Genomic DNA, 144,179 nt, shown 5'->3' with positions numbered 1-144,179 from the left:
TTTTAGAATTTCTGGGAAGGTATTTTTGGATGAGATTATCATTTAAATTAATAGACTTTGAGTCTACTGATTTGGGTAGGCCTCATTTAACCAGTTGAGAAAAGACTATCCTCCCATGACCACAGGGACTTCTGTTTGCCAAGAGACTGACTTAAGATTTGAGCTGTAGCACTCATGCCTCTCCAGATCTCCAGCCTGCTGGTCTACCTGTCAGATTACGGACTTGCCAGCCTCTACAATCAAGTAAGCCAATTCTTTAAACTACTCCCCTCTCTGCCCACACACATACATGCACACACACACTCTCTCTTTCTCTCTCTCTGAAGAATCCTAACACAGGCTTTGTCTCTCATATGAAATCCTGAAGGGCGACCAACATTCAGAACAGACCGCTCTCTGAGTTCCTGTCTCCCTCAAGTCCAAGTTCCTGCCCCATTCAATAAAATGTCCTTCTGTTAGTGTTTTGAACACTCTCAGAAACAGTAAAACATTTTGGACCTGAGAAACAACCTTTCATTCCCACAGAGGGAAACCCTTATAGCAGATGACATGGAGAACTTTGCTCTCCTGGCTTTGGCCATATCAATGTGTCTTTCTAAATGGGACAGGCTCCTCCTTTTTACTCTTCTACCCCTGAATCCTTCTTTCTATCAGTTTTTTTTCTCCTTTTCTCATTATACTGACCACATAGTATATAGTCACTACAGACAGCAGTTAAAGCAGGGAAGATGGAAAATGCTGTTATGTAAGAGTTTCTATTGAGCTAGGATATGAAATTTCCCTTAACCACCCTAGCTCTGCTTAACATTGTGGCTTGAGGGGTCCAGTGCAATCAGATACAAGCTCCAGCTATAGTGATCTCCGTCTGGCAGGACTAATGAAGGAATCCCAGAGATAGCGCTTTTGGGAAAGGAAAAACCTCCCCTTCTCTGCAGCTAGACACTGAGCATCACAAAAGTGCATCCAGTTTCCTTTGGCTCAAAGGTAAGAGTCAAGCTAATCCCCCTGTGCAGGATACCCAAAAGCAAAATGTTGGATTATTTTGGCTTCTCCTCCAGGGCAGGAACGGGGTGGAGATGGGGGGGGGGGGCAGCCTATTGGAAGCCAAGTGACCCTCCCATATTGCTATGAGGGGGTGGGATCCCAAGGCAAAATGCTAAGGAACTGCTCACATCTGGATTAATCTTTATTTTTCAGCGTTAAAACTGTCTCATGTTTTGATATTCCAAGGGAGACTATAGACAATGTAAAGACTATGGTGGGCGGTTATATTTACAGATAACAGTGAGTAGTTCTGTTGTGAGGGCTGGACAAGCTCCTGGGTAATAAAGGTGAAGGAAGAAATGTTCCCACTACTGCAAACAAATCATCAAGGCAGGCACACTCCAAGTTCTTCCCATTCCGTAAAACTGTAAATGATGCTTTCTGAAAGTGAGGTGCCATCTCTGCAACACAATATTTAGGTGCTCATCTCTGTTCTGCTTCAATTTTTTGCCTATTTCCTTCATTTTTAGGTTTTGCTATGTAGGACTGTTTTCAGGATACATAAACTTCTCTTCAAACTTCCTTGAATCCTGGTTTTGCTCCCTACCGTGTCTGCACAACTATTAGTTAATCTTTCTGAGACTTACTTCCTCATCTGTAAATTAGGAGAAATTATAATAATGTCTGAAGGAGTTTCTTCAAAATGAGAAAATCTCTATGAAATGGTTGACTATGATTATGTGGCAGAGACGGCTCAGTGGCCATCTGTGGTTTATACTCCCCTTTCCATAGGAGCTGATGGAAAATTATCATCAGGAACTACATTTACCAGCTCCCTTGCATCTAAAGAAAATGAAATGACCAGTTCTGGCTAATGGTACGTAAGTGGAAGCAATTTGTACCATCCTTGGTCTCAGCTGGTTAACCATCCAAGCATACTTTTTCTCCTACTTTTTTTTTTAAGATTTTATTTATTTATTCATGAGAGAGAGAGAGAGACAGAGACAGAGACAGAGGGAGAAGCAGGATCCATGCAGGGAGCCCAATGCAGGACTCGATCCCAGGACTCCAGGATCAGGCCCTGGGCCGAAGGCGGTGCTAAATCCCTGAGCTACCCCAGCTGTCCCACTTTCTTTCTTTCTTTTTTTTTTTTTTGTCCTACTTTCTTAACTCTATCTTTGACAGGTACATGACCAAGGAAGCTTGGAGCTTTAAGATGGAAATAAATGTGTCCCTGAGTCAACTTTGGCATGATACGTACCCAAAGAAGTCTCACTTAAGAAGAAGACTTTGCAGGAGAGAAAAACAACAACAACAACAACAACAAAAAAAAACCCACAAAAAAAAACACACCCAAAAACCAAATAAACAACAACAACAAAAAACTTCCATTGCCGTAAAACAAGGAGATTTTTAGATTATTTGTTATAAAGTTAGCATAGCCTGATTATTAGGAGTTATTATTATTATTCAGTGGAGCCACTAATCTATTATTAGCCCAGGCATGGGCATTATTTCACATTTTTCTTTATACACCACCGTCACTACCACAGAGATGATAGGCTTTCACATAATTTAGTGTTAATAAGAGCCACCAGGAGGTTTTTCATTAAGTAAGCAGAAAGATGTCTGAGAACACCATAAATATTATGAGGGCAGAAATCATGTTTATGAGGTAGTGTAGTTTAGGTGTTTAATAAATATTTATTAAAATATTGCTTGAATGATTTTGGTTGGGAGGTTCCTGGGTATAATCTGAGACCAGCCCCCCATACTTGCAGGGCAGGGAGAGGCCAAAGAGGCGGGCTATCCCAGGTGGGTAGATGGCAGACTTAATGAATAACGGAACTTACATATGAGTCTGGTCTTGGGCAACAGCAAGACAAATGGATCCCCTCACCTACCTGCAAAATCTTAAAAGTTTATAGAAGCCTCAACTGGGTTTAGTCACGTATACCGTCCAGATACTTTCAACATCACATCCCCATCTCAAGGCTATGTCCTTGCAGCAGGAAGGTAGAACCTCTATGTCTGAGAGCAGGAAATGCAGGTAGAACCCATATCCCAAAGATGAGGGACGGAGTGGTGAACCTCAGATTGCCTCAGATTGGTTCTTTGGTGGGCTACTTTCTATGTGGAGATTCAGGGAAGAAGGATCTTTCCACATTCTGGCTCTAGCCTCTCACAGAGTCTTAGAATCCTCTGCTGCATTATTCTCATGTATTTTGCAAAAGGAGATCATGGAAGATTATGAGAAAGGATTTTTTTTTATTGTCCTTGTCTGGAAGTGATGTATCTTATTCTGCTATATTCCATTAGCCAGAATTCATTCACATGGACACATTTAGCCTCAGAGGAAGGTGAGAAATGTAGTCCAACTGTGCACCCAAGAGGAATGTATCAGTGTCCTATTGCTGTTCTAATAAATTACCATAAATTTAGTAGAAAAAACCCCACACCTTATTCTTAAATTCTGGTTGTCAGAAGTCTAAAATCAAAGTGTTGGCAGGGTTGCATTCCTGATGGAGGTTCTAGAGGAGAATCTGTTCCCTGGCATGTCCCAATTTTTAGAGGTGGCCTGCATTCCTGGGTTCATGACAGCTTCCTGCACTTTCAAAACCAGCAGCTCATCCTCTTCAGTCTCTATCTTTCTCTCTGAACTTACTTCTGTCACCACATCTTCTCTTACCCTAACCCTACTGTTTACTTCCAGTATGGACCCTGGTGATTGCATTTGGCCCAGTCAGGTAATCTAGGATAATCTTCCTATCTCAAGATCCTTAGCTTAATCACATCTGAAAATTTCCTTTCTACATATTGGCATATATTCACAGGTTCTAGAAATTAGGATGCAAACATCTTGGATATCTTTGCATGGTGGGGTCACGGTTGGGGAGTTGAGAGTGGGTCTTACTCTTTTAGCCACAAAGGGGAAACGGTTTGTGGTTAAGTAGGCAGTCGTCTCTACCAGAGATGAATTAATTAACTAGAGAACATAACAAGCATTGAAACAGGAAGATCATCTTTGATGTTCTTCAACAGATTACAATTCCTTAGCAAAGTAATCAAATTGAAAGACTGAAGTCTAGAAATTAAATAAAAGTAAACAGGACTCCAATTTAGAAGAGATGGCACAAGTGTCAGAACTGGAACTGGAGAGTACTGTAATGATTCCTTCCTTCTTTCCTTTCTTCCTTCCTTCCTTCCTTCCTTCCTTCCTTCCTTCCTTCCATCCTTCCTTCCTTCCTTTTTTCCTTCCTTCCTTCCTTCCTTCCTTCCTTCCTTCCTTCCTTCCATCCTTCCTTCCTTTTTTCCTTCCTTCTTTCTTTCATTCCTTCCTTCCTTCTTTCCTTCCTTCCATCCTTCCTTCTTTCCTTTCTTCCTTCCTTCCTTCCTTCCTTTTTTTCTTCCTTCCTTCCATCCTTCCTTCCTTCCTTCCTTTTTTCCTTCCATCCTTCCTTCCTTCCTTGCTTCCTTCCTTCCTTCCTTCCTTCCTTCCTTTTTTTCTTCCTTCCTTCTTCCTTCCTTCCTTCCTTCCTTCCTTCCTTCCTTCCTTCCTTCCTTCCATCCTCCCTTCCTTTTTTCCTTCCTTCTTTCTTTCATTCCTTCCTTCCTTCCTTCTTTCCTTCCTTCCTTCCATCCTTCCTTCTTTCCTTCCTTCCTTCCTTCCTTCCTTCCTTCCTTCCTTCCTTCCTTTTTTTCTTCCTTCCTTCCATCCTTCCTTCCTTCCTTCCTTTTTTCCTTCCTTGCTTCCTTCCTTCCTTCCTTCCTTTTTTTCTTCCTTCTTCCTTCCTTCCTTCCTTCCTTCCTTCCTTCCTTCCTTCCTTCCTTCCTTCCTTCTTCCTTCCTTTATATTTTTTTCTTTTTTTCACAAGCATAAGGCAGTAACTAGTTGTTAGGATGACCTTTGGCTGGCTATCTTGACTAAAATAAATACAAGTGTCTGCCTCTCACATTTCATCTAAGACTAAAACCATGATTTAAATGTAGTGCCTGAAGAGCCTAGGCCTGGAAAAACTAAAAGTCTTCCAGCAGAAAGTCCCCAGAAAAGCAAAATATGGTTAACACTGTGTTAATTTTATAAAGCATAATTTAAAAATATCTGTGTTTGCAAATTAAGAGGCTTTCCTAACACTAATTAAAATATCCTTATTAGCTGTGGCGGTTAACTACTGTTCTTAATTTGAAGAAAACAGATTTAGAAGAAAGATCTGAAAATATTTTAAAAAATAGACAATACCCTCCCCAAACAATTTTATGACTATATGAACATTGTATACAGATAACACTAAATTGACTATAATTGTAGGGAAAAAAAAGAATTCCAGTTCTCTTTTAACTTCATAACATAAAGGTTATATAAAACTAATTTCAAAAAATGATACCTCTTTTTACTTTTTTCCAAATGTTTGGCTAAATCTGAACCAGTTGTTCTTTTCACTCTCATAAAGATGCCATGATGGAGTTCTCTTGGTCAAGGTTGTTAATCACCAACAACAGAATCCTCTATAGCTATTAATAAGAAAGGCATGAAATGGTATTAAGCAGTTCACAGAGATTCAGGCCCAGATGCTACTCTGAAGAAAAACAGAGTCAAATGGAACAAAGCATACCATGGAGCTATCTACCAGACATATCAATGCTGATATCACCTACCAACCAGCAATATGATGCCAAGGCCTGGACCTTAGAATGTTCCCTATGGTCCAACATAACCATAAAATGGCTTGCCAAAAAATGGCTCTTCCCAATATGAGGTATTGCTTCAATTTTCTCCTTTATTTCTAAGACATGTGGGGTTGCATCTGTGTGATAAAATTTAAGCTCTCATGTGGATTTCTACCTTCCTGACAGTTTTAAAATATAATTTTACTTTGACAGATTCTATAGCTCAGGAAAGCAAGCTAGAATTTGTGTTTTAAACAATCTATAGTATGTGCCATAGGCTTCCCTCTTGGAAGTTTTTTTACCCTAAAAAATTAAGTATCCACTGAACATGTAAGGGAGTGTATTGGCATTCAATGCCAGGTCAATGGTAAAAATTACATGGAGCTTGACCTCCGCCAGATCCACAATGATTCTGTGGCATCTCTGAAACTTTGGCACTTTCTACTTCCCCACACCAGAATATTCACCTTCTTCTCAGTGCAACATCACATTTATCCCACTCCTGAGTTTCAGAAATCATGAGAAAGGTTTGTCTACAAATATTGTGGAATCTATGTCATAGAGTGAGTGAGGCTAGTAGTTTGTGGCAGTGCACATATTTGAAGTCTGTGTGTTCCTTTTCCCTCTGATCTCTTGTTGCCAGTGAGGACATGAATCAGGCTTGAAACCTGTCAGGAGCATGAAGGAGAAAAAAATCCTATTAATACACATTTAAAGAACACTCATACATTTACAAAGCATTTCTTCATAAATTCTTAAGAGTCTTAGGAGGTAGGCAGTTGAAAGGGAATGGAGGCATGATTGTCTGCCTTTTAAAGTCAGAGAAACAGGCTTATACTGAGTTGTCTGAAATTCGTAAAACTAGCAAAAAGCAAAACTAAAACTAAAACCCGTATCTTTTGACTACAAGCTTAATGTTCTTTGGACCACCCAAATTTACATCATATTAAAGAGAAAAGGAGGCACCTGAAACACTCACTTGGAATCTTCTATGTGATAGGCACCATCTTGGATGTTTTTCATTTATTAACTTACATTGCTCAAAACACCTAGAATGGGTATTATTACAGTAAGGACACAACTCGGAATATCCTACAGATGCTAAATTCCACAGTCTGTATCACAGCCAGTCTTACCCAAAGATTTTGATCTCTACTGAGAAATTTGCTCCCAGATTCCTAGTAAAAATAACTTGGCCAGGATATGGAGAAGGAAAAGTAGAAATTCCAAGAAAATGCAAAAGAAGAAGAGAAACAGGAAGAATTGTTAACAAATCATCCAAAGATTGGTATCTGCCTGTGCTGGGCATATCAGCCTCAGGACTCATTGCCTAGGATAACTGCTTTCTTTGCTGACATTTCTTGTCCCACTGATTTCTGGAAGCTGGCACCATGATCTCAAGATGTGTGGGGAACTGAGTTATGGTGAGGCTTTTCCCATCTGTGCTAGTTCATTCTATTCACAGTTCCCTGCTACTGACCAGGTTTGTCACTAAGTTGCTTGATTATAAAAGGAGGGGGATAAGCTAAACTTACCATTTGGGAACAATATTATTAAAATATGATGATACTTGTATATCTCTCTGATGCCTCAATTTGGGGACTTCTTCCATAAGTTAAATATTTCTTATCTGGCCCAATTCTCCTCTTGTGTATATACCCAAGAGAAGAATTGAAAACAAGTGTCTATACAAAACCTGTACATGTTCATAGCAGCATTATTACTAATAGCCAAAAATCAGAAACAACCAAAATGTCCATTGAATGATGAATGGACAAGCAATATGTGGTATATTCATGAAATGGAATGTTACTTAGTCATAACGAGAAATGAAGTACTGATATATGACATACTATAAATGGATGAGCCTTGAAAACATGCCCAGTGAAAGAAGCCCAACACACAAAAAATCACATATTGTATGATTCCATTTATATGAAATGTCCAAAACAGGCAAACCAATTGAGACAAATGTAGTTTAGCGTTTGCTAGAGGCTAGGGGAATGGGGTATGCTAAGTTGGGGATAACTGCTCTTGATTATGAGGCTCATTTGGGGGGTGATAAAATGTTCTAGAATTATATAGTGGTGATGGATATACAACTCTATAAATATATTAAAAACCACTGAATTCCACTCTTAAAAAAGGTAAACTTTATGGTATGTGATTATATCTCAATAAAGCTGTTATTTAAAAAAAATGTTGCATACAAAAAAAAAAATAAAAAAAAATGTTGCATACAAAAAAAAAGAAATATCTAATTCCTCAGTTGCCTAATCATAGGGAATTCATCAAGCATATGGCTATAACCCTCTAGTGGCATTTAAGTGCTTGTCATCATCACATAGGATATACAGAATTCTTTCCAGAGAAGTCCATATTTTAAGTCTTAGGATAGTGAGGTAAAAATAAAGTCTTAATAAGATATGCTTTGGAAAAAGAAATCTGTGTCTTAGGATAGTGAGGTAAAAATAAAGTCTTAATAAGATATGCTTTGGAAAAAGAAATCTGTATATTTCTGTCAGCTTGTTTTGATTGAATTTAAATGGCTTGCTTTCAGAATTGTTCAAGGCTTAAGTATTCATTTATTCATCCAAAATATCTTCCTAGAGCAACTACTGTGTGCAGAACATAGAGGTAAGGGCTGTAGATTATTCAAAGAAGTACAAGACAAGGATAATGTTGGGATGCCATAAGGGAGATGCACGTGCCCACAGACTCCTAGAGGTTGGTCCTAGGTGTGGTGTTAGATGTAACTCCTACTCTGGCCACAGAAACCATTGCCAATTAGACTCTTCCCCACAGATTCCAAGGACTATAGTAGAAATCTTTATAGAGCCCTGATCCAGATAGACCTATCAGTCACTAAGCACAAATGTTGAAACTTAACTGAGGGTCAGATTCATTAATAGACTTATTCATAATTTCAGAGCTGGTCAGTGCTGACTTAGAACAAGAATTTGAATCTCCTGATCCCATGCCCTGTGCTTTTACCTGTGAAATGTTAAATATTAATCAATATAAAGTGAATAAAAGCAGGCATGTTAAGTGATACAGAACTTTAGAAGAGGAAAGACAAAAATGGGCCTATAGATTGAGAAGGCTTAATGGTACAGGGGTTGGAAAAATGAAAGGTGAAGAGAAAGCCATGCCAGGCCCCAGAAAATGCTTGAAAAAAAGACTCAAACTGAGGATGACCAAAACATTTGGGGGCGACATAGAGCATATGGCCATCTAGGAAATAGACCTTCAAGTGTGCCAACAGACTCCCTACTCTTCACAAATGCATTTGCTGCCTACTAGTACTTGAAAATCAATTTGAAGTTTTATGCATTTCCATTTCTTCCTAGGAGAAGCAGCTCATTGTATTCCTTCATTTTCCAAATATTTATGGAACACTTATAATATGCCAGGCTCTGGGCTTCCTTGGGCACTCAAAGAAGAAGAGGGGAAAAATCTCATGTCAGGGACTTATACAGAGAGACCAACATATATCACTGGTTTGAGGAACCTCAGGGTGAGAGTATTTACCTCTTGCCTTCTTTAGAATGGATTGTGTGTTGAGTGTGGGTGGGAGGAGAGAACATGAATGTAAGCTTCGGTTGGATTGTTGAGGGCATATAAAGTCAAAGTAATAAAATGGAACTTTATTTCATAAACTACAAGAAAAATATAAGGCTTATGAACAGACAATCCATGATCTCCATTAAGGGAGAAGACTCCAGAATGATAGGCCTTGTTTCTTGGTTTCATTGAGGGAATCCACTGACAGAGAAGACCATTTGTCTGGGACCACACTACTAATGAGTAGCTATAAGTAGGATCCAAGTGCCCTGATTTCTGGTCTTGCTTATATTATGCCCTTCACATTATTCCTTAAATGCCTGATGGTTTGTTTCCAAATTTGGCTCAGGGGCAATGTGTTCTAGACACGGCTGGACCTTAGCTTCTCGCCATCATGTCTATATATACTTTCTTTTTTCCATCAAAGCAATTGGCTACAAACAGATAACAAATGAGTGAGCTCCCGAGGAGCCCTCATCACCACATGGTGCCACCTCAAACCCATAGCTTCTGTTTGCCTCAGAGAACCCTTTGGTTGGCAGTGTGCTGGGTCAGCATTCTAAGGGACCCAGTTGGGCATAGCGTGTTCGATGATGCTATTTGTCACTAATGTAAAGAAATGGCTCCGTATTGGGGGAGCAAGAACATGCCTTGGTGCACGTGTGCTGGGTTTTTGGTGAAGGAACACTTCCCACAGCTGTAAACATTTCTGCTGGCGTAAAAGAGGATTTTGTTGCCTGAGGTACGCTGGGCCCTTCCACTTCCTCTGGGGGCTCTGGTCCCATTGATCACTCTATCTCATGGTGTATCCCCTTCAAGAATGACTGAAAGGCAGAATTTGCTGAAATCCTAATCCAAGCCCTTCAGGCAGAACTGAGAAACAGCCATGAGACCCAGTTATCAAGTTAGCACAATTTAACACAATTAAAAAATCTTCTCCCCTGGAGAGAAAAGTCAATCACTTTTTAAAGCAGCACAAGAATTCTGATGTAAAAATCAAGACTTGAGTAGGTGTCAGTTTCTGTGAGTCAAGTGTAGAGAGACCATGAATGAAGTCCAAATGGAAAGAAGCACATAGTAATCTTTCAGAGGAACATGTTCTATCCATGGCCAGAACACTCAGGAATGGTGATAAAGAGCTTGACAGGAGTAGGGCAAATATGGAGTATGGGAAGGAGAGCATAGGGTGGCTTACTATAGATTCTGCAGCCATATGGAACCTGGGTATCACTTGGGCCCTTTCTTCCATTGGATATTTTGAAAAATGTGGCTTTCCTTGGAATCTCTGCAGATTCCCAGTCATAGTTTCTTCTGGCACCTTCCACTTTGATCTACTATGTTCAATTTAGACATTGCCTAACTCTAGCTCCTTTTTCAGTTCTACCATCTGCCATCCTCAGGGCTTGTTGGAGGAAGCCACCTATGCTTATTAGAGTTCTTTTTTTTTTTTTTTTTTTTTATTATTAGAGTTCTTTAAGATCCCAGGAGAAGGAGGGCCCATCTCATACCCCCCAACTCATGACACTGCCTGATGAATGCTTGGTCCATCCAACCTCCATGTATCCTACTTAGCCTCTTGTCACCTATGAGATTCCCTTCCCAGGAGATAATGGAGTCCACAGCCATGCCTGGCTATAAGTAATAGGATGGTATACTCAATATAAAATCAAAGAAACTGGCTTTTTAAACAAAAAAAAGCCAAAAATTGGCTTCATTTTATTTGATGTAGGCGTTCATATTATCTCTCCCCTATCGTCAGGAAAGATCATTCTTTGTGATATAGTCAGTGACCTCACTCAGTCACTTCTATGCAGTGATTGACCCCAAAAGTAAATTATTAAGCAGGTAATTTTAACAATGTTTTGAAGCTGCCTTGGGATCATCTCTGAAACAAAACACGATACAAATGAATACATGAATGAATGAATGACATAAAGCTAAAACCTGAGGACTTCAACTCTCCTCCTTTACTTAACACATGAATTTAAATGTCCAAGTTATCTTTTTAAAGTGAGAACAGGGGCCCTTGGGTGGCTCAGTCAGTCAAGCATCTGCTTTTGGTTCAGGTCATGATCCTGGGGTCCTGGGATTAAGCCCTAAACCAGGCTCTGTGTTTGGTGGGGAGCCTGCTTGTGCCTTTCTTTCTGCCCCTCCCCCTGCTTGTGCTCTCTCTCTCTCTCAAATAAATAAAATAAATCTTAAAAAGAATAAGTGAGGTCAGTGTAACATACATTTCTATTTCTACTGTTTTTTCTCCTCCCCCACTTCCAAATGCACCATGACATGTATGAAAATGTTGATAGACTAGATACAGGGAAAGTAGTTCCAACAAGAATTCTGACTAATGTTTTACCATTTGTTGTTGGTCTGTGGTTGTTGTACATATTTTCTGTCCATACTATTTTGACAGCTTTAACCCTTTTAGTACTTTATAACATTTCCCCCACAATTCTGGGTACAAAAAGCAAAAGGTTTTCTCGGTATTTTAAACTCTTGGAGTGTTTATACAATTCAAATTTTAAGTAAGCTTCTATTTTTTTTAATTTTTATTTATTTATGATAGTCACACAGAGAGAGAGAGAGAGAGAGAGAGAGAAAGAGGCAGAGACACAGGCAGAGGGAGAAGCAGGCTCCATGCACCGGGAGCCCGACGTGGGATTCGATCCCGGGTCTCCGGGATCGCGCCCTGGGCCAAAGGCAGGCGCCAAACCGCTGCGCCACCCAGGGATCCCATAAGCATTTATTTTAAAAAGCCATCAGAAGATAACTGCTCTCCTTGTTCATATATTGGAGACCAGGTCCCACCTTTGTACTCTACATCAGAAACAGATTTTGCACGGTGCTAGGAGTCCTGCTTTCCAAGGCTTTGGGTGTCTTCAAAGAGTTGCTCTTGATGGACCTAAGACCACCATAGTTAATTTCACTGCCAATAGGAGTGACTACAGTTTGGATTTACATGAATGATGTCCTCCTTATTCCTTCACAAGAGAATGAGGCCCAGGGAACATTCTCTCAACAAATATTTATTCATTTTTAAAACAAACATTGACTCAGAGCCTAGTTTAAGCCAGACTCTGAGATTGGCACTGAGGACCAAAAAAAAATAAAAGTAGGTTTTATAGGATTAACAGGAATTAATGAGGAGAACAGAAGGGAAAACATCTTGAAGTGGCCAGACCAATTAATTTAGTTCTTTACAAGCACCACTTCCACTTGGACCAGAATACAACCATTCTCTCTTGCAAAGTTTCCCTCTATCATTCAGAAACATGATTGACTATGGGAAGAAACTTTTAGGGGGAAGGTGTGTTCTGTTTTTTCTCCCAAAGATGTTTGCTTTGTAAGACTTGTCTCTTTGGGACAACTTTGTCCACTATTAAAGTATTTTTAACCAGTAGGCTCAGGTTACAAAGCATCTGTGTCAAGGCACTGAGATCCTGTCAAGTTGTCTTTCAATCATATGACATAAGTAATTGGTCATTTTTCCTCTGGTACCACAGGACACGGACCTGGGAAAGAAATGCTTTTAGACTATTAAATAATTTTGACATAGTTTGGGATCCAAGCCTAGTAGTTAAGATTTTAGTTTGTTGTTGCATACAATTTTGAGTACTTTTCATACATTTTTTCTCCTATTTCTTTTTTGGTATTCAAGCTTTTTGAAACTGGTATGTTTATCTAGAAATCAAGCAAGCACAAAGCTCAAATAGAAAACTGTGTTTGAGGCACCTGGGTGGCTCAGTGGTTGAGTGTCTGCCTTTGGCTCAGGTCGTGATCCTGGGGTTCTGGGATTGAGTCCCACATTAGGCTCCCCACAGGGAGCCTGCTTCTCCCTCCACCTGTCTCTGCATCTCTCTGTGTGTCTCTTATGAATAAATAAATAAAATCTTAAAAAATAAAAGAAAACTGTGCTTTTTATACCTATAAAGTGCAGGTATTTTGCCATGAAAACTTGGGTTATTTTTAAACATTATTTCAAAATTCACAGGTTTGTTTTTAATAAACAGTTTGTGTTGTTTCTAATACTTAGAAAAAGAAAAATTCTTAACTTGAAAAATGATGAGTTCCTTGTTCAACAAGCCCTTCTTAGGCACTACAGAGAATGTTTTTTGAATTTTTCCGTAAAGCATCAATTTTCTCTTTTGTCTACTGTAGTTAGTCTAGTTTTCCTTTGAGTTCACTCCTTTCCTAATCTGAGGAATGTGATTTGGACAAATTTGATCATACCAAACTCCAGAAGAAAGGTTCTGATTGGCTTAAGCCCTATAGCATATCCCATTCCATTCTCCATACCATATTGGTTCAAAGATGGGCAAGTGACTGAAACAGAAGAGGAGACTATTATTGGGGCTTCTGGACATAGATGCTTTTGTCTCTTTCCTGGAGCACATTCCCTCCTTTTCAGAATGCTATATGTTAGAGTAAGAGGTGTAGAATTATTGTACTCATTCTAAACCATAGCTGGAATTAAAACTAAACCATGAGAGGCAGAGTGAACAGACAGAAAGAAACTAAGTACTTGAAGACCATGTCCTTGCCTCTGGATCAAGCTTCATCTGCAGCTAGACTTATCCCTAGATTATTCAAATCTCCTTTACATTTATACCAACTTGGCTTGCATTTTCCACCACTTGCCAAATTAAAAAAAAAAGTCTAACTCATGCTCATGTCTCTTACATAATGGGAATGGGACCACATAGATAAACATAAAATAGTCTTTGACTTCAAATAATGAACAGCGATTTAAAGGAGAGAAAAAAACATAGAGTGAGACAGTACAATGTGATAAGTGCTGGTATAAAATTAATAAGAGGATTTAGAGTAACACAATCAACATATTTAGTTGACAAGAATAATTCCTTCCAAAATGGTTTGGTATAGAGGGATATTGGCTGTAACTGACCCTGAATTGAACTATAACTTTTGGTGGAAGTTGATTATGGGTGTCAAATTCCATCATGATAGATCTTTTTGGAGCTGACCACTTATTTTTCCTGGTGGATGACCTCCAGCTAAGTTATACCAATCTCTATCCTTTGACCACCTAGCCATCCTGTCAGAAGAATGCTGTAGAATAGAATTTCAGAAACCTCTCAGATGAAAGCAATTTGTCCCTGAGAGGGCATTATTTCCACAAGATTATCATAATTGCCGTAGATATTTTTCTTTCGAAAGAAAGTGGATCAATCTTTGTCCTCCCTAAAGTTTTAAAGTGATGAAAATCATCTAGAACTTTCACAGAAAAAAAATAGAAAACTTCCCACCAGTCACTGGTTTCCATTCTCCCCCTTCATCTCCAGATCCAAAGAAGCTGAGAGGTCTTGAAGCATCCTATAACCCAATGCCACATGCCATTGCAAAGGAGATAGTATTGCATGAGAAGAAGCTGTCTCTTTGAAAATTCAGAAAAAAAGGAGAACACATTTCTCTAGAAATTTCATATGGAATATGTGCTAGGGTGGCTTTGCAGAGAAGCAAAAGGGAAAAAGGAAAGATAGCTGGTAAAAGATAACAGAGCGGGAGGCTGAAAATAGAAAATGATAATGATACACATACTGAAAGGAAGTAATAGGGTAAAATAGGCAATTAGAGGCATAAAACATTTTTTTTCAAATTGTATGTACTATTATAATGATGGCTACTCTTCCTTGATCTTATTTTTTCGTGCAGCAACATTTTTAAACAGGATAAAAAGATTTTAATCGTGTAGCATGTTAGGCATCTTGATGGAAAGAGCTGCTTTTTGAGAATAAGGCAGCAAAACATTATGTGACAGAGAAAAGCTTTTATGAAAGGTTCCTTTTGTGTTGATTGAGGTTTTGCAAATCTGCCCCTAACAGGAGGATTTGCAGTTGGATTAGCCAGATCAACTTGCTGAGCCTAGGAATGGTTTCTTCTTCTAGCCTGATTTTTTTTAAACAAAATGTTTAAACACAAACCCTACAACGTTCAAGTAGAATTTGTTGAATGTTGATTTAAAGGAGAAAAATTCAATGACTTGGACTCAAGTCTGGGCTTCAGTAAGAATTTTTTTTTTTAAGGCTGCTGATTGGGTGAAGGGTTCACTGTTAATTCCAGTGCAAACGGTACTGTTTCCAGAATTGTCTGACAGTGATTTTAAGGAAAGTAACTTTTTACAAATGGTTCTTAGCATCACTAGGAACTCACATGTGATAATAATGAGAAATAAAACGAAATAGGATCTCATTAAGAAACTGAACCTGAGCTTCCCTTGCATGGAATGAGTGAAGTATGAAAATGACAAGAAGGATGTTCAAAGTTTAAAATCCTTTCCCTTTTGATTTAGCTAAGATGCTATTTATAAGATGAGATATTTCATAAATTTGAGAAGACTTGGCTCCTCCTGCTCATCCAGGCCAGCACAAACCCTAGTCCACTCTGGAGCCCATTGGGTTGAGGGTGGAGGTTCAGCTCTAGTTATCTGGTTGAGATCCATGAGGGCTGTCATTAACTGAAAGGGGCACATTCCACAAGCTGTGCCCTCACCTTTCTGCTGGAGGCAGAGCAGGAAAGGCAGTTCACTCCAACCCCTATCTCATGGTCCTGAGGCCCACCAGGTAGTACCATCGTCTGGGGTAAGGTGATACAGCTGATTTTCCAGAATGATTGTGTGGCTTCACTCACACAGCACATGCTGAAGCTTATGAAGCCCTAGGATATTCCACGGTCTATTCCAATATTTTTAACCCTGAACTGTCTTCTACACGCCATTATCTCCCAGTCAAATGACCCAGGTTTCCAAGGCTTTATTTTGCCTCTTATATTTTATTTCTCAGTCTCATTTTTTTCCCTTTAGTTTTACCTGTCATTCTTCAAACCTGATTGCGGTATCTGCCTGTCAATTACTCCAGCTGTCCTCTGGGATGTTCTACTTCCAAGGCTCTTGGTGACTCCTACCAACTGTAGCCCACTGTCTAGGTGGGACCTTGGGCCCATTTAGACCCTGCTTTTTTTTTTTTTTTAGATGTGTAGGTTTATAGCTAAAAGAGGATCTATGAAACTTGAATTCATCTTAAAATTATGTATTCTGCTGAGCATCTTTCCATGCTCCTACTCATAGCCATGATCCTCCCTATAGCCTTCCTCACAAAGTGTCATCTAGCACTGACCTGAAGGTCTCTAGCAGGTGAGGGACTCAATAGATATAATGAACTCTCAAAATGTGTGCACTATGGTGTTTTCTGAGCAATGCATTTCCCTTTGGGGCTGCTCTTTTCTGAGCCAGACCTGCCTCCTGATGAGTGACACCCAATGGCCCTGAGCCATCTTACCACAGCTTTACAAAATTAATTCCAACCCATTTCTGAATAAACGCTCTGCCCATATTTGAAAATCACAGCACAGCTTCCCCTAGGTTCTCCTCTTTTTCAAATTTAATCTTATTTATAGACTTGTTCTAATGGCACCCTCCTAAATATCTGTGTTTTGTTAATGTTCCTCTTGAGAAATTTGTCCCAGAGATGAACAGGCTCCAGATGAAAACCAAGCAGTGAAGGAGAAGTAGACAAATATGGCTTTGGCTCTGGAGTCTATATTTTGTTTTGTAGCTGATTACATTAGTTATAACTTCCTCAAGGCTAGATTATAAATTCATTAAGGCCAGAGACCCTGTCTGATTTTCTGTATGCATAGAGTCTAGCACTGGACTTGACCTAAGTTTTTTTTAATAATATTATGAATAAATGGCAGCAATGGTACCCTATTGACTTAATTTGCATTTGCATTCAGCTAAGATATGCAATGTTTTACATTTATTACTCCTATTATAACAAATTCCCCTAACCTAAACTTGCACAATTAGTTTTTTTGGACCTAAGGTGTGGAATATTTTATTTATTATATTAGAGGGTTTTTAAAAGATTTTATCTGTTTATTCGACAGAAAGAAAGTGCGAGAGAGAAAAAACAAGCAGGGGAAATTATAAGGGGAGAGGGAGAGACGCCTAGGTGGTTCAGCAGTTGAGCATCTGCCTTTGGCTCAGGGCGTGATCCTGGAGTTCCAGGATCGAGTTCTACATTGGGTTTCCTGCACGGAGCCTGCTTCTCCCTCTGCCTATGTCTCTGCCTCTCTCTTTCTGTGTCTCTCATGAATAAATAAATAAAATCTTTAAAAAGAAAAGAAAGAGTGTGGTATTGAGAGGGGCACAGTTTTTTTTTCCAGTTTCATTGAGCTATAATTGACGCATGACTTTGTAATAAAGGACACAACATAATGATTTGATAATGTATATATTGTGAAATGGTGAGTTTTTGTTTTTGTTTCTCTCTCTCTCTCTTTCATTCTCTGTCATCATCTGCAAGAGCACAGGGTCTTCTCCAAAATTTCTAAAGCAGTTACTGACTAGTATATATGCCCCCTGGTGGCTTTCTGACAAGAAAATAGATGAAAGCCTTGCTACTCTTTTTTTTAAATAATAAATTTATTTTTTATTGGTGTTCAATTTGCCAACATACAGACAGAATAACACCCAGTGCTCATCCCATCAAGTGCCCCCCTCAGTGCCCATTCACCCCCACCCCCCGCCCTCCTTCCCTTTCACCACCCCTAGTTCATTTCCCAGAGTTAGGAGTTTTTATGTTCTGTCTCCCTTTCTGATATTTCCTACCCATTTCTTCTCCCTTCCTTTCTATTCCCTTTCACTATTATTTATATTTCCCAAATGAATGAGACCATATAATGTTTGTCCTTCTCCGATTGATTTATTTCACTCAGCATAATATCCTCCAGTTCCATCCACGTCGAAGCAAATGGTGGGTATTTGTCGTTTTTAATGGCTGAGTAATATTCCATTGTATACATAAACCACATCTTCTTTATCCATTCATCTTTTGATGGACACCGAGGCTCCTTCCACAGTTTGGCTATTGTGGACATTGCTGCTAGAAACATCGGGGTGCAGGTGTCCCGGCGTTTCATTGCATCTGTATCTTTGGGGTAAATCCCCAGCAGTGCAATTGCTGGGTCATAGGGCAGGTCTATTTTTAACTCTTTGAGGAACCTCCACACAGTTTTCCAGAGAGGCTGCACCAGTTCACATTCCCACCAACAGTGTAAGAGGGTTCCCCTTTCTCCGCATCCTCTCCAACATTTGTGGTTTCCTGCCTTGTTAATTTTCCCCATTCTCACTGGTGTGAGGTGGTATCTCATTGTGGTTTTGATTTGTATTTCCCTGATGGCAAGTGATGCAGAGCATTTTCTCATGTGCGTGTGAAAGCCTTGCTAATCTTTTTTTTTTATTTTTTTATTTTTTTTTATTTTTTTTTATTGGTGTTCAATTTACTAACATACAGAATAACACCCAGTGCCCGTCACCCATTCACTCCCACCCCCCGCCCTCCTCCCCTTCTACCACCCCTAGTTCGTTTCCCAGAGTTAGCAGTCTTTACGTTCTGTCTCCCTTTCTGATATTTCCCACACATTTCTTCTCCCTTCCCTTATTTTCCCTTTCACTATTATTTATATTCCCCAAATGAATGAGAACATATAATGTTTGTCCTTCTCCGACTGACTTACTTCACTCAGCATAATACCCTCCAGTTCCATCCACGTTGAAGCAAATGGTGGGTATTTGTCATTTCTAATAGCTGAGTAATATTCCATTGTATACATAAACCACATCTTCTTTATCCATTCATCTTTCGTTGGACACCGAGGCTCCTTCCACAGTTTGGCTATCGTGGCCATTGCTGCTAGAAACATCGGGGTGCAGGTGTCCCAGCGTTTCATTGCATTTGTATCTTTGGGGTAAATCCCCAACAGTGCAATTGCTGGGTCGTAGGGCAGGTATATTTTTAACTGTTTGAGGACCCTCCACACAGTTTTCCAGAGTGGCTGCACCAGTTCACATTCCCACCAACAGTGTAAGAGGGTTCCCTTTTCTCCGCATCCTCTCCAACATTTGTGGTTTCCTGCCTTGTTAATTTTCCCCATTCTCACTGGTGTGAGGTGGTATCTCATTGTAGTTTTGATTTAATCTTGAGTATTGTCCATGGGCCGGCAGCATCAACATTACCTGGGAGCCTGTTAGAAACACAGAATCATGAGCCCTAGCCCAGACTGACTGAGCTGGAGTCTGCATTTTATCAGCATCTACAGGTGAGTTTTCTGCATAGTAAGCTGTGAGAAGCTCTTCAGCTATAGGAATAAGACTTGTAATAACCCAAGAAACTTCAAAAATACCATCCCTATAACATTCTGATTTAATTAGTCTGATCTGTGATCTGAGTGGTGGGATTAAAAAAAAAAAAGTCCCAGGTGATTCTGACTGTAGCTCAGTTTGAGAATCATTGCCATCAATAGTGTAGTTTCTTAACTCTGTGTGTGACCACAGGGCTGCCCCCAAACTCTCAAGTTTCTAAGGAATGAATCTGCACTTCCTAGGAGCTTCCTGACATGACAATGAACCTGTGCTGTGGTTCACAGTCTTGATTTCACACTGGAATCACCTGGTCTGATGCCCAGGTCCCACCCATTAAAGTGTTGAGTTGTCTGGTCCGGGATGTTGCATAATCATCAAGACTTCTAAAGTTCCTTCAGGTGATTCTAACATGCAGCCAAGATCCAGACTCCCTGGACTTTCTAAAGGCCACCAAGCCCAGGACAGTTTGCCTGAGTCCCTCTTCCCTTCCTCCATCTTACCCACCTCCTTTCCATGGAATTTCTCTAGATGCTGACAAGGCAGACCTGGTACAAAGACTTTTCTCCCTTTAGAGTAAGATGAGCATCCGTTGTTTAGGCCTCAGACTCCTGGGGCCTGGCTAAAGGCATTGATTGCTTGGACAAGGTTTTCCATTTGCAACTTGACTTATTGGTCATCCTACATTCCAGGCCCAAACCAATTTCCTCTATTTACTTTTTCACATTGATCCAGTCAGTTCTGTAACTGAAAACATAACTGGAATATTAACCACAGAAGAAACTCCTTCCTCCTCCTTTCCCTGCTCACAGGTTGGCCCTCTAACTATGATTTGTGGGAAGAGACATTGGCAGGTTGGAGGAAGTCAACATTCCTGTGTTTTCATTGGATACTTGGCCTCAGATAGAAGCTCCTCCCTGCCCGGTGCTGGTGTTGAGGATGCTATTTCTGCCCATCTATGATCAGGAAGGAAGGAAATACCTTCTTCATTCAATGGAGGGCTTAAAAAGTCCCAAACTAAAGGGGTTTGAGGGATTACCCCAAAGAAGTAGAAGACTGAAGTAGGAGGATGAGTGTTTGGCAGCCTGCCCTGCAGCCACTTGTAGGTAATGTACATGGATCAGGTAATAAATACCCTGTACATCTCTGAAAGGAGGTGCCAGTGATGGACCTTCTCGTGACTTATTTTAATTTTCTTCCCACTTCCCAGTTTTCCCCATTAACACTATTTCATTCAAGTGTCTCCACTGTCCATGTTTTTTTTCTTTTGGGAACCACCAGATTTACCAAGAGTATAATCAAATCTGAGTCTCCATCTGTCTCTCCCCATGTCCTGTACAGCTCACATTCTCGGGTATCAGTTGATAATGTTTTCTATCCTCTGCCTAGTTGCCATTGCTCTGGTTTTGGCGTCCAAGGCCCTGGCAGGGAGTGGGCCGAGCTTGGCTCCCAGGCACTCAGGGTGGGGAAATGGAGAAGTCTGGAAGGGAAGGATGAGAGAGTTTTATTCCAAGAAATGGATGGTTCTCTCCAGACACATCCAAGTCCAAACCTGTCGCAATACTGCAAAGTTGAATTTCCTTCTTGGATTCTCAAATCTGGACAACTTGAAAAAAACCTATTTTTCATATCAATTTCACTTTTACTTTCTTTTTTATAAACTAACAACTTGGCTTTATAATGACTGACAAGAAACTCAATGCTTTCCCTGAGTTTTATATATATATATATATAAAATCATCTCACATTACCATGACAATGAGACTTTCTAAACCCAAATCACAAATCCCTAAACCCTGAAAAGGCTCAGTCAATGCCACACGACATTAGTCATTTTGTTTTTTTTCACTGAAGAAAGGAATTTTACACTTCAGACTATTTGAAAATTATGAGATACTGAGGCAAATTCATCACACATAAACAGATATTGTCAGTTTGGCTTAAAAATGAAGCCTCTATTTCAAATTAAAACTAGGGAACAGTGTGTGTGTGTGTGTGTGTGTCTGTGTATATGTAGGTTAAAAATTGGTACTCAGAAGCTATTTACATCAATAATAAAACATTTTTAAAATATCAATGTGTGGCTTGTATCTTTCCTATCTACAATGCAGTGGGGACAATTTCACCAAAATATAAAAATTTATTTTATTCTGAAGGTTAGTGACTCTTTTTAGGTTGCTAAAGTGATTTTGTCCATTAATCCAGGCTTCTCAGACTACATTTCAACTTCTGATTCTAATATTTTGACATAAAACCACACCCCAGAGTAAGAGAGAAAGAATTTGGCTTCAAATCTTTTCCTAAAAGCATGACTCTTGGTTTCCTATTTCTATAATGTGATTTTTTTTTGCCAGTTTGAAAGGTACCATTATTTTCGTTTAATGATCATATTTTATGTCACATTTCAACTTCTGTGCCTCAGATATTTGTCACCTCAACATTGCTTTGTCAAGTCTTCATTACACCATGGCTTCCTTTTTATTCTGCACATAATGAAAAAGAATGTCAAGGGAAAACTGACACTTTTCATGAGTTTATCCTGAGGTAGGGCTTCATTTCCAATGTATCAATGATATTTTAGTATCACACTGAGTACACTAAATTTCACAGACGAGAATGTGCAAAACTGATAATGTTGCCCTTCAAAAGAAAGCTAAATGAGATAAAATTGCTCTCTCTTTTCACAAGAAATCCTTTGATTGAATTTGCATACTTGAGTATGACCATTTGTCATAAAAGCTCACAAGCATTTCCTGTAGGACAACATGTGCTTATTCATTTACATTTTTACTTGCTTCTTCTGAAAATAAGTTGCAAGAAACATGGAAGGTATTCTACAGAGAGAAAGCACAGGCATCTGTTCACCCCCCTCTGCTCCCAGCTGACTCCTTATTTTTGTCCCAGTCTCTTTTCAGACTCCTCTTATCCCCCACGCCCCCTCCCCCCCACCTTCACGGAGCCATCACCAACTCTTTCCTCCCACATTGAGTTCCTTCTTGCTCTTTGATTCTGGATTTTGTCTCCTGAAATATACCATAGTCTCCTTAAGCTTAGGGACCGTATTGATTACTTTATAATCCCTTACACTATTACCGTGTGCTAGGTGCATAGTAACTTCATTCGACTTTGACATTCGTTCATTCAATCCATAATTCATTTAACTCATGTTTGTTGTGAGCCCTCTACCTGTGAGGCATCACACCAAGTGCTATGAAGGCAACAAGGAACAATAGTCACTCTATCTTATTTAGTGAAATGGAAGAGCACTCAGGTGAAATGTTTCTTAGGAAGCAGTGGTAGCCAGCAACTGAGGATGTGAGATCTTCATCTCTGGCTTCCTAAGAGCTCTCAGAAGTCTTCTCTGGCATTCAAGCTTCTCCTCGCCCACCAGATGTGAGTGTTCAGGCTCCTCACTGTCCAGGAAGCTCCCAGGGTTCCAAGACACGGCAAACACCTAGGGTAAGTCTGTGCGTCATCCCACTGAGTTCACAGAGGGGCCAGACACCCTAGAAATGTTGAGAGAATTATAGTGACTATGGAACCTGACTTTCCATTCCTGTTTTCTTTATTTTATGGGCCACACTGAGCAGGAATCATACAGGCCAAAGGCTCCTTGGTTTCTTTCCAGCTGTGGTGCTCATTCCTCTCTCTTGGTCTCAGTGTCCAAATGTCAGCTCTGAGTAATAAAAGACAAAGGATGATCCCCTTTCTCCTTGGAGGAAAAACAAATTCAAGGAGATTCTAAGAGGCTGGAGAACAATGTTAAGATTTATTTTTCTTGAAAATTATGCTATCATTTACCATTTGTGATTTGCATTGTGTTAGGTATTTGTTTTGATGATGTCTTCACCACATTGCTAAGAGAGATTCCTGGACTAGGCATTATTATGGCCATTTCTAAATTGTCGACCAAACACGAGACAGCCAACACTGAACAGGTAGGGTTAACAGTCGCTTACTAATTGCATATACTCACACCTAGGGGAAGAGGACACTGCATGCCATGCAAGGTTACACAGGGTTGTGTTTAGGGACAGGGCAAAACACCAGCAGCTGTGGGAGGCAAGTTTTGAAGTATCAAGAGGTTGAAGTGCCCCTCAGTCCCATGGGAGGAAGTGATGGCTTGCTTGAATAATTCTGAGGGCCAGCAAAAAACTGTAGCTCACTATTCAGGGTAAGAAAGGACTATAACTGGTCCCCTAGACCAATGTTAAGCTCTAGGGGAGGATAAGAAGCCTTGTTGGCTAGGTGATCTTGCCCATGGGAGCAGAGTGTTAGGGAGGGGAACTAGTACTCAGGCCATTTGTATCCTTCCTCATTTTACCAGATGTCGAAGCAGGACACAATATTGAACCTTAATCTTAGGTCTTATATCTAGATATCATATCATGCACTTGACACAATAGATCTCATTTCATCCAGGAGGTAGTTATTATTATTTCTCACTTTAGAGCCAAAGAATGAAGATCATAGTATTTAAGTCACTCTAGGTGATTCCTAGGAAATGGAAAATCCAGGATTCAAAGCTGGTTCTATCTTACTCTACAGCTGTGGCATATGCAGTGATTCACCTTGTGAGGGACACTTTGCAAACCATAATAGGCCATACATCCAATTAACAATGAATTTTAACACCAGGATGTGAATAAGAAAGTGAGATGGAAATTCTTGATTCTCTTGCCACATACTTATCTCTCAATGAGCTGCAGCTCCACTGATGGGAAGCTCTAGGGTACAGTGAGTACCTTCGTTCTTCAGCAAAGTGCTAATTATCTTGCAAAAATCTCAACACATTTCATTCCCCATGGATTATATGTCCTTTGAGTTTTATGAATTGCTCAAGCCAATCTTGGGAAGATACTTTATAATAAAATATAGACACATGATTTGGCATGGTTCTAATCAATATTATATACAGTGATTTGGGGAGCTAAACAAAATGTTTACTGATACTCATGCCTACAGTCATTTGCTTTTATGTGAGAATCAAATTGACACATGAGGATGGTGTTTTGTTATCAATGAAGGGTTTGATCAAAGAATTTTTACAGTGGAAAGGTGTGGATTGTTTCTATGCACATCACACACATAGTGCATTTCCTTTTAAAATAAAGTCTGATCTCCAGGCTTAGAACACAGTAGGCCTAGTCTGTTTCTCCCCATCACTGTTGAGGGCCATTCACTTATAGTAGTCAGCAGAATCCTTGAGGGCACTTTTTTGCTTATCCTTTTACCTGTAGATGTACTTTAAGGCTATTGCTTATGGAATGTAATGGTCGCTATGGCTGCCATCATACTGTATACTGAACAAACTAAACATCTCAGTGGCTTAAAGGAGTGCTATGGATTGAATTGTGTCTCCTTAAAATCCATGTGTTGAGAGTCTGTACACTTCTCCCCACACTGTGTTGGTTTGGGGAGGTAGGACTTTGGGGGAGGTAATTAAGATTAGATGAGGTCATGAGGGAAAGTCCTCATGGATGCGATTGGTGCTATTATGAGAATCCTGAAAGAATGTACTTCTTGCTCTCTGCTATGTGAGGATACAACCAGAAGCTGGCTATCTGTGAACCAGGAAGTGGGCTCTTACCAGACATCCAATCTGTTGGTGCCCTGATCTTGGACTTCTCAGACTCCAGGACTGTGAGAAATATTTGTTGTTTAAGCCAACCATTCTGTGATATTTTTGTTATAGCAGCCCGAATAGACTGAGACTAGGAGGAAACATTCTTATTTTTCTGGCTCACAGTTCTGAAAGTCAACAGGGGTGACTCTGCTTCAAGCTACCAGATAATCTGTTTGAGGAAGTTCCAGAAATCCATTTCATGGGTCTAGCATGATCCTTAGCCCAGTAGCTGAGATATGTTTTTCTTATGGCAGGTAGCAGAAGCATAGGAGGGTGAGTGGAAGCAGTAGATGCCTCTTTGAGGCCTGGGCTCTGCTACTTCTGTCCAGAAAGAGGTATGAAAGTCCTTTGGCACTAGATAAGATGTGATGGGAGCATGGTTCAGTCTATTACAGGAGCACTTGATTTTTTTTAAAAAATATTTTATTTATTTATTCATGGAAGACACAGAGAGAGAGAGAAAGAGGTAGAGACATAGGCAGAAGGAGAAGCAGGCTCCCTACAGGGGACCCTGGGATCATGACCTGAGACGAAGCCAGATGCTCAACTGCCAAGCCACCCAGGTGCCCTTGTTATAAGAGTATTTGTTGTTCCCCTATTGACTTTTGAAATTATGCCTTTAATTCATTATATATATATGTCATTTGATTTAGGTAGAGCTAAAGCTCTAGGGGGAGAAAAAAGACTAAAATAATACAGGATTACTTCATTCCCAAAGCTGCTACTTTTCTTACTTTTGATTTTTCTTTTTCAGATGAATCACAAAATTGTGTTTGGGAGACATCTCCCATGTTTAGGAAAAATTTACTGCATACTTTTTTTCTCAAAGAAAAGAGTGTATGTTATGGCTAAAGTGCCCAACCTGTCATAGAAATGAATGAAACTGGAACATTCATGAATTGGATTCAACATCTACCCATTATGTGATGTGATACATTATAATTTATTGTCTTAAATAAGGCCATTTACCTTGACTGTAGCTATTAACTTTTTAAAAATATTTTATTTATTTATTTGAGACAGAGAGAGAGAGAGGAAATGAACCGGGAGATGGCAGGGGGAGATGGAGAAGCAGACTCCCCACTGAGGAGGGAGCCCTATGCAGGACCCTGAAATTATGACCTTAACCAAAGGCAGATGTTTATCCTACTGAGCCACCCAGGCACCCCTATAGCTATTAACGCTTAAAATGGTTGGTAGATTTTCAGTACTGGCAAAGTACTGTAATCTAGGTGAAAACCAGACATTCATGTAACTATTAAATTGCATAGTCTGTTACTTATGATGAACATGAGTTATTAAATCATGGCAGCTAGGTTAAGACATACAAATGTTTAACTTTGATAAAATTCAATCAGGCAGAAATTAAAAATCAATTGAATGAGATGCACTCCAAACTAGATGTCCTAACAACGAGGGTTAACGAGGTGGAAGAACGAGTGAGTGACATAGAAGACAAGTTGATGGCAAAGAGGGAAACTGAGGAAAAAAGAGACAAACAATTAAAAGATCATGAGGATAGATTAAGGGAAATAAGTGACAGCCTGAGGAAGAAAAATCTACGTTTAAAATTCAATGTCCCTTAATTTAAAAAAATTCCAGCTTCACTTTCCCATGCCGGGTGGAAGCTAACATCAGGCATGATGGCACTTATGGCTTGGAATGGGATATGGGATATTGATGCATACTGAAGTCATGGTCTCTGTTCTGTCTTACTGACTCAGGGACCCTGGTCACTCACTGAAGGTTCTTTTGGCATACATTCTGACTTGTAGAATGAAGATAATAATGATACATAATGTTCTCAGGATTAGATGAAGTAAGCCAAGTGTTAATTATCATGATGATGGAAACACATGGACCGTGTCCTCCTGGCATAGAGCAGCATTGTGAAGCTACCTCGTGGCTATGTGGCCTCTGGTGTGGGATTGCTTGCACTGACATCCCTGCTGTACATTGGAGAAGGCATGACCTCATGTGAGTTATTGTCCCTCCTTATTTCAGTTCACTCATTTGTACATGGATCATAACTGTATCTACTTCAGAAAATCGCTCTGAAGAGTAACCAATGAAGTCATGATAGGTGCTTAAGTATGATCCCAGGCACATAGTAATCGCTCAATACATGTTATCAGGGCACCTGGGTGGCTCTGCGGTTGAGCATCTGGTTTCGTCTCAGGTCATGATCCCAGGGTCCTGGGATAGAGTCCACATCAGGCTCCCTACAGGGAGCCTGCTTCTCCCTCTGCCTATGTCTCTATGTCTCTCATGAATAAATAAATAAAATCTTTAAAAAATACATGTTATCAGCTGAAGTGATTGTTTTCATTATTTTGTGGTATTATGTGTTAAGTTTCTGCAACACAAAAGGGTCCCAGAGAATATTTTGTGCCACTGAGTCTTAAAGACAATATACTTCATCTTATTTTTGACAACTAGACAATAAGTCTTTAATAATATAACATTTTTGATTGACCTTTTGGACTCCATGATGTGACATTTGAGTGGCATGGGAAAGCATATTCCAGTTGTTTCCATCCACCCTGAAAGAATATCTCCTTTTGTGAGCTCAAGGCACAAGCACCTCATGCCCTAATCTCCTGAATAAAAGTGAGAGATTGCCCAGCCTCCTACAAAACAGTTCTCCACATATGCAGAGATGTGGGAGGAGCTAGAAGAACAGAGAGATACCAGGTGATTACTTTTCAGGTCAAGGATTAGACAAGAAATTTAATAAGCCACATTAACGTGAACTGAGTTATTTCCCTGCAAGGTTGATAAGCGGTTGCAGTTTTTGATTTAAAGCTGTCATTAAAAGAGGTCTTCAAATAAAATGAAATTCATCCTTTTCTGACTACCAGAAGAAAAGATATGAGATCACTTAATCTGTGATGCAGTTGAAAGCAAACCTATTTTGGGCTACAACACGTTCAACCCACAGTGAAACCATGTGGCCCGGCCAGAACAATTTGGCTAGGTTTTTTGAAGCTTCGTTAATTCCATGTATTTTCATTGAGTCCATTATTTTCATATATAATCCTTAAACGTTAGGCACAGAGAACAAAAGCGATTAACAGCTACCTTGACAGTGGTGAGGATGAGGAGGAGGAGGAGAAGGAAGAGGAGGAAGAAAAGTATGATGATGATGAGAACAGCATGTAGTACATACCTGAACAGATCTCCCAAACATCTCTCAAATCCACCTCTTTCTGGTTCAACTGCCCCAATCCCTGTCCAGGCCACTAGCTTTCTCCACATGAATTTAGTGCAACAAATACTTGAGTTCCTCATCTCTGATCATCCCTTGGCCCCACTGCAGCTTCTCCTGACCTCATCGGCCAATCAGCTCTCAGAAATGCAAGGGTCTCATACCAGCTTGGAACTCTTCAAAGAATCTCATAAGAGGCAGGGGAAGTTTTCAAGTATTCATGATAGGATAGGTGGGAACCTAGTGGAGTCAGGGGTCAGGAGAAGGTGGGGGGTAGGGAGCAAGAGATCATTCTGGAAAACTGGACAGGATTGGTCAAGGCATTATAGAGGGGGGGAAATAGGGAGCTATTAAATGTGTCTGAACGAAATGCATACAATGTCCCTTTTATGTGGAATTTTGTATGTGTATGTGCAGAGAGAGAGATGTCCAGAAGAAAGGTCAAAATGTTGAGCCATAACTTCTAAGTGGTGAGATTTGGAGGAATTTATATATTTCTTCTTCATGTCATTTAAATTACTCATTTTCTACATGATTCTGTATTCCCAAGTTTTTAAACATCGATATTATTTTTATCTTGCAAGCAAAATAAAGCAAGTCTTGTTTTTTGTTTTTGTTTTTGTTTTTGCTTTTTTTTCCAACCTCACCTCAAGGTCAATTAAAACCCTGGGTTAATTGGGCCTCTCTACATGGTAGGCTCTTGCTCACAGTAGCTGAATCTGTAGAACCACAAACTGTTTCCTAATAGGCCTCCCACAGTCGGTGGCTTCGAAGTTTCTTGCCTACAGAAGTCTTTTGAGCCTCTTACTAGCTAAACCCCTTCCTGCTGGCTGAGGGGAGCCAGCTGTGTGCAGCAGCTACCAAATGGCAAGCCCATTCTAATTACAGTGTTTTTATTGCTCTCTGAAAGGTGAGAGGCAAGAGTCCTCATTTACCGGGCTGGTCAGAGTTTTCAGTGCCCCTAATCAGAGAAGTGATCATTGGATTGTAAACTGAGCTCATCTACTGTGAAATTACTGGAAAGAAATTGATAAAGCTTCCCATTTTTAGGACCCATTCTTAAGGACAATAATGTAATAGAGCAATTGAGATTGTGGCTCTGAGGAAATTCCTCAGGAAGCTGGGGCAGGAGATGGAGTAGGGATTGGGCTGTTATTACATACAGGGCACCCAGTAATTAACATCCAATTAAGATGTTTTATTACCTATGGCCAATTTGCTCTTTAAAATAGTTGGAAATGAAGCACTGTCTGATCATTTATTCATTTTGTCTCTTTTGTTCTCATATATCTACATTGAAAAGTCCTCATTTCTCAGTTATTACACTGAATTTTCAGCATGGGGCATTTCCAGAGCAAAGAGGTACATAAGTCCCTTTCAAAAGCAAAAGTGTCCCCAAACACTGAAGGCAATACAGAAAGATCCAGATATGGGGTGACATTAATTAATGGCATTTTATAAAATTTTCTTACATTGCCTCCAAAGGAAACCTTCCAAAATGCTTCCTAGAAGTCAAGGGTTAATATAATGTATTAGACATCTAGGGCCACCATAACACCAGTCCAGAGACTGGATATCTTAAACAACAGAAATGTATTTTCTCTCAGTTTTGGACGTCCAAGATCAAGGCGTCATCAGGTTTGGCTTCTTCTGAGGCCTCTCCCCTTGGTTTGCAGATGGCCACCTTGTTCCTGTGTCCTCACATGGCCTTTCCCCTGGACACATGCAGCTCTGGTGTCTCTCTGTGTCCTAATCTCTTCTTATAAGAACACCAGTCAGATTGGATTAGGACCCACTCTAAAGGCCTCATGTTCACTTAATTATTTCTTTAAAGTCCCTACCTCCAACACAGTCACCTTCTAAGATATCAGGATTAGGACTTCAACATACAATTTTTGAGGTGGACATATTCAGCCAATAGCATATGGCATCAATTGAAAAGAGTAAATGGAGAAAAAAAATAAAGCACTAAAATACTGCTTGTGGTTTTATAATGTCAGCAATAGTGATAATATTATCTGCCAACTTTGAGTACAGATGAATATGGGATTTTTTTAACTCTAAAAAAAACAAATGTCCCCTGGAACCAGATAATTACCCTTTTTCTTAAAATTATCCAAGACCTCTCTCCAAAAGTGTTCATGCCTCATAAATGAGAAATGGATAGAGCACGGGCTTTGGTGTCAAGAGAACTTCTTGCAAGTCTGAGCTCTTTCAGTTATTACACAGAGATGCCTGGCCGGTCACTTAGCATCTCTGGGTCCTGGTACCCATATTTGGAAAATGATGCTCTCTATCATGCATCCCACATTCTTTCTTTCTGTGGTGGGTGATGGGGTCACATGAGTAAAAGCCACTTGGGGGCTATGGGATTCTGAGGCTTGACCTTGCATTTGATCCTGAATCTTATTGATTAAGGCATCAGTTCCATAGCAAAAGATAATTGGGTATCAAACATTTTGGGCACACAAAAGCAAGGAGAAACAAATTATTTAAGAAAAAAAATAAGAACTTCAACAGTACTGAATGGGTAATGAGTCAGAAACAATTTCTAAATTTGAGGAGAATGTAAAAGGCAGCAAATAAACATAACCGTTTTCCTTGTGCCATTGTATGAAGCGTTTGAGGGGTCTTGAAGAAATGCTTATAGTAAAATAGAAGCATGAAAATAATGCATTTGAAACAATCAGAATAACCGATTACTTACATGTGACAACAGGTGAAAAGCAGGGGAATTAAACTGCAGCTGGATGGACCAGGACATCAGATACGGTTACTAAATTAAAAGTTCAGCCTTTTTTGTTTTTCCTTAATTTTCTGGCATGTGAGGCAAAAGACAGCAACTTTTAAGGGTTCAGATGACATTCATTATCCGTGAGGGGACAGCTGTTCACTTTTGTATGGCAGCAAAGTTTTGCCAAGCATAACATCTGAGAAGAAATTTCCAGAGCAAAATGTTCTCTATGTTGGAGTTACCTGACAGGTCACCCTAGATCTCAGGAACAGAGGAGCCACCAAAAAATTCAGAGGCCAGAGCCCATCCTTCAAGGATTCCAGCTCAGCAGGTCTGAGTAAGGCAGTTATTTATATTGTTCAAAAGCTGTGTCAATCCATCTGATCATTAGCTGGGTTTGGAAAGCATTGGTGTAGGGTATACTCGGGGATCTCAGTTAAGGTTTTCCCAGTGAGCAGACAGTGAGACAAGGTTTTGAGTACAAAGTGTTTATTTAGAAGATGAAGGAAATTCAAACAGGGTAGTGGAGAAATAAGACAAGGGAGGAACAATAGCAAAGGAAGTGTGTCATGAAGCCCGTTGGCACAGTGGGCCAGTGGAGCTTCTTCATCCTCCTGGGCACGGAGTGGGACACATGCTTCCAAGAGCAAGGGAGTTGGGTGTTTCTGCATCAAGTGCCCATTAGTCATGGGTTGAGGGTTGCTCCCAGAGGGTGGCGACTCCCTGGTATCCCCAACTTTCTATATGAGTGGCTGTGTGCTGTGGTAGCCAAGGTAAACCCTCACATAACTGCATGCAGGAAGTGCCAGTCGAAATTTGGTGGATGGACACAAATATGGTAGGATTGAGGTCAAATATAGTGGCTACAAAGCAATGCCTGAGACATTGACCTCATTACCCTCCTGGTAGCAACTGTGGAACTAGTCACCATCCCCGTGACCCAGAGCTATAGTCACATCTGCCCTGCCCAGGAGCATGGCTTACTTTACACATACAAGGGATTTCAGAGCTGGCACAGAGGGATGGGTGGAAAATGGTGACAAGCCATTGCAGTCCCCAGACACTAGCCGCTGCTGCTACCTGGCTGAGTGAGCTAAGGCCTGCTGCTTCTTTGGCGCCTTTCTCTCCTGTGCAAATTAAGAAAAATGACTTGCCCTCTCTTTTCCTCATGTAGTACCATGGGGCTTAAGACAAGACTTCATAAAACTAAAGGATGATATGTAACCAGGTGGTGTGGCTTAGGTGAAGCGAAGGACTTTGCAGATAGCTGGACCTTGCTTGATACTGGGTGTTTGCTGTGGGGATTTGGGAGGAATACATTCAGAATCTCAGTTTCTTCATCAGTAAAATGGGAACAATGATAATACCTACTTGGCAGGGCTGTCGTAAGACGAAGGGAAGGTAGAAATGAAGCCTGGTCCCATGCCAGGTAAATGATAACTGTTGTTAGGGAAAGGGGGTTTATTTGATAAAAGGCTCTTTATCTGTGACTTATGTGTGCAGGGATTCTTCAGTTCAGGTTTTAAGGGGAAGCTAGGAGGTCTTGTGAATGGCTAAGTGCTGAGAATGTCAGTTTAGGTCAGTTCTGTTTGCTCCCCCAGGTCCTTCATTCAGGTAGTGCTCTCCCTGGTTTTTCTCTTTCGTTCTTCATTTTACATTCTCCCCTTGTCACTGCAGCCAGGGAATTGGCAAGACAGTCTGTGAGGATGAAAGACTTTGAGAGCAACCAGCATCTTTCATATATCTTTCTTCCAGAAGGAATGTAGACAAGCCCAAGGAAGCTGGATTTGTGTAAATTAGCCTGGCCCCATCCCAGTCCCTGTGGGCCATTTTATTTTAAAATCTCTTCAACAATCAATGCCATTAGCTCAACAGATGGCTTGTTAATCTTTAGACCAACAGCCAGATTTTAAATTGCCTTCCATTTTGCAAACTCTTCTTGGAAGAAAAAAGTAAATGTAATATAAGAGGGAAAAAAAAAAAAGAATTTTGGTCCCAACCCAGACCGACCCACAGTGTATTCAGGCCTAGCTTTTAAGGTCAGATTCAGCAAACTTTGGTCAGTTAGTTGATCATATATCTATAGGCAAAGAAAGTAAATACATTGATTCTTTTTTGAAAATAGTGAGCAAAATGCAGAACATTTGAGCACAGCTCTCAAACCTGATCAACTCAGTTGCCATTAGTGACAAGTGTGCATGTTTTCTCTGGACCTGGGGACAGCCTTCAAAATACATCTGATAATTTCTCTGGAAATCCCAAACCTTGGGCATTACTAGATTAGATTACTGAAAGATTTTGTTTTTAGTGCTCTCACTACCTGTTTTCCTGATGCTTTCAAGACCCAGTTCCCCACCATATTATCTCAATGCACACATGGATGTGCGCACGCACACACACACACACACACACACACACTTAAATAATTCATTTTAGCTTCTGGTTCTTTTAATGTTAAATAAGTTAGAAGCATAAAGTAGGGGTGGGTTTTCTTTTACTGTATCCCCCCCCCCTTCCCCGTGATACTGTTAGACTCTATGTCTGTTTTGTGGCCTCAAGATAATGATTTCCCTGAGCTGGTAGAAAGAAGTCCTAGACTTTAAGAATTGCTGCCTGCCAGATCCACATGACCCACTAATTCATTTGGTGCATCTGGGACCATCCATAAGAGTGTGTGGGCAAATGATAAATTCAGGTCTTCCTTTTTCCTAAGTCCTGATTCACCTATTTGGATTTGGAAAAGGGTTGGGGAAGGCGTTTACAAATGTGTGGTAAATGAGTTTGCCTTTAGTCTGCTTTGTCTGGGTCAGATCAACCAACCTGAGGAATCAATGACATCACTTTGGGAAGTCAGGTTGATGAGAGCTCTGGAATTGGAGAAGAATATCAGGTAAAGGTAAAGACTTATGCTCCTGACAGCAGGTCTGCACTTGACTGCTCTTGGGGGGTTATGCTGTTACTCAAGGAAATATGCTAATCAACCTTCCCTCCCCAGGAAGCTGCACCAAATCATTTTCTCCATCTTTCCCCTGAGAAGCCAGATCTTGCAGAGTGTTGAGCATGTTATCTGGGGGCTGTTTGTGAAAGGAAAACAGATGATCTCATCCTATATTGAGGGAGCAAGAAGCTTTTTAGAATCACAGATATTCTTCATGACAACTCTGTGACAACGTAAGAACCTCAAGTGCCTTCTGAATCCTCAAAGACACTGCTGCTGATAGCCGGGACATTTTCATGGCATCTATTGTTACACTGCCTGTTTCTCTGAAGACCAGGGAACAACGCAGCAGGAGAGGCAGGTGGCGTCCTGTGAAGGACGTTGGGTGGAGAATATGGGCACACGCACGCAAATGTCCAGGGCTGACAGGTTTCCATTTCAGCACCTGTGAAATCAATGGGTGAGATCATCTCTAGGACTCTTCCAGCCCCGAGATTTTAGGAGTTCGCCTATTTCTAGTAACCTGGACATTTCATTAGGCAGAATTTTCCATTCTCTAGCTGTGCCAGATAGATGAGAGAACTTACTGAATGAATTGAGTCTCGAGCCAATAAGGAAAACCTACCCACATCTCATACTGCCTTATGCTTGTTGATGTCAGAACAAGAATCATTGTGGGTAATCATCAAAGGACGTAAAAAAGAACAACACGTACCTAGCAGAATTTGTATGTCAGTGCATTACGATCTGCCAAAGTGTTCTTGAAAGTCAAAGCTTCCATTACATAACTTTTTATCACTTTCTTAAAAATGTTCCAGTTGGGCTGGCATGTTTTATGATTTGTCTTGTTTCAGAGATAAGCACATTGTCAATGATTAGACCAAATTTCCCAGGTGTTTTTGAACGGAAGAGGCTGAGGTTGGCAGAGGGATGCCAAAGGAGGGGGTTGAACAGAGAAGCTGTTATTTAAAATATTTAAAAGGCAAAATGGCACATACACGCCTCGGATAATAGGATGATAGTGAATCTAAAAAATCTTACAGTTCCAAAATAGGTGGCTCTCCAAGTATATAGATACGTAGCAGGGTCAGAAACTTAAATAGCATACTGGATCAAAACCACTGTGGGTATTTTGGGGCTTTTTCTGAATAGCCAGCTGTGGGCCTTAGGAAGCCACTTCTTGGCATTGTGTGCTGTTGGTCCAGTAGGCAGAACATCCCTACAAGCTGATGAGAAGTGTGTTTCCTTCCACTTCTGGTCATGAAGGAGCCTGATAGGCTGTTATTTGTTTGTTTGTTAAAGAATTAATTTTCTCCTCCAATGGCCTAACCACTCCAATTCATGGCAACCTAACTTAAAGTTGTCGGGTTGTTTTTTTTTTAAGATTTTATTTATTTATTCATGACAGACACACACACAGAGAGAGAGAGAGAGAGAGAGAGTGGCAGAGACACAGGCAGAGGGAGAAACAGGCTCCATGCAGGGAGCCCGATGCGAGACTCGATCCCGAGTCTCCAGGATCACACCCCTGGCCGAAGGCGGCTCTAAACCACTGGGCCACCGGGGCTGCCCAAGTTGTTGTTTTTTTAAAGCACTCGCACTCACAGCACTATTAACAGAAAATTTACACATAGAATGTAGGCAGGAGAATGATTATTACCCTAGGATGCACTTCTTACCTCTTTGTATGCAGAGAGTTACAAACTCAAAAATGGGAAATTGACATTGCCACCTCTGAACCAGTATGTGACCATAACACAACACTCTTCAGAGATTTTTTTATAGGTGCTTTCACTTGACTAATGCAATTGGCCATTAGGAAAACAAAAACAAAAACAAAAACAACTCTTATTAGTATGAATATAAAGGCTACTTTGGAAGAAGCAACCTGAAATGGATTATGTGATTTGCGAACGCTTTTCTAGAATGAATATGACTCATACACTGAAATAAACGCAATTGATTTTTTAAAGGATTATTTTAGCAATGCCTGGACTTTCCTATTCTTTAGGCGAATAAAAAGATACATTCAGTTAGGCATCTCTCTGTGGCAATACTTACAGAGATATATTAAAATGTTGTCCTCCAGGGGGCGTTAAATCTTCAGCAAAGCTCCAATTTCTCTGGAAGGCGTTCAAACCCAGTTAGCAAAATCAGACAGTCTGGCTTCTTTCTCACTGGGATGCAGAAGTGCTAGAGCCCATATTCTGAATTTCACATCTCTGACTTGCTGACGAGGCCAATCCTGTTGCCCTGGGGTATCTGCCAAGTGTAGGCTGGCCACGTTGCTGAATGTTCTACTGCAGGTCTTGGATTGGCCGACCCTCATGGTCCATGCCAATAACCTTTTAAGAGACCATTGATATGGATGGATATCATTGTGCTTTCCAAGGGCAGAAATATGATTCCTGGAGGCCGAAAGACAACCCAACACGGGTTGGAGAAGGCTCTGTGGGTCAAAATTGCGAAGGACCCATCCTTCCTACTTAAGCCCTGCAAAGGACTACTTTTGCTGTTACGTTGTTAGAGACCATCACTTAGGAATCTGAAAACCTCCTGGTCTGGGAACTAGCAACTTTTGTATTAAAGTATTTGATTGTAAAGCAGCGCTGTATAGTGGTTAAGAGTTGCGTAAGTTCTAAAATTGACCGACTGGATTTCAGTACCTACTGTACTCCTTTATATGGTCTAGGATCCTGAATTAATTACTGAAATTCCTGTGTCTCTGATCCCTCATTCACTAATAATTAATTATTAATTAATAGGTGTATTTATTAATACAACCCAAAGAAAATACTTGGTGTTTTGTGAGTGCTCTATAAATTCTATTAATTATCTTTACTCCCAAGAATTGAGATTCCCCTTAATATGGCTCCAGCTTGGTCTCTCATTGCTCCTCTACACAAACTTCTATAGAATCATCCTACATACCACCCTATGCTTTTCCGTCTTTGCTCCATCTACCTTCCTTGCCTATATCACTCTCTGATGAGATCTCATCCAAGTTCCAAGGGTTATCTGTAATGTCACCTCAAAAACAAACAAACAAACAAAAACCCCACAATTCCTTACTCCAAGAACGAAATGAGCTTTCTCCTATCTCCGAACAGTAGCAGGGACACGATATCTTGATATATAGGTATATACATTTGTCAAAACTTACGAAACTGTACACTTAACATGGTGACATTTTTTAGCATCTAAATCATACTTCTATAGACCAACCCAGTAGGTACATAATGAGAAGATCTCAGCCTTCGGAGAAAGAAAGACTTGGTTCAAATTCAAGTTCTAGTACTTTCTACTTGGTAGGCCATTGAACTCCTTCCACCTGTAGTTTCCTCTAAATCGGCCAGTTGTCACGTTCTCCTTTCGTAGTGAGGGTTGAAAGACATAATAATTTTATAAAATGCCTTCCACACAGTTGATGCTACACTACTGTTAGGACCTTCTTTTTCAGCATAACTATTTCTATGTTCGCCACATACCCCTGCCCACCAAAAGGCAACCTTGAGGATAGAATATGTTTTGGTTTTTTTTCCATTTTTCCAGTGTAGAATAAAAGTAGTGTGCTTAGCTGTTATCTTATAAATATATTTATATTTAAGTATTTATAACACAATAGCTAAACACACCAACTTTTGGACAGCAAATACCTAGCAGCATCTCAACTGAAGCCTCTGCAGGATGCCACACTGTGTATTATTGCTCAGGTTTGCTAAGGCTCAGTACTTTAAAGTCTGATAGATACTTTCCTTGGTTGATAATTCAGCTATGGCTCCCCAGTGTACAGTAGGGCTTAATAACACATCTTTCATTATGATAGTTCTTTAGGTTCATAAAGGTTGCCTATTTCTCTCGAAAGCAATGGAATGGCCGTACCATTTTCTGAACCAATGAGTCACTCTGTTTTTCATGGTTCAAAGTTAAGCTTTTATTTGGTTTTAAATTAAAAAAATAAATTTCATTATTAAATAGTGAGATGGATCTAACTTATGTTCAGATAGTAGCTTACTCAGGTTATACCACTGGGGGTACATTTCAGGGGTGGGTCACCTAAACTAAAATGAGTTGTTACGTCATCATGTTTGTTAAAAGTTCAACAGTGGCATAATTCAAAAGAAATGGAGATACAAAGTTTTAAATGTTTACAATGGATGGGAGAAGTAAACCACTTATTCTATTGCAACGGCAAACGAATCTGTTTCTCGGTGTCAGTCTGTCCAGATGCTATACCACAGTGCTAATGTCATCGGGCTCATCCGCTTTCTTCTGCCTGCTTGGCAGGGATTTCAAGTATTCAAGGTGTCTCCGGGCATCCTCCTGGTTTTGCCTCACATAATACACCACATAGGAGATCACCATGGTGAACCAGCCAAACATGGTGACCAGCATGGCATAATCGGTAGTCTTTTTCGGGAGGTTACAAAGGTCAGCATCATTGGCAGCATTGAGGAATGGTCTCCCGGCGTGTTCATCCAACACAGAAGTCTTACAGATCACATTATGGGCTGTCTCATGGTTGGATGCCATGCTCCTCAGAACTTGCTGGAGAGTACAGTCGCAGTGCCAGGGATTGTTGGCAATTCTGGCCCTGGCCTTCAGGTTATTGAAGGCATTTTTGTGCACGCTTTGAATCCGGTTGTCAGACAAGTCCAGAGTCTGCAAGGTTTCAGCTACTCCTTTGAAGGCATGCTCATCGATAAACTCAATGCCATTTTTGGACAAGTTGAGAACTCTTAGTTGATGGAGGTCCTTAAAAATCTCATTGGGGATAGATGTGATCTGATTGGAGTCCAGATACAATAAGACTGTTTCAGGAGGAAGATCTCTAGGTATTTCCTTGAGATTTGCATTGCTACAGGTGACATTTAAACCCCCAGAGGAAGAACAGAGACAGCCCTTGGGACACATACTGGCAGAATGAAAGCACAGTATCATAAGAACAAAACTTTGTAGGAGGAGACACATGGAGAGGGAACGGGTTAACCACAGGTCTACCAGATTCATGCTGGAATGTCAGCATAATCACAAGCCCATTCCTCATTCACTCCAACAAGCAAGCGTGCCAACGGTTCCAGCCCTGTCCACACTGTTGATTTCCTTCTTGCTTGGTTCAGAAGGTTGCAACTAACACACGTGTCTCTTCATTATTCCTGTCCTTGCTTGGGTACCTAAAGGAAAGGGAAACAGATGCAATTAGCTCTTTTGCAGAGGGAGGTACATTGCAATTAAAAGTGCTCTCAGGCGTCTGGCATTCTACGTGGGTAGGAGAGTTGGTTGTGTAGTTAACTTTCACCAACAGCACTGGGAGTTATCTGCATAATGGGAGTCTCATGCTCAAATCCCAGGTGTTGGGCAAAAGGACTGTCAGTATATGACAACATTTCCGAATTATGTTGCCTTGGTTTTAGTTGTACAGAATTACAGCAAACAGTCCAGATTTCTCTCATCTCTACTGGTCCTTTCAACATCCTGAACCCCTTCTAAATTAGACAGCAATAAAGTCTAATTAGACCTTCCCTTCTTTCTACAGTAACAGATGCATTAATGCAATTTAGACCTGCTCTTGAGCAGCAATGAGAAATAACACCAATATTTCATGGTTAATGACCATAGATAGCAATAATTGTCATGGCTTTTGAATGGATGTCCAGTTGGAATATTTTCTCTAAAGAAACATCTTACTTGAATTAAGAAATGAATAAATGCATTCCAACTTTCACAACAGACTATTGTTAGGGACTGAGAGAACAGAATCTCCAAAAGAGCTGTCTCCCTGATTCTCTGTTTTCTAAACAAACTATATTCTCCCCAGTAGATCTTTAGATATGATACACACCTCCAGGACTTTTTATTTTTACTCATTTATTTATTCATTTTTAAGATTTTATTTAGGGGTGCCTGGGTGGCTCAGTTGGTTAAACATCTGCCTTCAGCTCAGGTCATAGTCTCAGGGTCCTGGGATCAAGCCCCACATCAGCTTCCTGCTCAGTGGGGAGTCTGCTTCTCCCTCTCCCTCTCCTTCTGCTGTTCCCCTTGCTTGTGTTCTCTGGTGCTCATGTGCTCTCTCTCTCTCTATCTCTGTAAAATAAATAAATATGATATTTGAGATTTTTTGAAATATTGAGATAAAATCTTTTATTTGAGAGAAAGAGAGAGAGCAAGAGGGAAGAGGAGCAGAGAGGAAGGGGGAGGAAAAGGAAGAGAATACCAAGAAGACTGTGCTGAGCACAGAGCCCAACATGGGACTTGATCTCACAACCTTGAGACCATGACTGCTGAAAGGAAGAGTCTGATGCTGAACTGACTGAGCCACTCAGGCACCCCTTCAAGACTTTATAAGATATAAGAACTTAAATATATTGGCCTCTAAGACCTTCCCAATAGCCTATTTTTTTCTCTCCAATCGTATATATAAATAGTAAATTATTTATAATTTACATAATTATAAATATATATAATATATTGTTGGACAGAGCTTCCAAAATGGCAAAAATTAGGACCAGTTCACTGAGGAAGTGAGTAGATTTTGAACAGATTATGTCATTCGTCTGAGGTCAAATAGCTTGTAAGTGTAGAGACAGGATTCAGGTCAAAGGCTTTGTTCTGATTTATTAATCTCCTAATTCTCTCCACTACCCCCACAGATCTCTCCCCATATCATCCGCTCTGTGAGAACAGTCAGTCAGAATCCAGGAAGCATTGCTTGTTGTGATTTCTGATGCTGTTACATTGCAGCTCAAACCCAAATGGAGTACCCTATGGACTTCAATGGGGCTCCATGTCTGACTTCAGAGGGTCCTCTCTCAGGATTTGAGAAACAAGGAGAATGTACCTTCCTCTCATTTCAGTGAGCAACAAATGACTTTCTGCATGAGCAACAAATGACTCTCTGCAAACTTATCTTTTCTAAAGATCCCAGATGGATAAATACAGAGGGAAATGACTCCAAATGTTACCAAACTCACAGAAGAGAAGATTAATGTGAGCTGAAAACATAATGAACGGGGTTGTTAATCATGGAAAAAATGAGATTAGCACCAGCAGAATGGAGTGGATGTGCTTTTGGAATCCTGAGTCCCTTAAATGCCAGAGAATGCTAAAGAAGGACCCCTAGGCTTCTTAAGTCATGCATCAATAGCTCATTTCATTTGCAGTGAGTTTCCCTCCCTTCCATGTTTTCCTTCAAAACTGCATTGCATGACATTTGGGGACTCTAGTGACTGTCTAGATGGAAGAGAGGAAAAATAAACAGGTGTGGAGGTGAAGACACTCAGAGAAGAAAGAGGGTGGCAGAAGGATAAGGCAAAGGATGCTAGGATGAGAACACGAGAAGGACACAGGAAATGGGAGACATGGATATAATTGGAGAAAATAAAGAGTCTATGTAATCAATCAACTCCCATCAATTGGGTATGTACCACCAGCCTAGATCCTTCTGAAAAGTGGTAAGCCTTCTCTGGAGGATACTCCACATTCCTCCAGAGATGGATTCAGAGTCTATCTGATGAAAAGTGTTCACCAATTTAGACTACAAGTTTCAAGAGGGCAGGGTCTTGCTTCTGCCTCATGTAGAAACAACAGCAAACAATTAAAAAGTGAAAAGTACACTGTTTTGCCTCCCAGCTTTAATCCTTGTTAGTAATAGGCTCCTGAGCAAGTCATTTAACCTCTCTGAACCTCCTTTTCCTTATCTTTGTATAGAAATTATAAAAGAACCCAATTACAGAGTTGATTTGAAAATTATATGAGATGATCCACATAAAGCATTTATTCCAATGCCTAAAACGTAGTAAGAGTTCAATACTTGTTGGCTTCAGTTACTATTATTATACTAGATGCATTTTTAAATGCTACCATAGTTCTTGGCATGTAGTAAGGGCTAAATAAATATCTATTGTATGAATGACCTAATAAAATATTGAAGAATCTAGCTGTGCTTTTTCTTCCCTATGGTGATTATTTTTATTTTTAATATAAACATTGGCTCATCCAATGTTCATTGGTTTTACATGTTGACATGTGGTCTTTGGAAAAAATAATGAAGGTAGGCTCTTAGTTGATGGAAGAAAGAATGGAACTTTTCTTTGGTAGGCTCCTTGAGACATAGACATAACCTTGGTTTCTCCAGAATGATCAGTCCATGGTCATGGATTTGGCTCAAGCCAAGAAATGATTAGGATACATCTTGAGTTCTCTTTTTGAGATGGGATCCTTCATGCCCAAATGATCCACCTATACACTGAGGAGAATGCCTGTTAAGAACACAAATGCAAAATATCTTGCATTCAGAGAAGTTGGACTCAAACTAAGCATATCATTTTCTTTCTATGGTATTTGATTAAAAGAGAAATAAAAGCTCTGGGACTGGCTAGATGATTGGGCTGCTATGCCTCAGCCTCCAGAGCCTCCATACTCAGCCAGGACGAAGTAAGAAGAGATGCAAGAAGTAGAGAACTGAGCCCTTGGATGTCTAGGAAGCAGACAGCAAGAACCAAAGTTATTGAGTCAAGGTCATCTGCAGCTGGGAGGATGGAAGGACTGCCTCTCCACCCTATTATGCTGAAATACTATTTTCCAAAGGGATTACCAGCTTGATATTGTCTAAATTGTGGGATAGGGGAGCCCGGGTGGTTTAGCGGTTTAGTGCCACCTTTGGCCCACGGTGTGATCCTGGAGACCCAGGATTGAGTCCCATGTCAGGCTCCCTGCATGGAGCCTGTTTCTCCCTCTGCCTGTGTCTCTGCCTCTCTCTTTCTCTGTCTTTCATGAATAAATAAATAAAATCTAAAAAAAAAAAACCAAAAAACAAAAAACTGCGGGCTAGGTCAACACAGGTTCTTGGAAAAGAAAGACATGAGGAGACGTGCCTCATAGGATAAATGGTGGTATTCTTCTGACATCAGTTACCACCCAGCATAGTATAAAGCTAAATAGCACCTAACTCTGAAACAAACATTCTAAACCCCAAACTCCCTCCTGTTCTGTTTCAGTCAGGTCTGCCCACAAATGCAAAGTAGTGAACAAACTATCCTGTTGGAAAAATCAAGTGCCTCCTTTCTAACTTCCAAAAGGGTATGTAGAACACAAAGAAGGGCTGGATCACACTGGTGATGGTAAGAATAAAAGCAGCATCCACTGCCTGTCCTCCCAATAAGGAACCATACCAGAAAAGGGACAAAGCAAATTAAACAGCACTTTTTTCTATCTCTTGACTCCCCGCTCTGTACTTCTCAACTCTTACACTACCCTATCCTCTTTCCCTCCTTCCATTCAATTATGTCTGGGGCAGGAAGCTACAGTATTTGCGTTGTGGTATTTAGGTACGAGATGTGCTCCCAAAGAGGGTCACTTTATCCCCAGACCCATGACTTGCTCACATTTCCCTGTTATACAGGTATCTGCGTTATAGCAATTAATGCCTGGATTGGGTGGCAACTATCAAGTGCTGTTTTCCAAAAGAAAAAAAAAAAGTGCATTCAGTGGACTGCCTGAGAAGACAGATCTTTCAGTGGTTGATTAACAACTCTATCTTTGCTTCCTGTTCCTTTCTTCTCATCAGTAGGGGCCACTCAGGGACACTCAGGGCTTCTAACCCAAAGCTTTCATTAACTCTTCTGAGATAAGTGAGTCCACCAACTCAGGAAGAAATACCAGATACACCGATTTGTCCTGATTCCATTCCATGCAACTCTGCTCCCAAAAAGGATTTGATTAAAAAGCACAACATTGCAACACAGGCCTTTCGATTTGGGAAGTAAAATTCAAATCACTGAGAAAAATACCAAACCTCATAAATTTTAAGGACTTGAAATTAAAACTTCCATATGGCAAAAAAGTAAGACAATACACAAAATAAAAGGACTGATGATAAAATAAAGGATTGATTTCTTTAATATACAAGAAATTCTTGCAAAGGGATAAGAAACTGATCTAACAGAAAAATGGACAGAAAAATAATGTAGACAAATGACCAATAAATCATATGAAAAGGTCCTTGATCTCACTGGCAGTAAAATAGATTCAAGTTAAAGTACCTAACATCTTGGTTAAAATGAGGAAGAATATCTACTTTCAGTGAAGGCATAAAAACAAAGCACTCTCAAACACCCGATGAGGAGATACTTAGGGCACTCTTTTTGTATGAGCAATTTAGGAGTATCTATTCAAATTTTAAAATACAAGAATAAGTGAGACTGAATTATACTGATGTGAAGATCTCCAAAGATGACCTCAAAAAGCAGCTTGGAAAAAGAAGTTCTTCTAGCATTATCCTATTTGTGTAAAATTTTGAAAAGGGGGAAGTAAATGTGCAAGTACAGGTATAGCATTTATATGTTTACATATGCATGGATCATTTTTTTTTTTTTTTAGATTTTACTTATTTGAAAGAAAGAGAGAGAGGGAGAAGGAGCAGAGAGAGGGGCAAAGGGAGAGGGAAAAGTAGACTCCCCACGGGGCAGGGAGCCTGACATGGGGCTCGATCCTGGGACTCCAGGATCATGACCTGAACTGAAGGCAAATGCTTAACTGACTCAGTCACCCAGGTGCCCTGTATAGATCACTTTTGAAAAGATCTATATGGAAGAAAATGTATAAGAAACTATTAATAGTGGTTAACTAAGGACCAGAACTGGGGGGCTGATAGGGGGAGAGAAGAAACTGTCTTTTGATTTTATACCCTTCTGATGAATTTAACTTTCTATTGTATAAAGGTGTTTTGTGTGTTTTTGCTTACATAAACATTTTTTAAAAAGTTAATACAGGAGGACCAGGGATTAACCGACAAACCAATCTGAACATAATGTCCCAGAAGGTAACTTTTGAGTGCACAAGATATTTGGACCATGGTGGCCAAGAAGGTTGTGCAAATAACAAGACAATACATTTTAAAAAGTGGAACGTGTTTCAATTGGAGAGACTCAATATGTAGAGGGACAACAGTGAGACCATATAACTTGAAATAGAACTCAAAGTCACAACTTGCTGCAACCAGTCCAGGGAGCCAAACTACAACCTCTGTGGCAATTGTCCCAACTCAGATCAATAACTGCCAGCTTCCCTAATTTTCATTCCTAATTTCCATTTAGGACTAACCAGGGAAAGCCATATCTGCTTCCCTCAGTAATCACATATGATGCTCTGGCTCTAGCTAGCCTGACTCCAGCTTTCCCCAAGCCAGCCAAGAGCCACCAATCAGCACTTCCGAAGCCTTTCATTTTCCCCACCATCAAGCTTTTCCACTCCCCTGTCTGTGAGTCTCCTCTGCCAAATGCAAGGGATGGTGGCTGGCTCCCTTACTATAGAAAGCTTGGAGAACATGGCCTTTGCTTGTTCTCATTTGGATTTCCATTTACTTCCGCAAAGACTACAGTTTGACTGTATGATATTCTCAATGGAATATTCCTAAAATTAGCTTTATAACCTATTATAGAAATGATATAAGGATTTCTTTATCTGCCAGGTTTTCCAAAGACTAAGTATGGGTTGTATAAGACATCCATGAGTATAATTCCAGGCCAAAAAAATTAGAGGCCATTGGGATCTGAATAATTTAGGTGAATGAACTGTATAGACACTTTTCTCTACTGCTGCTCTTTGAAATCATGCTCATGGAGACAACATCTTAATTCGCCTGTTTAGCATGGAGTTCTTCATGAACTTTTGTTCTACCTTTGCATTCACAACCACCTCTTGCCACAAAAAGTCCACCCAGGCTTCAAACTGGGCATGCCTAAAAGTAAAATCATTTTCACCCTTCATCCCCACCCAACTACCTTCCTCCTCTCCTATAAACCACCTGTTCTTCCCTCCTGATTTGTTGAGAATAGTTTCCATTTCCATCTTCCTTCCCCCGCTCTCGTGTTTTGGGTCCCCACTGCCTCTTTCCTGTTCAAACTTCCAGCCTCTTGCTCCGAAAGGAAGCAAAAGCATCCTTTCTGGACTGCCCATGTGTGGCTTCCATCCTCCTTTCAAAGCCAGGTTAAAGTAACCATCAGACCATGGATTTCCACTGCTTGAAAAGCTCTAATGACCCCCTGTTGTTTATAACAATCCCCTTTCCCAATCCTTTGTCCCACTGCACTTCCTCACACAGGCACAGAAACCTGAGCTCAATAAACAGGGATCAGTAATTGCAAAGTTGATGATGAACAGCACTTTGTTCAACAAATATGAGATTTATCAGAAGGGGTCCCAGCTAAAGACCTCTATAGCTTGGAATCGCTTTCCTGCCAATGAAGATCTGGCCCAGGAGTCATTTAGGTGCTATCATCCTTTAGTTAAGGATATGAACTGATAAGGCTGATGGATATAGGAGGAACTGAGGGTCCTTATATTTAGAAGGAGTTTAATCTGCTTGCAGACCCATAATTTTTAAAGTCAGGAGCTCCTGAAATCCTGAAACTATTGCTTTTGTAATTAAAGAAATCTGTTTATCTTTGCTACCAGCCCAGGAGTTTTCAGAGGGTAGGATCAATGTCTCACCCATTTTTATATTCTCTTATTGCCCATGGGTAGAATTTAATAAATATTTATTGAAATAATTAGGATCCATTCTCATTACATCATACAATAGCTATTGTTTACTCAGCATTTATTACATGCCAGGTATTTATTAAAAGATGAACTCATCTAGCATGAATAATAGATGATAAAATTGAAGTTCTGACCAGATCCCTGATTAAATGGACATAGAATTCCAAAGTGAGGGGTCAAGTTGCCATGTGGAGATTAGCTGACAATGTTCTGTGAGTCTAACATGTATGTCTTTGCCCACTTTGAGGGTAAAAGGCATCAGAAGGCACCTATCATCAGGAGGCACCTATCCTATCACTGCCCCAAAGAGAGGAGAGAGTTATTACAGGATTCCTGGAACTGGGGTGTAGTGCAGAATGTACTAGAATAAGAACAAGGTTGACCCATTATTTGGTGGCAAAGTGATATTTTGATGTGAGGGTGAACCTGCACTCCCAGAGTTTGCCAGAAAAGGGATAGAAAACTATTTCCTATGAGTCAGATATGGCCACCTGAGGAAGGAGATCCCCAGTGAAAAGCATCTCAGGTTCCTGTTCATGGTCCCATGGGATTCCTTGGTAGGGCAGGGGGACCTAAGCAACAAGAAACTGAAAGGTAGATGCTTAGATTTGCGGGGAGTGATCATCTGGAATATATCCACCACAGGGGTCAGGGGAGCCATATGGTTGGGGAGGGGGCATGAAAGAGCCCTTAGAGAGAAGCACCAGGTTTGCCTCACTCTACCTTCTAGTGAGCCTCTGAGAAGAGCAGCTGAAACCCAGTTCTGCTGAAGGCCTGGGAAAGGGGTGGGGGAGAGGGGCAGAGAGGAGAAATCCAGCTACCCACCATACTCTTTCCCTTTCCTGTATGCCTGAAACACAGAAAAGGGGAGAATGGCTGAATATTAAAGGAAATTCAGAGTATTGGCTAATCTCTTGAACTAGACATTTACATTCTCATATTTAATTTTTACTTTGATTTAAGTTAATTGAGTTTGTGACTATTATCTGAGATTGGACAAAATCATGGGGCTGACTGATGTGTTCTTGAGAGACTAGAGGAAGATGGTCACCTGCACAGAGATTAAACGAAGGGTTGGAAGCAGAAAGTGAGTTGCATTTTATTCATATGTCACCTTATATAATCCTCAGTACCATCATGACAGGTAGCAATTACAACCCTTGCCCAGATGAGCAAGTTGAAACATAAAGAGGTGATGTAACTTGACTACTTGTTATAGATGTTGAGTAGAAGAGGCACAGTCTGAACTCAAGTCCTTTGGCCTCCAGAGCTCATGTGGTCAAACATGGCACCACACACCTCTTTACAGATAAACTACCATACTTTTTCCCCTCCTTCTCAACTGATTCCATGAAGATGAGAAGCAAGGACCACAATGCATTTTACACTGGGGAAGTATTACTGAAAAGGAAGACTAGCAGGATGAGAGGAGGGATGGAGAGAAGCTGACATACCGTTCTGAAGGGGTTCAGAACAAGTCTCCCCAGAGAGCACCACTCTGGCATGATGATTATTTTGAGCTGAAGACAATCCAGTCCTAAAAGACTCAGAAAGAGCTTTATACTTCCCTCTCAACTGCCTCTAAGAGTTCAGATGGGCCAGGTTTAGGAAGAGAGCTACCAGGGCCTGGTTTAGGAAGAGAGCTACCACCAGAGGTAAGTACAAAGGGTACTTTTTGTTGTTGTTGTTTTGATTCCTTTCAGTGACTGAAAAGTTCTGATCAGTCACCTTGCCAAAGTATTTCAAGTTCTGAATTGGTCAAATCTTTCCATCTTGATTAGATGCAGGTTAAATATATTTTGAGTATTGAATTAAATACTCTTATAGGTTATGTGAGAATCATATCCTAGTCTGTTATGCTTAGGAAAAAGACATGGATGTCTCTGGAAAAAGAATGATGATTCGTGGAGATGGACAGGGCCTGTTTGTTCAACATCCTTCCTTTGTCCCATTGTCTCTGCATGGCACCACAAATTAGGTTTACTAAACATTCATTCTTCCCATCTTTCTGTGAATGGTCTTCCTTCCCTTAGAAGCCTCAGACCCCCATCCCCTTCATTTTAGCTCAGAATGGCACACACACCTCCACTGCCTGTTAGGGGGTCTCTCATTGTCTTTGTGGGGCTTGCTGTATGTAATTAAATTTGGTTTTCTCCTATTAATTTGTCTTCTGTCAATTTAATTAACAGACCAGCCAAATGAACCTAGAAGCATTGAGAACCCCCCCCCCATAATTCTAAACCAAAAGCTCTAAAATTATATTTGCCTTGCATGTGTGAACTCTATTACATTAGATGCTTGTGGGGCAAGTCCATGGATATGTTCTCATGTAATTAACTCTAAGTAGCCCTTTTGGATACACATGATAAACATCATTGGTCCTATTTTAGCACAATTGAGGAACTCAACGAATGGAGACACAGCTGGTTAGCAGAAGGACAGAACTTGGATCCTAGATGGCCTGCATAGTAGATCCCAGTCAACACTCATTGGTTTCTATATCTCCTCTACTCGCCAGCCCCATTTTGATCTGGAGAGTCTGTAAACACAAGTACTGAGTTTTAAATGCCAAATCAGTCCTCTGTTAACAGCTTCCTACAAACTCTGGGAAAGTCAAGAACAAGAAGAGAAATTTCTTTTCCTCTAAGAATCTCTTAAAGGCTACTCATACAAAACTTTTATCAAAATGATATGATATCCATCTGTCCCAGATCTCGGTAGTTCAGGCACTGCTTTTCTTCTTTTGAATTTCTTTCACAAAATAATTTCTTTAAGCAAACCCTCAATTTATTGGGGAAAAGGAGAAAAAATGCCAACTCTTATGAACACATTGCCTCCTTTCTACATGATCTAATGCCCATGGATCTCCAGGTTGGATTTAAAAAATTCTTCCTATCTTTAAACCCATTGGAAAAACAGAGAAAAACAAAGAAATACACAAACAAAAACCACTTTTTTTTTTTTTTCTTGGACCTAGTATCTCTTTCTCTGTGGGACTAAACACAGAATAAAGAAAGATGAGACTATGTCTTTGCAAACATCTGTATTTATTATTCAACATGCTGCAAGTTTATAGGGAGATTGAGTGGGAACCCATCCATCTCAGTTTCTTTCCGATTCTCTATTATTACTTCTCAGCAAGTGCCTATGACATTTAACAGTGAGTGCTTTGCAAGCTCTTAACACATAATCTACATAAATGTAGGCTCCCTAAAACTCACCAGGGTCCTGAGCCAACCTGAAAGCTGCTTTTAGAAAACACTAACTTATGGTGAATTCAGTTGCATTTCTGAATAGGATGGGTGACTGTTAACCATTTTTTAAAAAACCTTGTTTTGCTTAACCTTATCCATTGACTTGGTGGGAAAAGTACAGGATGGAGATCCAAACCAAGATCTAGAAACTGGATTCAAAGCTCAGCTTCTGAGGAATGAATTCTGGGAATTTAGCAAATCACACATACTTCTAAGCCTATATTGTCCTAGAATAATCAATAACATCCACCTCATTGGTCTCATAGTTATGAGGACAAAATAAAATATTTGAAATGTGCTTCAGAACTATCAATAGCCATCTAAAGATTACACTCTATTGTGGGTTTCAGTATTTGGCTGTTTTCCTAAAATATCAGATCATTCTTTTTCCAGAGACATCCATGTCTTTTTCCTAAGCATAACAGACTAGGATATGATTCTCACATAACCTATAAGAGTATTTATGTCAAAATATATTTAACCTGCATCTAATCAAGAGGGAAAGATTTGACCAATCCAGAACTTGAGATACTTTGGCAAGGTGACTGATCAGAACTTTTCAGTCACTGAAAGGAATCAAAACAACAACAACAAAAACACATACACACACACACACACACAAAAAAAAAACAAACCCAAAAATAGTCTGTAGAACTATCACTGATTAAATAAAAAAGACATATGACAACTAAAGGAATGCAAAACACTGTGAAAAAAATGCTAGGAAAGAGATTATTGGGATAATTAGGGAAAAATTTTGAATACGAACTCTATATTTGATATTATTGTATCAAATAAAAATTTCTTAGGCTTTTTATAATGTAAGTAGGAAGGGGAGACTCCTTGTTCTTAAGAGGCACATACTGAAGTATTTGGGGGTAAAGTGTCATGACAACTGCAACTTTCAAAATACCCAGGGAAAATAAAACTATGTTTTTATGTGGAAAGATAGAGACAAAGTGGCAAAAGTTTAACAACTGGCAAATGGAAAGTGATGAATATAAAAGTGTTCCAATCTTTCAACTTGCAAGAAAATTTCCAGCTTCTCAAATGAAAATTTGGACAGGAGATTCTATACTTCTAAAATAAACAATAACAAAAGAACTTCAAGAGAAAAGAAAGCCCTTCCTGATAAAGCAGGAGAGATTTAGGGATACTCATTAAAGTATGGCTTAACTCCTTTCAGTGACACAAAATAGAAACCCAAGGTGAAATGAGAAACAATTCTTTAAAATTGTATTTCATGTACCCCAAGACTACCAGAGGACTGGCACACCAGCAGATGATACCTGTAGTGTGGACCTGGTTTTAATTAGGTTGCACAGAGATCATGGCTTAGCCACTTACAAATTATGTACCTTCTTTATGCCAGTCTTGTCAGTTGAACATGGGGTTATAGGCTCTCTCTCAAAGGAGTTTCATAAGGATTAACACATATAAAACACTTAGAAAAGCTTCTGTTACGTGATAAAGTCTCCATGCGAGTTTACTATTACTGTCCTTTCTACGACAACTATTTTTGTTACTATCATCACCATCATCATCTTACAATTTGTCTTCTCTCTGCTAGGAGAGTGTAGGGCCAAAGTGTGACCCTATCCTTAATGTAATAAGGGAATAACTCCGATGGTGGCTAACATTTCTTGGACATCGACTATGTGCAAAGCACTGGACAAAACACTTTACTTTGATGATGGAGAGAAATTTTGCCCTAGGAGGGTTCATACCCTGAATATTTGGAGGGGTATGTGGTGACAAGTTGTGCAAACAAGAATTGCATTTGCACTTGATCTGTCTCAGGCTGTATAATATTACTACAGAGAAAGAGTCAATGCCAGCTAATAAAAATTAATAATCCATAACTATCACTAGGATGGTTTTAGTTAATTAAAGAAATTCCCCTTGATTAAAACTATTCATGTCTTTAAGTAAATGAAAATGAATGGGTTATTATTATCTTTGAATTGTATACTCTATTTCCTTATCCTCAGGTGCCATTTTCATTTTTGATAAGATCATTTAATATCGTGATCCTTGAAGACCTTGAAAACCTAATGGCATGGTCAAAGAAAGGGCTGTGGAGTTATATATGCCTAAGTTTGCCTAATTTTGTCATTCAACCACTTACTAGTTATGAATTAGTGCTAGCAACTTACTATTTATCAGTTTGTTTTTTTAGGGCATATTACTTAACACTGGGCCTCAATTTTTTTCATCTATAAAATGTGCATTATAATACTTAATTTCATATGCTGTGGTAGGCTGTTTTCAAAAACAATTTCCATTATTCCCCATCCTGTATTATCCATGTCCTTTTGCAAGATAACCTTAAATTACTCCCATCAAGAAGTGGAGTCTAGGAGCACCTCGGCAGCTTAGTTGGTTAAGCCTCTAACCCTTGATTTTGGCTCGGGTCATGATCTCAGGGTTGTGAGACTGAGCCCAATGTTGGGCTTTGCACTCAGTGCAGAGTCTGCTTGAGATTCTCTCTCTCCCTTCCCTCCTCCTAAATACACACACACTCTCTCTCTCTCTCTCTATGTAAAATAAAATAAGATAAAATAAAAATGAAATCTATTTCCCCCCTCCTTGAATCTAGGCTAGCCTCAGAACTTCTTTTGACCACAGAGAAGCCAAAAGTGACATTATGCCAGTTCTAAGCCTATGCCTCTCCAAAAAGCCATGCATGCTCCTTCTTTTGCTCTTGGAACCCTCCACCACCTCAAGCCACCATGTGAACAATCCTTTCCTAGTCTGCTGGATGATAAGCAATTGGATAAAGAAGGGGAGGGGCAGTTGTCCTAGTTGGGTCACTATAGCCTACACCTGTCCACACTTCCATCCTAGATCAACAGAGTCAACTTCTCTGACCTGCAGCTGACCACAGACTCATAGGAGAACCCAGCTAAGACCAGGAAAACCATTCAGCTTCCCATGAATTTGTAAGTAACACAAATGACATAGAGTTTGGGGGTGCTTGTTAGCTAAAAGTCAGCTGATACATATGACTATTTTAATAATTAAAAAGTTAATATACATGTTTCTTATGACAACTGATTGATATTTGCTTAATGTATATATATATATACTAACTAATAGAAGAGTATGCTTCTTAATAAAAGTATCATAGTGACATCATTCAAGAATGTTATAATTACTCAAAGCTAAAGAATACCAGCAGTTACATTATCAATAGAAATCAAATTATGTAATTATATTTGCTAACTATAATAGCCAATGATATTCGATATTGTTATGGTAACCTCCAAGCAATCCAGAAAAACTGATACATAGATGGAAGATATCCATTCAATTCCTAGGTCAAATGTGAATAACACATTTTAATATTGTTGGCTTATATATTCCTAGTGCCTATCACAATGGCCAGCATGAAGTCAGTGCTCTATTAGTGCAGCCAGTGGTTAGGAGCAAGGGCTCAGTCTGAACCCCAGTTTCCTTGCCTCTGTTTCCCACTCTGCAAATGAAGTTAACAAAAGTATTTACTGCTTCTATTTTCAATAAGGATAAAGTGATATTATTTAGTGAACTACCTACATGGCACATAGTTGGTGCACAACAGATGTCAGTTATTTCTCTTTGTTGACTGATTTTTTTGTTTTAAACATATCCTGGACACAGAGCCTGTGTGGTAGTTCTGGGCATATGTGAGTAGCCATTCTAGTACTTGCTAGATCTCTCAGGCTCTCAGAAGCTATCCGGAAAACACAAAGGTAAACATCAAAGAAACAACTACAAAGGAAGCAAAGTTTCTAGAGGTTCAGTGAAGAATTGAAATGTCATGTCTTAGCAATCGTGATGAAACAGAACTGAAATAAATAACATTTTATTAATTCAGGAGCTAGAACCGGCATGCAGACACTCTGAGGTTCGCACCTGTTGTTTGGTCTGCAAAAGATTTCCAACCAATGGAACCCACTCTCCTATACACTGTCCTGAAGGGCAGAACCCAGAGGCTTCCCTTCCATTTTGCCCATTAACCCCTTAATGAGCCTGCCCAGACCTGGAACCTCAGACATTCTCACCAAATAATCTAGGCTGATGATCTGAGGCTAACACTGGGCTCTGATTTCAATTAAAGGTGAATAGAGAATTTATTTGTACTTATCCTTCCTTCTAGAACCTTAGATGTTCCTTTCTAGAACTGCTGTCTTATCAAAGCAAGTAGAACTGCTGCCCCTCTGATCTGTTAGCAGAAACTAAGTGATGTATAAATCATCCCAATCTTCATGTAATTTGCCCTTGATTTCAGATTTAGATTCTTCATTTTGTGAGGCTCTCTAATGTACAGTTTCAAATTTCATCTTCTCAGACCGCCTGGGGATCAGCGAAGATACAAATTTCCTCATTTATTTTATCCTGTGATACGTATTTTTTAAGAAAACCAAAAACATCAACCATTTAAGTTTTCCCTAAAGAAGATGACAGAATGGAAAAACAAACCAGTATTCATAGAACAACAAAGTCATACAAAGAACTTGCCTGGATACTGTCGATGGCAATAATTCTAACAGGAGGATCATCAGGTAGGCTGTCTCCTGTTTACCTAATTATGCCGGTGGATGAAAGAGGCAGCCCAGGTCAGATCAATGGGTTGCATCTCGTCTAGAAATGTTCTTGCCTCTTCCTGTTCTCCACCTGCGCCCTTTATCTTTCCAGGTAAACATAGGCTTTTCTCAAATGTGAAAACAAAACAAAACAAAACAAAACACTTTCTTTTCATAGTAAAAAAAAAAAAAAACACACAAAACAAAGCAAAAAAAAAAAAAAAAGGAATCAGAACTGAGATCTATGGTTTTATCTTTTCCATACTGTGTAGTTCATTGAAATTGCACAGAGAAATGTGTAGCCTTGAGTTGGCTTGTTTTTCTTTTGGGAATCACCCGGAAAAATTAACAGCTACCCAGGGACTTAGCTCTTGTCAACAACTAACCAAATAAAACTTTCCAAACTCATTTAATTGTCTGCAGGATGCAGTAAGGCTTCCCTTATCTCCTGGCTCAGACATTATATGTCAGTTTAAGTAAAACTGAATTGGTATTCTCCATCTTAGCATTTATTCCATCTCAGTGAACCAACCAGCCACGTTAAGATAAGTAAAAAGTAAATAAATAAATAAATAAGGTAAGAATCAATCCAGGTAAAGCTAATAAAGTTAAATAGAAAAGAGACAGCCATTCCCAGAAAAAGATAATATAAAATCCCATATTGTCTCCTCTAAATGCTTGCACAATTAAAAAAAAATAGGCCAACACAATATTGACATATTTTTACAAATTTCATTGTCTACAGGATGGTTTCAGGAATTGTGACTGAAAGGCTATTGTATTAATCAATTCCTATACATGTTTAGCTCAAAAAATTTTGGTCAGGAGAGAATGTGTTATTTTTACTCAACCTGTTGTTTTTTTTTTTTTTTGCTTTGCACAGAATCTCAGGAGGTGATAACAGGAGGGGTGGTGAGGCCGACTGGTCGCCCTGATTCCCTGATTTAGTAATACTTGGTCTAAACACAAGTACATGGTCCCTTCACCACCACCCCACACCCAGGCTTTCTTTTCCTTTTCTTTCTTTCCACTTAGGCAATTCCTATAGTCACAGATGAAAGGGCTAGATGGAGCAGAGCCACACTCCCATATGTGATAGGCCTCTGGACCATCTGAGTGTCTCAGCTGTGGGCATCCCCAGAGCTGTCTTAGGCCAATGACAGAGGAGGTGCTCGGGACATGTTTGTTCAGTGAAGGGCCAGAGGAAGTTCCTCAAAGAGTTAAAAATAGACCTGCCCTAGGACCAAGCAATTGCACTGCTGGGGATTTACCCCAAAGATACAGATGTAGTGAAACGGCAGGACACTTGCACCCCGATGTTTCTAGCAGCAATGTCCACAATAGCCAAACTGTGGAAGGAGCCTCAGTGTTCATCGAAAGATGAATGGATAAAGAAGATGTGGTTTATGTATACAATGGAATATTCCTCAGCCATTAGAAATGACAAATACCCACCATTTGCTTCAATGTGGATGGAACTGGAGGGTATTATGCTGAGTGAAATAAGTCAATTGGAGAAGCACAAACATTATATGGTCTCATTCATTTGGAGAATATAAAAAATAGTGAAAGGGAATAAAGGGGAAAGGAGAGAAAATGAGTGGGAAATATCAGAGAGGGAGACAGAACATGAGAGACTCCTAACTCTGGGAAACGAACAAGGGGCGGTAGAAAGGGAGGTTGGTGGGGGGTGGGGGTGACTGGGTGACAGGCACTGAGGGGGGCACTTGATGGGATGAGCACTGGGTGTTATTCTATATGTTGGCAAATTGAACACCAATAAAAAATAAATTAAAAAAAAGGGGGGGCGGGGCCAGAGGGCTGAAAACACATAGAAGCTTCTCAAGAACCTAAGCCCTGGGCACCAGGGGGCGTGGGGAGGGGACTACAGCATGGCAGGTGAAGGGTGTGCTGGAGTCCTGAGGATGAGCCACCTTCCCCTTAGCAGGGCAGACTTTTTCACCTCTCATCTGTGTGGCAGTCCATGTGGAAATGTTAGAGGAGAGAAAGAGCCACTTAATTATGAGCTGCTTCCTACGCAATCAGGTTCAGAATAAAAACAGAGCTTCTCACGCTGGGGACCTGGAGAAGGCAGCATCCAATTCATGAAATCTGACATCTAGCAAGATAAGGGAGGGTGGCACCTCTGTGCGCCCCCCCCACAAGGTACCCAGAGATAACTATGGTCACAGGAAGTGTCAGGCTCTGGGAGGGCTCGCCACTGTTTACCATATGGGGATGGATCCTGGTGTCCCAGGCATGCTTCGGGTCTGTGACACTGGCCTGGCCCACGATTTTGAGAAACACATAGTCAAAACATGAGGGTAAAATATCTCTGGGGTGTGAGTGGCAGAAAGAGACTAACGAATCTGTACTAACTGCATTTCTCACTTTAACGTGTAGCATTTCCCTCTTTGCCTCTACTTTGTCTCAGCTCTGGAAGATAAGCCATCATCATCACCCCTAAGGGAGATGGAGAATTCGAGCATCTATAAGACCTGCTTGTGTGCAGCTGCTGAGAGCTCTCTGGAGTCCAGGAAAACATGGTAGAGCTACAGACACTGAGCTCTGTGCAGCTGCAGAAACAGCTGACCCTCCTCTGATGATGGAGAAACTGAGGCCCTGGTCACATGACAGGCTGATTCTTGTACTAGCCACACTCTAGATTCTTGTCATTTTGGAGATCCAGCCAACCAACAATGATACAGGCATACCTTGCTTAATTGCACTTCACTTTGTTATACTTTCCTGATATTGCATTTTGTTTTTTAACAGATTGATGGTTTGTGGCCACCCTGAATCAAGAAAATCTACTGGTGCCATTTTTGCAACAGCATTTACTCATCTCGTGCCTCTGTGTCGCATTTTGGTAATTCTCAATATTTCAAACCTTTTCTTTATTATTATATTATTATATAATATGTTATATTACATATAATTATATTATCATATCTGTTACAGTGAACTGTGATCAGTGATAACAACCCGCTGAAAGCTCAGATGATGGTTAGCATTTTTTAGCAATAAAATATTTTTAAATTAAGGCATGTACATTGTTTCTTAGACAAAATGCTACTGCACAGTTAATAGACTACAGTACAGTGCGAACATAACTTTTATATGCACTGGGACCCCAAAAGATTTATTGGGACTCACTTTATTGCAGTGGTCTGGATTTGAACCTGCGTATTGCCAAAGGTATGCCTGTGTATGGCAGAGGCCATTCTTGCCCTGCTATAGCCAGAACTAAGAGGGAGTGGTTGAAAAGTTTACTCCAGGTAGGAATTGTGCGGGAGGGATGGGGCCTGGCATTATCCAAGGCTGGTGCCCACATATACACCCCTACTAGGCTGAGCTTCCCCGTCACCCGCCCCTGCCCGCCCCGGTACAGAGCAGCAGCAAGTCCTCTTTTTTCTCCCTGTATTCCCCTAAAGGACAGCGCACTACTCTTATGTGCTGACCAGAGGAGGGCAGATGGTCAGGTATCTGCAAAGGGCTGTGGACTGATTTTTGAAGGGTCATCCCTTTTTTATTAACCTGTGATCGCAAAACTTCTGTGTTATGTCTTCCCAAGTGTACTTGGGGGGTACCTGAGCCTCTTTCTGAGATGACCGAGATGACAGCTCCGACGAGGTGTCTTTGTAGTGTCAACAAAAAGAAGACTCAGACAGAAATCTTTCCAGAGACCACTTGCGGGAGCGGCTCCTTGTTCAGTGGCCACCTGAGATAAAGCTGTGGGAGGAGAAGGAACCAAAGCTAATTCTTGAGTCTTCAAGCTATGGATTATCTCAACCCCTGGATTCCACCCCCCCCACTTGCATCTGCCTCCTGGGTCCTGGGTCATTTTCACCGCTCATTATCACCAGCACCAGAGGGAAGGCAGAGGAAATGAAGGGAGATGAAATTCAAATGAATCGATCCTGCCACTTGTTAGCAGCTTAGCTTGCCAGTGTCCAAGGGGGAGGAGGCTGTAGCTCTTCTGTGGGTTTCAATTCTCCATGCTATTCTGGTCCCTCGTGCTGCCAGGCAATATCGAGTGGGCTGTATGGAAATGATCTGTGGGATGAAAGAAGAGAAGGGAGGGGGAAGCTGCCTCCAACAGGAGCTTCTTCGAATAAAAGGGAAAGGAATTATATGTTCAGTGGCAGCATGCCACACAGAGTAGCCCAAATTTTATTAAACAAACTCATGTTTGGAAGCATCTTATCCCCTCAGAACTGGAAGGAAAGGGATGCTGAGACCATATTTAGAGCAATTATAATGCAGAGGATGCACTGATTGTCATAGCAGCAAAAAGAAAACGAGAAAGTATTCTTGAAAGATTATGCCAAGGACAGCAAAGGCAGAAACCAGCAAGGGCTGTATCAAAAGCTTGCTAGATATTGAAAGGGAAGCAAAACAAACAAGATCTTTAAACCCACTATCCCCAGGACAAATAGGATGGCATGGGGAGGATGGAACTGTGTTGCAGAAGAAAATGCCCTCCTCTACAAGCTTCTGGAATAGGAAGGAGTAGGACTATAGTTACCAATGTCCTGTCCTCCTCTGTGGTGGGCACTGTCATGTGCCACCCAGATGTCCCTCTAATGAAGGGCTTGTCCCAGCTGCTGGGAGTGCTGTGGCAGAGAACTTCCTGCTGTCAGCCCCTTTGGGGCTCGTCACTTTGCCCTCCAGGGACAGCCCTGTCCAAAGACTAATGTAGGAGGACAAAGGTCTGGCCTTTGTCAGCTCTAACCGGGCAGCTCTGAAGGCCCGGCCTAGCCTCAGAGCTGCCTGAGGGGTTGGCTGAGGTTGCCACTGGGTGTGCATTACAGCTCAACTCTCTCTCTCTCTCCAGTCCATCCCAGCCCACCCATAAATGTGGATCCCAAAGGTACTTCTTAATGAACTTCTCCCATATAGAGTCTCATCTCCGGAGACATCTACCCTAGCAGCTCAACATCAGTGGTCGCCATTTTTTCCTCATCCTTCCTGGTATGTATGGCTGATCACTTTCTCTGAGCTAAAGAATTACTTTTATGTCTGAGATTGGCATATATAGGAAGAGAAGTTATGAAACACATCAAAGAAGAAACCCAGGTTGGAGAGGTAGGGGAAGTAGGAGAGAGCAAGATTATGAGTGCACCAAATGGGAGTACACCAAATGGGAGTAGAATAAAAAGACTAGGCTTTGAATTCGATGTTTAGGAAGAAGTTTTGAAATAACCCTACAAAATATTGGGCATGAAGAAGTCACAACTACATCATTTAAGAAATGTGGATGGCACCCATACCAGGTCCAATACTGGGGAGAGAACAGGGATGGGGACAGCATAAACAGGCAAGAGGCAGAGTCTGCATGAGTCCTGTAGCTGAGTCCATCCATGGGAAAGTAATGTTTGTTTGTTTGTTTTGTTTGCTTTTTGGGCTTTGTTTTGTTTTTGCTTTTATGTTAAGCCTAAGAATATGGTACCTTTTATTTGGGAGAATTATTGGCAATACAGTCTCAGAGAATGCTTGCCACCAGATAAGATCATAACAGAGAGTCTGGACTAAATGACTGAGAGATATGAATACACTTCCCCACTGAATGGTATTAGACACAGTTTTTGGACCCTACATCTGACAGTAAAAAAGCAGGAAACAGCTCAATGGATGGAGATTCATGAAACGAAGGTCTTCCCGAATTGTCTTATGGGAATTTTTCATCACTTGAACTGCCTGAGAAAAGTAAGATACAGCCAAAAAAAAAAAAGAAAAAAAGAAAAAAGAACAATATGTAACTATTTTTAAAAACAAGATGGATACACACATACACACACATGCACACAGGCACACACACAAAGTCTTACGTGTCTTAATATTTTTTTAAAAGCTAGTTACAGAACAGTGTGTGAAGTGGTATAACTCCATTTGAATCAGCAAATACTTCTACGGCATCAGGTACTACATCTGCTAATTTCACGATTATTATCTCAGCATGCATAACACTTTTTGAGGAATGTACAATTATTTTTTATTTTTAATATATTTATCTAAATTCAATTTGCTAACATCTAGTGTAACACTCAGTGCTCATCTTATCATATACAATTATTGTCCCCATTTGCCAGGTGATGAAGTTGAAAAACAGCAAAGTTAATTAATTTGCCCAAGCTCACAGAGTTAGTAATGGATAAAACCAGGATTTGAATAAAAATCTATGTTAACCTTTATGTTGCGCATTCTCTCATTTATCATGTCTGCATAAATAAAGAACATATAGAGGTTAATTTTAAAAATCTCTCTCTTGCATCACCAAATTGAAGCTGGATCTTGTCAAGAGTAACTATAGTGATACCATCTTTCTGGGTTGATCATGCACTGTACAGAGATGTGGCTGCCATTTCATGCTTTACAAAATTTTCAGGCCTCCTTCTTCTGGAGGATGGTAAGATTGCACTTTTCCACCCTTTCTGAGGTAAGCTGTGACCATGTGATCACTTTAGTGAATTCTGAGCAGAAGTTAGGCGAGTTTTAAGGCTCTCCTGCCTCCCACCTCTGTCTTCCTGGGTTATGAGTAACTATGAAAAACAGACCCCTCACTGACCTATGCTAGACACGTGATGTGAATGAGAAATAAACTTGTGTCCTTTTACCCCCTGAGCTATGGGTTGATACCGTTGCTTTCCTCTTTCTGCAGATAAAGAAACTAAGGTTCAAAGAAGCCTCATACCTTGTCCACAGTCACATACTAGTAAGATGTGAAGCACTTTGATAGGCAGAGAGTGAGATGCAGTATTATTTCAGAAAGGAAGAGCAACTTTAGCAAAGTCAAGAAGGTAAAAAAAGTATATTTGAACAATTGCAACAATTTCAAGTATTCCATTTTTTTTCCCAATGGAGAGCTTCTGACCTGAATAAAAGTAAAAAATCAGAGTTCTGAATGCTAAATGAATAATGAGTTTATTTTTAAAAAAATATTTTATTTATTTATTAATTATTTACTTATTAATGAGAGACACACAGAGAGAAAGAGAGCGCGGCAGAGACACGGGCAGAGAAAGAAGCAGGCCCAACGTGGGACTCAATCCTGGGTCCCCAGAATCACGCCCTGGGCTGAAGGCGGTGCTAAACTGCTGAGCCACCTGGGCTGCCCCAATGAGTTCTTTCTGAACTTCTTAGATCTGTTTACAGGAAGTCAGCAAGAGAGCTACAACAAAGGACCAGAAGCTGTCAGAGGAAAGAGAGAAAAGTGTGAGCATAGATGCGGTTTATACTATCATCAAGGCCAAGACATCATCAAGATTTTCCTACAACCTGCCCTGTTCTTGACACTGTATGGTCCTTCCAATGCCATGTAGACTGAAATTCTAACTTGATTTCCTGGGAACCAGCTGGACTGACCAGTTCCATGCAACTGGTTTTCACCTTTGGTTCCTCTGCTGCCATCAGAAAATGTAAAACCTTCATAGAGTGTTGGAACTTTACTGTCTTTGTTTTAAAAATAGGAGGAGAGGGACCCCTAGGTGTCTCAGCGGTTGGGTGCCTGCCTTTGGCTCAAGTCGTGATCCCGGGATCCAGGATCAAGTCCCGTATCATGCTCCCTGGGAGGAGCCTGCTTCTCCCTCTGTCTACATCTCTGCCTCTCTTTCTCTCAGTCTGTATCTGTCATGAATTAATAAATAAATCTTTTTAAAACATAAATAAATAAAAAGTGGAGGGGGGCTTCCAAGGGACTTGTTCATCCAGCCATGATCCTGACCGAATAATAAGCAAACCATCTAAATTGGCGGATTCACCAGCAGAAACGAGACAAGGCCACAGTAGACACTTGAGCCAGAAGGATCTTGAAGAAATACTGAGTAGAACAAGCCCTGTAGACTATGGGTCAGCTCCTGTCAGACATCACTATGCCTTACACTCAGGAAAGAGTCCAAAGAGCTGGTGCCACACTTTGCCTGGCAAAGTGCTGTAAATTAAGAAGAGGTTTACTCACAAGAAATCCTGCCACGAGTATCTCAGGAAAAGTAGGCATCCCAGCTCTGCACAGATAAGCAGAGGGATACAGAACATGGAAATGTGGAGAGGCTGCCCTCTTGAGCCAGAAGAACAAGTAACTTCTGGATTTGACGGCTAGTGGAAGCTGTCCTGCATTGAGTAGGCAGTAGTTGAGGGAAGGAATCTGGGATTAGTTTCACTGCTGAGTCTCACCCACGTGTGGGTCTGCATAGTCCCTGCCCTTCCACAGGGGATCAGGCCTTTGAAAGCTGATGAGCTTTCCTTTCTGATCTGCATCATACAGTCCCTGGTGGGGCTCCACCATGAACCTCTCTGTGTCTGGGGGATCCAACTCCATGCATATCCTGGCCAAGCCCTTCTTTATTTCTCTAGACTTGGCTACAGCGTCTGCTTAGTCAAAACCAATGGGACCCCAGGAACTATAATACTGTACTGCTCAAATCTGGCTCTGCCAACATTTGGAGATTCCAGCTGGGTGTTGATGCATCCTCTATCAAGCCAGTTTTTACCATGCCCCCAGAAGGGTGATTTGAACTGCTGTCCCCTTCCCAGATGGGGTGAGGGAAGCCCCCAGCTACTTTAGCTTCACTTCCCTGGATCCTGACTTTCTTACCCTCATCCCATACCCACAAGGTGCTTCTGAAATTCCTGCACGCCTGGGAACAAAGCATAATTAGAATAATAAAAGACTCCAGAATGGAGTTGCTTGGGTTTAACTGGTTTAAAAAAAATGCAGACAGAATTGTTTTTGCGTGTCATTCTTAATACATGCTGCAGAATGCCTGTGCAGAGAAATACAGGGTGTAAATTAGGAAATCTCAGATGTTGCATTGTTTTGGGTAAACACAATGGGAAAGTGAAAGAGGGAATACAGAGCTAATTGATGTAGAAGAAGGAAAAACAGCAATCTTTTGATGCTAATGTTCTGTGCATGAATGCCACAGGCACTGCGCAAGGGGAAGGGGAAATACCATCCCACCAGGGTAATAATACCCCTGGAGCAAGAGTCCCGATGTGGGGCTGCACAGAGGTCCAATGGTGCTTTTAAAGTGAACAATGTCACCACCAAAAGGAATGTTTGATTTTTCTCTAGGCTGGGGACTGTCTTTCCCGTGGCACTTGGCCAAGAAACATGTTTTTCCATCTCCGTGACAGGACTTCCTGGGGGTAAATAAATAGCTCTTCCCACCAGGAACGAATGCAAATGAAATGTAGTATAGGAACAAACCAGAGGACAAGAGAGCAAGCAAAGAACTTCTCTTCTTCAGGTGACCAATGTGTGTGCTTGGAGGGTTTGGAGAAAAGGCGAAAGAGAGGAGTGACTTTGCGAGTTTGCCAGAGAAAGGTGACAAGACACACATGTCTTATGTGTAGAGGGGTCTCAATCCTAGGCAATGTGCAAAAAGAACAAAGTAGGTGTGAAATAAAAGGGTTGGACAAAGGGAAAATGCTAGCTATACCACCCTTGCCTGAGTGAGAAGGGCTTGGGGTTCACTGTGTGAATCAGCTATATTGCAAAATGGCTCTGGTTAATGGCTAAATCTGGTAAACACCCTGCACATAATGATTTATTAAATGAATTGTTTTGTTTATAAGTTTTCAGTTCAAGAGCCTTTGCCCATTTCAGAAATACTTTTGCTCATACCAAATTCATCAACCATCTGGTTGCAACTCTCGTGCCAGACAGTGATTGACATTAATGAAATTATGATGATAAGAATGACGATTATAATTGTAGTGGCTGACATTTAGTTAGCCTTCACATTGGACTATATGCTTTATACACAGCATCTCATCCTATTCCACATGCAGAGATACCTGGGATTGTATGAGCTGCTATGGTTCCCTTTTACAGATGAGAAAATCGAGGCTCAGAGAAACTTGCTTGAGTCAGGTGCACAGTCTGGATTTTGATCCAGATCTGCCAATTTAAGTCTGAGCTTATAAACATTAAAGGATTTCATCTCTTGCTGGGCATAACTGATGGAGTTTACATCTATTCCTTCCTACTAGACTGTGAGGAAGAGTTTCATGTGCTACAAGTATGTTCTCATATATTTAACTGGGCTTTAGTTTTCAAATAAGTTCCCTGCTACAACTACATATTCAATATTACCCTTTTATTAACCATAAAATCAACACCTATAATTGTGTTTCTTAACACAGTTTAGTGGGATCCCAAAGGATTGATGTTAGAGTACCTGGGGCTAAAAGAACTTCCATGAACACAAAAGAACAACAACCAGAAAAGGACAAGTAAATGCCAATGAGAACAGAAACTATATATTAATTATTTCACTTTCCAACCTTTCCTGACTGCTTTCTTGCTCCCTCAAAAGCTTTTTTTTTTTTTAAAGCCTGACCCAGACCACAGTATTTAAATTGTCTTGTGTAAAAATAATAATAATAATAATAATAAAAATAAATAAATAAATAAATAAATAAATAAATAAATAAATAAATTGTCTTGTGTAGTATGTATGTGACAAAAATACACATTTGGGAGAAAAAACAACAGTTTTTCTTTTCTCTGCCCAATGATACCTTTGGGTTTTAGGCTACAAAAGAAAATCCTATGATTAATAATGAAATAAGAAAGATAAAGCCATCTTTCTGTATTAGGATACTTGTCTGAAATATTTGGAGATCTGTTTTCAGATATACCAAGATAGATCCCCTCTCTGGGCTGGACTATACCTGGATTCTTTTAACCACAATGAAACAAAAGATGTTGAGCCCAAGAGGGAGAAGCCAGCTACAGTTTCCTCTGCCAATCCCAATGCCCAAACAATTTTTGCATATTACCCACAGGCTCTCTGCATTCCATTTGAAGGTGTGAGAAGTCAATTGTTTAAGCAATTCTGGGCTGCAGGGTAGGAACTGCACATTCATGAGTTGGGGTGACATGGAAGCCTCAGGGAGCTACAGAAGTGCCTTATGTGTGACATTTCTGGGATAATCTTCCAGCAAATGGATAAGATATAAAATCCTATTTTCCTGGCATTGGGAAATTCACAGTCTCTGCCCATGGCATTAGACTTCATCCAGGGGAAATCCTATCAGAATCTTCTTTTATTTCATTTGTGAAAGAAAGACATGGTCCAGTCCTAAGTAGATTAACAAGGCATATATTTCAAAAGTGCAATTTAGCAGGATTCCTTAACATAGAAACTTCAAGAGAATTTATCATATATATATTTTTCTCCCTCAGAGAATATTTTTGACTGGAAAAGTTCTTGAAACTTTGGGACAATCATCACATTTTATTGACACCTTTAGATTAATATAAGAAGAAAAATCTTTGATATGGCAAGAAGCAGGAGATTCAGCTTTTTATGGAAATTTTCCCAAGGATCTCCTATCAATTTCAGTTAATTCTAAAGCTCTGTGCATTCATTTCTCAATAAAAAAGAAAAAAATAGGCTTAAATATCAAACACATTTGACATTTCTTCTATAAAAACAAAGTTGTCAGCTGATGCTTGAATCTGCTAGTTATCAACTGTGATTTTCAGAAAGTTACTTTAACCTCTCTGTAACTCAGTTTCCTTATCTATGAACTGCTTTAGCTTTAGCTTCCAGAGTCTTATTCTACTACTCTCCATTTGACTCTTAGGTAATAAGAGTAATAAGAACAGGTGATCAAAGCCTGTAGGTGAAATGGAAGAGAATCTCATGTTGGCCAAGTAACCTTTGCTACTCTTGCAAAGGTAGTGCTCAGAACACTCACTTCCCAGAATTAAAAAAAATAAATAAACAAGTTGCAATGAAATGGATTTCTAGGGCAGCTGTTCTTTTCTGCAGACTGCCAAATATAACATGGTCATTATCTGTACTAATCTAATAATACATCTTTCAAATTATATGAGTATGGACTTTCCCGCTAGATTGTGATGGGTAGGTGGTAAACTGGTGTCTGGTTTCTAAATTCCAGTTTCTCAATCATCCATAAAGTATACCTTGTTTCTCTTCCACATATCTGGCTGGAGAGGGTTAGCGGTCAAGGAAGGGCCAGAGATTTCAAATATGGAGTCCTGACTGAGGATGCCAGGCACAACTTTGAGCCTCTTGAGTTAGGAGTGGAGAAGAGAACCCCGTAGAGGACAAGGAGGATGTAAAACCCTTCTGGAGGGAAAGAAGATGACAAGGGAAACATTCATTCTCTCATTAGTACAGATGTCACTGCAACCTGGGAGTCCAGACAATTTTCCACAAAATGCAATGCTCATCTTAGCAAATGGTAATGACATTCAGTCATTCAATAGCCATTTATTTACCAGGGGGCCTGTTATGTCCCAGGCATTTATTAAAGAGTCATGGGTGCAGAAATAAAGACAACAGAATGAGCCTCTGACTTCACAAGTTCTACAGATACCATGCAAGCAGCAAGTGACATGGACACCACCTCCTTCCCTATTCAACCATGAGTTCCTATGTTTCAGTTTTAGGGACCACAGACGCCATGGGGAGGAAGAGTTTGAGTCCAGTCTCGGCAGTGTGATTCTGGGCAGCTGACTTAACCTTTCTAACATTCTGTGAATTAATTTTAATTTTCAAATGAAAGCAAAACCATTATGGTCTCTGGTATATCTTCTTTAGTCTCTCTCTTCTGGTTAATTATAAATGAAATGCAGAGAGAAGCTACTTTCTTGTTCTGATAAGAAAGTCTTCAGGACTACCAATACAGGATGTTTAACACTATAGATATAGGATCCCTAACACTATCTAGCACAGGGTCGTCATTTCGTAGAGATCACCCACTGTCACATTTCACTGCCTACCCCAGGACTCTGAACTGTTCCAGAAATTATCTAGTCATGCTAGCACGGTACCAAATGCATAACCAAACTGTCACAGTTTATGGCATCATTTCCATAATCAGTAGAAACAGAGTAAAAGGGATAAATAACTTTATAAATTAATATCAAAATGCATTAAAGAACTAAAAAGCTCTTTTGTTATCTTGACTCTTCAGTAAAGATGAGACACATGGAAACTGAAATTATACAATTTGGAAGGATGGAGGAGGAGGACCTAGGACAAGCAAAAGAGCTCCCCCCCCCCCTTGAAATGCAAAACAACACCTGGGAAAGCATAGTTTATTATTATTTTTTAAATAAATAGAGTCAAGAAATCCTAGAATTCGAGATAGTCTGGGTTTTGTTATTTTATAATTTCCTTGACCTTTACTAACTTTCTTAAGAATAAAAAATAGCATGGTGAGAGATCCTTGGGAGCTCATTCAGGGGAATTTACCTTAACTATCCTGGGTGAGAAGTCGATTCACACCTTCCTTAGGTTCTCCCTTTTGCCTTTTACTGCTCAGGATGCCACATCACCTGAAATCCAAAGGTGGGGACAGGGGGTGGTGGCGGGACCAGGAGGACTGTTTTGTTTCAAGCCTGATAAGAAGTCACTGGAGGATTGTGAGCATAGAAGCAAGACTGTCTGGTTTATACATCAAAAAGATTACTCTGGCTGGTTGTGATAATACCAAGGCCATTGGCCATCACCTCTCCTGCAGAAGCGCCTACAATGCCACAGATTGCCCACCCCAAAGGGTTTTATACCTCTTGTTCAAATATTTGATGATTGGGTCAAAAACTGAATGAATGAGTGAGTGAAAGGTTCTGACTGCCCAGATTTGGGCTACCGAAAGCAAATAATCCTATGCTATGCCATATTCAGAAAGATCTTTCCTCACCATATCTACTTTGATTTGCTATAGGATAACAGACATATTCTCAGAAGAAAGCCCACCCAAATATTCCTGGAAGATCTGAGCTTTTTAGAGAATTCTAGATTTCTTTTTTGTTTCTAATGGGAGACTGTGGAAAATACACATTTCACTCATAGGCAGAACTTAATAAAGAAATTCCTAGCAGAAAGGTCCTTATCTCAAAGACTTTCATTGTAACCTTCAACAGAATGTGAATTGGGTATCAGTTGACCTTCAAAGTCATTTTTATCTCTGCTTCTATGAATCTATGACTTTATGTTCTCTGACTATAGTGCTTTTCGAACCTTTCTTCCAGAATGAGCTTCAAGAATCAGCATCATGATTAGCATGTGGCTTTGAGGGTCCTCTGGCTCTTAGCTGCAAAATCTGTTTCCTCAGACACCAACACTGGCCAACAATCTCTACCTCTGCCAGACATTCACAAGTTTCATCAGAAGCCTTTGCTTTTGTATGTACCTCAAACAACCTTTAATAATCCTAATCTGGCCATTTATCATTTTGGTAGCTCAATTTTGGCTAACAATGAGAATGTGTTACATGTGTACCTGTGTTTCTCTGGAATTATAGTATTATTGTCTTTATGTGCTCTAAATAACCTTCACATTTTTATGGCATTAGCACAGGGGTGCTTCTAGTGTCCCTCAATCAACTGGCCCACGAGCCAATCTGCTTTGACTTACACAGACCATCCTTCCTTCACATTCAAGCCCACTACTCCTTCAGAGTGGGCCAGGACCATGGTGGAGGAGCCTATCTCCTGGCAGTAGTGCTAGCTTCATGATAGGTCTATTACCCAACACTAGCCATCCCACATCATTGTGACCATTGCCCATCACCTTGAAAACCTCCCTTATATTTGCATTTATGTGGAAGCTTTATGTGAAGTACAGTCTCTGCAGAACACAGTATTGGGAGTTAGTCTCAAAATCAACCTATGCATTTCCTACTTCCTCAGAGGAAAATATGGCTTCCTTGTATGATATCTTATTTTTGTATGATCCTCTACAGTTTTCAAAGTCGTTCATGCACATTATTTTCTTTGATTGTCCAACATCCCTGTGAGTAAAGTAGACATAGTTTGTATTTTCAATTTGCAAATGAGATTAATGACTCATCTTCATGACTAGTCAGTGATGGAGCTAGACTGATGGAGCTAGCTCTTCTCTGACCCCTAGACGAGTGCCCTTTCAATCCCACCAAGACACCCCACCCAAGTCCTATTTTTGGCTGTGATTTTGAAGCACAAACATCTCCATTCTACACACCCCTTCAGTCAGTGCCTGCACTAAATCCGAGATTCCCACCTTCCAAAACCATCTTCTCGACCAGTGTTCATGGACATGCAAAACACAAACATGAAATAAACTAAGAATTTATATAGTGCTGCCATATTTTATCTTGCCAGCTACCACCATTATTTCATAAAAGAGTGACAGCTTCACCACAAAAATAGAAAGGAAAACATTTTAGAACATGAACTAGTCTTTCCTAAGAAACAATCATTAAACTGTTTTATACTAGTCTATTTTAAAAAATATAATTATATTTTCAAATCTAAAATGCAGAGAAACGAAAACAAGTTTCTTTAACTATACTCCATATGTAATTATTAATTGACACAGTTTGTCAATCCAAGGGTGTCTCTCTCTAGATATATTCAACACTGCAAGGAAAAACAGTTATTTCAATTAACTTCATTTCTATCAGTATTATCAAAACCCCAGTTTCACATACTATTATTTAGTAAAAATGGAAATGACACTCACTAGGGCTTCTTCATACAACTTGGAATATTCTGGGCAAACTGATAGAATGAATTGTTTCTATGCCACTAGCTGCTTTTCTGACTGTCTCTCCCCCTGGAACTCCAAAAAGACAGTGGGTAGTTGACAGGGTGTGCATCTAGCTGAAAGTAACAAGCACTGTAGGAAGGAGGCTGTGGCACCTACAGCCACTGCTAACACCCATAGGCCTGACTCTCAACCCTGCCTGTTGCAAATCATCTGACTAGGGTATTGTAGGCCCTTGCATTGCAGATCTGATTTTAAGAATCACTGGCTGTGTTTACATGCTATACCTGAACATCTCCATTTTACTTTAAGAAAATGATGTAAGTTCCTACTGTATGGTTATCTACCTACACAGGTATCTTCCTATATGCAATAGAAATTAGATGGGCAGACCCCATTGGGAAGACATTCTACAAAAGTACAGAGAAAACATATGTTAAAGACTAGAAAACATCAAGAGAAGGATTTCTTGGCCTTTCTGCTTGTGACACCTCAGGGTGTTTCTAATTACTTCAAGTCAAGTCATGGAATGTCAACACAATAGCCCAATATACAATGATGTTAAATCCATTTTAGATTATATTTCAGCACATGCTATTTGAGAGACAATGAGGAGTGATGATGAATCGGATTTGAAACATGCTGACACTCAGGTCAAACCTGGTGACTCTTCACTGAGAAAGAAAATATGAGAGGAGTTATGTTGTAGGTTGGAGCAGATAAGCAAGGGGAAAGCTTAAGCTCTGTTAGAGGAATGCTTAGTTTGATGTACCTGTGGGACTTTCAGGTTGTGAGGTCTCATAGGTAATTTATAATCCATTTAATCATTTAAAACATTTCATTATATACAGGTGATCCTTGAACAGCACAGGGGCTAGGTGTGCAAACCCCCGACGTTGAAAATCTGTGTGTAACTAACTCCTCAAAAGCTTTATGAATATCCTATTATTGACCAGATCCTCACTGAGAACATAAACAGTTGATTAGCATATATTTTATATATGTATTATATATTGTATTTTTGTAATAAAGCAAGCTAGAGAAAAAAAATGCAAAGAAAATCATAAGGAAGAAAAAGTATGTTTACAGTACTGTATTGTGTTTGTGGGGGGAAAAATCCATGTATCAATGGACCCGTGTAGTTCAAATACATGTTGTTCAAGGGTCAACTGCGCGATGAATGACTGCCAAACACTGCTCTAGGTTCTAAAACAAGAACATATGCCCTGCTTCCACAGAGAATCTATATTTTAATAGTAATGATTTCTGAAGTTAGTGATAAAATGCTTTTACTCTGAGAAAACTTGTTCTTAAATATATATGTAATTCATTTGGAAATTTTAAAGTGATCTTTTTTTTAAGTAATCTCTACACCCAATGTGGGGCTCAAAATCATAACCCCAAGATTAGGAGTCACACACTTTACCAACTGAGCCAGCCAAGCACCCCATCTTCGTCTTCTTCTTTTTAATAAGAACGCAGGAATAGAAGTCAAGTGCTGTGACATTTGCATGATTCCAACATTTTATTTTTGTTATTTTGATCTGGCTAACTTAGTCAAAAGCCTACATTTTATTTCAGTCCATTTAATTTCATCCTAATATTTTTCACATTCATGAATAAATGTATTTGCTTTTGTCCTATGACAGTATGACAAAATATATTTACCAAATATTCATAATGAACTTATGGAATTGGATAGTGCTACCTCCCACAGGCTTCAAAATATCTCCATGAATTAACTTTGGGAGATGGTGAAAGTTACAGCCACATTTGTTTCTTTCTTTTTAAGATTTTATTTGTTTATTTATTTATTTATTTACTTATTTATTTATTTATTTATTTATTTATTTATTTATTTATTTAGAGAGCAAGCGGGGGAGAAGCAGAGAAAAAGGAAGAGAGAGAATCTCAAGCAGACTGCTGAGCATGGCTTGATCCAATGACCATGAGATCATGACCTGAGCTGAAATCAAGAGCCAGATGCTTAACTGACTGAGCTACCCAGGCACCCCAGAGCCGCATTTCTGATAGTGCTCCATCATAAATCCACAAACTACTCCCAAAGATCTCTCCTGTAAAATGCAGAGTATGCTTGCTTCAAAAATTCAATGACTTCTATTAAATCACGGAATTGATTTTGTCCAAAATCTCATCAGCAGCAAACCTATTTATTTCTTTGTTACTTATTTATTATTATTTGTTATTTACAATCTCCACAAGGCCAGAAGATGAGATTCGGTCTCCTACAGCCTGCCAGCTTTCCATTCTGGCGCACAATTCAGGGTTCATTTCCAGGGATGTGCTATACCTGAGTGTCTCTATTTTATTTTATTAAAATGGCTCAAATTCCTACCTGTATGATGTCTATCTACCTATGCCAGTATCTTCTATGCCATCGATACAGTCTGGCAAAACAGCCAGAGAGACTTGAGCCAGGAAGCAAGATTGAGAGCATAGCTTTTACCCCATCCTGTGCCAGGGAACTAGCTCCACTGGGCTTCTCTTCTGTCTGTATTATAGGCTGGGAATAGGCGTGGAACAGGCAAGCACTCACTAGTAAGTGTCTGTATCCTCATCACACTGTCCCATCTTCTAAGACTGTCCCTCAAAATTTCCCTACACAACTGAGAGAACTTTAATAAAGTCACATTTTCATTTACTGTGGCTCAACTCTGGTGCCATTTTTTCTTCTTATCTCCATATTTTGCAATAACCCCTTCAATATCTTTGGATTTTCATCTCACACAAAGTATATATAGAGATGCAGCACTATAGTTCCTACTTGAAAGGAAAACCTTAGTGTAAAAGAAATAAAAGACCACATAAGCTCAGTTTTAGATACTTCATGTCCTCATTTTTTAAGGATATGATTTCCATAAAAAAAGGGGAGGCAATCTATGAACACTTTTTCTTGATTTGACATTTGTGCAAAAAATACCGCTCACCACTGTAGCAGACCTTCTCTTGGGCTATTCAGGAGTGATCTCTTAAGATTCATTTCATGTGGCAAGGTTTACATTTGCTGAAGCTAGAACTGGGATTCCAAATGCTACAAAGCGGGGCAAGTAGTGTGAAGCTTTAAAACAGTGAGTAAACCTAGCCTGCCGCCCAGCATCCTCATCTCATGTGCAGCTTTGCTGTTCTCACAGTCATCCTTTACAGTCACTTTGGTGACAAATGATAAGGAATATTGTTAACTTTCCAAAGAGTGGCCCCTAAAAATAGTATGCTGTGAAGTTGTTTCTGAATTAGGATGTTCAAAAAAGACTTGGATGTATTCTGTTCAAAATGGATTGATTTCAACGACATGAAAAGGAGAAAATATCAAATATGCTGAATGCAAAAATCTTAAGTAGCTACTAGCTTAACTAACTTCAGTAACTACTGGTGTTGCTGCTATAATTTGAGCAATAGATTTGGGGCTGACGTTTTAGTCTTTGATGGAAATGGGATAATCGATTTGAGATTTTATGTCTCATAATGAAAATGTTAATACCAACAGGCTGATCAGGTTGGAGGTTGGGAGTGGAGGCTCAATGAGCTGCCAATCCAGGAAATGCATGCTAAATCTAATGTTCTTTTTCGAAAGGCAGGTGGTCTTCCTGAATAACCACCCAAGTGAAGGGTGGTGGTCTTCTTCTTCTTCTTTTTCTTCTTCTTCTTCTTCTTCTTCTTCTTCTTCTTCTTCTTCTCCTTCTCCTTCTCCTTCTCCTTCTCTTCTCCTTCTCCTTCTCCTTCTTCTTCTTCATCTTTACAATTAACTGGACATTACAGGAAGATATTCCCACATGCTTGTATCACAACTAGCTTTCATTGAACAGTTAAGAACTGACCTAGCAACTAGACAATGACAAGAAACCAGGCTGACAGCTACATGGTATGTTGCAACAGACTCATCACCACCTCTTTCCCTCAAAATTACTGACTGTGATTGCCAGGATATCATATAATTAAAAGCTGTGTTTCTTCTTCCCTGGTATATCTTCGGCTTTGCCCTTTGAAAAAAATCAAGAATATTCTTTTCAAAATGCATTTTGCCTTCCAAAAAACTTACTTAAATTTAAATTTAAGGAATCCATTTAAAAAGACTGACATTGCCATACCAATGTGTGTGTGTATATGTATATATATATATATATATATATATATATATATATTTCTATTTAATATTTTTCCTGTAAATCCAAAAATATGTACAGAGTGACATAGTTACGTAACCAGAAAGCAAAGGTTTTTATCAGGGGATGGACGTCTTGGTTACTGGACAGTAATTTATTTCAACTAGTTGAAGCTTAGAGCTGGGGCGGGGGGAAGGGGTGTGCACAAAATACCATGTGTTTGAAAAGTCTATAAAATGAGTTTAACAATGAGTCACTGTTACTGTAGTGGCTTTTCAATCTTCTGGGGACAAAACAGACATTGTGTTTAAAATCTGCAACATTTATATCTTGGCCTTTCTGGGTGAGTTTTCTGTTAGGGAAGGATGTCAAGCTCAAGTTTGCAAATACAGAAGAAAGAATTCTAGGACATAATCTGAAGACCTAAAAAATGGTCCCAGTTAAAATAATCTGCTTCACATCCCTGAGCCTCAGTTTCCTTTATCAGTAAAATGGATCTAGTTTTGGTTCTTTAAATAGAGATTTTTTTTTTTTTGTAAGATACATGAGAAAAGGCCTCTGTTCACCTCTCCCCACCCAGAGCCCACTATGATGCACTTGGCATAGGATAAAATGAACATCCCATGAATGAAAGAACTGAAATATCAGAATTCTCCTTGCTAGTTCCTTGTATGTGCTGATAAAGACATTAATGGTTACTGAGCTTTTATTATGTTTCTAGCATCACATTGAGCTCTTCATGTGAATTATGGCTTTCCACTTGCCTAATCTGATGAGGTAGTAGTTATGATTAACACCATTTTATGCTTGGGAAAACTAAGACACAAAGTGGTCAAATAATTTGCTCAAGGTGACACATTAGTAGGACTGGAAATTCATACCCAAGCTGGTTATCTCTTTGGATACAATAAAGAAACAAGAAACAAATGACTTTTCAGCTTGTTGATAAAACCTTTGATTCCTGATATTATTATAGCACCTGTGGTGTTTCATGGGATTCCCAGAAAACCTTCGAGTATCAGGAGCTTTATTTGATGGATTAAAAGACCCAAAGCTCAGAAAGAAGAAAAAATTTGCGCAAGGATCTTAATAGTGACCAAGAATCCAAGCTTTCAAAATAATAACACAATGAACATTCCCAGTATCGCCCACCATGACCTTCTATCAAGCAATGGGGTAGGAGGGAAGGGACAGGAGGCCAAACTAAAACCCTTCAGTTATTTTGGGAAGCACAGCACTAATGTGTCTGTCCATATTCTAGAAGACTGCCTCACATCTCTCGCTTGTGAAAGGCAAAGTGATGAAATGATTTTTCTTCAGAACGGAGCATCCACCAGGAAATGTACCTCCTTTCTTAAACCACCCTCACTTCTCCTGTGATGAAAGAAATAGATTAGTTAACAGCACCCACAGGATAAAAATGAACAGGACAAAGGAGAGAAATGATTAGAATGAGGTGCTAACCTGACGGCGAACTCCATCAGGTGCAGAAAGAACAGGAATATTAATTCAAATCACCTAAAAAGAGAAGGCTAAGTAGGGTGAAGAGGGGGAAAAAGTATTATATTAAGCTTGGGAGTATGTGATCACATTTGGAATGCACTGGAGTGGATGAGGAAGACTTGACCTTTAGCCTGGGAGCCAGTGTGCACCCCCAAATAGCAGAACTGAACCCAAACAAATGAAACTAAACTAAAATAATTGGTTTGGAAAGGGCATCGGTTAACACATCCTGCTTATGGAAAATCCAAGAAATCATCTTTCACCAGCAACCGTATAACTTTAAGTTAAGACTGAACTTTGGGGAGAGAAAAGTAATGAAGTGTGAAATCATTTTATTCTTCAGAATGGCAAATAAGAAACCTCCTTTATTTTCCAAATTACTGGTTGCTTATTTCAAAGAGAGTAGATTTCACTAAGAGAGTAAATCCTAAATAGTAAGAATCAAGCAATTAGTGAAAATTGGGGATCAGTACTCTTGGGGTCATCAGAGATAAAATGGCAAAGATCGTCTCCTTATTTTACAAATGTTGGTACATTTAGATAGTATTTTTGCTTCAATAGTGAAATCTTCATTTTCTACCTAAGCCAGTACAAGTTTGGTAATACAACTATGGAAGAAGGACCTTCCAACTCTTGAGAGTGATTTGCTTCTTCTCAATGAAAGAAGCAGTAAGAAAAGCAAAGACAAAGGAGGTGTTCTGGAAGCCTCTGACTGGCATGGAAACAGTGATAGCTACACAAGTCACTCATCCCTCATCACAAGCACAAGGACTCCTTTGGAACATCAGTACATCTATGTGCCCTCTATACAATCACTGAATTTATTTAATATTCTTTGACTGAAAAAATAACTAATGGCAGTAAGCTACACTAAATTCAGTAGTGCTTTTGAATGAATTTGCATTTATTAATCTCAATGAAGAGCATCTTTGTATGTTTACCCAATGGTTGAACATATGTGTGTGTGTGACATATTAATTTGTTCCACCTACAGATAATGCTTGATAAGTGTGCAGATTTGAGGACCCTTATGAGTAATTCGTGGCTCCCCGGGATTCTTCAGCTGCCAGATGGGAACTACTAAACCCTTTCTCTTCTACTAAAGACTCCATGGACTAAAAATAGACTTTTAGAAGGCATTCCAGCATGTTATCCTGCAAAAATTTGCAGTCTATCTGTGTTGAGAAAGAGCCAGAGTACCATACACTAAAATGGTAACAGTATTCATTGCTGGCTACAATAGTTTAGGGAGGTTTATTTGCTTTTCTGTATTTTTCAAATTTTCAACAGTAATTATTTATCCCTTTTGTAGTAAAAACAAACATCAAAAACATCCAACCAAAACTCAAAAAAAGGTCCCCATGCCATGATATTAGGAAAACCCTAGCAGTCCTCTGTAAACTTAAAAACCCAGATTCTTGGAAAACATTCCTAATGACTGCTCCTATTTGCTCCTGGGGACCCATTCCTGCAAAGCAATGTGGGAAACTATGAGAATGTAAGAGTGCATTTTACTACCACAACATATTCCACAAAAACTGGGTTTCTGTCAAGAACTTCATCTTCAGCACAAAAATAATCCTGCCATGCTTCTACTTACATCCTTCATTGGTCCCCCATTGACCTGGAGGAAAATTTCAAAGCCCTCAGAGCTTTCTGATCCTGCCCCCAGTTGAGTAACCAACTCTGGCTCAGTGGGTCATGGCCTTTCAGAGCCATCTTGCTTGCTATTTCTTGAAAGAGTCTAGTCATTTCCCAGGATACATCCTCTGGAACAAAAGCTCTCTGATTCATTTATGGAGGAGAAAAGACAGTTCCACTATTCTATGCAGTCCCAAGGTAGATTACCAAGACTACAAATCCACTTTATTTAGGATTTAACCACAATCTAGATACATCCCCATCATCTAGTTACCAGAAAATTATAGGGCCAAAACAGAATTTAGGCAAAAATTAATGATAGGTCCAATATTGAATCTAAAACCTCAAACATTGATGCTACACTGAATGATCTGTGTTTTCATATGCAGGAGGAATTGTACATTTTAAGTGTGGTGCTGACCACTATTTATCTTCCAATTTCCAGAGATATTCGATTTTTGCTAGGTATATGACCACCTACAATAATAATCATATACCCAGCCTCCTTTGTAGTTAAGAGTATTCATGCAGCTAAGTTTTGGTCAAGGAGATATAAAGAGAAATCGTTGTGATATATTTCTAGAAATCTTATAAAGGAGAAGGCACAGCTTTTTTTTTTTTTTTTTTGCTCCATCCTATTCATGCAATATAGATGTGATGAACAGAGTTTACCAGTCCTTCTGGACCAGAAGAATGGGACCACACTTTAGGGATGACAGAACAGGCAGCTGAAGGAGGCCTATGTCCCTGAGTGAATAATTTCTACAATTCCAGTTCTGGATTGTCTACTCTGAATTATTTCTAGGTGAAAAAATAATAAATGTTTACCTTCTTTAAGTCTCTATATTCACTAGCCATTTCTTTTAAATCTCTGTGCATACAAACCAACCTAATATTAAAAGATAAATGAAGCTTTGTACAACAACCAGACATTTTAGCAGAATGCAGAATTAGAGCCCTTAATAAACTTAATAATTCACTATAGTTAGTTGAATATCAAGTGTTAAAGTGTTAGTGATCCCTAAGAATTTACTTAGAAGGTTAGCATCCTCATCAAATCTCCCATACAGATATAGAATTGGGTATACTGGTCTAAACTAAGGTGTATTTCTTTTTCTTGAAAGGGAAGACTTAGTAACAGTGAAAAAAATCACAGAAGGAGCATTTCTGGAATTCAAAGAGCCCAGGCATTGCTACAAAACAGTTCCTTCTTAGTTTTCAATGTTCTTGCTGGCAAAAGATATTACTGATACCTTTCTTTTCAGCCCAAATCTTTATCTTTGATGAAAATGTTACAGTTGATACATTTCTATTAAAAATAGCAATTTCGGGGATTCCTGGGTGGCTCAGTAGGTTTAGCGCCTGCCTTTGGTCCAGGGCGCGATCCTGGAGTCCCGGGATGGAGTCCCGCGTTGGGCTCCCGGCATGGAGCCTGCTTCTCCCTCTGCCTGTCTCTCTCTCTCTCTCTCTCTCTCATAAATAAATAAATAAATAAATAAATAAATAAATAAATCTTTTTTAAAAAACAATAGCAATTTCAATTTTACAAAACACCTAACCAGTACTCTTGAAAACTTCCAATATCATGAAAAACAATGAAGGATTGAGAAACTGGCATGGGCCAGAGCAGTTGATAAGGGTAGTGTGGATCCTGGATTGGATCCTGGAAAAGAAAAGCACTGTGGTGACATCCAACTCAAGTCTGGAGTTTGATAGTGATATGCTCATACTGGAGTTTTCATTGTGACAAAGTAGACTAACAGAAGATGTGAACAAAAGGGGAAAGTGGATGAGGGTATGCATACAGGAACTCTGTTTTATCATTACTTTTTTGTGCATCTAAAATCATTATAAAGGTTAAAAATTTACTATAAAAAGGGCACTATATTGTCAATAGTCTGGTAGATTGGTTGTGATAATAGGTATAAAATCATGGACTTGTAGAAGGGATCCAAAAAGTAGTAATATCCTTCCTTCCATACAAACCCTTAAAATCCCATCAACTCTTTAATTATTAGACAAATTTTTTGACATACACTTTTTCTGACTTGGCATACCTGAAAAAATTATTCTCTTATCATAAACTTACATAACTTTGAAGATGGTTATGTTTTTCTATCCTTTCCTTCATCACCAATTACCTATTTGTCATTGGCTTTTCCTCTTATACTTCTTCCTTCCTTGAAGTCTTTTTTTCTTTGTGGTCTTTCTAAGTTTTACACATATGACTGAACTTAGGATCCAAATCATACTAAGGGGCATATGTCCTCCTTCCTCATGGTTCTCCCTCCTCCTCTCCCTTCCCAGGTTCTACACAGAGTAGGTTCTCAGTATGTTTCTGTTAAATTGACTTAAATTAATAAACAAGGAGTATAGTGAAGGGACCATTTCATGATTCCTGAGTGATTTATTACCTTTGCAAAGATTCCAGCATGATGTCAGATTTAATTACAACACTAAACTTTTAGCTCTCTCATATTTATTTCAAAGCACCAAGTTAGACAGATTTTCCAGTACATAATGAGCTACTCTGTGAATATCAGATGCCTCTGGGAACTCCATGAACTCTTTCAAACAACCAGGATAAAAACAGTGAAGGAAATCCTCTTTAAGTAAAATAAAATCATACCTAATTTTGACCAAAATTCCCAAAATTGCCAAGATTCCACTTATTTACAAAGAGCATTTGGAAAATCAACAAACCAATTTCTATTTTTTTTTTAAATTCTAAGTCCTTTTTTGCTGATTTAGCCTATTTTAGTGTCTGGTTATTTATTTCTTATACAATACTTTTTTATTACAGTGTATTTTTAGTTTGTTGCATCAACTATTTTCTATATTACTTTACTTTTTCTGGTTAGATAACAACATTTTGAAGTTTGTTTTGGTAAATTATAATAAAACGGACTACACAAAGAAGTCGGCTAGGAAGAAAGACATGTCAACAAGACAATGTCCAATGGTACTACCAAGAAGCAGAACTTAATGAGGAGGACAAGAAGAGAACCAAATATGATAAGAAGAAATAGTTTAGTGTGATCTTCCAGTACAGCAAAGTGAAATTTGATTTAAAAGTTAAATATTCACATTAGCCAATCCTTCAAATTGGGACCTGGCTTTGGAATAGAAATGTGGCCAGAAACACTGTTCTGGACAGCTCAGGTCTTCTCAGGCATTAGTCAGGGCCCTGGAAGCAGATGCTACTGATGCTCTATCCTTATTCCCTTGGATCCCTTGATGATTCTGGTGTATTTTCATTCCTAGCAGCCTGTACTCATGCCTTTATTGTAGGATGACCCTCAGGCTACTGTAACCCACTTTGCTTAAATCAGTGCTTCTCAAAGTATGATCTGCAAATCAGAGCATCAGCATCACCTGCAAACTTGTTGGAACTGCAAGTTCTTAAGCCCAGCTGAAGATGCACTGAATCAGCAACTCTGGGGATATGGCTCCACAATCTGTATTTTAATAAGCCCTCCAGGGGATTCTGACACATGTGTCAGTTCCACTGACCTATTCATATATATTGAAAGCCAAGTGACTAGGATTTTATATTTTGAGGGAGAAGCAATCTATAGCCAATGTTGATAGATGTGAGTGTATCCAACACACCAGATACCCCACCCCTGGTAAGGACAAATCAGAGGCAGGACCCAAACTGTCTCTAGAGCTCTCCTGTAGAATGGAGAGAAAATTACTCTCTGTGAGACTCTCTTGATAGCACTCCCATATTTGGCCTCCTTCTCTTTACTTCCCTGCCTCACTGCCCTACTCCTTTACTAGTTTTTTTTTTTTCTAGGACTAGTTCCTAATAAATCATTTTCACATGATCCTTCAGCTCAGAGTCTGATTCTAGGGAACTATACAAAAATATATCCTATAGTGAAAAGAAAAAATTCAACTTCATTGTCATAGCCCGGAACTCCGGCATGACATTATCGATTGTAACTAGACTCCAGGCACTATGCTAGGGGCTGGGGATAACAAGATGAATGGGGTTCTTTCTGTCCTCAGAGAACTTAGGTGTAGCGACAGTAGTGGTGGGTAGCAGACACATGAATGGATATTGTCAATAGTTCAATACTGAAATTCTCATCTGTGCTAGGAAAACACTTTCCCCCAAAATTCCTGAAAGAGGCAATAGGCCAAGCTAGCTGCTGAGTGTGGATGAGGATTTGTGAGTCAGGATATGGAATGTGAACAAAATATTCCAGCCCAAACCATGGACTGAGACATGAACCCGAGCAAGAGAGAAAAAAAGTACATGATTTGGTGGTCGTGTGGTGTCAAGTTCAGATTGGAAAGGGGCAGGTGATGAAGCTGAAAAAAAAAAAAAAAGGAAAAAGTACTGAAGCACAGGAAGACTTCCAGGCCTTGCGAAGTAGCAGGCCTTTTGCTGTAGATGATGGGGTGTCTGCTGATAGCTTTTAAGCATGAGAGCAACTTGTTCAGAAGTGCATAGAGGAAAAAAAAAAAAGAAGAAGAAGAAGTGCATAGAGAGATCCTTCTGGCTGAATAAGAGGGCCTATTCCAACATCAGGGAGACCAAGTCAAAGACTGTAGGGAATAGTCCAAGTGAGACCTACCAGGGGCCTGAGCTGGAGGAGGATATGTAACCCAGGAAATATTTAGGGGGTGAAATTGGCAAGATTTTGACTATATAAATGTTGTACTGAATGACGGGGAGGAGCTAGGCAAGGACAAATCCAGGTTTCTGCCTTAAATGATGCAATTAGCTTAGAGTCATAATCATTTCCATTTTGTCAGTTCAGAGTGAGGACTAAAACAGTCATGCTGAGAACTGCTCCCCTACCTTGGGAAAGCTAGATAACGACTAAAATTCTAAATCAACACAGTTGATGGAAAACTTCATCAGCGCAGACAGACGCAAGGCAGCTCTGATTAGCACAGATACAGAATTGCCTCATCAACAAAAACACTAGGCACAATTAATACACAAGCCCTTTCAGTTAAATGCAATTTAGGCATGATTACTTAAATGGAAAGTTTATGAAATTATCCAGTATTTCTTAAGTAATTAATAAAATTTGAAGTCTGGAGAGAATTAGACATAGATCCATGCAAAAGTTTCCTAAAGAATAAACAAAATGCAGATGCATGTGTGAGTGTTGGTGTGCAGGGAGCAAAAACACAATTAATGTTTGCTATCAGCAAGGCAACCTGCAAAATGAATTCCACAAATTACTACTTGGACAGAAGCACACACAACACCTAATTTTGGTACATAAATATTACCATTAGATGTCTCCGTTCTCTCAAAGCCAGAGCTTTCTGCCTGCAAGAAGGGAGGAGTTTGCAGAACTGACATGGAAGAGGTTTTTACTGATGCCATTGTACCCAGGAGGGCCTACAGTGTAACCCAACCTGGCTGCATCCTCTTGCACGTGGTACATTGGGAGCAATAGTGACAGAATGGCAAAGCCAGTGCAAGAACTCAGCTCCCGTTCTAAGTGTCCAGTCTCTTAGGAAGGCCCCCTGGGTAATAGAGATGCACGGATTCACATCTCTCCTTCTTGTTGGCACCCATTGACTTCAACTCCTTGGTATGCAAAATGAAAGAAATAGCAATAGGAAAGATTGGTTTCAGGCTTTACTAGAAATAATGGAGATGCCAGTTGGCCTCATCATCCCACCATCAATCTGAGAAAAACTTCTTTTAAAGAAGTGCTCTGGGTCGGTGAAAGCAAGAGACAGTGATGGGAATCAAATGCTATCCCTACCACCAAAGTAGCTGCATTCTTTCTCAGAAATTTAAAGATTCCAATCTCAGACTGACTAAAGCAAAGGCATCTGTCTGTCTTAGAACATAAGCAGAAATCAGTCAGTATGGACACTGCCATAGCTACAGGAGAGTCGAGAAGCTACATGGCACAGAGACTTCAGTGGAGGGGCTGGGGCTGTCAGGATAGAGAGGGAGTTGGAGAAAGTTAAAGAGTGAGAGGTGGCCCTTTAAGGGGACAGAGCGGTAGAAACTATTTATTACTCAGTACTAATGCATTCAATATTTCAATGACGGATGTGCTGGTACCACGTGGATCAGATGAATATCAGTCCTAGCAAACAAGAACATTTTTCTTGTATTAAACTCTCTAAATCCCAAAATGTGGAGCATAGGTAGGGCATGGCAGAGAACTTAAGGACAGTAATTAATTAAATTGACTATAATGATCAAGGGGAAAAAAGATAAGGCAGGCTAGCTTTAATGGCTAGAAGAAATGACTTAAATTATCTAACTCAAGAGAAAGAAAAAGAAGGGATTTAGCTAGAAGATCTGAAATTCATATTCCTGTAAAGGTGAAGTTCACATAACTGCTTTTCTGGGACAGGTAACAGAATGCTGGGGTGATAAGTTAAGGACAGCAGCATTTATTCTTCTTTTCTTTTTTTTAAGATTTTATTTATTTATTCATGACAGACACAGAGAGAGAGGCAGAGACACAGGCAGAGGGAGAAGAAGGCTCCATGCGGGGAGCCCGACGTGGGACTCGATCCAGGGCTCCAGGATCACACCCTGGGCTGAAGCCAGTCGCTAAACGCTGAGCCACTGGGGCTGCCAGGACAGCAGCATTTCTCAGAAGAGTGTCAGGATCCTCAGAAAATTACTAAAAGTTTCTGAGGGGTCACAGGGATCACAACCTGTAACCCCAAGAATATGGTTGTCTGAGCAAGATGAGCAACCTCTCTCGATTCCAGACCTTTCTGCACTTTCCTGACCTTCTAGCCTTAAAAGACACAGAAACATCAGAGGCTGACTTTGGGCTTTGATCTTGAGCTGGAGGAATCTAAGAACATCAGGAGATACAGCGTGGGGGATCGATGGCAGCTGTGTGAACCAGGTTCCAACTCTAATAACTTGACGGATCTGGCATGTGCAGGACGCACATGACCATTGTCACAAATGCTGCAGTGTCAGGATGAAAGCAAAGAACTGGGAAAGCATAAGTGCTTTACCCTACAATGGTGGCTGGACGATCGACAGCACATACATTCAAGGTGATGGTACGTAGCCATTAAAATAACCTTCATAGGGACGCCTGGGGAGCTCAGTGGTTGAGCATCTGCCTCCGGCTCAGGTCATGATCCCAGGATCCCGGGATGGAGTCCCGCATCGGGCTCCCTGCATGGAGCCTGCTTCTCCCTCTGCCTGTGTCTCTGCCTGTGTGTGTGTGTGTCTCTCATGGATAAATAAATAAAATCTTTAAAAAACAACCTTTGTAAAGACACTTAATGATGTTTTTTAAAAAACATAATGAAAGGGGAGGATATAAAATGACCTGTACAGTTTGACACCAACTAACAACAACAAAACACCTAATAGAAAAACCACCAAAGTATTAATAAAATTTGGGTGGGCGGGGGGGACACTTGGGTGGCTCAGCAGTTAAAGTTCCTGCCTTCAGCCCAGGGAGTGATCCCAGAGTCCCGGGATCGAGTCCTAATATCAGGCCCCCTGCGTGGAGCCTGCTTCTCCCTCTACCTTTGTCTCTGCCTCTCTTTCTCTCTCTCTCTCTCTCTATCTCTCTCTCTCTGTCTTTCATTAATAAATAAATAAAATCTTTAAAAAAATAAAATAAAATTTGGGTGTGGGGATTGAGATTTTGAGTGGCATTTCTTTACCCTCCCATTTATTATTATTTTCCTAATTTACTTTAAATAAGCATTTGTTAACACAATGAATTAAAAATAATAATAATGTGCTTTGGATGAAGTGTACATACTTCCATGGATTCTACAGGTAGTAAATGTGGTCTTCTGAGAGGAATTATCCTTGGGTTCCAAATTAGAAGTTATAACAATTTGTATTCTCTTCTCAGGAGACCTTCTAAACAAAGGCCAATGTTAGTGTGAGTGTATGTGTGCATGTTGTGTAATGAGGAGGCTTCTCTTTAAGGATACACACATTTCTGGGGGGGCATTTCTATGCACTGGTTTGAAAAGCGTCCATAATTCTTTCAGAGTATTTTTGAAATTGTTCAAATGTCTAAGACAAATTATTGCAGCTATTATGGTCCACATTGATTAATAGCAAGCCAAAGATAAATTCATTTCAAAATTAACTTTTATCTTGACAGTTTTTATTATTTTTTAAAGACATATATGGCTTTCCACACAACACATTGGTAAAGTCACCACCATACCCCTGAGGTAGAAACTATTATCATTCCACAGAAGGATGAAGGAGAGGCTTAGGCAAGACAAGTCATTCACTCAGGGTCATGATGGAGCTAATAAATGGAAAAAAAAAAAAAAAAAAAAAAGGAGCAGGATCCAAACTGAGTGTGCTCTGACATCAAGGTCTGTATTTTTGACCTATGCTATCTTGTGTGCATTTTTTAACACCAGAAATAGACACCTAGATACCTTGGAAGTCAGTAGTCCTCACAGACCATCTTTCTCTGTCAGTGTTCGTTCTAGAACAATACCAGAGAAGACAAGCCATGTTGGGGAACAGACACGTATTAACTACTGGAGCTTCTTAAGCTTCTTAAGCTTAAGTGAACTACTGTCCACTTCAGAAATCTAAATGAACCCTATCATAGAAGCTACAGTTAAAGGAAAATGATGATGTCATTGTCTGATGGCTCTCCCTTGATTAAATCAGCTTTAAAATGTTACCTCCTTGCACACATAAAATTCACTCCTTCTTTGTTCTGTTTCAAATTTGCTAATTTATTTAAGAGAGCTAATCATATCTAATTCTAACATTTACTCTGAAAGACTTATGACCTGCTGCCAAAAAGGAAACACATTGTGATCCAACAAAATTAAATGAAATAGAATAACATTCTGGTTTAAAATTCACTTGCTTGACTTCCATGGCTTTCTGACAAAAAAAAAAAAAAAAAAGAGACAATTAATCTCTAATTGTAATCTTTATACTTTAATAATAAGGAGACACCTCCGTCACACTCATGCAGGAACCAGAGGCATAGAAATCCTGGCCCCAGCAACACAAGCAAAGGCCCTGTGATCTCTCCTTCTGAGAATTTGTATTCTCAAGTCCCCTGAATTCTTGGGGAAAGGAGGGATGTAGTAATACAATTATGAGGGGAGCCCTACATTATCTCTTACTAAAATTCAGAGGGAGAAAAAAATGTGTGCAGCTGGAACATTAAAACTCTAAGTGATGGCTTTTGCAGAATGAGAAATATGCTGGCACGAGACAAGGCAACAAGAAAAATCATGGACTAAATCTGAGTGCAAAATTCTATGGTGAAATGGATTTCATCACAGAACACCTTTCCAAATGAAGAGCTTAACTCTAGAGGCCTTGGAGAATCATTGCAATCCAGATGGGCTGACACTTCAGAGATGAACCTACAGGGAATAATACTTCACAAAATAGGAATGAATGAAATCAGCTGATGGGGTTTCTATTGGTTTTTCGCCTCTGCAGAATATTCTATTTTCAGAAAACCTAAAGAAAGCAAATGCAAAAAGATTTTTTGTTGTTGTTGTTTTCTGTTTAAGTGTCCAGGCAAAACTAGTTCTTCCTGAGGAAGCAGCAAGAATATAAAAATAGAGACTCAGGAAACATAAGCTGCATCTTTACACACTAGTATTTAAAATATGTCAATGGTAATTGAATTTGGCCATCAAATCTTTGAATTTGTCTTATATGATCTACACAATTCAATGCATTATCTTATCTCAACTTCCCAACGATCCTGGGAAGTTGAAGGACATAATTAGGCCCATTTCACAGATGATGAAATTGACAGAGAGAAACCAAAGGGCTTATCAAAGGACAGATGCAAATGGCAGAGTCTGAACTTGAACCCCCTGTTCTTGCCATATGTGAGCCCAAGACAAGCAAGATGAGAGACAGACAACCTGCTCAGATTCAAAATTTGAGCTCTGCTGAATTGGAGACTATACTTAATCTCTCTGTGACTCAGTTTCCTTATCTATAAAGTGGAGACAAGGACAGGATTGTTGTGAGGATAAAATGAGTTAATATGTGCAAAATACCTGGAATCCTGTAAGCACCATTCTCATGGTTGCTATCATTAACTGTGTTAACTGTGTTAATGATAGCACTCTGCTAGCTGTTTAGTGGGCAGGGAAAGTCAAGATTTGCCTGAATTTGATAGTCAGTCCTAGGATCTATCTCAGCAACCGTTCTAGAACTAAAGACAGCCAGTCTGTCCCTGATTTGCTCTACTGTCTCTTGTTATTTACTTATTAAAACTTCAAAAAGCAGATGCGGCCTCACCTCCACAACTCAGAAAAATAAGAGTGAGTCATCCCACTTCCACAGTTAGAAGAGCCACGCTGCTTGTCAATGCAAAGCTGGGTGAACCCAGGAATGAATGAAAGGCCCAGGCCAAACAGCCCTCTGTGAAACTCAGCTCAGAAAGCAACCTCTAATGTCATGCACTCCTTGGCCAGAATTTAGAAGTTTCAAGAGATTCCAACAAGAAAAAAAAAATGATTAAAAAAAAGAGGAAAAGGAAAATAACTTAATGAATCACTCTAATTGTGGTGATACTCAATGTAGAAAAGAAAGTCTGAGTCTGTTTAAATGACTAATGCCACCTTTTAAACCTAAGAATGTATTCATGAAATTATGTCTCCAATATTTATATCTGGATATCTCCAAATTCCCAACATACTATGCAACATCATTAGCAAGTTAGTATCTTATCCCAAGTCGGATCCTTAGTTCTCTATGATCCTGATATACCCCTGCCCTTATAGTTCACCATCTCTTTTGTTGGGGAATTGGTTGTAGTCATGCTCATATCACCGCTCAGATGGAATGGGATCCGTTATTTTCCTGTTCACTGCCAGTGTAGACACAATCTTAGAACTGGAGCTGCCTGAATTATGTAAACTCATTTGGACCCAGAAGAGGCACTTTGTAAAATATTGTAGATTTAAAAGAGTAAATAAATAAAAGATCCTACTTTCCTCCTGATTGCAACTTTTTATCCATTTTCACAATTGCAGCCTGGTTATTATTCCTTATCGCAAAGACCACATCATCTGAAAATATTTTGTACAAAGGATGAGGCCTTGCAGCACCTACCAGTTTGGCCATCTTAATTACCCCGAATTTCAACTCCCAGAAATTGAGTGTTGGAAACAAAAAATTCCTTGGAGAGCTCATTGTCACTTGCTATTTCTGATGAATGGCCATTATTCTCTTTAAATTTTAATACATTCAGAGGAAATAACCATTCTGTCGGAGCTAATGAAATGTGCTACATGAACAACATACTTTGAAAAAGCTGAAACTTAGAGTTTGCTTTTGGAATTATCATAACTTAATTTGACAGTGGTTTAAGATACAGATAATAATAGCTGTATGTATTAAGTATTAATGAGGTGCTATGTGATGCTCCTAGCTTACAGCCAGTCAGTGAAAATGCTCAGTAAACGTCTATTCCTTCTCATTCACTGCCCTCCTCAAAAAAAAAAAAAAAAAAAGTCCTGGTAAGAATGGTTTCAGCCTCATCAACTCTCCTCCTCAAAGAATGGTAGCTGGACCAGAAGCAGCCCTGGGGACCTTGTTAGAAATGCCAAAGGCCCCACTTCACATCCACTGCATCAGACTCTGCATTTTAAGATGTTCTCAGGCAATTCTTATGCACATGAAAGATTAAGAAGCCCAGGGCTACCTCTCAGCAAGAACTTCATTTGCCACTCATTTTCTCTCCTTTCCCCTTTATTCCCTTTCACTATTTTTTATATTCCTCAAATGAATGAGACCATATGTTTGTCCTCCAATTGACAGGATGAGCACTGGGTGTTATGCTATATGCTGGCAAAACGAACTCCAATAAAAAAAAAATACAAAAAAAATGTCGAATTCAAACCTGTGAATTCAATATCTTCAATATCCAATACTCATTATCTTGATATATCATTAACTGTGCTTAACTGTGCTTATTGGACACGAAATAGACATTCTCTGGTTTAAAAAAAAAAAAAAAAAGAACTTCATTTGCAATTTTCTCTTTCACTGGAGGGGCTACTCAAGGAATGGCAAAGTCAAAATTTGCCTGAATTTGATAGTCCTAGGATCCACCTCAGCAACAATTCTAGAACTAGACAGCCAGTCTGTCCCTGATTTGCTCTACTGTCTCTTGTTATTTACTTATTAAAACTTCAAAAAGCATTTGGGGAATATAAATAATAGTGAAAAGGAATATAAGGGAAGGGAGAAGAAATGTGTGGGAAATATCAGAAAGGGAGACAGAACGTAAAGACTGCTAACTCTGGGAAACGAACTAGGGGTGGTAGAAGGGGAGGAGGGCGGGGGGTGGGAGTGAATGGATGACGGGCACTGGGGGTTATTAATTATTAGTAAATTGAACACCAATAAAAAATAAATTAAAAAAAAAAAAACTTCAAAAAGCAGATGCGGCCTCACCTCCACAACTCAGAAAAATAAAAGAGTGAGTTATCCCACTTCCACAGTTAGAAGAGCCACGCTGCTTGTCGATGCATAACCGGGTGAGCCCAGGAATGAATGAAAGGCCCAGGCCAAACAGCCCTCTGAAACTCAGCTCAGAAAGCAACCTCTAATGTCATGCACTCCTTGGCCAGAATTTAGAAGTTTCAAGAGATTCCAACAAGAAAAAAAAAATGATTAAAAAAAAAGAGGAAAAGGAAAATAACTTAATGAATCACTCTAATTGTGGTGATACTTGATGTAGAAAAGAAAGTCTGAGTCTGTTTAAATGACTAATGCCACCAATTCAAAGAACTGATTTAGCAAATAAGAACATGGGAATGTGATCACTTAGGATAAACTACTCTCAAAGAGAGAAATGAGAGCTGCCGGAGTCCACGTTATATCTCAGGGTAGTCATTCACTATTATTATACCAGCCCTTTGGTCATTCTGTCTTTGGCCAGAAAGTATATTTTAAAATTAAATGTAATGCAGTAAACACCAATTAGGTGGAAACTATATACCTGGATGATGGGGATTTCAAATGTGGAGGTGATTCACACTGTTCCCTCAGGAGCTTACAATTACTCATGTGTGTTGACAGTGGGCATCTATTTCAGTCTTTTGAAAAAAGTATTTTTACACATAAATGTTCTACTTCAGGGAAGGTGGAAAAGGCAAAGCATGGAGCAGGGGGTTCAGAAAGCACTCTCTAGGTAATAGGCCCTTAAAAGCAGAAGTCCCCAATGTTATCAAAAACAAAACATTAAGCACTTAAATTATCTCCTTGACATTTAAGGGTTCTTCAAACTCTTTCACAGAGGCTACTGATTTGTATATGTTCTGGAATCCTACAAAGAAGGTATAAGGAGGTGCTTTTCCTCCTAACTTAACAGAAAAGGCTCTACAGCTCGGAGAGCTCAAATGAGTGAGTCATGCTTACATCACTAGAAACTGGCAGAAAAAAAAAATGTGAACTTGGATTCTATAGCTCAATCTAGGTCTTTGTCTACTATACCATGCTAAGTGCTAAGCATACCCACATACCTTATTTCACTCTAATTTTGATCTTAAATTACCCTGTGGAGTGGAAAGCAGCAGGGGCGATTGATTCTGATTCTCAGATGAAAAACTTGTCAAGTGGCTCTTAGTAATGGATCATCAGGACTGAAAACCCAATCTTTGCATTCCTAGACTGGGGATCTTTTCTCTGCTCCCTTGATGTGAGTATTCTCAGCAATTCATTTCCTCTTCTTGGAAACCTGGCTTGACTATATTCACTGCCTTTCCTGTAATTAGGGGTAGCCAATTGACTGAATTCTGGCCAATATAGTAGGTGTTCAAGGAATGTACTCCTTTCATAAGGCCTGATCTATCAAAGTATCCCACACACACTCCTCTAAACCTCTTTGCTCCTGGCTGGCTGGAATGGCGAACAATGGCAAACATGGAAGCCATGTACTGGTGATAACAGAGTTGTAGTCAGCTGAGGTCCCTGAATGACTCCATGGAGCAAAGTCACCTTTCCCTCCCACCTTACCATCAACTTCAAAGTGGACAACCATGTGATTAAGAAATAAAACTTTTGTTATGTTGAGTCATGACATGTTTGGGTCAATTTGTTCAGTTAGATTATCTTGGCTATGATATACAACCAGCCTCCCTGCATGCCAGCTCATTTGGGGCAGGAGCAGCAGCAATGTGAATTTTGCTCGGTTTCACAGAGACGATCAAAACCTTCCCTGCAGTGATTGTTCAGGATGCTCATAAATCATTGAGCCAAAATAACATGGGGGGATGAGCAAATAAGCATCGCCATTTGGAGGCAGTGTAGAGAGGCAGATGAGGTTAACTCTGAATAAACCTCAGTCTGGGACGTGCTCTGTCATTTATTAGCTATGCAACCTCTTGGCTGGTCCCTTAGTTTCTGATTCTTGGTTTCCTCTTCTACCAAAGGGTGATGATAAGCAACAATAATGTGATGGGGAATTTTATGCCATGTTAGAATTTAAGTGATATGCTTGGCACAGACCCTGGCACATGAAAGATACCTGGTAACCAGCAGGCATTATTATTTAGCATGTACACTGCTGGGCTTTTCTGCCCCCACAACACAACTGGAATTACAGCTGAAGGAGATATGGGTAATTAGTAATAGAAAAGCCGAGATATGAGCTCTGCTTCATTTGGTATTCTAAAGAGGACACAGCTACAAAGGACAGTTAAGACAATTAAAAAGATACAGGTAGTTGCTGCTGATGCAAACAGGGCAGATGAGTTAGTGAAATGAACAGAAGCATATTTGTCTCCAGCACTACTGGGTTTTACTCATAATCCTAGGTCAACCTGTCAAGTAGACCCATTTATCAGCAGAATGCCTTAGTCATGCAATTGTAGCAGGCTCTAGATTGGATTCTACTAATAGTCTACATAAACAAAGCAGCATGTAACTCAAGATAAGGACATTATCATGCCTCTCAAAGGCTTTAAGAGAACTCCAGAGGGTTAGCAAGAATTACATTTCCTTCTCCATTGGTCACTGGCTTAAAAGATAGGGTCATAATGTTTGCTCTATGACTGCAGGCTTATTTCTCTCATTACTTTCTTTGCCTAGTAATTTTGAAACTACTTTGGAAAGCTTCCATTTACCATTGTGCTTAGTGAATATAAAACCCAGACACACAGTGGACACCACAGCATTGCCATTGCTTCAAATCTAATCAATCCTTCATGAAAATAAAATGTGCCCATATAAAACTATAGCCATGCAGTATGCTATTTTCTAATTCCATGGCATTCCAAATTCTCATTATTCTCTTATTTTGTATTGAATTTTAAAAGTGACAATCATGGGGTCCTGAGTGGCTCAGTCAGTTAAGCAGCCGGCTCTTTATTCATGATCTCTGGGTTGTGGGACTGAGCCTCTCATGGGGCTCTATGCTCAGGAAGTCTGCTTGAATTTTCTCTCTCCCTCTCCTTCTGCGTCTCTCTCCACTCATGTGCTCTCTCTCTCTCTCAAATAAACAAATCTTAAAAAAATGACAATCACTAAATCCAAGTATATCTAGTTACATTATATGTTACCAGTTAAATTCATTTACATTGTCAGCAAGTATATCCTTCTTGGGATTATCAAACCATCGGGAACTGCCTTTTCTGCAGGCAGAGTTAAAGGCAATGATTAGATCTGAAGGAATCCTCAAAGATTCATTGTTGTGATTTTTACCATGTTTCTCAGCCATATCCCTTATAGGAATTTTAGCATTCAAGCTGACACATGGCAGACAGTGAGTGTACTCTCTGGGGCAACACTGACAAAACGCCCATTGCCCCCGTGCAGAACCAGCAAGGGCCACTGGCTGAAGACTGAGTCCATCTGCCCCTGAGCTGTCTCGTTTCCATCCCCTCTTCTCCAGACTCATGGCCATTGCCCTGCCTGGTGCTGTTCTGTCTTTAATATCTCTTGCAAATCTTCCCTTTTCCACAAAGAGCCAGGCCTCAAATTAGGATCATCAGCAGGTGAGAGGATCTATCAAGAAGTGCCTTTGTTTTATTTGTATAGTATTGGTTCCTAAGGTTAAACTTCTATTTATGAAAAGTGCTACTAGCTTTCCATTAAGGGAGCTGTAGACTGTATTGATAAAGATACATATAGATACATATTCTTTATATATCTATTTAAGTAAAAAATAAGTCCATTTAAAGAGAAATTGTAGGAAATTATACACAAAAATCATGTAGATGTAAGCTAATGACTAAAGTTAGGAAATGCCACTTAAAAGCAACATAAGCCCTCAAATGTGGAAGGTTATGGTTTCTGCTTTCCTGTAGGCACTTGGAACACACCGATGTTATGTTCATTAAAAAACAACGGAAGAAAACATCTGCAAATAGGAGTTGGAGAGGCTGCTGGGAGCCTCTGGTTTCTGTTTAACATGCACAATTAGCAGTTTTAGGAAGCAGCCTTTTGGAGATGAGTCCTGAAGTGTACCCTTTCATTTCTTTTAAAGCTGCAACTCAGTGGCTGGAAGGCAAGCTGCATCTACCCTGGCTCATGGGCCACAGTGCACTGGCTCTGCTGGCCCTGGAGGCCAAGGATGCAGTAGCCCGTCTTCGAAGGCAGGCATTCTGCAAGAAATGGCAGCTGCTTTTTCCAAGGAAAATGTGGTTTTTCCCAGCTTTATTGAATGTGGAGCAAATTTTTTAAGTGGCTAAAAACAATAGGTTTGGTTGTTATGGTTGTTTTCTTTTCTCTCTAAAAATGGTTTCCTGGATGGCAAAGGCAGTGCACATACCGCTTGGCTCAGCCAAGTTGCAAATGAAAACTTCAGATCTACCCCCATGTCCTCACTTCTGCTGCAGCCTCAGCCCCTCACGCCCACCCCGTCCCAGGACCCTGCTCTCATCAGGAAGGAATTAGGTTCACAGACAAATACGCATGAGACAAGGTGCCCAGGAAGACTGAAAAAGAAAAGAAAGAGTTTTCTTTTCCTCTTTTTTTTTTCCATAGTTGATGGGAGGTTAAAATATAACCAAATGGTCCCATTTTTCAACAAAAATGAGTTCTACCAGCCATAGGAGGTCTTGTGAACCAGATGCCACTTCTCAATGGTTTAAGAAACATGTGACCTGGGATCCCTGGGTGGCGCAGCGGTTTAGCGCCTGCCTTTGGCCCAGGGCGCGATCCTGGAGATCCGGGATCGAATCCCACGTCGGGCTTCCGGTGCATGGAGCCTGCTTCTCCCTCTGCCTGTGTCTCTGCCTCTCTCTCTCTCACTGTGTGCCTATCATAAATAAATTAAAAAAAAAAAAAAAATTTAAAAAAAAAAAAAAAGAAACATGTGACCTGAAGAATTACGCCTGTAACATGGGATGCTTTTATCTGACCCGAACATCAAAGAGCTATCATAACATTTAAATGGTATCTTTAAAGTGCTTGTGGTTCTCAGGGGGTGGGGTATCGTGTATGGGGTGAGACTAAAATAAAGCATCCAAAAATGAATGAAAACAAACAAACAACCATTTGTCTCCAATGGTTACCTTTTCCTAGGAAACTACGCATAAGATTTCATCTGCCTGGTAGCCAACTCCCTTTACAGCATATCATGATACTAGGTTATATTATCGCCTGCTCTTCCCTTGTGCCTCCAGGCCACAGCCAAGCAAAACAAACAAACAAACAAACAAACGCCCCCCCCAAAACAAAACAAAAAACCCACTTTGTACTTTTCCACTACGGGCTTTCTCATCTCTGTGTTTGCTTGTGCTGTTCCCACTGTCTGGAACACCCTCCTTACTCCCTGCCAGGGAAGTCTTTGCTATTTCTCTTTCTTCGGAAGCACATCTAGAGTATATTCACATTTCTTATCAGCATTTGTTATTGTATAGCTGTGTATCAGAACCAACGGGCAGATAAACTACTAGTGGCTTAGCCTTGGTAATTCTGATTTAATGTGTGCAGAGTATAGCTTAGAACCTGGAGGATTTTAGAAGCTCTCCAGAAGATTCTGGCATATGGTAAAGTTTAAGAACCATCGCTATACATACTTAAAATCTTCTCTAGGCCTCTGATGCTGGACTGTGAGCTTCTTATGTTTGCCCACCTTGGTACAGATGGATGGCAAGCTTCCATTTCAACATCCTGAACAGATCTGGGCCTGGGCTTGCTAGAGCCTACCCTGGTCTCATTCCAGGACCCCTACATTTCTGATGGATTTTTGGTCTGATTCTATGACACTATTATGCAAGTTATTAGAAACAGACCACGAGGAATAGGAAGGCATCACAATTCAGCCAGGCTGTGGACTGCTTCTGCATCTAGGAAATGTACCATGCAGGCTATTTTAGGTTCTTAATTAGATGTGGAAAAAATAGCCATCTGGTGCCACCAAGTATGGACACTACAAACTTTTTCCCCCATATCCACATGATCTAATTGGCCTCTTAAACTAAATGGCACCCGTGAGATGAACCGTTGTTTCCAATACAGTATCTTTCAGTATGGCCATGCATAACTGTTTCATGACACGTACACAGATATAATCTGTTCTCAAAAACAAACAGTTCAGAGTGACTTTAAGTGAGTTATAATATAATTCATAGGAAAATCTAACACCTGGCCCTGAGTGGTAATCAGATACATGATTTAAGGGTCTGAAATACCCAGAATCAAGAGTTCTCAAAAATCTCTGCTAGACTTCAGGTTATCTTACTGTTGTTTAAAGGACACTGTCTGCTTCCTTCTCTGTCAGTTCTTCTTTCTGACAGTTTACATGTTTTATTTTATACTCCATCTCTCTCATCCTCCAAGAGGCTTAAATCACTGAGAAATGGCACGTCAGTTTCTCCTAAAACATTATTAATGACAGACCAATTTCTGCAACATCTGAATTCATATGTATATCCAAGCCCATCGTTGAGGATATTTCAAATCAGTCTTGCCACTGTCTTTGTTACTCTGCCCGAAGAAAAATGACAGGAATTCTAGATTTCACGGAGAAACTGCCCAGAAATAGGCTATGGCTAACACAGATCAACTGAACTGAATGTCAGGGAGATGCAAGGCATTTTCCTTTCATTAATTCTCACTAATATTTTCTTCTTACCTCATTTTCCCCTTTCCTACCTATATCTGTTCTTTTTTTTTTTTTTTTTTTTCCCCACCGCTTAGGCATTTTTGTTCTCTCTTCCTTGGTCTATTCCCTGACATCTCATTCATTTTTTTTTTTTAATCTCACAAGCTCAGCCTCTGGTTTTGGGGTGGCCTCTCTATGTGTGAATCTACAGGGAGGTTGTCATCCTTTCACCTCCTCCTTGACCCCAGCCGTGTCCTGCACTAGTGACAGTGGAAACCACATCTCCCTCCAGAAACAGATTCCAGCACATTTCAGATACAGGCTTATGCCAAAATAAAAATGTGGACACAGACAAGAACTGGAAAGGGAAGAACCCAGAAAAAAAAAACTGAAAATATTTTTTAGAATGGTGAAATTTCAGAAGGTGCTTTGTTTACTTCCCTTAGTAATGTGCTAACGTTATTATGGCAGTATTTTCTAAGAGGAATTTAAAGTTTCAAATTAAAAAGTAGGCACTTCTTAAAAAGGTGACTTCAGATCTCTTTTGAATTGTTTGGGAAAAAAAAAGTGGGGTTGAGGGGTGGGTAATTCAAAGAATGAAGCAGAAAATAATAGTCTCTTTGTGAAGGTATTCTTAGTATGTGGACATAGGGAACTGGCCCATCCTCCTTGTGCACACTTAACTCTGTGAACTAACATATTTCTACACATTCTTTCTCCCAAGGCCCATCTCTTTTATTCTCACAGGATTTGAACTGATGCTGTTCTCCTAACCCTCTGAAGCCCTGCATTTAGTCCCCTAGCTCTTCTGTGCTACTCCTTCTGCTTCTGTCTTCCACCCCACTTCACAGCTGTGCGGTGACATCTAACACTTCCCAGCAGCATATGCCGGCAGGAGCAGGTGCCAAAGCAGTAGAGATTGTGAGAAATGGAAAGGACCCTGTGACGGTTGGGCTCTGCCTCACAGGGCCCAGCCTTCCTTCCTCCTCTGTCCCAGGGACAGAGCAGGTCCAAATGATCACACTGATATTATCATTTTCTCCCCTATAAAATAGTTTTTTTTAAATAAGAATTCATTGAGATAATACATATTAAAGGGCCTATCTATAGTAAATTTACAGTATTTTTTTTTTTTTTTTTTTTTACCTACTTCCTTCTGAGTTAGACCTACAGGTTGAACCAATGGGTAGAAAAGGTGGGGGCAGAATTCCATCAACTTCAAAAGGCAAAAAGGCATTTCTGTAACCCATTTGAAGGTCTGCTCATTCTCCCCACTCAGATGAATTCCAGGGAGAAGAAAATAAATAAAAGGTCTCTGTGGGGGTGTATGATGACACTTTGCTCATTCATTCACTTAACCAATATTTACTGAGCACTGACTGTATGTCAGACTATCTTACTGATGTCTAGGATACAATGTTAATAAAGCAAATTTCCTGGCCCTATGGAAAGTGAGAGTAGCAGAGAAGACAAATGGTAAATAAGTGAGTAGACACACACACACACACACACACACACCACATAATATGCTCACATATAATGTATCAAGGGGTGAGGAGTGCTATGGAGGAAAACAATCTGGGGTAAGAATGATAGAGAGTTGGGGCAGGGGAATGACTCATATTGCGAATGGTTGCTCAGAGGAAGCTTCTCTAATAAGGTGACATTGAGTGGAGCCTTCTATGGGGAACTTCTAGGAAACTATTCTTCAGTAAAACAAACAGATCCATATATAAGAATTCTCAGTATATAGGACTCTTGGACTAAATCATTTTTATCGTACTCTTTCTTTTCTGCATGAAAAAAAGATTTTCAGGGATAATTATGAAATGGGACAAATATATTTATTTCACGTAAAGATGCACTTCAATATGCACTGATCAAACAAAATCATGTACTCTGGAGTATCCAAATGCTAAAAACAAACCAACAAACAAAAACCACAAGTGATCATATAGGATGAAAGAATTAATGTAACTCAAGATCTATTCCTTTTATGATCATTCTTCTCCACTGCTAATTCCAATTCTACTATTTAAATGCAAGAATACATGATACCCTAGGGGCTGGGGACACAAGCTGTGCCTGAAGCAAGGGAAGGATCCCAGATCTGTTAAGTCATTTTTATTAAGTGGACACCTGAGGCCATGTGTGCTAGTCAGCATACTGGGGACTTCTCCAAATTAACATCCATGAGTAATTCAGCATTTACAAGATAATAATAATAATATGCTAATTTGCACTTTACATATATTATTAAAATTGAACAGTAAGCACAGGAACACGTGTTTTTGGGAAGAAAGAGTATTTTATCACTGACGTTGTTTAGATGTGCTAGTGTTTGGTGATAATAAGAATCAAAACCACTCAGTAGGGTTTTTTTAAATGATTTTATTTATTTATTTGAGACAGAGTAAGAGAGAGAGCTTAAGCACAAGCAGGAGGGAGGGGCAGAGGGAGAGGGAGAAGCAGACTCCCTGCTGAGCAGAGAGCCTGATGCCAGGCTCTATGCCAGGATCCTAGGACCCTGAGATCATGACCTGAGACCAAGGCAGACACTTAATCAACTGAGCCACCCAAGCACCCTGCACTCAGTTGGTTTATGACAGTTTTAAATCCTCTGTGCACCTGCTTATTGGCTGATCCCAGGGTATGCCACTCCCTCTGTCCCACCCTAGACATGCCACTGATGGGGTGAGCTGAGTGACCCCTCTCTCCTCACTTCCAGATCTAAGTGTGGCCTTCTAAATATGTTTTACACTCTTCATTCATGAACCGTACAGGCCCTGGAATACAACAGCCTGTATCTTGGAAATAAAGTGACATGCTACAGTTGCTGAGGCTCAGCAGAAAAGCCTATTTGATGCCCATAGAAATGGAGCTACCCAGCCTTTGTGTTAATGAGAAAGAGCATGATCTCACTCTTCAGAGTAAATAACAGATATTGACTGAATATTTATTTATTTATTTTAAGATTTTATTTATTTATTCATGAGAGACACAGAGAGAGTGGCCAAGACACAGGCAGAGGAAGAAGCAGGCTCCCCACAGGCAGCCCAATGTGGGACTTGATCCCTGAGCCAAAGGCAGATGCTCAACCACTGAGCCACCCAGGCATCCCTAGACTGAATATTTATAATGTGTAAGATGGCAAGCTAGGCAGTGAATAGGGGTCCACAAAGTTATAAGACATGATCTTGGGACTTAAGACATAACTTGGACACAGCTTATAAAAGGCAAAAAACATAGAGCAAATCAATTCAAGAGATAGAAGCTTATTAAAAGGGAGGGATTACTTTAATCAGAGATGCTCAAGGCAAACATCTGCCTTAGTGTTTGACCCAAGCGTCAAAAGATGCAATGAGGGGCACCTGGATAGCTCAGGGAGTTGAGAGTCTGACTCTTGATTTCAACTCAGGTCATGGTCTCAGGGTCCTGAGAACGAGCCTGCGTTGCGCCCGCACTCAGTGCAATGTCTGCCTGTCCCTCTCCCTGCCCTTCTGCCCCTCTGCTCTATCTATCTATCTATCTATCTATCTATCTATCTATCTATCTATCTATCATCTATCTATCTATCTAAAATAAAAGCATAAAATCTTTAAAAAAAAAAAGGATGCAATGACATTGGATGAATAAAAGGAAGAGGAGAAAGAAAATCTTCAGTGGAGACTATATCAGGGGTGTAGAAAATGCAGTATTAAATAGTCATGTCCAACATAAGCCCTAAGATGCACCATGGAACACATACTAAGGGAAAGAGAATGGTGCTATCTATGCATAACCGTGAAAGACAGGTTAAGAAGTTTGACTTTATTGACACCCACGAGTCACCAAATGTTTTAAGCAAGGGGGTAACCAAATCAAAGTGGCATTTTGGGAAAATGAATCTAGTGGTAATATGAAGTAGTATGAAGGACTGAGATAAAGGAAGAGGATAGAGTAGGAGCAAATTTGGATACAGGTGTAAAGTCATAAAAGAATTTAAGGAAATTCTCCTTCAAACACAATGTAAAAAAAGAAAAACACAATGTAATATATGACATTAGACAAAGGGTCAAACATCACAAAATTAAAATTCAGAGTTTGGATTAAATTTTAATTTGGGGAATGTGAAGATATAGGTCAAATTCCCTTATCTTTGTTGACATAGTATTCCAAGCAAAAGATTCTGAGCAACAAACAAAAGAACCACTTGCATGAAACTCTAATAAAATTACGTCTGGTGGTTGGCCCCACGTAGGACAGCCCGGCCCTAAGTCAGATGATACAATATGAAACCCTTTAGAAATCTAAGATCTACCTTCTATTTCTAATTCTTTTCTTGAAAACATAAGTGGCTTCAATTATAAACACAAAAAAAAGAAGAACAAAATTAATCCTCCGAATGAGTCTATTTCAGGGCTGCACTTAATTTGTGATTTCTCTTGTGCTACTTAATTCACCTCTCCTCTTTAAATAAAGCTCCCTACAAGAAATCTTCAGCTTTTCAAATAAAAAAATGTCTCCCTCTCATTTGTGAGTTGTTTTAAGGGAGAGATGCAAGTTTAAGAGATTCTAGGCAGTCGTTATAATTGGTCTTTCTTATAAATAGTTTTCTGATTTAAGGCATGGTCTATATTACAAATTTTGTGTCCATTCTTCAAGTCATTCAAATTAAAAATAACATAATTGAAATATTTTTCATCAAGCATCAAAGTCCTTGATATATGTATCCAGTTGATATGAGCATTTGGGTGAGGGTTTCTCTTGGGAGAATAAGACCCCACATCCTAGGAGGTGAGGGTAGGATTCTGATCTTCTGGGGAAGGGAAGGGAAAGGAGGAAACAAACTAGATATTCCATCTCCTATTCTGACTTAGCTTACCAAAATCCTCACACTTTGAGAAACAGGGAGAACAGGCACAGGTGAAGTATTTTTTTCCCAACAGTATTCAAGATTTAGTTTCAGTTTCTTAAACTGGAGATTTCAATTTCCACTGAAACTTAAAGAAGCCCTTTTGGGATGCCTGAGTGACTCAGCAGTTGAACGTCTGCCTTCAGCTCAGGGTGTGATCGTGGAGTCCTGGGATCGAGTCCCACATCGGGCTCTTCACAGAGAGCCTGCCTCTTCCTCTGCCTATGTCTCTGCCTCCTTCTCTGACTCTCATGAATAAGTAAATAAAAATCTTAAAAAAAAAAAAAAAAAAAAAACCTTAAAGAAGCCCTTTTAATGTCCTAATGGAATGTTTAATGGAAAGAGTGTCGGGAGGGGAAAAGGCAAGCATCCCTGTATATTGTGTCTACAAAGTGGCAGAGAGAGGGGATTTCGCTGTGAAATCAACATTGTTCACTTCCTGATTCAGTCTCTATCAGGATGGTTTTCACACTTTCAAAAACCCATCTTTCTAAACATCATGAATAATGGATTGAGATTTCTGAAGCCCCTTCCTTTCCTTCCACAATTTAAATCAAGCTCTTTCAAAGCCAACATACTACATCTTGATTGAAGCCTGAAAAGGTTATAAATAGTAAAGGTTGAAAATTTTCCACAAAGGTAGATAGATGGAAAAAAAAAAAAAAAAAAAAAAACCTTATACCATACACAGGCAAGATGTACTCTGCAGCTCATTATCAACACTGTCCTCCTCATCACTGCGCTGATGGCTGATGTCTTAAAAGAATGCAAGGAACAAAGAGGGGCCATGGCGCCACTGAGCTTTCCTCCAAGCTGAAATCTCTGCATTTATTTCCTGCCTCCCCAAAACCAGGCATATGATGCCATTTGCTTTAAGCTAAACTCAGCCCAGGGAAGCTGTAACTTGAATTCTTAATACTGTCTCCCTCTGCTGCTGGCCATTGTTTGAATGCTGCACGCTCTGCGCACTCTAAAGGATTGAAGCTTACACCTGTAAACTGTTCACTGAGTACCAATTTCCAAGCTGGAGGAATTTTTTTTTTTCCCTCTTGCTTTGAATTCCTCTAGGTTTCATGTGAAACTCTTGCCGATGTCACAAACACCAGATCTTTACAGAAAGGCTGTTAGAATATGAAAAGGACACTTCCAGCTGGGGCAGTGGAAGGGGTACTTCAAGGATTAGGTGGAGAAGGCTTAATAATAATAAGTTTATGTGCATGGTGTCAAATTTCTCAAGGATTCTCAGAAACCTGTAGCATCTGATCTTCAGAATAGCCCTGTGAGGCTGCTCCAGTTCTCAGGGAGTCCTCACTGACTTTCATGCAGTAACTATATACTGAGTGACCAGTATGTACCAGGTGCTGCTATGCCCACAACAGTCAAGGCATCTGCTCCCATGGAGCTCAGGGCTCAGAGCGAGACACAGGCAATAAACATCAAACACAAATGAATCTTCTAGATAAGATAGTGCGAGAAGCCATGAAGAAAATCCCCTGGGGTGATATCTTAGAAACAAGGAGGCTGCTTTTAGGGGTGACACTCCGCAAGCTGAGAACTGAAAGAAGTGAATAGCAAGCAATGGGGTGGTCTGAGGGAGGGGCATGTCAAGCAGATGGAAGTGCCGTTCAGCAACCTTGAAGCATGTCCTACAAATGGCAAAAAGGCCAGCTCAAATGAGGGGAGCTTTGGAAAGGATGGTAAGAGATGGGTTGGAGTTGGAGAGGTAGGAAGGGCCTCCCTACTTGGAAGCAGATGACCATGCAGAAGAGGAGGAAGGGGAGGAGGAGGAAACGGGGCTCATATTTGTTGAGTGTTTACAATGGGCCAGGCTTTGAGCCAAGTTCCCAGTCATAAGTGGTGGGGGCTGGGGCTTACACCAGGTTCTCGGAGTCCAAATCCTGTATGTCTTATACTATGCCATGCTGCCTGGCCCACACCCTGCCATCTGGAAGGCCAGCTTTGGTTCACCCAGGTGGAAATGGGAAAGAGAAGGAAAAATGATATGCTGAATCCCACACAGGATCCTTTTTACCTGCTGGCCTGTGTCCTGAGTGACTTCCAACGAGGGGCATAATTTTGGCCGGAATTTTAAACATTACAATTTCTCTAAATGCAAAGGAATATTGTCTTCACTTCCTATCTTTGGCGGCCTCTGGTCTAAAGAATCAGCTGACTGTCTCTACACTCTGAGGCAAATTCAAGCACTGAAGACAGAATATGGTTATCAGATGAAACTAAAAAGGTGACTGGAAAAGAAAAGACAAAACTTAAGCATATTTAATGCCTCTAGGAAATGAATCCAAATGGATCTTGATTAGTGTTTCAAGGAGAATGCAATGTAAGTTCTTTCCACCACCTTCCTTCAAGCAAGTTTGAATACTCTCTCTGACACTGCTTTTACATGTGCTCAAATTACTTTAGAAACCTGTCATATTGAATTAGCAAAAGAAGACAGTAATTCAGAGGGGTGCCAATGTGGCATTATTGAAAACTGCTGGCTGGAAGGCTTCCTCTGCAGGATTATTTGGGGACAATAAGTCACTTTCATCACCATGTGTCACTATGACCAGATGATGGGCTTTCTGTGGCTTTTGGAGTCAACCTTTTAAAAAGCCCACTATACAGATGAAAAGTGTACAGAGGACACCTGCACTCACCAATAAGGGAATGAGGACACCCACAAGCAAGAGCACAGGCAAGGGTTGGCTTCATTCTGGCCACTTGGCAGGGACCAGAGCCAGAGACACTGACCTTGTGGCAACCCAGAAGAAGAGTCAGGTTTCAGAAGACCCTTGACCTCAACATCAAACTCAGAGGCTGCAAGAATGAGGAATAAATGGCACAGATGTATGACATAAAATACTCCCTGTCATGATCCCAATGATGGGCCACCTCTTCAGAGAAGCCTTTCACGACCATTCTACCTCACCCGGCTTCATCACTCCCTGTCATGTTACTTTCATAATTTTCTTTTTCTTGATAAGATGAAACAATTTTTGAAATCCCCCAATTTGTTTGCACTACTCGCCTGGCTACCCCCCACCCATCCCAGAACATGATATCCATGAGAAGCAGAATTTTAACCACCCTCCACCAGCCCCTGGGAACAAGGCCTGGAGCATAGTAGGCACTCAAGAAACATTATCTGAAAGACTTTTGACTTCACAAAAATCTCATTCTACAGGAGCAGAGGCTATTCTGTGTCCAAGAGTGCTGTTTTATCAGCTGTAACAGCGAAGCTTATGCAAGCAAGAATCCATGCAGTCATCATGAACCGTCTGCTGATGAGAGATTGACTGTATGTCTTATGGTTCCTTGGTGGAGGGAACCTTAGCAGTGGAATAGTTGCAGGGCGATTTTGGTTCTCCACAGCAAGGTAGGCACACTCCTTAGGAAGCTCGGGAAAAATGTTATCCAACCCTCCAACACCCACTTCTTGATCGGCACAATGAAAATTGTACATCATCTTGAGATTTCTCTACCTCAGCAAGTCTAATCTTTTTTGGCAGCTTTTTATTTTGAAAATTTCTAAGGTGTAAGCCTCCAGAAAGGTGCAAGAATTGCACAGTGAACACTGTAGTCTGACCAGCTGTAAATATGCTGTCACAGGGCACTGGGGTGGTTCAGTGGGTTAAGCATCAGACTCTTGATTTCAGCTTAGGTCATGATCTCAGGGTCGGGAGACTGAACCCCACAACAGGTTCAATGCTCAGCAAGGGAGTATGCTTCAGATTCCCTCCCTCTCCCTCCACCCATTCCATGCTCTCTCTCTGTCTCTCAAATAAATAAAAAAAATCTTTTTAAAACATAAATATTCTGTCACATTTGTTTCCCCTCTTCTTGTACATATGTGAATGTGTGCATGCGTGGCTACGTGTATGCACAGGCATGTGTGTGGTGTATGTCTATGTATGTATGTATATGTATATATGGGCATTAGGTAAACAACTGAGTATGTATATTTGGCTTAAATTATTTGAGAGTTAATTGCAGACATTAATATATTTCATTCCTAAATACTTCAGCATAAATCTCCTTAGACCAAGAATAGCTGCCTATACTGCAATTATCACACTCAGGAAATGTAAAATTTATAACTCTACAGTTTTCTAATAAGCAGTTAGTTTCAAATCCCTTAAATGTCCCCAAATGTCCTTTATAACATCTTATTTTTGATCCAGGGTCTAATCAAGTATCACGCATTATATTTTGTGGTCATCTTTGTTGAGTCTCCTTTAATCTAGAATGGTCCCCCAGCCATGTTTATTTGTTTATTTTTGGCCCTTTATGACACTGACATTTTTGTAGAGTACTGGGCCAGCTGCTTTACGGAATTTCCTTTCATTTTAATTTACCTGCAGGTTAAAGTCTCTCATTCTAAGTACCTAACATGACCAACATCAATGTTCCCACAAGGAATAATATTTAGGCTGAAATACCAAACCAGTGAAGAATAAGAACACTTCCGTGTTTGAGGTCTCACCTGGTAGGAGACTCTCCTCAATTTGTTAAGTCTCATCAGCGCCATCAAGTTAGCACTGCCCACATACTAGTCGATCACATACTACCTTCAAGAATTCTGTTAATCCAGGTTCTGTCTGTGTTAGCATTTATGCAATCTTTTACTTCAATTCAATTGATTTATTTAAACGATTATCCTAAGAAATAGCATCCATAAAAAGAGTTTTGCTATGCTTACTGTATTTTTCTAATACCTATCAAAGCACACAAAAATACCCCAAACAAATGTATGCACATCTAAAACTATCTCCCATACCACAGTGGGCTTCTTGGGGAAATACTGAATAGAGATGGTCATACTGCTGTGTGTGTGTCGTGCATGCGTGTAGACAGAGCTGGCATAAAAGGCCTTCTTAAGAACTAAGGAAACAAGAAAAGTATCACGGTTGTCGGGCCAAGCCAGGGACAACTTCCAAACAAATGACAAGACCTGCAATGCCTGAGAGGCACAGCTGCTATCTCCAGTCCCCTGACACCAGATTGATTGCTTCTCTATTCATTTCCCAGGCCCTCAGTAGGCAAGATTGAAAACAGGCTCAGGAAAATGCTACTCAGGCAAACTCTTGACACTGCTGAGAGGAATCAACGTGTCCTCCAGAAGATCACTCTTTGTGGCCTGTAAGATATGTATATTGGATCACAGAATTCTTGATGTTTCATATCCCTCTATGTTTGCCCGAAGGAGACTGAGGCCCAGAGATGCTGGGTGGGTTGTCCAAGGTCACACTGCTAGTTGGTGGCAAACCAGAAGGTTCATCTACAACTTCAGTTCCTCAGGGGCAGCTCATCACTTCATGAGCTCAGGCTTCCACAGGTCTGTTTCTCCCTCTTCTGTCCACAGCTCTCAGACAGAATCTCACAATCTATATCTTTGCATCCCCAGTCCCTGGAACAAATGCATATTTGTTAAATGACCTGAACACAGGGGAGGTGGGATAAATGTGACAGTGGAGTTCTAAAAATCAGACATGGGGGAAAAGAATGAATGAGAAAAGGTGGGATCAAAGAATCTCATATGTCCAAATTGAGGAGGTGTCTGCATAAAGCACTGCCTTCTATTTTTTTTTATTTATGATAGTCACACAGAGAGAGAGAGGCAGAGACATAGGCAGAGGGAGAAGCAGGCTCCATGCACCGGGAGCCCGACATGGGATTCGATCCTTTGTCTCCAGGATCACGCCCTGGGCCAAAGGCAGGCGCTAAACCACTGCGCCACCCAGGGATCCCTAAAGCACTGCCTTTTAAAGTCACTAGGCACAAGAATTAGTCAAGGAGCTTGTTAAAACTGCAGATTCTTAGCACCACAGATGCAGCTATTCTGACTTTGCTGGTTTGGGGCAGGGCTTAGAACTCTTCAGTTCAACAAAACACAGGCTATTCTGATGAAGGGGGTCCTCAAAACACACTTTATGAACCACTAGCAAAAATAATACAGTGCAGGGGTGCTCAGGGCAGTAGTTACTAGATTAGGCTGGGCTGAATCACCTGGGAGGGGATTGTATGGACAGCAAGGAAGATAATGAAAATGCAGTTTCCCGAGCTCCACCCCAAGTCTTCAGAATCAGAACTGGAGATGCATTGGGGGGGGGGGGGGGGCAAGAGTCAGGAAACTTTGCTCCTGTGGCTAAGTGCTTTGTTATAAGAACCTGGAGTGGGGGTATTAGCTTCTTGTCTTCATCCAATCATCTCCACTCATCCCCAAACCTCCCATCTATGAAGCAGAGACCATATGGCTCTCTCGGATGTAAATGGTAAATACTCATAAGGAAAGGCTCTTTGAAAAAAAAAAAAAAAAAAAAAAGAAAAGGCCCTTTGGAGGGTCATATAAATGGATTCTAAGGAGAAGATGGGGAGATTTGGGGAAAATACTAGATTAACTAAAAGACCAAAATAACTATTTTATACACAGAAAGGTAAGAAAAACTGGAAGGATGAGCATCTCCCAAGAGTTTAAATGTCCACACTGTGTCTATGGATCCTGCTCCCATTATTTCCCCATATAATCTAGACTCACACAACCGGATACAGTGATCACTAGTTACCAGTGGCTACTGAGGACCTGAAATGTGGCTCCCATGATTGAGGAACTAAATTTTTCATTTTATTTGTGATTAAATTTAAAACCCAATACACCAGTTATTAGAAAACATTTAAGTGTATTTGAAACAACATGGATATGTGAACCTGCTTTTTCAATTGTCAGTTTTTTGAAATCTGAACATAGGTCAGATTTCTGGTGAAAATTCAGTGTCCAAAGTGCAATTTGCTGTATAAAATACACATTAGATTTCATAGGCTTGGAATGAAAAAAAAATCAATAAATTTTAACTTAATCACAAGTTAAAATAGCAATCTTGGATATACTGGGTTAAGTGAAAAACATTATTAAACTTAATTTCACCTTTCTCTTTTTACACATTTAATGTGGCTACTGGAAAATTTTAAATTCTGTAAGTGGCTAGCATTATATTTCTATTGGAGAGCACAGTTCCATTCAAGATGGTACAGAATGTGACTATTGAATGTTGTCATTAAATATTTTGAAACCATCTTGGTACATTACTTTATAGAGGGAAAAGAGCTTTCCTCTATAAATTAGTCACCCTGGGGACTGAAGGCTGATTCCTAGGATGCTATCATTTTGGAAATTCAATCTTTTCCAGATCTCATCCCTATCTTGCCTCTACCACGATGGAGCAGCTTCCAGAATAGATGATGAGTCTCTTCTGAAAAGAAGCCTCCAAATTTTCAACTGCCAGTCTGGTGTTTACATACCCGATCACCCTCTACATTCAGCAGCCTTACTTCAAGTGACTTTGGCTTACTTCAAAACTCCAGACCCACCCTTAAACAGTTTAATAATTCACACTAATGAGACCATACACATTATGCCACTGGCTCTCAAAGAAGACCCAATACTCTACTGAATAAAGGCTACAGCATCTCTCTCCAAAGAGACTAGTTACTAAGCCAACCATGTCAAATTCTGGCATGTTGGTTAAATAAATTACCAGGTGGTGATATTCTTTCCTAACCCCTACTGTGGGTTTTCTGTCTGAAAACTGCTTTCATGGTTATTTTTCATGTTATCAGGCATTGACTCACCCCTTGAGACAGAGGTTTTTGACTTGGGGTCCACGGTCCCCACTGAGAAGCCAAGACCACAAAGCAGGGAATCCATAACTGTAGAAGGTCTTTTCTGCCTTTTTTTTTGTCCCCACTGATCAACAACTGAAATTTGGCATTTTCTTCAATTTTATTTTCTTCAATTTTATAGACAAGCAACAGACTACACTACTGCCATTAGTATCTGTGGCAACACCAATAAAAATCACAGCTATATATATATGGCAATACAATTGTTCAGAAATCCTGAAATATCATTTGTGCATATCACAACTTTATTTTTAAAATTTTATTTATTATTCATGACAGACATAGAGAGTCAGAGACATAGGCAGAGGGAGAAGCAGGCTCCCCACAGAGAGCCCGATGTGTGACTCTATCCCAGGACCCCAGGCTCACATCTTGAGCTGAAGGCAGACACTTAACCACTGAGCCACCCAGACATCCTTGCATGGCACAACTTTAAAGTCATAATAGTTAATTCCTCCTGAGCATAGCCATTCCTAATACAGAGAGACAATTATTGGTCAACTTCTCACCTGGTAGTCATTCAGCCACAATAGGGAAAAGGTGCGTCTTCTCACCCAGTGATCCAGATATCTGGGTTACTTAATGGCCGTCCCTATCTACACTTATTTATTCTTCACGGATAAATAGAAGTCAACCATTTAAATTATTTGTTATAGTTTTGCAAAAGTGGACATTCTAAATGAGAATGTTTAATTCTCCATAAATTAGCACTGTCTTTTGAAATTTGACAGGTGTGGGCTGCAAGTCTACAGCAGGCAAGTTCAAACACATCTGATGGTAAAGCTAACTATTGAGGAGTATTATTTGAAATGTTTTTTTTTAAATACTGATGACAGATCAGGCAGTGATATAGGTCATGCATTATACTCTAAATACAGTGTGACAGAGATTCCAAGAATCCCTGAGAATCCACACGTTTCATGGGTATTTTTGCTGTGGTGGTGGTTCTTGGTAATCTTATTTATTTTTTATATTTAAAATATTTTTAGATTTAATCTAGACAAACTAAAAATGTTAATTTTACATTAGAGAGTAAGAAAGAGCACATAGGTTTTACCAGACTTCCAAAAGGATATATAATGAGAAAAATGGTTAAAAACCCCTGAACTAGGCATTGCCAGGACCCTGAACATCCATGTGCATTTGCTAGAAACATCTGTTACAGATGGAATGCACAAATGTTAACTGGTCACAGTCATGTTCAGTCACCTCTTCAACTCTACCCTTAACCAAGGAGAAAGATTTCTCTGTATTAGACTCTACTGTGATCGGCATCAAGAAAAGATAAAGAACATGACTTTTTAATAAGAAGCAAAAGTGCACACTTTCACCTGTTAAAGACCTAGAGGTTGATGATGAGTTAGAGGTTTTGGAGATTGGGAAGCAAACTGTAACTTCTTAGTGAGTGACTCAATAAATTACCATTAATTTTTCTAGAAATTGGTTGGCTCTTCCACCTGCAATATGCAAAGTGAATTAAAATCATGCCTGTTATTACTGAATCTATTTCCCTCAGTTAAGTACAATATGAATGTATATTTAGAAACACTGCAACACCTTCCAGTTTCAAAGAAAGCTATGTGGGGCTTCTAGGCTAAAATCAGGCACGGCAGAAGAAAGCGACACTCAGTGAAGACCCATGTTTCTCAACGCTGTTGTCCCAACATTTAGAAACACCCCTGGCATAAAAACAATGCTGTCACTTGGGGAAATTTTGTTCTCTTTTTTTTAACACCAAAAGCCAGATTCAGCCCACAATTTAATATTGTCAATACATTTTCTTCATTACACAACTGGCACGCCAACTGTTACCTAAGCACTTCACTCTTCAAATCCCACACCCACACATTCTGAACTCATCTGCACCCAGATATGAATAAAGATGAATAGCATCTTGAGGAAATAGCTTCTCCATTCTCAAATGGCAAAAGCTATGGAGCAAACATCCCACGGTACCTGAGGGATTTCTCAGAGGAACAAGAAAGAAAGAACCCTGAAGCCACCATTTTGTCAGGAAGATCACATCCTTCCATGGCTACTTGCCCATTGGGGAATCTGAAGTCCAAAGGGACATCAGAAATCCTTTTCAATATTGAGGTTCTGTGACTTTCTTATAAAGAGAGGACTTTTTTTTTATTTTACTAAATTTCAGATAATTAGGTTTTGGTAGGTCAGCAGCCCAACTCCGCATCTCTTTATGGGGAATGGTTCTAGGAGACCCTGATGAAATTGCAAATGCTTGGAAATAGTCACTTGCTTGCATGCTGGGTAAATAGGAAAGCATGCTGACTGTATTTATTTTACTATCATTATGTCTCCATGGGGTGGGCTAGTAAAAAAGTGCAAGCTGTTAACAGCTTGGTATATACATACACACACGCCCCACACACACTGTATACTCTAAAAGAATTTATTTTTCCTTCATCTCAAACCGTGACTGCAGAAAATCCCCAATACTCAAGTGAATTGTTTTCCAAATGTTTATAAATGGGATGTTTTGTCAGTCTGTTCATTAGTGTTCGTTCATTTGACAAGTTGTTAATGAATGCCTACTATGTGCCAGGCTGGTGGTGAACATTACAGACAGTGGTATAAACACAGGCACGTCTTTGCTCAAAGAAATGTTTCACAAGGTGGCTAGGTGCCCAGACTAACCTATAGTAACCTCCCATATTAAGCATCTTGGGCTGCAGTAACAAAATACCACAGGCAAGGTGCCAGCATGGCCAATATCTTGTGAGAGATCTCTCCTTGGGTTGTAGATGGCCTTGTTCTTGCTGTATCCTTATGAGACCATTCTTCAGGGGATGTGGATGGAAAGAGAAGAGGCAAACTCTCTGGGATCTCTTCTTACAAGGGCACTGATCCCATGACGAAGGGCCCACCTTCCTGACCTCACCTAAACCAAATTACCTCCCAGAGCCCCTATCTCCAAGCACAATCACATTAGGGGTCGGGGCTTCAATACTGCTTTAATATCAAATGTGCTGTGTCACCTATAATGTTGATTCAATAGCCCTAAGTGGTTTCAAATCCATCTCAGAAGAATACGACTTTGGTTCCTCCGTGATTTGGCCTCTGCAGGGACCCCAGATACCAACAGAGGGTGAGAACCACAGTAACATCATACACCTCAGTCCTGAGGACCCAGGTGGTTTGGGGTTTAGAGGAGAGTAAAATAAGTTTTGAGGCTCAGGTCAGCATCTAAAGCAGAAATCATTAAAATCTCTACAGTGAAATCAAAATCCAGAAATGTCATGCTTTTAAAAATCAGGTGTCCTTACTTCAAAGCCTGCCTGCCTCTTCGAAGCATCTTATGATCAAGTTCAATCAGCCAACACAGCAAAACAAATAAAAATAACACAAAATCAGAATAACAGCAAGATTCAATGTATTATATCAGGCCTGAGGCTTTCAAAAAGCTGCATTCACAGAGTACTCCTAACCAGGCCTGAGGAAGTAGGCTAGCTGCATGTTGGCTCCTCTGCTGTGGGAAAGCCAACATCCATTCAACCCCATCCCTCAACAGGAAAGGATTTGACTCTTCCAAGGTTTGATCATTTCCTTAAAAGCTTGTTCAAAGCCAGCCTGGAATGGACAGGGATCGATGAGAAGAAATTCCAGAAATCCTCTGATGAAAATTGTGTGCAGCTGACTTCCTTCCAGACAAGCCTCTGCTACCTCAAAGAAACAACCAGCACATAGCACAGAGGTGGAACGCGCCTTTCCCCATGGTCCGGAATCCATGCAGAAGCAATCAATAACTTTTAGCTGTATCTCTGACATACACACTTCCAAAATGGAATGTCAAGCTCCCTCACGTTTTTCATAGAACGAAGGGAATAAAACACTCCTACATTTCTCTTCCCCCATCTAGTGTCAAAATTGAAAAGGCAGGTAAGGACATTCAGGTACCTTTGGGTGACTTGACTCACTCTTGGGGCTGTACCGAATTGTGTATGGCTTTGCCACAGCACAGAGGGTCTGGGAATATGTCTAATGCGGGTCTGGTTCTTTGCAGGGGCTTTTATTTCCATAGTCCAAAAAGCTCCTCACAGCAAGTTACATAGGACAAGAAATATGACAGCCATTTGGCAGGCACCAGGGGCTCAGAGAGTGGAAGGGACTCTCACCTTTGGTCACACAGCTAATGACAGAACCCTATTCAAAATCAGGAATTCCAAGTGCAGATTTTATCATCTTCATACCAGCTTGGGAACTAGATCTCCATTCTTCTGCAGGAGGCTGGGTAGAGCCTGCGGATGTGTTCTGTGTTTTGTTTTGTTCTGTTTTTAATTGAATTAGTTCAACCATTAAACGTCAGGAGCTTTCACATAAAAAATCTGGATTCTTGACTTTTTTTTGGGGGAAAACCAAACAAAGCTCAGATCCATCCTCACACAAAGGCAAAAGAACAGAGCTAAGAGGAGACTGTAGCTCAATTCCCTGTGGATCACCTATAACCCAAACATGATCAAAGACTCCTTCTCCCTCCATGGGTTCATGCTCAGCTACACAAAATCCTAGCAGGTCATGCTGTTCTCCCTTCCGTGCCCATGCTCACGTGACTTCCTTCCTCTGCAATGCCTCAGTCTGTCTTGCCAGTTTGGTGGGTGTATGGGATCAATCTTTCAGGATTCATTTCGAATGCCCCTGGCTCCATGAAGTCAGCTCTTGGTATTCCTGGAAAAACTAACCGGCTCTAGAATATTTTATGTTTATTTTATTAAACCTGTTTTCATTTGTTCATATTCAGTGTTGGGCACACAGGAGGCAATGAACAATGTTTTGATCAATACTAAAAACAAAGAATTAAATAGTACTTATCACGTGCCAGACACTGTTCCAAGCACCTCATACATACAAAGTCATTGAACCCTCACAACAGTTCCCATAGAGAAAATGGAGGCATGTTAAAGGTTAGGAAATTTTCTTGGTCTGCTATGAAGTTGCAGAAGGGGAATTAGAACCAAGTCTGGCTACCTCCGGATAGATGGGTGGGTGGAAAGACAGAAGGAAAGGAGAGATGGAAGAAAGGAAAGAGAGAGGGAAAGGAGGGAGAATCAGTCAGGTGAACTGTCAAGAATAGGCAATGGCATGTTCTGTGGCAGGAACTGCAAGGCTGCTGGTGGAGTGGGGGTAGGGGCAGTGGTATGTGCTGGTAAATTTTAACAACAGATTCCCTGGGGATGAAAAACGCTGCTTTGTAGTGTCTGTGAGTTGCTCTGGTGTCAGTAGTCCTACCATAGGGAATTTTAGCTACCAGCATGATACCACTATCATTGAACGCAGAGCTGGAAAGAGGAAATGTGACCAATTGGCGGTACTACCCAGTATTACCACCTCAGCTAGAACACACCAGGGCACAGGATGTGCCCAGGAAAGTGACTGAGGAAGAGACAGGCAGGACCAGGTGAGGAGGGAGCTCTCAAACCATACTAAGGAAGTAACTTCCTCAATGCAACAAGGGGTAATTTGAAAGTTTTTAGCAGGAAGTGATACAGCATATGGTTACAAAGATTGGCACATACTCAAAACTTCAGGAACCCTCCTTCATCTTTCCTACAACTTTCCTGAGTGACAGTTATTGCTGCAAGGAAACTTATCAATGCTTCTACCCTTTTCCAACTCTATCCTTTTACGCTGCTATACTTCCCTCTACCACTACTCCTGACAATCACCACCATCCCCTTATTCTGGGCTCCTGGAAGTGCTCTGGGTGTCAGCAGACCCCCGGGACTGTAGAGTGCCTCCCTATCAGTACTGGTTCTGGGGTATGTCAGGGGTGGAAGGCCTAAGCAAATAAGTGAGCTTGAACCACCTGAATAGGAAAGTCATCATATGGAGTGTAAATAAAACAAATGCCAGATGCACCCTTGACATTATGGACCACAGAGCTGGTAGGAGCTCTAGAAAGCCTCCTGTTTACTGGGGAAATAGAGCAGAGGACAGTGAACTTACCCAGCCCAAAGATACCAAGCTGGTTAAGGCCACGCTAGAAGTAGAATGAGGTTGCCTGGTTCCCAGGAGAATACTCTACCTGCATATAAAAAGGATGTTTTCTGAAATACTGCCTCCCTGCTGAAAAGTCAAAGGTTTTCTTAGGAGAGCTTTTTCTACTAAGCAGGTTCTATTTCACCAAAGAGAACAAGCAGAAACATGGTGATCTCCAAGATCAGGGACATCCTGTCACCTCACAACATAGGACAATATGAACCATCTATTTAGAAAACCCTATACGACCACAGTCCCCTCTCTATCACTCACAGCCTTATTATTCAGCTTAAGAATTCTCCAGATCTGGACCCTGTCCCATGACTCTCCATCCACCTGCCTGCACTAAAGCCATTTCCTGAAAACCAGAAGTGGGTAGGGAAAGGAAGTGAAACTTTCAAAGCCATTGTGGCAGCTCTACTTTAGGAGGAAAAAAATCATTGGAGGAGGAACTTAAAACTTTCAGGCTGAAATGCAATGTAGTCTGATAATTCAACCTTACTTCAGGTGAACTAGCCTGAAACCTACAGGGCATGTAGCCAAGGCAGCCATCCGGACCGAAATACAGGCCAGTATTCATCTAGCCAGGAGCCAGAGGCTGCTGCTGCTCCAAGGAAGCCCATTTTCTAGTTCTTACAAAGGCATCCCATAGCCTGCCCATGCCCCTGACATATGACTCTCTTTCCAATAAAGGTCTTCTTTATTTGCCGATGCCCACCCATCTCTACAACCATAATCCCTAGGAATAGGTGGGGTAAAGCCAGTTCCTTGGGCCAGAAAAGTGAAAATTGGTCCAGAGAGAGAGAGAGACAGAGAGAGAGGTCCCAGAGAGATAAAAGCAGTTCGGAGGACCCTCTTACAATTTGCCCACATCTGTTCCAATGCACAGCTGCAGTGTTAGTTGCAGATACTAAAGTATATGGGTTCAGGGTCCTTGGGGTCACAGACGCCTAGGGCATTTATCAATAGGAAAAAAAGCCACAACTTTGTTTACTAACGTTGAACAGCCATTTAGTATTTCATTCCATTATGAATGCAGGCTGCAAACCTGACATGTAGTAGCAGTCCGAGCAATCTTGCCACTGATATAAATCAGATATTCTCCTATCAGGACACAGCTGGAGCTGTTATCTCAAAGCAGCATTGCTGCTGATCCCTACTTAGGAGAGATGGTAGCCATCCATCCGTCCTACCAATAGATCTTGGGGTTACACGTACATTAGTATGTCACAATGGTGTGTGTGTGTGTGTGTATGCGTGTAGTGTTATAATCATCTGTGTTACATTTTAAGCATTAAATACATAATTCTGGGGGCCCTAAGCTTGGCAGACTGCCAAAGAGCCGTAAGGCATCAATGAGATGAAGCACCCTCAGCCTGGTGATTGAGGAGCCACATTAACAAGGAACAGGGGGATGTGAGTATGAGGCATGCCCGCTGGCTGAGATGCTAGCCTGCCTTTGTGTTGACCTAGACCTTGAGGAATTATTTGGGTGTATTATTTTTCCTTGTGTACTTCTTCAGCTCTTTAACACTTCCATTAACTTTATCTTCTTATTTTTATGCCTTTTTAATCTTATCCTTCAGGTCTGGTTTGCTATCAATCTCATTTAATCTTTCTGTACTGATGGCTGGGTTCTCTTCCTTCAGGTGGTCTGTTTACCCTCTTGGCCTGCCTCTTTTACCCCCCCTCTCTCCTACGCCTCCTTCTGCTGCAGCTCGACTACCTCTCTCTCAGCCCTCTTGACCTGGGTGGCTATCAGTCATCGTCCTTTCTTGGGTTTTGCAATAGATGCTTTGGGCACCAGGGTTTAACCCTATACCTTGCATTAGGGAAGGGAATTAATTTTGTCTACAGGACGTGTTTCTAAGAAGTAACCAAAAAACAGACTAACCACCTGAACAATGATAACAAACATTCCATGGTAGGAGGGTACCCACCTTTGCCAACCCAAGCTTAAAATATAATTTGTAGGAGGACAGAAAGCATTCCTGCTTGATAATCCCTGATGTCCAGAGATGCCTAGGGAAGGTCAGAGGACTGGACCAGGATTCTTCTCAGTGCATAAATTCCCAAAGTAGCAAAAGGAAAGTATACTGCTGTGTCACTGCTAACAAGGTGAGCCCTCTGTAAGCAGGCCTATACCAGCATTGCTTTTTCTAAATCGGAAAGGTTACACTAGAGGGAAAGCTGGTGTGACTTCCTGACCTTTGTGCTTTAGCTTTGGACAAACATACAAGTGCACTGTACCTCCTCTCTGCCCTCACCAGGGGAAATATTTGTCCTGAAATAGACAACTCTCCCAGCAAGGTATTAAATACTCACATGTAGACTGAAAATTATATCAATGGCCTACAAGAGAAAGGAAGAAAGGAAAAAAGGGAAGAGTGAAAGAAAAGAGAGAGAAACAAAGAAACTAATCTGCATTTGAAAACAAACTTAGCCTTGTCAGGTATTATTCTGTGTCTGATCATGGCTCACAATATTTTATTTTTTTGTATTTGTTTCTGACTTCTAAGAAAAGGCACAGGTCTTTAAAAAAAAAAAAAAAGCTGTCTGAAAGTATAGTGATACTTGCATTGGATAGTTAACATAAAAATCAGCTCAGAGAACTCAGGATAAATTGAAACCACAAATTTTATAAATCTCACTGATCTGGGTGGTTCTTTTTCAATATTTGTTCGTTTGTTTATTTTAAATGAATTATATAGCCTTTATGATAAATTCATCTCCTTTGAGAAAATAATGCATTCCAAGCCTGCTAGCTCTTGAGAAGACCTCAGACTTCATTCTCACATACAATGGCCATTTCATAGGTCATGTTGCAAGGTATTAATTCACTGGCTTTTTATGTAACATGTATAATTATATACTAATATGTATGTCAGACTATAAGAGCTTCCATCATGGTTCCCAGCCACTTGTAGAATAAAGCTCATCAAAGTCACAATCTGCAGTTAAAATATTAAATTAAATATTATTAAATATTAAATATTATTGATCATATGGAGTATTCAAATTTAAACATAAATTAAGATATTAGATATTTATTTAAAACAAAATTGGTGAGGTTAGTAAAGCTTCTCAGGTTCTATTGATTCTTTTTTTCCCCCTGCCAACCTTCTTCAAACTCCACAGAAACTTATGTGGCTTCTCTTGCTACTAAAAGTAGGTCAAGTTCAGATGCTCTGGTCCTTGCTTATGTTTTTGTTTTCTAACCAAAATATCTAACCCAAACTGAGAAGTTTAATTCATGCTATGTATTGCATAAATGCGTTTACTCATTGTATTCTGAACAAAGGGCTTCATTTTTTTCACAACCTTTTCCCCAGAACATGCTGTTTAACAGGAATCATTATTCTGCCAACAAACTGATATCAGTTTATATGGTTTAAGATAAATACATGCAAAAAGAATTGTCCCAGCAGAAATGCTGTGTGGGCCCTTTAACACTATACCACCTAGGAGCCACAGCAAAATAGGTAGACAGGATGCCCACCGTGCCCACCACATAAACAGGGTGAGGCTCCAGGTAAGTCTCCCATTGTCCCTGAAAAGCTAGGAGTTGGGAACCAGGATGTCTGCCCAGATCAAAAAGGATTCTTCTTTCTGTGGTCCCTCAAGGAGAGACTCTTTCTTTTGGATTTTGTCATACTTGATTTCAGTGTTACATCTTTTTTTGCTCTCACATTGCTATAATCTAACTAAACCAGCATCCTTACCTTCAGAAGGTTACTCTTCTGGGATAATTTGATTTTTTCATAGTTCTCCCTGAAGATTAGGGTAACTGTGTATTTTTTTTCCTGACTTACATAAAACAATATTCATTTCTAATAAATTCTCTAGAAAGTGAATGCTTCCCTTGAGATAACTGGGGACTCTGGGGTTTAGATCAGTCAACCCAACACATATGGCCAAACTGAGGTGGTGGGGAGGCAGGGAAGGGGGAAGAGTATCTCTTAGTGTAGGCTAACCATGGCCATTCCATTGTCACCCCTAAGCCCTTTCTCAGCCAAGCCTCCATGGATCCCTACCCCAGGTTCTTGATAGCACTGTTCCCCCACCCTCATCTTTTCTTCCTCCACCCCCAGTTACTGCCTGAGGGCTTCTGTCCTGGCTTGTCACAACATCAGGGATGGAAATCCTACTCCAGGCAACATAAAAGGCACCAAGTTTCTACCATCTGTCTGCCTATAATTCTTACCCCTCATGTGATTCTAAGAAACAGGCTTTTCCCAGTCCCCCTCTCTGTTTACTCCAGCTGACTTTTTCTTGATTTGTCTCTGGGGGCAGGACATCCTGATACTATAGCTTCAGATAAAAGACATGGGATGTTCTTAGAAACCAGAATTCTGTCCTACAAGAATGCCTAGGGGTATATGGAATCCCTAACCTGCTGGAGAAGGTCCCTTTGTTATAGGGGATCAGTGGGTGAGAAAGTGGCAAATAACTATTTTCCCCTTCATAAGTCCCAAGTATGTGGACGGGAAATATACTGTTTTGCCTCAGATTTGCATCAGCTAGGTTGGACCCAAGGGTCAGAAATCCAGAAGAAATAATATCAAATCATTTCACTGTATTCAAGAGGATTTCTCTTATCTTCCCGAATACTTGGGGGTGAAGCCAGACAGAGCTACTCAACTTGACAAAAAGACCGCTAAAATGATTGAAAACCCATTTAATTTTATTTAGAGTCATCTAAAGGTCTGCATGGTTAGTTAGATCTTGTTGATCTGAAGGTGTATAAGTACTGGGTTGCAATTTTTTGCAAGTGAGGCACATTTGTGCTGATTTATCCGTCATAGGATACTTTTCCTAGTTATGCCGATTGAGGCATTTATGAAAAACTGAAGTTTTTTGATAAACAGTTTTTCCCTAATTGATTTTAAGAGGCTGTAAAACAATAGCAGACGACATAATCTATTTATGCACTAACATACTTTCTTTTGACTAAGAGTCAGAAGACAGTGCTTCTAGTACTAGCTATGCTAGGAACCTCACATTGAGCCTAGAGCGCATGGCCCAGTATCTTCCCTGCCTCTGGATTGGGACCAGTGCTGAGATCCCTTTAGCTCTAATATTCTGTGATTCAATCACTAGGAAGGGACTCATTTGCAAAATACAGCTTGTGTAGTTTGTGACTATAGAATCTCTGCTCACCTTTGAATTCCCTCCTTGCCATTTCTCCTCATATTTAAAAAAGGAATGTCTACCAAAAGGTCCAGAAAAGAAGTCCATTGACAGCAGCCAGTTTCCTAAATTTAATTCCAAAACCAAGATCTCATCCTACCCAGATGCACCTCAACAGACTTCTCAGAGGGGGGATATGCACCTTCAGTTTCCCAGGACCATAGCAAGGACTGGCACGTATATAGTATGTTTCTAGGATTTGGAGTAAAGGGCTCACCTCACCTCACCTCACCCTCACCCATACTTTCTTGTGGACAAAAGGTCTCTAGCGCCAAATAGGGCTGGGGGCAGGGAGCACACCCAGTGTTCTCCACCCACAAGAACTAACTAGCTTCACCACTTACTGCTGGATGACAAAGAGCCAATAACTTCATTTCCCCATGGCTTAGTTTTCTTACCCATAAAATGGGGAAAAAAATAACTTAGTCGTCCAAGGTGGTTGTGAAGAGTATAACTAAAACAGTTCACTCGAAATATCAAGAAGAGTGCTTGCCTGGCACAGAGTAAGAGTTCAATAAATACTAGCGCTGATTGTCATTACTACCTGTTTCCCCCGAGAGCTCAGCAATGGTGGGAGGGAAACTCTGGTGTGGATTTGAAGTCTTCCTTCAAGAGTTCCCCAGGGACATGTTCCAACCTGTTTCTACATGCAAAGGGAAGTGGCCTGAGCACAAACCTAGGTAATAAGCATCCAGAAGGAAATGGGCCCAAGGGTGTTGGAAGCTAACTCTTCCCGGGGTGAGGGACTTAATTCTGGGATCCTACCTCAGGTGTCCAGGTAGTTCGGCAGAAGCCCACGCTCTATCCCCACGTCGCCTGGCCTGTGAGGGTGTGGCCTTTGTGCTCAGGAGCTGCACCCGGAGTCTGCGCTGAGGGAATCCCCGTTCCCGCTCCTTGGGGCTCTGGGAGCTCGCTGCTCCAGGGGTGCCCCAGGATGGGAGGGACCGACCTCAGGATTCCTCCCCGGGGCCCTGAAGAGTCCACGGTCTCTTCCGCAAGGGTCTGGCCCAGGCGTGGGGCCCAGGAAAGGGGACTGCGCTGAGCTCTGCTTTCTGCCAGCTGGTTACGGAGGAGCAGCAGACTTATACAGGGCAACCCGCAGAGACGGCTGTGCCCCAAAAAGCCTGCACGTGGGAGGCCGGAGCAGGCAGGGCCAGGGGGTTGAAACAGCTCCAGACCCACGCAACCTCCAAATTCTCCTGTGGGCCAGTGGGAAGCGGGACCGGACTCCCAGCCAAAGGCGCTGCTGGGAGAGGGGCGTGCACCTCTTCGGAGAGGGAAGGGTTAAAAGAGGTGCTTCCGGGCCTTCGGTAGCCCCGTGTGCTCCCCACCTGGACGCCGGAGCCCGGGGGCCGCCCGTTCTTTGCCACAGCAGTCTAGGCCCCCTCCCGCAGGCGGTCTTGCCTTCCGGATTGCTGGGGTGCAAAGGGGCAAAGAACCTCGCCTTCCTCGCCTTCCTGCGCTTCCCGCAAAGCGTCTGGAACAACCAGAAGGATCTATCTAGGGGCAGAACGCGGACAGACCCACCGCTGCCCAGGGGGCCCGGGCCTTGAAGCCAAGTGTCCCCTCACCCGATGCCCACACCCCCTCGCCCTGCTCCGCACGCCCGCCGGCTCTGCGCTCCTGGAGCCTGCGGGAGCAGCGTGGGGCTCCCCCACTCCCTCGCTCCGCCCAGGTGCGATTGGCGGAGGGGCGGGGGGTGGGGGAGGAAGGTGGCTCCCGCGGCAGCCTCCGCCCCTGTGCTCTCCTCCAAACGGTTCGAACCCCTGCCTACTCGCGGGGCGCTGGGGACTCCCCCCTACCAGCGCACGCCTCCCCTGGGGGCCAGGAATCCCCTTCCCACCCTGCGGCTGTGCAGACCTCTTTGATTCTCGAGCGCCCGGCAGGGAAGGTGGGCGTGGGTCTACGGACCTGGCTGCGGAGATCGAAGGGTGCATAAGTGGGTGCGGGCGAGAGAGGGGACTAAGGTCCTCTTAGAGCCAGGGAAGGCATCCCTGGTCCAGGATGCGACCACTCAGTCACCGCCTAAGATGCTAACGCATTCAGAATCTCGCCGGGAGGTTTGTTTCTCCTGGAGAGGAAGGAAGATCGCCCCATCCCAGGCACCCAGAAGCCGGCCTTCCCCAGTCCCCCTCGGGCGCTGGCATTCCTGGGCTCCATGCTGCCTCCCTGCGCCTCCCCAGGTGCCCAGCCCCTCCCCCGTCTGTATTTACACACCCGGGCCGGAGCCCCCGGGGCTCAAATCCCTTTTCCTCCTCGTCAGGTGACGGCTCAGGGTTGGCCCCTCGCCCACTTTAAAAGCAGAGCCCAATGGTACCCTTTCAACCAGGTGTACCCCCGACCCTCGGTTTCCTCCCCCACCCCTCCAGCAACATTTCCCTCCCCGAATGACTTACTTCACCCACCCGGATCTGCACTTGCCGTTCCCGCGGCACACAGCCGCAAGCCACTCCAAGGGTTTCATTACCGAGTTGGGGGTGGCATTCGCAAGGATGGACCGACTCCCGCCGTGCTAGACAGAGCCCCAAGGCTAGCCGCAGCCTCCCCACCCCAAAACGTCCCACCTCCCACCCCTCCTATTTCATTCTCTCCGCTCCTCTCCAACCCCCACGGGCAGGATAAGCATTGCTGGGTCCCAAAGCCTCGCGTCTCCAGCGGGAGCTGCAGGGAGTGGAAAAGTCGACTGGCAAGAACACCCGAGAGAGAGATGGGCAGATGCAAACGTCAGGGGGTGGTAGTGGGGTAGACTGGGGGAAGGGCGCACGCGAGAACTAGACGTGCAACTTGCTCGGCACGAGGTGAGCACCGCGCAGGGAGGGGGGCACAAAAGTTTGCAGACTATTGCATGGCAGCCGGCTGCACGCGAACGGAGGGGTCGACTCCCACTCGCCAGGAGAGGTCTCTTCCAGGGTCTGCGCCCAGGGCCCCGGGGGTGTGGGCACGGCTCTGACCTGGGGTGATAGGAGTTCCCCTCTACTTGTTACGGAAGGGGCGGCCTAGGCACCCGGGCAGAGGGACGACACCGCGCTTTGCGAAAAGCAACAGGCGGCTGCACCTTACCTTGCGCCAGTCCCGGGCCGGGGCGGCTGCTCCATCCTCCTGGCGCAGGGAGGAGGCGTTGGATGCGTCTGCCTGGGGGTGTGCAGCTGCCAGAACTGCGGCGGCCGCGCTCCCCACCCCGCGGCTGGCCGGGCCGGGCCGCCCACCCCAAGCCCCGGCCGGGAGGGCTCGTGCCGGGTCGCGGCGGCGGCGGAGCGCGGGACGCGGGCGGTGCGGGGCTGGCTCGCGGGGGCTCGCGGGGGCTCGCGGGGCTCGCCGGCGTCCTCCGGCGCCTCCGCCGAGCGAGGGTGCGGCCCCGGGCGGCCGTGCAGAGCCCCGCTGGGCTCCGGCGGCTGCGGCGGCTGCTGCAGACCCTGCGCGCGGCCCCAGAGCCTCGCAGGAGGAGGAGGAGGAGGAGACAAAGACGCGAGCGAGGCGAAGCGCCGCTCGCCCAGATGCGATCGTCTCAGTCACTAGAGGGGAATCGCCTCCGAAGCCGGCTGGGGTGAGGGAGGAGGGGAGGAGGGGCGAGGAGGCAGGGGATGGGAAAGCAGCAGCGAACGAACGTGACTTGGGAGCCCGGCCGCCGCCGCGCCCGCGCTGCCCCCTCGCCACCCGCGAGCAGGGTCCGAGACCGGGGGGGCGGGGGCGGCACGGCTGCTGCGGGAGAGGAGCTGGGGCGGGAGCACGGGCTCCGCCGCCTCCCCGGCCGGCCTTCCCAGCTCCCCCGCCGCGCCCCGCCCCGCCCCGCCCCGCCCCGCCCCGCGGGGGTCGGCTCCGCTCTCGGGAAGCTACGGCCCCATTCTTTCTCCTGTTTTTCTAACTACTGAGATCCGAGCTGAATAAAACTGGCAGAGGAAGCGTGACCTGGTGATGGGTTGCCTGTCCTCTAAGGGGGCAAAGGCCGATGCCTAAAATCTACTCGACGAATGATTGCCGGTCGGGTGCCAAGCACTACTAGGCTGTTGGGGGTAGGATGAATAAAGTGAGGTATCCCCCCTGATCGAATATCAGAACGATCCCCTGCAGTTCCTGAAGCCCAGAGTTTGGGGGATGAGTCGGGGGCCCCTGATCCCCACCCCCAACCAGCCCAGTTTCCTAAAGCAGAAGGTGTTAGGAGAATCGGATTTGCCTTCCCATTGCAGGGAGAACTTGGGATGTACAGCCAAAATGGAGTGTATGGTGTATAGAGACCCTAAGAAAGTATGTGTGTGTGTGTGTGTGTGTGCGTGTGTTTGTCAAGATTAAAGCAAATTACTGCTTTTAGTAGTTCTTATGTCATGATTTAAATTATTCATCAGACCCGCACCTAACTAGATAATTGAATACACAAACAAACAAGCAATTTGGGTCAGATGAACAAGCCTTCCAGCATCTACAAATGCCACCTTCTTTTTACCTAACCCCTCACTCCAGGCAGAATTACTTTTCCCTTTCTCTTTGCTGCCACCATCATACTTGCCAATTGCTTGCAGAGTTCACATATTTAGAGATTTTTTTTATAGATTTCTGCTGCTTTACTCACTCACCTGTATTACCTCCTACCCCTCCAACCCCCTTTTAGGATTCCACTGCGACATCCTGCCTTGTTTTGTAGCTAATGGGTACTCGAGGAAAGCTTAGCCAGTTGCAGGTTGTTTTCTCCTTTAAACACAGCTAAATCTCAGTGTCTCCAGAATTAAAAGAACTTGTGTGATGAATTTTAAGTTTGTGGCAGAGGAGGACACATATATAGTTCTACTCACAGCCCCCTTGACCTAGAAATGTAAAAGGATGTAATTCATTTGTGTTTCTAGACAATTTTCTTCTCCCACTGACCAGCCTACCTCTGCCTGCTGAGTTCCCAGAAACAAGGGAAACCATGCTGTTGGACAACTGCATAGAACAAGAGATACATACTCAGCTGCCAACGCCTAGAGCAAACTCATTCCAGGTGGAGAATGACCAAAAAATCTTTATCATCTCATGACCTGTGTTAAGTATGTTGAAAGCCTGTCAAAGTCTCCTCAATTCCAATGAGGTTCTCCATGTGGATACATTTTAAAGTAGTTTGAACAGCATTTCATTGCAGAGAGGTGAAAAATGTGCTGTGAAGTTTAGGGGTATTTAAAATTGTTCTTTATCTTCTGTGCCACTTTCTAAGCATTGTAGGACAGATACCCTAGATCAGGGACGCTCTATCAAAGAGGTCCATAATGTGTAGGACATTAGAAAAATGACTGCTAAGGTATCTTCTGTCTCTGAGATGATACGGTGATTGGAAAAGTTGTGTTTTTCTGTGATTTAAGTTTTGTTTATTTGTTTTGTTTTGGTTTGTTTTGCTTTTTAAGTGAAGTTTTAGGACCCAGACAGAGGTACGTATGGATGGAAGATATGTAATTTGGCGTAATTTTTCTGAAGGGAAACATGATGTTATTCTTGAAAGCACAAAATTTTTGCATGGCACTGTACTCCTAGAAATTCATCATTAGGAATAAATAAGGATGTACGGTAAGATTTATCTACAAGGATATTCATTGCAATGTTGTTTATTCTCATAAAAAATCGAAAATAAACAAAACCAAATTGAAATGTCTAATGAGATAGGAATGGTGAATATTTTGGAACTCTGTAAATGGAATATTGGTTAGACATTAAACCATGGTTATAAGTAAATAAGTGAATATTTCAACAATGACAATTACAATTTTAGATGTAAAAAAAATCAGATGCACAAGATGAGAGATACAGTAATAAAAATTAATATCTGTAGTCAACAGATGCAGGTTTGGAGCTAGACATTTCTACTTGATAGCTATGTGATCTTAGACTTGAACTTCCAATTCCTCAACTATGTAATTGGTTGGGATCATTTACTTCATAGCGTGTTTTAAATGAAGTAGTATTTGTGAAACAGTACAGTGCCTACTGCATGGTAAAATCTTAATGCCTTTTTCTCTTGGCAATCACTAAGTGTATAAATGTGAATACCTGACTATATTAAGGCTCATGTCTAGAGTTATATACATTCTAGTATTAATAATGGCTATCCCTGTAAATACAGGAATTGTGAGTATCTTTTTTTTTAAATATAGGGCAATCAAAAGCAGAAGAATTTGTTTTTAATTTAGTTTTCTTTTAATTAAAAAGAATGATTTCTAACTATTGACACAGGAAAACTCTAGACTTGGATGCTTTCTGCTGTAGTTGATTCACACGATCATCAACAAGACTTGCTGACCATTGGTGTCGCCCATGCTATAAAAAGGATAAATGACAGAGCATGGAGTTTGTCACCTCTGATATAAACTTAGATTTGTTTTGTAGCAACCAGGAGTCAAATCCAGCTCAGCAAAATATGCTGTTTAATACCAGGAGCTGATTGGTTGCTTCCCCTGACTTGTCTTGACAGCCTATTAAAAAAAAAAAAAAAAAAGAAGAAGAAGAAGAAGAAGAAGAGAAGAGAGGAGGTATCAGAAGCTATGTTTGCAACTCGATTAGTTAATTAAGAAGGAAGCCTAGCATTGAAGGGCCATGGGATTCAATGACCTTCACATCTACAGCAGTGGCCCCTCTGGGCCAGAGGTGGAGCTTTGTAAAATTTATTGTGTGTGTCGTAAGTGTTACAGAAATGTGAAGGAAAATATCATTTTCTCGTGTTTTCAGTTTAGCTATCTTTACAAATAGGGTAAGCATTGTTTTAAAATCAATATATTCCAGTAATTTTGCATATTAAGGAAATCCCTTGAATTTTGAATTGTATTCTCCATCTGAAACTCTCTAGAGAAATGAAAATGCATCTCTCTGAGCCCCTGAGTTGATTTTCTGAAATCTGAATAGTTGGGGTACCTTAAATGCATGAGATCAAGGCAAGAGGATGTTAATATCATGAATCCTTTGTGGAACATGTTCCAGTTAACTATTCTTCATAACAAACTACCCTAGAATTTCTTGGCTTAAAATATCAACAATCTTTTCTTGGCCTGAATCTGGAATTTGGACAAAGCTCAGGGACAGAGCTCACTTGTGGCCCTCTTGGTGTCAGCTTAGGGCCACTGGATTCAGAACTAGAGGATTCACTTCCCAAAAGACTCACTCACATGCTTGGCAGTCTCTGCTAGCTATCGGTGTTCAGAAGGGCTGAGAGTCAAGGACCTCAGTTTCCACATGGTGTCTCCATGTGCACTTCGCCATAGTTTCTCATAGATTTTCTTGCTTCGTGGCTTTTAGGTTCACAAAGACAGCCCCGATAGGAATCAGACCTTGTCTGAATAACGAAAACCTGAACAGTTAAGTGTTGTTTATCGTACAAACATTCTAGTCTTCATACAATATTATAAATATTAATCCAGAATTCACTGGGCAAAGTGAACCAGTGAAACTAACTCATCCTTTGGATTATTTAGGTAAATAGATCCATTCTTCTTCCATTTACTAAGATCATTTGGAATGTGCATTAGTGCACCCACAATGGGAAACAATATAGAGATTAATCAGGAAATTAAAGATAGAACTCTTGTATGATCCACCAATTTTACTTCTCGGTATTTACCCAAAGGAAACAAAATCACTATCTCAAAAATATATCTATACCCTCATGTTCAGTGCAGCGTTATTTATGATAGGCAAGACGTGGAAACAATCTAAGTGTCTTATTGATGGATGAATGGATAAAGAAACACACACACACACACACACACACGAATATTATTGAGCCTTAAAAAAGAAGGAAATCCTGTCATTTGTGACAACATAGATGGACCTTGAGAGCATTATGCTAGGTAAAATACACCAGACAGAGAAAGACAAACATTGTATGATTTCACTTCTATATGGAATCTAGAGAAAGAAAACAAAAAAGAAAAAAAACAAAAACTCTTAGATACATTGAACAGGTTGGTGGTTGTCAGAGGTGGGGTTGGGGGAAATGGTAGAAATGGGTTTATTGTTTAAAGAAATAAAGGAATTGGAGCATCAGCTATTTATAAATTCATAATAATTTCTGTGTGTGCCTATGGAGATATGCATATAGTTTAATAATGGTTCCACATAATAAAGACCAAATTCCCTATGATGGTTTTCATGGGCCTTTGCAATTTAACTCTCTTTCTAGCTCCATCTTATAACTTCCCCTAGCTTCTCATGTTTATCCATCTTATCTGGACCTTGTGTTAATTCACATTTGGTCTAGCTATTGACAAGTTCACCTCTCCTAGTAGACTTATAGTAGGAGACTAAAGTTCCTTGAGAGCAGAGATTTTATTCCAGTTTATGCCCCCACTCCTGTCAGCCTAGCCATGCAAGGAGTGGGTGCATATACATGCTTATGAAAAGATGAATAATTCAACACCCCTTGCCTTTCCAATTCAATCATTCTATCTCCAAAATGGCAATATTGCTCGTGAGCTGCTCCACAGGGGAGCTAATTAATTCTCTGAAACTGGAAAATGTTTTGAAGTTCCACAGTACTTTGGAAGCACTCAAGAACATTAATATGTGCAATAAAGACATTATTATTACTTCCCTGACACATAAATGGTGAATAATCCACTTTAATGTGTTTGTTTTGAATACACTCAACAAATTTGCAAGAGGTAATGTATTGTTGGCTCATTTCTACTAATGGACACTTTGTGTGGACTGAATAAGATGTGGCCTCTTCTGGCTCTATTGTTTGTTCATTTCTCTAGCTTTCAGAGCTGTTATTATACATGCCTCCTGCTAGAAAGGTACCCATGATATGACAATCAGCCTTCTAGAGGTTCCATGTCTTGACATGTAGGATAGGTAGTTATGAGATTCTAGGATTGTACTCTTAGTCCCCGGCCGTATAATTTCTGTAGGAAATGTAACTACAAAACTGAGTGATCCAGTAGAGAATTCCTATCAGCTGGGACTATTAGTCTTTTCCTGGAATTTTGGACAAGAAAACTGGGAAGACTGGGCTCATCTCTCTGACGGCTAAAGCTACAAGATGTAAACCATCAGAGCCATGAGCAGGCATGATATCTGCCATGTGGAGAAGGCCACACTGCAGCGTGAATAATAAAGCTGCCACAAGGGGAAAGATGTTAGAGGCAGAGTGATTCTCTTGCAGGGTCTACTTCCCTAGGTCCAGCCATTTGGAAGTTCAGTATGTCTCTGCTTTTCCCTGCTTTAATTCATCCTCTCTTTTCAAGAAATCACCTTTTTGACTTAAACTAGTTCAAATTTAGTTTCCTTCGCTTGGGACCAAAAAAATTCCAATGAATGCAACATCAAAGAAAGATTTGAGAAATGCTTCTCAGAATATGTTTGATTAAAGGTTGGAGAGAGAGTAATTGGGAATACTTTGAGATGAGGCTTATATTTTAAGAAGTTAAAAGCTCAGTGAATAATATAAATGGAACCCTGTTTTCCCAGATAATAAATATAGGATCTTACATGTAAAAGCAGGATCCCAGTGTTTATGATTTACTAGAATGTAGGCTTCCTGAGGGTAGAAATTTGGATTCTTAACAACTGTACACTCATGAATACAATAGAATTCTGTACATAGTAGGGGTTTAATAAATATTTGTTGAACAAGTTAATGCATTTATTTGTTGCATCTCTTCCTTACTCCTAGTAGAGATATGAAAAATGTCTACTTAATTGACCAACTACTGTGTTCAGTGTCATCAGACTTGTCATTTAGTTTATTACCAGACCTTGTAGTGGAGTTGGGGGAGGCCTATGGATTAAGAGAACCTGTTCTGAGGTTAAACAGTTTGTTCAGCTTGCATGCAGACTTTATATGTTGAAGGTCAGGATTTGAACTCAGGACATCAGTCTCCAAAATGCGTGCTCTCTCTAATATACCGCATTGACGTATTAACATACGGGGCGGAGATTTCTTCTGGAGCAATAAACTAGAAGGGGCTAGGGTTGGACTTGAATGCTGCCTTATATATAATTCCAACTCTCATTATCAAGGATTTAGTGAACACAGAATTAATCCTTATTTTACAGACAAGTGAGTGCAGGTTGACAGCATTGCTTCCAGTACTCACCAGTCAATATCTCCTTAGAAAGTCTCATTATCAAGATGTAGGCTCCCCTCTTAATCCCCTTATCTTCCCATAAGGGAACTTCATTACACTAGGAGTCCCTGATAGCTATTGGTGCTCCACTGCATCCCTTTGGCATCACCGTTCCTAATCTTACAACTTCCTATTGCAAACACCTGCTACTCTATGCCTGGTCCCTTGAAGGGGAACCCTGGAATTGTCCTAGGGGACTTAGTTCTTACCCCTAAGACTGGAGGGTATTGACCGATAAATACCCTATACACTACTCCTCTATTTGTTTGACTCTATGGCATGTTCTACACTGTCTCCAAGAGGTCCTTGGTGGGATTGTGCCCCAATTACTCAAAACACTAATTGGCTCAAAAATAAACCCTTTATTGATTTTCTCCCCTCCTGTGTCTCATTTCCTTAGACCTCTCCCAAATCTTTCCAAATAAACTATTCAAACTCTCACCTTTATCTCAAGGGTCTGATTCTGGGCTAACCAGAGCTAAGTCATCTCTCTGGCCCCGTCATCCTCATCCCGAAGGGAGAGGGTCAAATTACGTGACAGATGAGTCTGAAAGAAACTGATCACTATTACTTCAACTATTTCCAGGAGGGCAAGTTCATAGGACATGCATATTTGGACTACCCTTTGCCATGGGCTTAAAGGTTTGCCTTCATGGGAAGGTCTTCAGTTAGTAACTGGATGGATAAGTCAGTTTAATTCAGGAGTAATGTATAGGACACACCCCAGGTCCTTACAGATCTAAAAATCATGCTCTCCAATCAGCAATGTAGTGGACATTTTGATTCTAACAAGATTAGATTCACATGATTCATAAAAGCCAGCATGTAGAAACAACCCAAATAAACATCAATTGATGAATGGACAGACAAAATAGGTTATATTCATGCAATGGATAATTATTTGGCCATTAAAAGGCATGAAATATTGATATCTGCTACAACATAGATGGGTCTTGAGAACATGACGGTAAGTAAAAGAATACAGTCACAAAATATCGCATGTCACATGATTCCATTCATAGATAATGACTAGGAGCTCTGCAGAGACATAACATGGATTAGTGGTTGCTTAGGGCTAGAGTGTGTGGAGGGGAGTGGGGAAAGGAGGAGACAGCTGAACCGGTGCAGGGTTTCTTTTTGAGGTAGTAAGAATGTCCTAAAATTGGCCAGATGGGGGAATCCCTGGATGGCTCAGCGGTTTAGCGCTTGCCTTCGGCCCAGGGCCTGATCCTGGAGTCCCGGGACAGAGTCCCATATCAGGCTCTCTCTCACTCTCTCTCATGAATAAATAAATAAAATCTTAAAAATAAATAAATAAATAAATAAATAAATAAAATTGGCCGGATTGATGGCTGCCCATATCTCTTAATATACTAAGAGCCATCGAAAGGTACACTTTAAATAGGTGAATTATTTGGTATTTGAATTATGTCTCAACGAAACTTTCGAAGTTAGGTTCACACCATGATGCAAAACACTAACATAAGGGGAGGATGGGTTAAAGGTATATATATGAGAATGCTCTGTACTATCTTGGTAACTCTTCTATAAATGTAAAACTATTTTAAAATAAACAGTTTTTAAAATTGGATCTAAACTTGGGAAGGTCCTAACTTAGAAAGGTTCAAAACTTCTCTGACTCAGCTTCCCTTCCTTAAGGGAGTGTTCCGTCGTACTATAATACTCATCTCATAAATCGAGAAAGCATGTATAATACTATATCTGGCAAATAACCTCTCTCTCTCTCTCTCTCTCTTTTTAAAAATATTTTATTTATTTATTCGCGAGAGACACAGAGAGAGGCAGAGACATAGGCAGAGGGAAAAGCAGGCTCCCTACAGGAAACCTGATGCGGGACTCCATCCCAGGACCCAGTGATTACAATCTGAGCCAAAGGCCTAAGCTCAACCGTTGAGCCACCCAGCTGTCCCCCTCTCTCTCTTTCTAACTAAAATCAAGACCTGGGTGCATAAAGCAGAATCGTCAATGTATCTCAGGCATCCCATTTCCTACCCCCATGCCCCCAAGATCTCCCTTATCCTCCAATCTCCCAATTACTTTTCAGATACGAGGTTTGGGCTGACAAAGTGTGGTCAAAGGTTCACGTTCTTATGACTACAACATAACATGTATAATGAGCCAACTCAGTTTGCCATGCCAGAGATTTGGGGCAGGGGTGGGCAGGGGAGAAGCTGGGTGACACTAACAATTGATGCCCAAGTTGCCCTCCTTAGCAATTAGCGGTTCTTGTTTCTTTTGCCTCCCATCATAGCTATTTTTGTTGTTATTTGTGTTTCGTGAAATGGTATCATTCCATCAGACCCACATGTAAGCCTCAAGTTGCTGAGGCAGGCTTTCCTTGCCTCCTTCAGTAGCACTCATGGAAGCCAGCACAATATTTCTGCTGGCTGGTCTGGAGTCAGTTTTGTATCTAATTATGGGGTTGATTTTCTTCTTTTGTATTCAAGTTGTCTCCACCCACTGGGGGTGTTAGAGATTTGACAAGGAAGCTTTCCCTATGGTCCCTGTTTCATTGTAAGAAGCCAAGGGCGTAGGGGAAATGCCCTTGTTTGGAGTGGAGGCTGGGGCTGCAATCCCTTCTCTAAATTTAAGGGACAAAGGAAGCCTGGGACAAGCCATTTAATTCCCCAGCCTTCGGTGTCTCCTTTATAAAATGAGAGGATTGGCTTAAATCCTGTCTTCTGTAATTCTTAGTTCCTCCTAGCACTGACATTCTCTAAAACGCAAGCATTTTCCTGAAGTTTACTGACAAGTAGTTGCCAAACACCAGAGGAGTGCTGATATGTTGTTAGCTAATATTATCTCTCATCTGTTTGCAGCATCTTGATGGGAAATCATCCCCGGGAGCAGCCCTCTGTTCTGGTGTCTGCTCTGAGAACAGATTTAGAGAACACAGGAAGAGGGCATTATGGAGGCAGTGGATCCCTCCAACATGGACAGGGATGGTGGCATTCTGTTACGGTTCCAAAACTGGTACAGAGAAACCAATGGAAGGCAGGTCTTAGAGCCTGGAAAAAGGAGTATTACATAAGTGCAATTTTACTTTCCGCGTTAATCTTTGCTGAGGTAATTGCCTTTATTCTATTTTCAGTGTGTTGTTGGCAATGCTGCGTGGCCTAATGACAGTTGTTCAATAAAATTAGAGATCATACCCAAGAGGAAAAGTGCAATATTCACTCATGGCCAAAGTTCTTTGAGCCACAGCACCCCATTCCTCAAGAGTTATATGGGAGAGAGGTGCTGACTAGCATTTACCAGGAGTCGAGATCGAGTGACGTTTTTAGGTTGTTGGATGTATCTGGCACACACCTCTGGATGTGAGGAACAACAATTTCAGCAAGGGGAGTGGAGGAGCTTTTCATAATGAAGGAAAATAAATGTCCTATTCTTCTCTACTTACCACATATTCACCCTCAGCCTCCCTACACATCACCACATAGAACTAAGTGCATCCCCTAAATCTCTCTCTAAAAGTCCACACCACACTATCAAACCCCTTCCCCCCACCAGTGTTGTCTTGATTCAGAGCGCTATCATTTCTCACCTGGATACTGTACTACCCTCCAAAAAGGACTCCCTGTCCTCAGCTCTGCTCCCAACCTCTCTTCACTCTCAGGTCAGCAGTGGGAGTGATCCCCTGGCCTTCCAGAGTGTTGGTCACACACCTTGCTCAAAATTCAGTGGTTCTTAATCAGACCTGAACTTCATCACTCAAGCTCTGATGTCTCACTATAATCTGCCTGCCAATTTCACCAGCCTCACCCTCTGGCATTTTCTCTTCTAGGGTCCTGCCAACCTTAGCTGTTCATGGTTCCCCCAAATTTACCACACTCTTGTGCCTCTTGCTGGGATACTGCTTGGCATCTCAACCCTTGCTTCCAGCTTCTCCTTAACTTTTAGGTGTCTCTCACCAACATCCTCTCAAATTGCCTGTCCTAACTTACTAAGGACAACTCCTTTCCCATTTCCAATGTTCTATGTATATACTTTTAATATGGCTATAATAAAAATAGCATTTCCAGGGTGAATTCAAGTGTGATCATCTAAAGGCCACGTAGCGGATCTTCAACTCCCTAGCACCATACCAGATGAGAGGTACTCAATGTCTTAGGATGAGAATGAAAAGAGCATTTTCTAAGCACTTAAGATATGACAGTCTCCATGTTTGCTTTTGGGGACATATAGGACAGGAAGGGAAAGTAAGCAGCCTATGACTTACATCTGAGAGAGTGATAAAAATAATGAGAGGATAGGCAGAGATATTAATAATAATAAATCATGCAGAGCGAAAAGTCAATAAGCCAGAAAGTCCTTGAGTCTTGGGTAAAATTTAATAAATCATAGAAGGAAAAGCAAACTAAGGGTATTATTAAGGAAATAAGAACTTTGACTCCAAATGACTCCCACTCTCTCAGTGAATGGAAGGCTCCTGGAGTTCTCACTATTAAAGCTTGCTGGCATATTTGGGGATGGCCATGGTAATCAAGCATCTAGCATATGAAGTGTATCAGAAAATGTAGATGTTCCAAAACAGGGAACTCTCCATAATCATTTCTCATAATCTGAAGAGATATTAAAAGGAATTCTTAAGTAGATGACTTTATACCTATAGAATTTAATCATTTCTCATGATCTGTAGATATATTAAAAGGAATTCTTAAGTAGATGACTTTATGCCTATAGAATTTAATCATAACTCCCAGCAAAATTATTCTCTTATTCTCCTTAGCATTGAAGACTGACTTTCAGTGGGGCAGGTGAAGCAAAGCAAGTAACAGATAGGAAATGATAATCAGACTTGAAGACTGTATTATGGCATTAATATTTTATCAGGAACCACTGAAGAGTTTTGAACAGGTATGTCACAGTGACATTTGCAGGCCAGGAGTCTGACTGCTATATGCAAGATGGGTGGGAGGTATAAATAGAGGGGTGGGGATAGTGAGAGCATGTACGACTCCAGGACAATAATCAAGGTGAGAAACATCAGTGTTTAGAATCAAGACAACAGAAGGGTAGATGGGGAGACATGTTCTGACAGAGGAAGACAATTCTGGGGTAAATTAAGGCATCCAATGTTATCTACATGACACATTATATGATGGATTCCAATTTCCCTTTCTGTGTGCTAATTCAGTGGGGTGTTCCCAGCCCCACTGTGACAAATACAGTCGACTGCCCAGCCAAATGATCCTTCTCCCCACCATTCTTACAGTGGAGCCCATACCTCACTCTAGAAGCTGAAAACCTACTTTCTCAGCAGAATTTGCAGTAAAGGGTGGGCATCAGACATACTTGCAGTCCAGTAGAAAACAAGGGGAAGCTTGCTGCCAGGACTTTTTTAGTAAACGCTTTTCTCTCTGTAAAAGGAATCACAAGAGGAACAGTGTCTTTCTTCTACTGGTCATGCACCTTGTCATGCCCATGTGTGATGCCTCATACTGTGGCAGCCATCTTGAGACCATGAGAGAAAAACATGAAGACAGAAGTAATTGTGTTGAGGATCAGGGAAGAATGGAAAGAACCTGGTTCCTTATTGATGTCATTTGAGGTTTTAAACCCACCCTGAAACCACCTACCTTCAAACTTTTTTTATTTGAAATACTACAAAGCCTTGTTTTAAAAGTTCTTGCTACTTGGGTCGCCTGGGTGGCTCAGGGGTTGAGCATCTGCCTTGGCTCAGGTCGTGAACCCCGGATCCTGTGATCATGTCCCACATCAGGCTCCTTGCATGGAGCCTGCTTCTCCCTCTGCCTATGTCTCTGCCTCTCTGTGTGTGTCTCATGAATAAATAAATAAAATCTTTTTAAAAATTAAAAATAAAAGTTCTTGCTACTCAAAGGGTGGTCAGTGGACCAACTCTATCAACATAAACTGGAACTTTAAAACGGAAAAATCTTTGGTACTATCCCAGAAAAACTGAAACAGAATCTGCATTTTAACAGGATCCTCATCACCAGGTTAGGCTACTTTTAAAAGAGTATTCTGTTATTTTCCCTTTGAAGTATCCTATTTAATAAACTCACTACATACAGCTGCCTTGATAACTAGAATTAATTATACTTTCTTCTGTTATTCCACCATATTTGCCCACCCCTCTATCATGGTATGTATTTTATTTTGCCACATATATGTAGTACAGTTAAAACTATCTGTGGCAATCTGACCCATACAACTTCACAAATTCCTTCAAAGTAGGCCCTACATCCTACTGACTTTCCTGTTCCCCTTTCTGTCCAGCATTAAGCTTCACAAAAACAAATATTCAAATATCTGTTGAATGAAAGAATAAAAGGAGTAATAATTTCTTTTATAATTCCTCTGGCCAATGAGAATTTGAGAACCCCTAATAGGTAGATATGCTAGACTCAAAGGAATGCTCATGATCTGCCTTGAGCTATAAATGTATTGTTTTCTTACTCAACTATTTTTCCAGGCAAAGCCTTGCTCAACAGAGCTCTTTGGAGGCAAAATGCTCAATAAATCTTGAGTCTTCTTCATGGTGGGCCACATCTTTGTCATCTTCCAAAGCTTACTTGCCTTATTGTCGCTGGAATAATGAAAGTCATCTCAGGGTTGCCCTGCTCAAAAGTCATCATATCTGGCCCTGTTGGGACCACTCTATCCATTCACTGATGAATTTAAAGTCATCAATGCTACAAATTAAGCCATCTTTTAGCAGCAATTATTGACCACTGAATATGGCCAGGAAGGAAGTTTCTGGCCATCCAGAACTCAAGGAAAAGCCAAAAAAGAAGCAGGCTCATTCAGCTGACTCTGCTTTCCTTAAAAGGCTCTGGCAGTGGCCAAGCTTAGAGAAGCTAGAATGTGGAGATAAATATAGAAAATTGATTTATCTTTTTTCATTTAATAAAAAGTATCCATAGATTTCATAAAGTGGAAACCCTGCATCTAGGTCATCCAAAGAGAGGACACACACACATGAGAATAGCTTTGAGCCATTTTGCAACACATACATAAATATATAAAAACGTGGTTTGACTTTCTGTTTTATTCATGATTTTGTAAACACACTTGCACAGCTCAGCGCATAACTGCATGCTCTTCTGCTCCCTCAGTATCTGGCAAAACCGCAGTCATTGTAGGTGTGGTAAGAAAAACCCAAAACGTAGGGTGAAGAGACAGGATCTGCTCCCAACTCTGCACTGGTTAAAGAGGAGAGGTGAGCCTGTCCCAGCCTGTTTGTTCAAATGAGTGCCATCCTTTTGACTATGAATACTCCTCAATCTCAAATTGTAGAGTGGATAAGAAAACTGTACACTGATTTAGAGGAAATAGTTTCCCAAAATTTAGGGAAGTTATACGAGATAATTTAGAAGAGGTTTCACTGAATTTTTCTGTTTCAACTATTTCATTTATTTATTGACAGCTCTAATTGGGTAAAGGAGCAGACGTGATATAGCAAAGTAATCCCTAGCAGTGCCGGCCATAATTCAATATTGTCGACTGAAAGCTAAACTTTATTGGACCAAATTGCCCAATAAGGCCCACAGAAAATCACACATGGACAGCTGTGGTTTTAAGTCCTCAATTGACTTTGCAAATAGGAAAATTGCAGAAGCTATTTCAGAATCTGGGAATGCTTATTAGCAAATTTTGCCTGTTCAAATTATGGCCTAGATTGAGAAAATCAGTCTTATAATTGTTGGGGGCATTTTTTCACTCCCAGGAGAAAAATTAATTTTATGTTTATATTAATAAGATTTTTTTGAGACACTATTCATTTGAAATTCACTGGAAGTTAATTCCCCAGAAAGGAGTTGGTTAACCAATTTATAGAGTTTCCAATTTGGGTTAACAGACATCTCACTCATATTTATGATAAACGCACAGCAAGAAGTAGAGCCCTGAGCAGTTAGTGGCTTGCCCAAGGTCACTCAATTAGAGGCAGAACTAGGACCACAGCTTCATTACCCCTTTTAGAGCAGTAGTACTTAACTGGTGGTAATTTTGCTGTCCCTAAGAGACACTGAACAATTTCTGGATACATTTTGGTTGTCACAGTAGGAAAAAGGTACTACTTACACCTAGTAGTCTGGGCCAGGAATGCTGCTAAAGAGCCTATAGAGTACAAAACAGTTCCCCAGCATAGTAGTGATAAGGCTAAGAAGTATTATTTAAATGATATTTGCATACATGCACATGCATGTATTTTGTGCAAACACAAAAATGACCAGAAGATAAGATAGCTACATTATCTGACACTTGTTTATAAGCAAAATGAGAAGAGTAATGACTGTTCGAGATTTTCCATAACACTTCTCTTTTGCTCATTTCACTCCCCAAACCAGCATATCCTGCTAGCTCCTCCTCTATCAAATAATATTCTCAAAATAGCTGCTTTGGGCCACATCCACAGATGCTTCCCAGCCCTGGACATCATTCTTTTTCTCCTGGACCACTGCAACATTCTGCATGGTTCTCTTCAACTCTCCACCTGTTCAATCTGTTTTCTACTTGGCACTCACAGCGACCTTCCAAAGTGACCCTGATCATGCCCCTTCTTCTTTTTGTTTTTTCAAGATCTTATTTATATATTTACAAGAGACACAGGGAGAGGCAGAGACACGGGCAGAGGGAGAAGGAGGCTCCCTGCCAGGAGTCCAATGTAGGACTCAATCCCAGGGCACTGGGACCATGACTAGAGCCAAAAGGCAGACACTCAACCACTGAGCCACCCAGGCGTCCCTATGTTCCTTCTTTTCATAGAGCTTAGTCTCCAGTGGGATTAGTTCCATATCCCAGCCTGCTGTTGGAAATGAGTAGGACCAATTTTGGGTTGTCATAATAATACCTGGGGGCAGAGCAAACGTATTGTCCTGTGACAGGAAGGATTGTGAAGAACTGACTTGCCCAGACTGTTTAACACTTGTGATACAATGCAGTAGCCTCGCTGTCTGCCTAGCTCTCCAGCTTGCTCTCTTTGCTCTAGCCTGTGTGCTTGGTGTCCCTTGAAACTGCCAGGCATGGTACATTCTCAGGGATTGGAAGACGAGTTGCTCCCTGCCTCAAAAACTCTGCTACAAATATGTGTTGCCTTGTTCTCTCACTTCATTCTGGTCTCACCTAAACTGTCATCTGATCAGAGAAACATTACATCACCATCTTATCTAAATTAGCATCCTCTTCATTAAGGTGAGATTCTATTCTAATCAATGTTTCTTCCTTTCATTTATCAATATCTGACACCATGATATAATATATATTTTTCAGTGTATTCTGTTTCTTATCTGTCTCTCCTTTAGAAAATGAGGTCCTAGAGGGCGGGGGGGGGGGGGTTGTCTGTTTTGCTTATCTTTGTATCTTCAGTACCGAGAACAGTACCTGGCACATAGAATATAGACAATATCTGAGAAATGAATAAATGAATCTATGTCTTTACTTAACTAGAAAATTATCCTTTGGAAATGTGTGATCACATTTCCAAAGGATATGTGAGAGAACATCATCAATTTTCCTTTAATTTGACAGCTGTATATATTTTTAAAAACCAGATATTACTAGGGAAAAAAAAGAACCCTGCATTCACCAACGTTTGCTTGGAAAATTATACTTAGGAAACAATTTTAATTGTTGTTTTAATTATTTGGTCACCATAATCCCTCTTTGTGGACTGAGAGTATAAATAAGTCAAGCTATTTCTCAAGAACTTCAGGAATCACGGAAGAAAAAGAATAGAGAAAGATCTATTCACATAAGATATAATTGAAGGACAAACATTATATGTTCTCATTCATTTGGGGAATATAAATAATAGTGAAAGGGAATATAAGGGAAGGGAGAAGAAATGTGTGGGAAATATCAGAAAGGGAGACAGAACATAAAGACTGCTAACTCTGGGAAACGAACTAGGGGTGGTAGAAGGGGAGGAGGGTGGGGGGTGGGAGTGAATGGGTCACGGGCACTGGGGGTTATTCTGTATGTTAGTAAATTGAACACCAATAAAAAATAAATTAAAAAGAAAGATATAATTGATAGTCTTCTTAAGGGATGCAAAGATTCATGGGTTATTTTGTGCTGGCAATCGTAAACATAGAAATTCAACAAGAACAGTGAAGAAGCCTTCCTCATTAACTCTGTTGGGAGCCAGGCGTCTGGCAAAACTGCGATTGCCCTGAAGCCTAGTTTCAGGCCAAGGAAACAAACTGCTTCTCTCAGGGAAAAGGAGGAGTCTGGAGAGAGAGTCCTTTGATCAGCTTCCGTCCTGATCATCTTTCTGAGCTCTGACTAACTCCCTGTGCCTCCCTCAGCCTCCTGGCTAAAGAACAATAGGGATGTAGCACAGCAAGGAAGAGGTTGTCCTGGGGAAGGAAATACCTGTAACATTCATTGCCATTTGAAATCATTGACACCCTGTTTTTCGAGTCCTGTTCCATAGACCCAGAGCCCCCGTGGGTATTTCTGTGCAAGTGATTTACTGGGGGATCCTCTCAGGAGGACAGTAGAGGAAACTGAACAAACTAAGGGTAGAAATCTAAGCAAGGATATAATTTTCAGCCAATTCCATGGGAAGATCTGGAATATGAAGTGTACCATGGGGCAAGGAGACCCACTTTTTATAACCCTTTGTTAGTCAGTCTTGGCCTATGACTGCTCAGTAGGATGGGATATGACCCCCCAGGGGACAGCCGTGCACCCTGAGTAGCCAACAATCACAGAGGCTGCAAGTGGGGTGTTCCTATCCCGTGAAGGGGATTTAGATGAGACACCAACAGCATTTGCTTTATGTCTGCTAGAGTCCGAAAGAGACATGAATCACAGTTTAAAAAAGAAAAACAAACCCCAAAGCACTTTCTCTAAGTATCACTGCTTGGCACAGCATTATTCATAGTGGCCTTGAGACTCATGTCTGGCATCTTGAGTTTCTTCTGAGGGAACTCTGCTAATGTAGGGCAATGCCGACATGGTATTTGCAATGCCGAATAACAAATATCTTCTTTTCTCCTTGAAATATTCCAAACATCTTACAAAGAGCCATATTAATAATTCTCAGAGAACAGTGGACGAGGGTAAGAATATAGACATTAAAACATCTAACTTAAAAATTTGAAAAAGGAGTTCATTTTATCAGCAAATTTGAGTAATAGTCAACTGAAGTCATTGCAGCAAGTCCTTCAGAAATGTTGTTTGCATATATTTTCTTTTCACTTTTTTTCTTTTTTTAAATTATTTATTTATTTGTGAGAGAGAGAGAGAGCCACATGAGCGGGGGGGGGGGGGTAGAGGGAGAGGGAAAAGCAGACTCCCCGCTGAGCAGGAAACCTGCCATAGGACTCCATCCCAGGACCCTGAGCATGACCTGGGTCAAAGGCAGACCCCTTAACTGACAGAGCCACTCAAGGAGCCCCACTCACTTGTTTTCCTTAAACAGACAAACAAACATATCTCTGAAGCAGCATGATCTAGTCCAGGGTTCTCAATCCTAGCACTACTTACATGTTAGAACAGATAATTTGAGGCTCTTCTGTACTTTTCAGGATGTTTATGAACATCCTGTCCTTTACCTATTGGATGTCAGTGGTATCCCTGATCCATCTCTACCCCTCACATTGCCAAATATCTCCTAAGGGCAAAATTGCCCCCACTTGGGAACCATAGGTAAAGCTAAAGAAACTCAAGATAATCTATGGAATCATGGCAAGGCCACAGACTTAAGCAAATTTCTTATGTGTCTTAAGCAAATTTCTTAGAAAGTTATTCTAAATTGTGGTTTAATCATATGTGAAATGAGAAAAATACCTCTCTTATGGGACTGCTATAATAATTTCAATGAAAAACAACAGTGTGGCACAGAATCCAACACATTAACCACTGTGTGTACAGCTCTCTTCCTTTCCTTCTGGACTAAAATACTTTTAAAAGTGTTTATTGGATTTTTATGGGTAGAAGAGCAATGAAAGGATCACTTTATATGAGTTAGGTCACAAAATACGGTTGCACTTCAAAGATCTAAGGTTGAGAGAGAAAAAAACCCTAATTCCTTCTAATTGGAAAAGATGTCATTCCCACTTGCCCTCTTTCAGTTTTAACTGAAAATTCTTTGGGGAGAGTATGTTGGAAATTTAAATAGACACTTACAATACCTAACCTTTTCTGAATGCTTGAATGTGTACCAGATACTATTTTAATAAGTTTATATGGATTATCTTTTCAATGGATACTAGGATATCTACTCAATTTTTAGATGAGAAGTAGAAGAGAAGGGTGAAGCAATTTCCCCAAAAGAAGAGAAAATAGTGGCACTGGAATTTATGTTGAAGAAGTCTGTTGGAAAGTAGAAGAGCCAGGTCAGCATCTACAAGGACAGTTGGTAGTTTGATAAGGAGAACACACCAGGAACTAGAGCCACAATAAGTTGCCAACTCTTTGTTGACCTACCTCTGAAGTCATCCCGAAGGCACACTTCTTCCTTAAATTAAGATGTTAGAGGGCTTAAACAAGGAAGAGTTGCTGCCACATGCCATATGCAATTCAAATTAAAACGAGTGATCCCTGGGTGGCGCAGTGGTTTAGCGCCTGCCTTTGGCCCAGGGCGCGATCCTGGAGACCCGGAATCGAATACCACGTCGGGCTCCCGGTGCATGGAGCCTGCTTCTCCCTCTGCCTGTGTCTCTGCCTCTCTCTCTCTCTCTCTCTCTGTGACTGTCATAAATAAATAAAAATTAAAAAAAAAAAAAACAAATTAAAACGATAAAGAATATGAAATTTAGGAAAACCCCAAGAAAGTCCAATTTTTCCCACGATGAATATATTGATGCTTTCTTTGAAACATCTAATATCACGTTTTTGGAAAAATATTTTTCCCCACATTTAGCTTGTTTCCTGTGGATCTTGTATGGATAACTCTGATTTTTTTCATCCTCCTACAAATGTCTTGATCTTGAATCTGTGATCTTGACCTTGATCTTGGATTAGAAAACTTCACTTTACTCTCCTAACCTTGGTCAGACACCCTCATTTGGACTTTCATGTTCCTTTTGATCTAGGGCAGACACCAGCGGACTTTTCCTTCAAAGGCCTGGCTAGTAAATGGATTAGGCTGTGTGGGCCATGGGGTGCGTCTCAGTCACAGATAGTTCTACCACTGTGGTTCAAAAGCAGCCATAGACAGTATATTAAAAAATTGACATCGCTCTGTTCCAATAATGTTATAGTTACAAACCAAAAAATGAAGGTAGTGGTCTCGATCTGGGCTGACAAAAACTTCTTCAGTGACACAGAAAAAGATAGGAACTTACTAAAAATTGTGTCACAATTTACATATGTCAAATGGTTAAGAAATACACAAATACTACAAGTAATATTGAAAAATGTCTGAGGTTTGCCTGTAAAAAGGTACTTTGGAACCACTATACTTTGTAGTTATTGCAAAGTGGTAGAAAGAGGATTGTGGGATTATTCAGAAAGTTGTAACACCCGATGCGGATAGGTGTGACTCAGGACACATATGGTTTAACCCAGAGTACCTGGTAGATGAGTGAGGTGGAGGGCAGGGGGCGGCGCAGGGAGGGTTGGTATTTCTGTGTGGCTTGGTTCAGCTGGGTACAGTTTTCTGCATTCACAGAGTGCTTCTTGGAGATGAAATCACACATGAGCAAACACAAAATTCTTGTTATGCTCAAATTGTTCCTTAATATATTACTATCATTGGAACAAAGTCAAGGCTTCAAAATGAGTGTTATAGCAAGACTGATGCCTCACAGGCATCTTGATGCTAACACATCAGACCATAATATGTCCAACCATTTTTCTTCGCCAAGTCTTTACAGAGAACATAGTCTGTTGATGCCATCAACAACTATCCAACCTCCTTTAACAAAATCTTTGACACGATCTTCAACTACTTCTGTCTCACTCGCTACATTCAATTAGTCATCAGCTGCTGTCAACGTTACCTTAAAAATGTGTCTCAAATTCATCCTCTCTTTTCCATTGAGAACATGTTAACACTTATCATCTCTAGCCAGCACTCTTGCAAGAGTCTTTCTTTCTTTTTCTTTCTTTCTTTCCTTCCTTCCTTCCTTCCTTCCTTCCTTCCTTCCTTCCTTCCTTCCTTCCTTCCTTCCTTCCTTCCTTCCTTCCTTTCTCTCTCTCTCTCTTTCTCTTTCTTTCTTTCTTTCTTTCTTTCTTTCTTTCTTTCTTTCTTTCTTTCTTTCTTTCTTTCTTTCTTTCTTTCTTTCTTCTCTTGCTTCCAGTCCCATTTCCCTGTACCTGCTATCTGTGTAACCATCATAGTGATCATTCTTGGAGTAGGGGTTTCTAAGAATAAGGGCACTGAGTTTAAGTACTAACTT

The 144,179-nt window shown here is 40.8% G+C and overlaps 1 protein-coding gene and 1 long non-coding RNA gene across 9 annotated transcripts in view; one reads left to right on the top strand and one right to left on the bottom strand.

Annotated features, from left to right (window-relative positions):
• The window catches only part of LOC140614481 (uncharacterized), a 13,259-nt gene extending 10,933 nt beyond the window's left edge, over positions 1-2,326 (top strand). Inside the window, exons 2-4 of the long non-coding RNA XR_012015337.1 lie at positions 126-243; positions 1,777-1,861; positions 2,170-2,326. This is a non-coding gene — a long non-coding RNA (uncharacterized lncRNA). The remainder of the gene's footprint in view (positions 1-125; positions 244-1,776; positions 1,862-2,169) is intronic.
• A 35,461-nt stretch (positions 2,327-37,787) lies between these two features.
• LRRC3B (leucine rich repeat containing 3B) lies at positions 37,788-123,002 on the bottom strand. 8 transcript variants are annotated; one of them, XM_072793022.1, is made up of 3 exons: positions 122,825-123,001; positions 57,775-57,969; positions 37,788-39,052 (listed from the first exon to the last, which is right to left on the bottom strand). In XM_072793022.1, exon 3 carries the CDS (start codon positions 38,886-38,888, stop codon positions 38,109-38,111), a length of 780 nt encoding a protein of 259 aa, XP_072649123.1. In that variant the 5' UTR covers positions 38,889-39,052; positions 57,775-57,969; positions 122,825-123,001; the 3' UTR covers positions 37,788-38,108. The 8 variants fall into 8 exon arrangements, 7 of the variants coding, with proteins under 7 accessions (XP_072649123.1, XP_072649122.1, XP_072649127.1 ...); XM_072793021.1 differs by having other exon boundaries at positions 57,828-57,969; XR_012015018.1 differs by lacking the exon at positions 37,788-39,052 and adding an exon at positions 54,178-54,405 and having other exon boundaries at positions 57,828-57,969; positions 122,825-123,002.
• Positions 123,003-144,179: the final 21,177 nt, after the last annotated feature.

The sequence above is a fragment of the Canis lupus genome, chromosome 22 (assembly GCF_048164855.1).
Source record: "Canis lupus baileyi chromosome 22, mCanLup2.hap1, whole genome shotgun sequence".
Classification (NCBI taxonomy): Eukaryota; Metazoa; Chordata; class Mammalia; order Carnivora; family Canidae; genus Canis; species Canis lupus.
Note: the sequence above shows the minus strand (reverse complement) of the source record. Positions and strands in the feature narration are given on the sequence as shown.

Coding starts and splice junctions, on each gene's coding strand:
- LRRC3B (XM_072793026.1), bottom strand. CDS start 38,888: ATGAATCTGGTAGACCTGTGGTTAACCCGTTCCCTCTCCATGTGTCTC.